The sequence below is a fragment of the Eschrichtius robustus genome, chromosome 13 (assembly GCF_028021215.1).
Source record: "Eschrichtius robustus isolate mEscRob2 chromosome 13, mEscRob2.pri, whole genome shotgun sequence".
In the NCBI taxonomy this organism is placed as follows: Eukaryota; Metazoa; Chordata; class Mammalia; order Artiodactyla; family Eschrichtiidae; genus Eschrichtius; species Eschrichtius robustus.
Genome location: NC_090836.1, coordinates 43,340,661 through 43,473,023, shown reverse-complemented (window position 1 = coordinate 43,473,023; position 132,363 = coordinate 43,340,661). Strand labels below are relative to the sequence as shown.

Below are 132,363 nucleotides of genomic sequence, written 5' to 3'. Positions count from 1 at the left end.
TGTTACAAAGAGGCCACCTGGCCAGCAAGAGCACTTCTGGGTAGCTAACCTCGGCTTTCACAAAAGCCGAAACTTTACCTGGGACTTTGATTTGCGGCATCTTTAAAGCATTTGTAGTCCTAGGTGGGAGTTGGAGAAGGGCAAGCCCCGGGGGGTGGTGGGAGGAGGGGGGAGGGGAAGAGGGAGGGGTAGAGGCTGGGGGGTTGTCTATGAGTGGAATTGGGAGGCTCTGGAAAACTGCCCCACCCCAGGCTCAGGAGAGCCAAACCTGGTCCCCAAACTCCCCAGGTGACCTCCAAGGGGGAGGTAAGAGGGTGGAAACAGAGCAGTGGCCTGGGAGTTGGGAGAGCTGTGAGCTGTGTGACACAAGAGAAGTCACCTAACCACTCTGGCCTCACTGTCAAATGAGAGTACTGGACTCAGACAGACCTAGTGTTAAGTGCCACGCTGGTGTGTAACAACAGAACATCATGTAACTCACATGCTTGTTGGCGTAAGTGCATACAAAACATCATTTAGTGAAGCCAGCCCTCACCCTTGTAGCTTTAAAGGGGTCATGTTAACCCCACTGGCCTCATCTCATTTAATAAGAGTTGATGGAATACCTGCTACATACGAACCTTGTGCTAGACTTTGCAAGTGATTAAAAAGGTGAAAATAACCTGTCCTCTCTGGTCCAGGAGTTCACAAAGGTGTGAGAGAGGACAGACTGTGATAAGGCCAAAGTAGAAGTATAAACCCAGGCCACAGCAGTGAAAGTGCCGAGTCCTAACCACTGGACCACCAGGGAATTCCCTTAGAAAAGTTTTACACTTTAATCGCATAAGAGGTATGAATTCTACAAACTAACAAAAAACATCATTTGAAAATGTAATAATTTAAATTTCTTTTACCTATGTGAATTTTGAATAACAAATTTTTCATTTTAGTTTTGTATCAGGAAATGTTTATCATCTTCAATGGACAGAGACAAACATTAAAATAAAATTTTATTCAAAATTCATAAAAATAAGGTGAAAGAAATTTAAATAAAACTTTCAAATGATGTTCTTTGTAAGTCTGTAGCATTTATACTTCTGAAGTTATTAAAGCTAAAAACCATACTAGGACTTTCAGTACACTCTATATACGTATTTATAATAACTGAAATGAAATTTGAACGAAACAATACTTTCCCATGTTACATGTGATGTAATGGCAGTTGGTATTTTCTTTTTTGTTCTAGTCTAGTCTAATCTTTTTCTTTTTTTAATACATTTATTATTTTTTTTAATTTTTAATTTTTTTACTTTTGGCTGCGTAGGGTCTTCGTTGCTACGCCCGGGCTTTGCGGCGAGCGGGAGCTACTCTTCGTTGCAGTGCACAGGCTTCTCATTGCGGTGGCTTCTCCTGTTGCGGAGCATGGGCTCTAGGCGTGTGGGCTTCGGTAGTTCTGGCCCGCAGGCTCAGTAGTTGTGGCTCACGGGCTCTAGAGCACAGGCTCAATAGTTGTGACACACGGGCCTAGTTGCTCCATGGCATGTGGGATCTTCCCAGACCAGGGCTTGAACCCATGACCCCTGCATTGGCAGGCGGATTCTTAACCACTGCGCCACCGGGGAAGCCCTAGTCTGACCTTTTAAAGAATTTTTTTTTTCATGCTGACTTGCAACACTTTAAATTTATTTCACAATCCTATAATGAGTTGCAATCAACAGTATGATAGACAATGCACTCGGTGAAGCCTTAGTTCCCTTATACCAGGGACAGAAGGTAAATTTGTGTTCTGACTGGTGAGGCCAAGAAAACAGGTCCAATTTGTTCAGCCTAGGAAATCTTCCTAGAATAAGAGAATTTCTGGCATCATCTCACTACTAAAACCCGAGATGGTCTGATGTGTTGCAATCCCAAGGGTGGTTGGAGGAAAAAGAGTTGGGAATGAACACTCAGCAGCAGCAGGTGGGGAATGAGTGGGTGAGGGCCGATGGGCATACTTGCCAGTGGACCTGGTGGCCAGCCTGAAGGTGAGGGAGCTACACTGCGGGGAGGACCATGTGAAGCCCTGCTCTTGACAAAGGACTATGTACAATAGGGGCTACTTCTTCCCCAAGGCTGGTGACCTCCCCGACCTTGCCAGCCACACTTCTGGGAATCGTCTCTTACGCAGAGAGCAGGAATCCTTAAACCCAAAGTCTTCTGGCTTCCATCAGGTTATGTGTCCATTCTAAGGGACTCTTTCCCATCTCTCGCATGCTGAGAAAACAAACCAGAGACCGCGTCCCTTACTGCCAAGGCTAATCACAGGTGTCTTGTTTCATTTCAGGATGTGGTTAGTACCTTGAGGAACTGCAGACACCAGAGAGAAAGCCTTAGACAGCCAGGTTGGATTGAGAGAGCAGATGCCTGGGAAGCGCTCAATTTAACCCCAAGTCTCTCTCCAGGAGGGAAAAAAAGGAACAAAGGGAAACCACACTGCAAGGGACTACAAGGCAATGCCAGGATGAGGGAGTTGGAGTGACCTGGGTGATTCTGTGTGGGTCAGTCAGGGAGGCCTTCCTGGAAGAGGTGAGTCTTAAGCACTTGGCAACAGCTGGTAACTCAGCCTTCCAGGCATACCTCGTTTTATTGTGCTTTGCTTTATTTTGCTTCACAGATACTGCGGGGTTTTTTTGCACGTTGAAGGTTTGTGGCAACCCTGTGTTGAGCAAGTCTGTCCCTGCCATTTTCCCAACAGCGTTATTTTTTAATCAAGATTTTTTCCTTTTTCTTTGACGTAATGCTATTGCACACTTAATAGACTACAGTATGGTATAAACATAAATTTTATATGCACTGGGAAATCAAAAAATAGTGTGACTCACTTTCTCGCAGTGGTCTGAAACTGAACCCACAATATCTCCGAGATATGCCTGTACCACGCCTTTGTTTCTAACTGTGCTGCCTCTTTCTTGCTGGAGTGGAAGGTAGACAAAGTATCAGGGAAGATGCAGCCTGCAGGATGGGTCGACACTGTCATGGCGAGCACTTCCCCATTCTGCGGACCTCAGTCTTTGGTTAGCTGGGGCAGTTGCAGGACTGATGAGGTGTCAGTGTCGGGCAGAACCCTTTGTGCCGGCCCAGCAACCCCTGGGCAGGACACCACCTCTACACTGAATCTCCATTCCCCCCTTGAAGACTTCTTCAAGCCCACAGGGAACTCTACTGTTGTCAACTTGTCTGTGCTATTCTTCGGTTCTAATTTTATTGATTTTTGAATAGGTAATGTAGTCAGGGTTCAAAGTGCAAAAGGGTATTCAGTGAAAGATCTTTTTCCTACTCCTGTTCCCTCCCTGGATGGGTGCTACCTGAACCCGGTGCTACCGGTTCTTGTTCTCTAACTAGATTTTAAAATCCCATGGGGAGAGGGATGGTCTCACACCTCTCTGTGTCCGTCTGTGTCCCAGCTGGGATGAATTGTCCCACCCCATCACCCAAGGGAGTTTTCCTAACACCATATCTTCCCTCCTCATCCATACTGCTGCTATCTTGGGTCAGACCCCCAAGCTCCTCTTAACTGGCCATCCAGCTGCCAGTCAGGTCCATCTCCTGGACACACTCCACCAGCTGTCATACGACTCGTCCTGTAATGCTGGGCTCCCACTAATCCTTTACTGCTCCCCATACCTCAGGTCAAGGGCAAACTCCTTGCCATGATGACTTGGTTTCAGCCACTTCTCCAGACCCATCATTTGCTACTCCCATCAGGCTTCATACTCCCACCAAACCAAACTACTTGGAATTCTCTGATGGGCCATGCTGTCTCCTGCCTCTAGGGCTTTCTATGTGCTGTTCCCTCTGCCTGAAATGTGCTCACCTCACTGGCCAACTCCTACTTGTGGGTAAGTGTTCAGCCCAAGCTTCTCCCCCAGGGGACTTCACAAACACCACCCTCCCCCACTGGCTGACTTGACTTCATCCTCTCTCCTTCAGCCCCCGAGGGTGCCTCTCTCATGCTGTCTTCTCACTGGGCGATCTCTATTTAAAATTTGACTCCCCCAGTTGACTGTACGGAAGACTGGGCTTGCTCATCTCTGTATCTCCTCCATCTGACAGAGAACCTGGCATGAAGCAGGAACTCAGTCAATACTGGCACAATGAACAAATCTCTTCTGTCTCCCAGACAACACCTAATATAAAATAGACACTCAAAGAGATTTGATTTGATTTGATTTTTGCTGCTGCTTCTGCTGCTGCATCTCATGTTTTAAAGGAAAACGACCTGTCTCCCCCCCGCCCAAAGTGACCCCTGTTCCACCTTGATATCATGACAGCCACGTGTGCCCCAAGTGGATCCAAGTGACTCCGAACACCAGGCTTCTCCATAGGCAGCAGCTTGTGTGTTTAAATAACAGCGCAGCTCAGCTGGAGTTACTTTTAAGTACGACAGAGTAAGGAGTGTGGCTCTGGCCAAGGACCAGGTGTTTAAGGATAATTCCTGGGAAACTGAGAAGGGATTTATTAACGATAATAATAGAACTAATTGAAGGCTGAGTCTGTGCCAGACACTCTGCCGAGTATTTTACATACATTATTTCTGATTTAATCCTTCCCACCACCCTGTGGGTCAAGTATTAGTTACCCCCACTTTATAGATGAGGAAGTTGAGACTTAGATTAAATCATATGCCCAAGGGTCACACAGCTGCTACTGATAAAAACTAACACTTTTAGAGCACTTACTGGATGCAGAGACTGCTAAGCTTTTTCCATGAATTATTTCATTGCACTTAGTGCTTACAATAAACAACCCTAGGAAGTAGGTGCTGTTATTATTAGAAGCGGCAGATCCAGAATTTGTGCCCAGGTTTGTTGCCACCAATGTCTAGTCCTTAACCCCTGAGCCTTATACTTGCAGAGCTGTGTACAGAAAGTTTTACAATCACTCTTCCTCTGAGGTCTGGGACCACGTACGTGGGGGTAGGTGCTGGGACCATGTTCCTGCCAGAAGGTGCTATCATTAGAATCTTAGATTTTAAAAAAGATTGTTTTTATTAAATATGAGCAGATACAGAAGAATATTTATAAAATATGTGTAGGGTACAAAGAAGAGCAGTGCCACCAGCAACCACCATCCACTATTTTTTTTAATATTTATTTAGGCTGCTCAGGGTCTTAGTTGCGGCACTCGGGATCTTTTTTAGTCGCAGCATGCAGGAACTTGTTTAGTTGCGGCATGAGAGATCTTTAGTTACGGATGCAGACTTCTTAGCTGCAGCATGTATGCAGGATCTAGTTCCCTGACCAGCGATCGAACCTGGGCCCCCTACATTGGGAGCGAGGAGTCTTACCCACTGGATCACCAGGGAAGTCCCGCCACCATCCACTTTAAAAAAAAACTCTTCACTTTGTAGTCCCCTGTATGCCTTTATTCCCATATCTTTCCTCCCTCTTCAGAAACTTTGGTTTCACTGTTTCTTTAGTTTTCTTTATATGTATCTCTACCACATATTCTTTTTTTTTTTTTTTTTTTTTTTGGCCACTCCTCTCAGCTTGCAGGAATCTTGGTTCCCCGACTAGGAATTGAACCCAGGCCCACGGCAGTGAAATCGCGGTGTCCTAACCGCTGGACCACCAGGGAAGTCCCACACATATTCATTTTTGTATTCATAAAACATATGTTGCTTGGTTTTTTGTGTTTTTAAATTTTTTATAAATGGAATCATACTGGATGTATCTTTTTTTTTCCAACATCTTTATTGGAGTATAATTGCTTTACAATGGTGTGTTAGTCTCTGCTGCGTGACAAAGTGAATCAGCTGTACATATACATATATCCCCATATCCCCTCCCTCTTGCGTCCCCCTCCCATCCTCCCTATCCCACCCCTCTAGGTGGTCACAAAGCACCGAGCTGATCTCCCTGTGCTATGCGGCTGCTTCCCACTAGCTATCTATTTTACATTTGGTAATGTATATATGTCAGTGCCACTCTCTCACTTCATCCCAGCTTACCCTTCCCCCTCCCCGTGTCCTCAAGTCCATTCTCTACGTCTGCGTCTTTATTCCTGTCTTGCCCCTAGGTTCTTCAGAAACTTTTTTATTTGTTTGTTTAGATTCCATATATATGTGTTAGCTTACGGTATTTGTTTTTCTCTTTCTGACTTGCTTCACTCTGTATGACAGACTCTAGGTCCGTCCACGTCACTACAAATAACTCAATTTCGTTTCTTTTTATGGCCGAGTAATATTCCATTGTATAAATGTGCCACAGCTTCTTTATCCATTCATCTGTCAGTGGACACTTAGGTTGCTTCCATGTCCTGGCTATTGTAAATAGTGCTGCAAAAAATATGGAACGTTTCACAAATTAATTTGCGTGTCATCCTTGCACAGGGGCCATGCTAATCTTCTCTGTATCATTCCAATTTTAGTATATGTGCTGCAGAAACGAGCACTGGATGTATCTTTCTGCAACGTGATTTTTTTCACTCAACATTGCATCCAAGTTGTGGCTTGTAGAAGTGGTTCATTCTTTGTCACTGCTGTGCAGTCCTCTGTGCTGTGGATATTTCACGCTATTTATTCATTATAACACTGACAGACATTTGGATTGTTTCTGATTTTTGCCTTTTTCGTCAGTGCTGCTAGAAACGTTCTTGTGCATGCCTCCTGGCATATGTGTGCCAGAGTTTATCTGGGATATAAAACCAGGAGAGGAATTGTGGGGTCATAGGGTATGTACGTTTTAAATTTTTCTAGAGACTGCCAAATTGTTTCTCAAAGTGGTTAAGTTGATTAAATCTCTGCATGTAGAGTTTCAGTGTTCCAATTATTCTAGATCCATGAATGTCAGAATCTTAGGGCAGAAAAGAAACAGAGTCCATTTTCCTCATTTTCTGGATGGAGGAAATTTAGGTGCAGGAAAGTGACGTGACTGGGCTAAGGTGATGTCACCATTCAGCAGCAGAGCCTGGACGCGAACCCCGAATCCCCCGACTCCCTCCCCACCACTGCCTTGGCTCATTTCTCTCTCTCATCCCCCGCTTCTCAGGCCGAGGCCCCAGGGTGCGGCCACCACGACCCATCAGGCTATTTCCAGGGCCGGGCCAGCGCTTGGAGCTGACCCAGCCGGGGTTCCCATTGGTTCCCGAGGATGAGGCTACTCCGCAGACGCCACATGGCCGTGCGCCTGGCCATGGCGGGCAGCGCCTTCGTGCTCTTCCTCTTCATCCTGCAGAGGGATGTCAGCGGCAGGGAGCAGGCCACAGAGAAACCATGGCTGAAGTCCTTGGTGAGCCAGAAGGATCATGTCCTGGACCTCATGCTGGGGGCCGTGCACAACCTTAGGGATTCAATGCCCAGGTTCCAGATCAGGGCTCCGGAGCCCCAGCAGACACTGGCCTCCACAAACCGGACCTGCCTCCCCGAGTTCTATGCCCCAGCTGAGCTGAAGCCCTTCTGGGAACGGCCACCACAGGACCCCAATGGCCCGGGGGCAGATGGGAAAGCATTTCAGAAGAAACAGTGGACGCCCCAGGAGACCCAGGAAAAGAAAGAGGGCTATAAGAAGCACTGCTTCAATGCCTTTGCCAGTGACCGCATCTCCCTGCAGAGGGCCCTGGGGCCGGACACTCGACCCCCTGAGTAAGTGGCGCCGTGTCCTGGGGTGAGGCCAGGGCTCTGCCAAAGGCGTGGCTGGTATGGCCATGGCCACGGGCTGAGTGCCAGGTAAAGGGCTGACAGGGATTTTAGAGTATGGGCAAGGATTTCCTCTAAGGCCTCACTTTTCCTAATCAATTGCCCTTATCCCAGGGCACAAAAGATTTTGTATCTTTTGATACAAAAAGATTTTGTATCCTCATGTCAAAGATTTTGTGTGGGGTTCATATTATGGTCAGGCCAGAGGCTCAGGGAGACCTGTGAGAGTGAAACAGGATTGTGAAGGTGACAGGGTACAGAAAAAGGAACTCTGTCCGGGCTGGGACCAGACCTGGCCTAAGGGTGACTGGGAAGCCCTGACTGCAGGCCACATATTCGGTGGCCTTGTCCCATGCCGAGGCCTGCCCCAGAGACTGCAGGACTCCGCTGCTGAGCTCTTGGCAAAGGGCATTTCCCAACAGCAGCCCTGGTGGTCAAGATTATCTCCACAACTCCTGGTTTCTTTCAGTGAAGACTCACAGGGCCAAGAATTCATTCCAATCTTTATTTGAAGCTGTTTGTACTTTCAATCCCGGGCAATGAACCAGTTCTTAGATCTTTGAGCCGTAGCCACTTCAGTCTGTGTTCATACTGTCCTCATGTCAAAGATTTTGTGTCTTTCTCATGTAGACTTTGTCATTCCCAACTCAAGAGTAATACCCTTTTTGACCTTTTCTCACATGGCAGTTCCCGTCCTCAAGTTCATGATTCTTTAGGACTTTGAACCTGGGGTTCCTCAGACTAGGACCTAGTATTGGAGGCCTAGAACATGGAACCACCCCAAGTTATCAGGGCTCCTAGCAGGGAAGGGCGGTGGGCGTGAGTGCAGCCAGTGCAGGAACTCTGGCAGTCTCCTCTGGAAGGCCCCTGAGAAATCTCTCTGATCAGCAAAGGGGGTTAAGAAAGGGCATCAGGGGACTTCCCTGGTGGCGCAGTGGTTAAGACTCCACGCTCCCAATGCAGAGGGCCTGGGTTTGATCCCTGGTCAGGGAACTATATCCCGCATGCATGCCGCAATTAAGAGTTCACATGCCACAACTAAGGAGCCCGCCTGCTGCACCAAGGAGCCCATGTGCCACAACTAAGGAGCCCACAAGCCGCAACTAAGACCTGTTGCAACAAAATAAATGAATAAAAGAAATATTTTTTTAAAAAAACTATAATGATTAAAAAAAGAAAAGGGCATTAGGCCACATGACTCCTTGAGATCCAGCATTCACACATTCCTGCCCCCAGCCGAGATGGCGTGTCAGAGAGGGTGGCAGTGTGGCCAGTGCCACAGAGTGGCTGGAGTGTATGAGGATAGAGAAAAGGTCACAGGAAATTGTTTGTGATAATAGTATCAGATTCCAGGGAATTCATGAGGAAATGGATCAGAGAGAAACTGTACATTGTAAAGAGAAAAGCCTTTTCCTCTCATCGAGTATGGAGATTGTAGTCACTTTTCTCAGATGTCAGAGTTGCCTTTTATTACTTCCCCTCTGGGACCTCTGGATTGGATTACACTTTATGCAGCACACTGAGGAAGAGAGAGTCAGCCCTGGGAACTCCTAGAGCAGATGAGAGAAGTGAGGGGGATGCCCTCGGCATCACCGCTGGGGCACCGAGCCAGCTCTGGGGGACACAGGTCTTGGAGTGGGTTGGTTAGGACCTGTGCAGAGGCTCAGAGTAGGTGGCAAATAGCGGGGAAGCTGGAAACAGGGAGCAGCTATTCCCAGCTCCAATGGGGAATGGAGGCTGGGGGATCCAAGGAGCAAAGGATGGTTATAGGAATCTGTGGACCGAGCCCTCCCTACCCCTGGAACTCCCAGGGACCTGGAGAGCTGTATCTACACGTTCATCCTTGCAGATGTGTCGACCAGAAGTTCCGGCGCTGCCCCCCACTGCCTGCCACCAGCGTCATCATTGTGTTCCACAACGAGGCCTGGTCCACGCTGCTGCGGACGGTGTACAGTGTCCTGCACACCACCCCAGCCATCCTGCTGAAGGAGATCATTCTGGTGGATGATGCCAGCACGGAAGGTGAGGCTAGGGGGCCCCCCAAGGAGAGGCCTGGGGTCTCCCCGGTATTCTGTGAAAGAGGGCAGGTGCTCCTGAGGGAACAGGCACTGCCTCACGGCCTGTTGTCTGGCATCACAGTTCATCATAGAGGCTAGGAGCAGGAAGAAGGCAGGTGGGGGCCAGGGAGCAGGTAGACCACATTTCTAGAGCCCAAGCTTCATTCACATTTTTACCCCCAAAGCTCCAAAAGCTTAGCAGTTCTGGCTTCAAGGACTCCCTTAGAGCTGCCAAGCCCAACCCCAAGTTAGAAATGCCGGGAGAGGTCAGGGCAGGGCAGAGGGTGGGGACAACCTTCCCTCTGTTTCCTACCTGCCGGACCATTCCTTTGCTCTTGAAGATTCCACCTCAGAAGCCCTTTGCTATAGTTGGTAATAGACAAGTGAGGTTGCTCGCCAAACTTCCACCATTCAAAGCAATTCCAGAAACATCTACAGAGTACTTTGTGCCTGGCACTGACTTAGGCATAGGGAATAGTATGACAAATGACAAATGAGGGACTTCCCTGGCGGTCCAGTGGTTAAGACTCCACGCCTCCAATGCAGGGGGCGCAGGTTCGATCCCTGGTCAGGGAACTAAGATCCCACGTGCCACGTGGCCAAAAGAGAAGACAAATAACAAATGAGACAGATCTTGCCCTGAGTAGGCTGACAGCCCTCGTAGTCAGATGACTGCTAACAACACCAACCACAATGGTGTGGCCCGCAACACACCCCAACGGACGTGAAAGTGCGTGGACTTGAGAGTCTGACACCCAGGAACTCAAGTCCCAGCTCTGACTCTTCCTAGCTCTGTGACCTTGGGCAAGACACTTAGCCTCTCTGAGCCTCAGTCCCCTCTTCTAAAAATGAAGACAGTGGTGGCTGAGGGCTCAGAGATAGGTGGTAAATGAGATCATTCATGCGCTGCAGAGCACTTAGTCTCGAGTAAGAGCTCCGTGTGCATTAGTTTCATTTTATTCTTTGTATGGGAGCAAGGCGCTATGGGAGGTGTTATTTCTGTGTGGCATGGTTGGGGCGGTCCCCCATGGAGGCCGGATTAGAGCGGCGCCTGAAAGCCCGAGTGTTTAGGGAGAGAAGAGGTGTTGAAGGGCAGTCCCGGAAAAGAGAACAGCATCAGCAGAGCCCTAGAGACATCAGTGTGTCTGTGCTGTGGGAAATGATGTTGAATGAAATCCATGCCATGCTAAAAGTATTTATTTGGGGGGGAAAATAAAACGAGGTGTCATTGAAGGTGCTTAAGCTGGAGAGTGACCTTATCTCAGAAGGATGGCAGCTTTGGGGAGGGTAATGGTCAGGAAGAGAGGAAGAGGACCCCGAGTCCAGGGGGGAAGTTCATAAATCACTTGAGCATGGGATGCCGGGGCCAGAACTAGGAAAGGGACTGCGGGACCCATGCCTCGGTAGACTGGGGTCCTCCAGGAGCTGAGCCCTCCTCCCAGGTGGCACGTGGGGGCTGGGGCTCTCCCGGGTTGGCTTCCTGTGCCCACGCTCCCGTATTGAGGGCAGGAACTGTGCGGCCCCTCCAGTGGAGCTGCTGACGCCCCCTCCTCTCCCCCAGCCCCCTCCTGCCCTCTGGGTAAGAGGACTAGGGCCGGGGAGGGCAGTGGGAGGAGGAGCTGAGTATGGGCACCGTTGAGTCCATTTCTTCAGGGAGCTCCCATTTCCCCGGGAAGGACAGACACCTAGCAGCACTTACAAAGCAAAAGCAGACAAGTATCAGCGATGCAGTGAAAGGGTCTGGTGGATAAGGAGCAGAGAGATTAGCTTCTGGAAAGGGGGGGGCAGAGTTTGGCGAGAGGGTTGGGGCTTGAGAATGGCCTCCGGGGAATCTCAGTAGCAGTAGAATGGTTGTAAGGAGTGGGAACCAATGTATCAGCTGCCCTTCCTCTCAAACTGGGCTCTCTCATTACCCTTCTCCCCACAACCCTGAGCGGCCCATCCCTCAGAAGCTTCTTCCCTTGAATCCCATGTGGTAGAAGTTCTAAACAGTTTCAACTTGTCACTCAGAATTGTGTACATCCCTAAGGCACAGTTGGGCAGTTCCTCTGACCAGGCCAGCCAGTGACATAGTGCCAGGCTGCCACGGACAGCTTTGAAAGGGCAGAGTGGCCTGTGCCTAGTAGGGTGGGCTTGGCAAAGAGCCAGTCCCTCTCGGGCCACCAGACCTGTTCCCGTTCCTTCTGGTGGCCTCTCCCTTGTTGCCCTGGACTCTCTCATACAGCCAACTCCAGCATCTCGGAATCACCTGCCTGAAAAACCGAAACCAGCCATTCTTAATTTCCTGCGTCCTGGCCTCCTTAGACACTCTGTTAAAAGCTATGCCCCTCTCTCTAGAACAGTGCACAACTGCCACAAGTGTGCACATACCCACATTTGTGCATGTAATTCCAGGGAATTTGTGGACCCCAGGATAAACCACCCTACCTTGAGGGCTTTGGGACTCTAGAGATACTTTCAGCAATGTTCAGTTCAGCAAAGAAAGAAAAATACCCTCAGATCCATGGTCAGAAATCTCTGCAGTCCACGGTGGGATAAAATTTCCCACACCTTTGACCGTTTGATCAGATCACCCGGCTCTCATTATACACACACAAAAACAATGGCTGTGTCTGCTGAAATTCGATGTCTTTGCTCTCTGTCGTCCTATCCAGGTGCCCGGCAGCACGGTTTGACCACAAGTGTACGGGCGTTTGATACTGGGGGGCAGGTATCAGAAAGGGGCCCTGTGCCAGGCTGGGGAACTTTTTCTTTCCCACTTCACAGTCCGTCCCCAGGCACAGACTTCCCTCCTGCGTGGCCAGGTCAGCAGCCGAGGTCCACTCTTGGTCTGGCACATTCCACAAGCTCCTAAAAACTGGCCCCCCCAAGCCTGTCAGTCTACCATGCCCCAAACAGGGCAACCCCTTGTCCAAAGCCCTGCCCTGCCCTTGGCAGGGAGGCTGAGTAGGAGAACCTACGCCTCCCTCCTGCGCACTTTGGATTAGCCCAAAGGAGAGGAGGGGCAGCCCTAAAGTCAGGAAACACGCTGTGAGAAACGCAGGGGAGGAGACACTGGGAGCACTTTGGATTAGCCCACGATTTCGCCCACTGCCGTCTCCCCTGGCTGGTCAGAACTGAAGTGAGTGGCAGTTCCTCTCGTGACCCCCTCAACTCCCAAGAGACACCAGTAATGCAAGTCAGGAATTATTCAAAGCCTCCAATTCTAGTTGAATTACAACTTCCAGTGTCTATTCTAACAGGTAAAGTTGCTTCATTACTGCTATCTCTTACCTCTGTCCTTGTTTTATAATATAGGAAGATGTCTCTGTAGTAACTCTATGTCCTGGATTTTCTAGGAAAGTTTCCATTCAATATTTTCTTCCCCATAAAGAAATTCTGCTATTCCCGCCTGTCAGTTTCACCTGCCAGTTTAATCCTCACGCTTGGAGATGGAAGGAGGCCGATAATGAGTCTTGATTTGGGTTCGAAAATATAGCCCAGTGTCTAAATGTTCCATCTGGGCAGGAGGATTGTAGAATACGCCCAAAGGGTGTTACACTCGTTCCTTTCTCCTCTTCTCCTTGCAAAAGGATTGTTCAAGAAAAATTTCCCCATTGCAGTTCGATTTGAGGCTGGATAGAGTATAGATGGGCATGAAATGAAAACAGCATAAAACGAGAGAGGGAAAGTTAAGAGAGGAAGTCCTCCCTACAGGAAAGGCTTTCTGTTTTGTTTTTCTTTTCTAGATTTTTCAGCAGCCAAAGAAGAGGGGGAGAGTCCACAAGAGAAGCATAAATAAAGGCAGTTCACTGATGTGCTTAATAAGTGTTTATCACTTACCTACTGAGCACCAGACCCTGGGCAGGCTCCAGGGGTATAACAGTGAACAGTTGAACAAGGTGTCTGTCTTTTTAGAGCTTACTTTTTTAATGGGAAAGACAGAAAATAAATAATTGCAGATAATAAGTGCTATGAAGAAATTAAATTAGAAGAAAAATAAGAATGCAGGTGATGGGCTACTCAGTAATTAGGCAGCTTTTTTAGTCAGAGTAGCCAAGAAAGGCTACTCTGAGTGCTCCCCACAAAGGGAATAGCCAGCGCAAAGGCCCTGAGGCTTAGTGTGTTAATGGGGCAGAAATAAGGCCAGGATGGCTGCAGAGAAGCGAGCAAGGAAGCAGAAACAGCACTGGTACAAAGTGAGTTTACAAAGGTGAGCAGAACTGAATCACAAGACCTTTTTAAGCAATAGTGTTTGGATTTTTGAATGTGTGTGGTAAAATATACATAAAATTTACCATCTTAACCGGTTTTAAGTGTACCATTCAGTGGCATTAAATACATTCTCATTGTTGTGAAACCATCACCGGAACTCTTTCATCTTCCCAAATTGAAACTCTATGCCCATTAAACAATAACTCCCCATTCCCTAGCCCCCCAACCCCTGGCAACCCCCATTCCACTTTCTGTCTATGAATTTTACTACTGGAGGTACCTTGTGTAGGTGGTATCACTACAGTATGTGACCTTTTGTGTCTGGCTTATTTCGCTTAGCATAATGTCTTCAAGGTTCATCCATGTTGTCACATGTCAGAATTTGCTTCCTTTTTAAGGCTGAGTATGCCATTGTTTGTGTAGATCACATTTGTTTATTCATTCATCCACCCATGGACATTTCGATCGTTTCCACATTTTTGACTATTGTGAATAACGCTGCTATCAACATGGCTGTACAAATATTTTTTTGAGTCCCTGCTTTCAGTTATTTTGGCTGTATACCCAGATGTGGAATTACTGGATCATATGGTAGTTCTTTGTTTAATTTTTTGAGGAACCATCATACTGTTTGGGTTCGGTTTTTTTTTTTTTTTTTTTTTAATAAATTTATTTATTTATTTATTTATTGGCTGCATTGGGTCTTCGTTGCTGTGCACGGGCTTTCTCTAGTTGCGTTGAGCTGGGGCTACTCTTTGTTGCGGTTCGCTGTCTTCTCACTGCAGTGGCTTCTCTTGTTGTGGAGCACAGGCTCTAGGCGCACGGGCTTCAGTAGTTGTGGCACGTGGGCTCAGTAGTTGTGGCTCGCGGGCTCAGGCGCGCAGGCTCAGTAGTTGTGGCACACAGGCTTAGTTGCTCCGCGACATGTGGGATCTTCCCGGACCAGGGCTCAAACCCATGTCTCCTGCATTGGCAGGCGGATTCTTAACCACTGCGCCACCAGGGAAGTCTCCTGGATTCGTTTTTTAAGTGCAATTTTAAACCACCATAGTGACATGATGTGATTTATAGTTTTAAGAGAGAACTCACCGTGGCTGCTGTGTCACAAGTAGATTGGGAAGAGGAGTGTAGAGTAGAGGCCGGGAGACCAGTTAAGACATGATTGCTGCAGTGACGGTGGGGATGGAGAGAGAGAACTGGCCATATTTGCTGAAGGACTGTTTGTGGAGGGGGAGAATCCAGCACGATTCCTAGTTTAGAGCAGCTGGAGGGATGCCGGTACCATGTATTTACATGGGGGGAGGATGGGAGGGCAGGTAGGGAAGAAATCTGGGGCTCCATTTCAGGCATGTTAGGTTTGTGGTTTTGTTAGACATCCAAGTGAAGATGGCAAGGCCAGGAAAAAAGGCCCAGGAGCATCTGCATATAGATGGTATTTCAAACATGGGACTGAGTAAGGCATGTGTGTGGGAGGTCACAGGAGTCTCATAGACTCCAGTCGTGAGAAATGAAGCCGGGCTGGGGTGGTGTGGTATTGAACCTAAATGAGGAGGCTCTCGTCTGAGGGACATAAGGGAAAATGGTTGGGCCCGTCTGTCTTTCCACACTCGGCTCTGCTGTACTCAGCTCTTGGGTTTATGTCCAGTGGGTCCAGGGAGGGGCATAACTTAGGAGAGCTATCTCACCCCCATCAGAGGGCCTGAGGCTCATGCTCAGAATTCCCAGGTCCCGCCTAGACACCCGAGATTGGAGGGAAAGCGTGGGAGAAGGGCTCTGTAGAGCTCAGGCTGCCCTGACGTTCACAGCTCAATGCTTGGCGAGCTCTTACCACAAAACCCACTTCCTATGATGTTTTGTCCCTGGGTTATCTCCACCACCATGAACTTCCTGTAAGCACAGTTATGTTCTCAGGGGAAACGTCCGCCGTCAGCCGCGCCGAGAAGGTAAGACTCCCGCACAGGGATCCTCCCACCTCCCTGTTAGAGCCAGCACTCGGGGCTGGACTTGGAGGATGGGCCTAGGAGCTCCGTGAAGGCAGGACCCAGACCCCGGCCCTCCCTGCCCAGGATAGCGGCTGGCACCTGGCAGCGTGTTCACAGGTGTTTGCTAAGTGAGTGCTGGGCTGAAGCTGCCAAATGAGGCTAATTTTGACTTACAAACATTGGGGACAATACTCCCTATTTCATAGCGCCTTAATCTTCACAGAGAAGATTAAAGAAGAAAGTCAACATGGAAGCACCTAGTTCCATGAGTGGCACATAGTAGTGCTCAAGTATTTGGGCACTGTGTGTGTGTGTGTGTGTGTGTGTGGGTGTGTGTGTTTGTGAGTGTGTCAAAGTAGAGGGAGAGTGACTTCTCTGGCGGTCCCGTGCTTAAGAGTCCGAGTTTCCACTGCAGGGGGCCCGGGTTCGATCCCTGGTGGGGGAACTAAGATCCCGCATTCTACGCGGTGTGGCCAAAAAGAAAAACAAAACGAGTAGAGCGAGAGATCAATCGCGCCCTCACAAAACTGACTTTGGACCCCAGTTTGTGTGACACTACGTTGAGAGCGAGGCCTAAGCTCTGGGCCGATCCCACAGCCCTCAAGAGAAAGGACACAGTCAGCCGTCACACCTGCCCCGCGCCGCCACTTCTGAAACCATAGGCAACTCCATTCTGCACAGTGGGGAACAGAACAGTGGCACAGATAAACCAAAACAGCAGTTACTGAAACATCACTGAGATTTGGACTATGTTCCAAGGTGGATTGCTTCAGAATAGGGCTATATTTAATGCTCTGAGGATTTCCGACTAAATAACAGAGTCATGAAGTGAGCCCCCTCTCAGAAGGGGCTGGAGATCTCAGCAGATACCCCTCCTCCCTTCAAAGTGCTTTCCCCACCCCCTCCAATTCAGGATGGTTGCCCCTCCTGGAGACTTCCCCAGCCCTGCACCACCTCTGGCAGGTCACTCATCACCTACCCTGCCGTCACCCACCCGTTCCCTGGGTGGCCGGGCTCACCACTGTGCCTGGCTCATGGAGGTGCTGGGTACATGGTTTTTAAATTTAATTAAAAAGCCGTTCAGCATCTTTTCATCTTCCTAAAGAATTCCATGTGCAGAGGAGGTAATAAAGAGGATTAGAGTAGGGACTTCCCTGGTGGCGCAGTGGTTAAGAATCCGCCTGCCAATGCAGGGTACATGGGTTCGAGCCCTGGTCCGGGAAGATCCCACGTGCCGCGGAGCAACTAAGCCCGTGTGCCACAACTACTGAGCCCACGTGCCACAACTACTGAAGCCCGCGCACCTAGAGCCCATGCTCCGCAACAAGAGAACCCACCGCAATGAGAAGCCCGCGCACCGCAATGAAGAGCAGCCCCCACTCGCCGCAACTAGAGAAAGCCTGTGCGTAGCAACAAAGACCCAACGCAGCCAAAAATAACTAACTAAATAAATTTATTTTTAAAAAAAGAGGATTAGAGTAAGACTTCTTGCTGCTGCCCCAGAAGCCAGAAATCAACACTTGTGTCCGCTCTACCTGTCAGACTTACTCTGAAGAGCCTGGGAGACAGGGACTCAGACAGGGAGAAATGACTGCCACAAACCCCAGGTGTGGAAAGGAGGGGAGGCCCAAGTCCCAGCTCTGAAAAGATGGGGGGCTGAGAGGGTGCGGAGACCAAGAGGGGCATTTGAGAGCCTTTGTCAGAAGTTGATACTTGATTTGAGACCAAAGAAACACAACTCCGAGGTCCTGTGTCAGACATCAGAGAAGGCGCCCCGGTAAGCAGACACAGGAAGGGCCCAACAGAGCCGGTGGAATGTCCTGGCAAGGTGGCCACGGGCAGTAGGACCACACATGGGACCTTCTCCTTCTACCACCACCCCCCCACCTTGGGCTTCTATGGAGTTGCTCAGCGCAGTGAGGGCAGGAGGGTTAAAATGCAGGCCTGCTGGAGGCCTGAGAGCACCCAGACTTGGTGCACACGGGGGATTAGGTTTGCAACAAAGTGGTGAGCTGGCGACAATGACCCTGTCCCTTCCAGAGTACTTGAAGGAGCCGCTGGAGCGGTACGTGAAGCGGCTGCAGGTGGTGAAGGTGGTGCGGCAGGAGGAGCGGAAGGGGCTGATCACCGCCCGGCTGCTGGGAGCCAGCGTGGCCCAGGCGGAGGTGCTCACCTTCCTGGATGCCCACTGTGAGTAGAAGAGGGCCGGCCTGGCTCTGTCCCCCTTCCCTCCCTGGCAGAATGAAGAGCTGGGACCATGGCATCAGCAGAGCACCTTCCAGCTCTGCTGTCCCAGGATCGAAGCAGGCTTGGGACGCCCCTAGCTTCTTCTACCCCTTTCTCACCCCAGTGCCAAGGATGGTTATCCGGAGGCACACACAGCCCTAAAACAACTGGTGACGCCACAGTTGCTAGGAGTGTGTTCTGGAGCCCCAGCCGTTCCTCCCTCCCCCCCACCATCTGAACCTCATTCTGAGCTCAGCCCCCCGGAGAGGCCTCCTGTCGCCACTGGGCACTGGTTGGCGTGGCACTTTCCTGCAGGGCCACATGGGGCCAGGAAAGCCTGCTTCTTGCCCCAAAACAAAACACTTCCCCACCATTGTCAGGGAAAGAAATGTTCCCTAAAAGCAGTGATACGTATTCTGAGAAGCTATAGCCTTGGAGTCGGAAGCCCTAGATTTGCGTCCTGGCCCCGCCACTAACCAGGCCTCAGTTTTCTCTTCTGTCAAGTGGGGTGAGGATGCCAACCTCACTCACCAACCAAATGAAGGCTAAATCAAGTCATACGTGCAGCTCATCGAAAATCCCAAAGGGATGGTTATTCTACAACTGGAGCTGAAGCATGAGGTGCAGAGATCCCTGGGAGAGGGGACACCCGCCTGTGAAACCCACACTTGGGTGGGGAGGGCCGACTGGGTGGATAGGCTACAGACCCTGAAGACACCCCTCCAGGGCCTTCCCTGTGCCTTTGGGTCCACCATGTTACTCCCCTGAGACCTCCATTCTTCCCTCCAAAGCCACCTCCACCTTTTTTGGGGGGAGAGGGCAGGTGTAGGAGGGTCCTGGGAGATCTCTGTCCACTCTCTGTGGCCGTGGAGCTTGCACGTGTTTCCCTGTCTACAGCTAGGGAGTGGACGCTTGTCCTCCTGGGGCTCCCCACTGGCGGGGGGCACGGGCTCAGCTGTGGGCAGGACCCTGACTGATGTCTCCTGGTGCCGACCTGCAGGTGAGTGCTTCCGTGGCTGGCTGGAGCCCCTCCTGGCTCGCGTCGCCGAGGACGAGACGGTGGTGGTGAGCCCAAACATTGTCACTATTGACCTGAACACTTTTGAGTTCTCCAAGCCCGTCCAGAGGGGCCGAGTCCAGAGTCGTGGCAACTTTGACTGGAGCTTGACCTTCGGCTGGGAGACCATACCTTTACATGAGAAGCAGAGGCGCAAGGATGAGACCTACCCCATCAAGTAAGTACTGTAGCCTGGTGGGCCCACATCCTGGTCTCCGTGGTCCCAGGGACCTGGACCATCTCAGGTCAGCATTTATGAGGTGCTCTGTGAAGCACTTGACATATTTAATCGTCATCCCCTATGAGGTAGGTACTGTGATTAGCCTGGTTTGCAGGTGAGAACACTGAGGCTCCTGGTGATGAACAGTTGGCCTCAGACTATACACTAGAAAGTGGTGGAACAAGGATACCCATCCCGCCAATCTGGCCCCAAGCCCGTGCCCCCAACGTGGCTCTGTCCTACCTCTCACCATAGCAGCTGGCTCTCACTCACCACCTTCTGTGTGCCAGGCCCTGGGCTAAGGGCTTTCCACACCTGATCTCATTTATTCCTCCCTACATGTAGAAGGGTGTGACTGCTGCTTTCAGAGAGATGGAGGGGAGAGGCCATTGTAAAATAGCCATTATAATAAGAGGGGGTGGCGTGTGCACCCAGGTCACCGTCTTTGAAAAGACTGAGAACATATTAAAGGAACATAGACAAATGTCCTGCAGTTTACAGTGTGTTGCAGTTGCCCTGAACTTTTTCAGGAAAAGGGCTAGATAGCAGATATTTTAGGTTTTGCCAGCTACAAAAAATAATCCTTTCAAAATGTAAAAACCATTCTTTGCCAGAACCTTAGAAAGCCAGGCCAGCTTTGGCCCACAGGCCACAGTCTGCCAACCCCTGAGCTAGAGGGCAGATGCTGGAAAGTTTATCCATTGTTTGATGCCCAGCTGGGTTTGCCTTCCCCTCACACACCCACCCTGCCCCTCCCTCTCCAGATTGCCTGTTGGTGTTGTTAGAGACCACAGACGTCTCAACTAAACCGAGTTGGGGAGTGGCTTATATTAGAGTACCCTTTACTTCTGGATTATCTGTGCCATTGCTTTCCTATACTGGCCAGGAAACTGAAGGGTCAACCAAATATATATACCAGGGATGGAGGGAAGCAGAGTTTGGGGATACGGTGAGCAGAGATAAAAGGGAAGGCTTTCTCCCCATGCACATGCCCAAATCCTAAGAAATGCTGCCCAGAGCCTCAGTAGAGAGGGCTCGGGTGGGCCACAGGAAGGAATCCCATGGATCCTGAACAGCCAGCTGCTCTGTGGCCTTTAGAAGGAGAAGAAGAAGCAGCAGAGGGGGCAGAGGGGAAAGGAGAAGGCAGGGGAGAGAAAAGAAATTAGAACTCCCTATAGACCCTCTGCTTGATTCATAGATGTCTTTTGTTTGAGATGTACAGCAACAAAACCCCCTTCCCCCAAGCTGGGGGCCAGGCACACAGTGGCACGGTCAGGGAAAGGGCACCTGGCCCCCACCCATCACTGACGTCCCCCGCTCCGTTGTCCGAGGACCATACAACTGGAAGACAAAGCTCCAGTGTTTGAGGAATTAATTTGCTCCCTGGTCCAAATGCCCTGGTGGCATGCAGGGCTTGCCTGAGGCACTTTGCATAGTACCCACCAGGAGGCCTGCAGGCAGCACCCTCCCTTCCTCCACTCCCAAAGTCAACAGGAGGCCAAGAGGAGAGGTGAGGACCCAGGGGACCCTAGGAAGCAGGCCAGGAAATGCAGAGTGTTTCCAGAGGTTGCCTGTTGCTTGTGGGTCTGCAGCAAAGTTCCCCACGTAGAGTTTATCCTCAGAGATAATTTGTCAGTGGCTTCTTGGTCAGAGGGACCTCTCAAAGCCAAGAGACAGACCCAGGTCGGGGAAACCCTGAAGAAGTAGCAGGTTAGGGACTTCCCCAGTGGTGCAGTGGTTAAGAATCCACCTGCCAATGCAGGGGACACGGGTTCTATCCCTGATCCGGGAAGATCCCACATGCCACGGAGCAACTAAGCCTGTGCGCCATGACTACTGAGCCTGTGCTCTAGAGCCCTCGAGCCACAACTGCTGAGCCCATGTGCCACAACTACTGAAGCCCATGCACCTAGAGCCCATGCTCCACAACAAGAGAAGCCACTGCAATGCGAAGCCCGCGCACTGCAAGGAAGAGTAGCCCCCGCTCGTCACAACTAGAGAAAGCCCGCACACAGCAACGAAGACCCAATGCAACCCAAAACAAATAAATAAATAAAATTATTTAAAAAAAAGAAACAGCAGGTTAGTTCCAAAATGCTCATCTAGAATCCCAGGACTCTCTGAGGCTTTCCTGGCCTTACTTGGGCTGGCTTAGAACCCCTGAGAGAGGCCACAACCAGTGACAGAAAGCTTGCCTGAGCTTGAGGGTTTCCCAACCGAAATTCCTTCCAGAAAGTGGCTGCAGGACCCAACTTCAGGGCGACGAGAACAGCCATAGGGTAACACCAGGGTCCTGGGTAGTCGCCTTGACCAGGCAGTCCAGTGAACACTGATTGAGCCCCTGCTGTGTGTGAAGCACCTTGACCGGTTCTGGGCTGACAGAGAAGGTTTCTGCTTGGTTGTGCCACGTGGAGCCACCCACTGAGGGCAGCAAAGCCCCGTCCAAGCCAGCCTGGTGTGGCACAAAGGCCAACAGCTAATGATCTGGGTGCACTCCTGCCCTGTCTCCCACCCCCGCCTTCAACCCTTAGCCCAGCCCCTCTCATGAGCAACGTGGTATCTAAGTTCTAGATGTTTTTGTCAATTTATCTAAACATGGGTCTGTGCCTCCCTGCCTTTGTCTGAAAGCCAGAATCTTGTTGTAGCCTCCAAATGCTCCCTGTAGTAGTCCAAGTTGAGCTTAATTTCACCTCGCTTCCTACTCTGTTTCTGGGAGCACCTATGTCCAAAAACAATTTCACATAGCTTCTGATAACCGAGTATCTACTATGCTTTAGGAACTTTGCTGCCAAAAAGCAAACGATTGTGGCTTTTCCCTCAGCTACTACACCGAGCTCTCAGAGGACAAGATCTGTCTCTCTTTACTCTGTATGACTAACACGTAGCACAGGTCCTGGTAGCCCGTGTGTAACACATCCTTGGTTGAATGAATGAATGGATGAATGCCTTTTAGAAGAGAGTAATGGTAATTACATCTCTCCTCATCCTGATCTTAGAAGGTGAAGAGAACATAATAAAAGCTCAATAAGCATTTGCTAAGTGCATAAGTTAGTGGAAGAGGGGCTGCATATCCCAGGTGAGAGGAAAGGAGGAGGGAGGGAGTTTAGGAGGCGTCATCGGTGAGTTCACAGCTTTCCACGCCAGGTTCTGGCCCCTCTTCCCCCCAGAAGATGCACATGCTTCTCCCTCTGTCTCTCCAGATCCCCGACGTTTGCTGGTGGCCTCTTCTCCATCTCCAAGTCCTACTTTGAGCACATCGGTACCTATGATAATCAGATGGAGATCTGGGGAGGGGAGAACGTGGAAATGTCCTTCCGGGTGAGAGTGAAGAGAGCTTCGTGGGGGAACCACAACGTCCCAGGGGACGGCCTGAGAACCTGTCTCTTAGGCAGTGGCAGGGATATCAATTCTTCAGCTGAACTTGGAAGGGTGGCTGTTTCCCGTCATGGCTCCACCTTCCCTCTGCCCCCTCCCTGTCCATGGCAGTAGGGCCTTGGGAGTCAGATTGGACAACTGAGAACAAATTACTGGGCAGAACTCCTCAGAAGGAAGGGATAATAGAGGTAATAGGGACCAGACATCTGGGGACTGGTGACATCTTTCATGCTGTCTGTTGGAAAAGGGTTAGGATGAAGGTGGAACAGGTCAGTAAGCAGTCACTATCCTTTTTCTGGAAAAATCAGGCTCCGCTTTCCAGGTCAGAGACCTCATGCCTTGGTAGCCTTAGGAGTTTCCCTCCCCTGTGTTCAGCAAGCTCTTCATAACCATAGGAGAAGATGATGGCCAAATTCTGGTGGGCCCCAGAACTCTGAGGGATTCCAGGAATAAGGAAAATCAGGATTAGGTTAGAAGAAAGGCTTGCCTCTTCATGAAATCTACACAGATCCCCATCCAGTGGAGAGTAATTAACAAGTAAATGAGCTTGTTTATGAAGTCACCTCTCACAGTGCTTGGCACATACAAGCACATCACTGATACCTGCTGTTCCTATGGCTATGATTATGTATTTCTGTTGCTGCTGTACTAAAATGAATGACAACATACCTCCCAATCTGAAACCTAAAAAAAGGAGAAGACACAGGTGGAAGGGATGTCGTAAACCAGCCCTCTGACAGAGGAGGGTCACCAGCTCAGTCACCATAACTCCCATGGTTCTGACCCTAGGCTCGTCCGTGAGCCTCTGACCTTTGTTCAGTCTCTCTGCAAGGAACCTAGTGTGCTAAAGGTCCAGGTGATCACCACAAGCCACCTGATGGTGGCTATTAATTAATGAATTGATGCTTTGATTAGGTCACAAGTTGATCTCGATTTGGAGGAGCTTGAGTTTCCAGTAACACCTGTGTGAGCTGATAAAATCACATTTCCAGGTCAAAAAGCCAGGTGGCCAGAGCTCACAGTAGGTAGATGGACATAAAATTCGCCAACTGTCTTTTCTCCAAAGTGGGCCCTGGTAACCCTCAGGACCCTGCAAATTTCTGTTTGCTTTAATCAGAGTGAACCAACATCAGAGAGCCAGAGATTGTGTAGTTATGGCCTGGGAAGAAGCCTGGTCAGTGTCTTTTTTTTCCAGGGAGAGAGCGCAGCATTTCCCTGAGTCTGTGGACCTGGGGTCTGGCACCCTGGGAATGGAACAGAGCTGCTTGGGGGGAGGTTTTCCCACCCAGCCCCTGAAAACCCCATCCCATATCCTCTTACGGCAGGTGTGGCAGTGCGGGGGCCAGCTGGAGATCATCCCCTGCTCTGTGGTCGGCCACGTGTTCCGTACCAAGAGCCCTCACACCTTCCCCAAGGGCATCAGTGTCATTGCTCGCAACCAAGTGCGCCTGGCTGAGGTCTGGATGGATAGCTACAAGGAGATTTTCTACAGGAGGAATCTGCAGGCAGCAAAGATGGCCCGAGAGGTGAGAGGGGAGGGTGCTCAGGAGGTGTTTAGATGAATAGAAGGGCAGAATCCCAGCCCCTGGTCAAGAGCTTACTGATGACAGAGACCCACCCAGCTCCACCACCTGGTGCCTTTACCCCTCAGACCTTGGGAGCTAGAGCCCAGGCTCTGTTTTGGAGGCTAGAGAATGAGGAGAGGAGGCTTTGTAGTCCCTGCCTGGAGAGCCCCAGTATCTTTTAGGAGGGGAGGGAGAAAAGATTTGGAGGAAGAACCTCTCACGGGAAGAATGGCTTTACTCTGAGAAACTGGGAATTGAAGACTGGGAGAAAACTGGGCGTTCACAGGAGATGGGGGTGGTGCTATGGGTGCGGGTCCCAAAGCCAAGGCAGGGGGGTTGGGATTAGATGTGGGGCCCAACTGGTCCTGAGCAGGGATGAACAGGAGACCCACTCTGGGAGAAAGTAGTCCCAGGAACTCTGGGCTACTTCCACCCTGACAAGAAGGTCAAGGCTGGTGGAACTGACCCTTAGGGGGCTGGCTTGGTTGACAGAAATCCTTCGGTGACATTTCGGAACGACTGCAGCTGAGGGAACGACTAAACTGTCGCAACTTTTCCTGGTTCCTGCACAACATTTACCCAGAGATGTTTGTTCCTGACCTGAAGCCCACCTTCTATGGAGCTGTGAGTCTTGAGAACCAACGTGCCTACCCATCATCACAGAACCCCCGGGAGAAGTTCAGGACCACTTACCCCGCAGCTGGATGACAAACAACTGATTTTTACTCTCCACGCTCCCTTATCCAGGAGGAGGCCCGAGAGGCCACCCTGGGCTTCTAGAGCTAAAAACCTCATAAGGAGGAAACAACCCCTAAGCAGTGGTTCTCAAATACTCACATGCATCAGAATCACCAGGAAGGTCTGTTAAGACACAGGCTGTTGATTCAGTAGGACTGGGTTGGGGCCTGAAAATTTGCATTTCTAACAAGCCTTCAGGTGATGGTCTGGGGATCACACTTTGAGAACCACTGCTCTTAAGGACATTCCCATATGCTGAGGGCTTCTCCCAGGGACCTGGCAGGTTGCCCACCCTGACCTTGCCCAGCCCCTGGGCCCTGCACCTCACTTTACTGTTCACTTCAGGCGTCTGCCTTAATGAGCAGAGGAGGAATGTCACAGAGGAGAAATCCAGCCGTGCAAATTGATTCCAGATGGACCCCACACCACAAACCAAAAAATTCCTAACTGTGCTCCCCTGGTTCCCCTCTCTGCTCAACATTCTGCAGCTCAAGAACCTCGGCATGGCTCATTGCCTGGATGTGGGAGAGAATAACAATGGAGGAAAGCCCCTCATCATGTACACCTGCCATGGCCTTGGCGGCAACCAGGTACAGAGCCCAGCCCGAGGCAAGCCTGTCTCTGGGGCATCTTCTCTCTTCACAGGCCCCCTTCCTCCACTCAGAATCGTCCTTTCCTGAGGACTAGGGTAGGGGAGATCCAGAGAGAGGGGGAGATACCAGCCCTGCCCTCAGACAGCTCCCAGTCTGAGGGGGAATGCATGATACCGACAGACAAGGTCTTAAGTGTGGATCAGGGGCATCCAGAGAGGAGTGGGCAGCAGTGCTGGCTGCTAGAGAGGGGCTGGGGGGGGAGGATTGTTTTGTGGTTTGGGTTTTTTTTTTCCCAAACCCCCCACCCCGGGAGGGGAGGATTGTTCATCAGAGGAGGCTTCCTGGAGGATACCAGCTGCTGAGTGATGTTTTAGGGTGACTGTGGAAAGTTTCTGAGCACTTTGCCTCAGCTACACTCAACTTCTATCTTCAATGCCTTCCCTGCCCAGAAGCTACCACTATGATCCCAGCACCCATCAGTGACCCCAAAACAACCACCTACTGACATCTCACAGCTACCTGGCATCCTGGGAATTTCCCCCATGCCCTACAATGCCCAGCTCTTCCCTGAGGAATAACTAATAACCTCCCTGGACCCAGCCCCTCAATCTACCCTGAATGCCCAGCATTTGGTAAGTAAGAGGCACCTGAAACAGAGCTGAAACAAGGAAAGGAGTGGCACGGGCCACCGAACAGGATGCCAACAGGATGTGCGATTGAAGACAAAGTCATTCTGGAGCAATTTCCTGTACCACTTGGCCTGCACGGTGACTTTAGGTGGTACACTGATGAACATTTTTTCAATAGTAATCTATTAGCAAAAAAAGAACTAGCACATGATTTCACCAGTAATGCCTTAAATGAGGCTAATTTTTTTTTTACCCTTTTTTTTTTGGTCATGGCTTACAGCATTCGGGATCTTAGTTCCCCGACCAGGGATAGAACCCGTGCCCCCTGCAGTGGGAGCGTGGAGTCCTGACCACTGGACCGCCAGGGAAGTCCCTAAGTTAAGTTTTTAACTAAAGAAAAAATATTTAGTAACTATTATCTATCATTCCAGTATCACCCAGATGCGGTGGCACATGAATTACTGAAGTCTTAGCAACTACTCACTTTCCTCCCCAGGAGGCCATCTGTGGTTGGCATCTCAAGGCAGTTGGCTTTGGAAGGTGATGGGCAAACTCTCTGCCTGCCCCTCAGGACCTCCTCTTATCTTGTGTTCTAGTACTTTGAATACACAACCCAGAGGGACCTTCGCCACAACATTGCGAAGCAGCTGTGTCTATATGCCAGTGCTGGCACTCTGGGCCTTAGGGGCTGCCACTTCACTGGCAAGAATAGCCAAGTGCCCGAGGATGAGGAATGGGAATTCATCCAGGTGAGTCAGCTGCCCAGAAAGCTCAGAATCAAGAACCTGAGACCACAACTGCCCCCTCCCTTCCTTCTGCATCTTCCTCTGCCTGAGATACTACGGGGTGGATCCGGACAATGTACAATAGAAAGTATGGAGAATGTGGGCTTGGTCACAGGCAGGGTCCTCAGGGCTTAAGTAAGGTTTGGTGATGGCTGGTTCTGCTTGATATAAAGATGGGGTCGGGGTTATGATCCAGGACCAGCTCTGTCATAGCTCACGTATTTTTAGGCTGAACACAAGTAGATGAAGTTGAAGAGTCACTTGTGGTTCCTGCCTGGCCTCTGTGTGCCGGGCACAAGGCCATGCACTCATATACATTGGTTTGGTTAATCTTCCAGAGGCTCTTCCCAAGTAAGTGGTGTCCCCATCACTAGAGATGGGCCAGCTGAAGCTCAGCAAGTTTGTGACTGGCCCAAGACCCTTCACTAGTAAATGGTAGGCCTGGGGTTCTGATCTAGATAAATCTGGCTGGAAAGCATGGGTTCTTTCCATTACACCACACTGTCTTGGGATAAATGATGTAACTTCTACAGGATTGGGCCCAAACTAGCAGCCCCCAATGAGCCTCCACACCCCACTCCACCCCAATCCCCAGTCCTTGGCTTGGGGAAAGAGGAGCCTAGCCTTGGGGCTACAGGGAAGGGAGGAGTCTGAACATGATTGAAGGCAGAAGGTGTGGGTGGGTAGCAGTGGCCCAGGTCTTTGAGACTGGCCATCTGGAGGAGGGGGGGGTCCTGAAAGCCTTTTTCAGTTAGCCCATGGTCCTGCCTTCCTCTGTTCCAGCCATTCATGCTAAAGCTGGGGGTGGAGAATGGGTACCACGCACAGGTGGAAACTCAGGAATGCATCCCATCAGAGTATCTGGCATCCAAGGAAAGGAATTTGGAAGTGCCCTCTCTGTGCCTCATTGGGTTTCCTTTGCCTTTTGTCTACTGACTCCTATTTCATTGCCCTCTAGTAGCACTGTCAGAGGTCTGAGGCCCAGGTTGACCCTTTGCTGTGTCATCTTTTTAGGATCAACTCATCAGGAACTCAGGATCTGGTACCTGCCTGACATCCAAGGACAAAAAGCCAGCCATGGCCACCTGCAATCCCAGTGATCCCCACCAGCACTGGCTCTTCATCTAGGCCCTGGATCACCCCCCTGTGGGAGATCCCACAAGCCTCTCAGGAAACAGGATCTGGGGGAACCTGATGTTTGAGAACCTGATCATCAGTTCCCTGTCGGCCTTAAAGATGGATTTCAAACCCGATGCAAATCAAGGCAGGACCTTCCTACTCCTTGCAACAACATTGGGCCCATTTTCTTTCCTCTACGTTGGTGGAAGAGACTGTTAGAACACATAATATGTGACCTAGAGCTTTCCTTCTGCCCTAGAAACAGACTTCCAAAGCAGAGGAGGCAGCTGGGCTAGAGCCCAGGGCAGCAATGCTGAATTCAAGAAAAGTACCTCTGCAGCCACGTCCTGAATCCCTGGTCATCTAGAACACCCACAGAATCCAGTGAAAACAGTATATTCTACCAGAGGGATTAGAGGTCTAAGAGTCTCCCTTGCTAACATTACCTGAAGCTCCTTGACAGGAATCCTTTATCTTATTTCATCTGCACCATAGTCCTGTGAGAAAGACAGGAACCACCGTGCCCATTTTATAGACCAGAAAGCTGAGGCAGAGAGAAATAAAGGAGCTGGCCTGTATCCTGAACCTGGGCTCCTCCCACCACACCACAAGAACACTAGGCAACTAGCCATCAGCTCCCCACTCTCTCTTCCCTCCGGTCTGATCATTTCTGGCTGGCTGGTCTCCATAAAGCCTAGAGCAGTGCAGCCAGGTAGCTGTGAGGGAGACCACATTTAGGAATCCTGGGATGTTCGTTTTGAAAGAAAGCTTGTGGAGCCAGTGATTCTCAGGTTTAAGTCCCAGAACCTTTTTTCAGTGCTCCATGTATAATGTAATGCAGAAGCAAAATAGCCATGGATGAAAATGAGGGTGGGTGAGGGCATTGCCCACCAGCCCCTGAACTTTTCTAAAAGTCTGCAAGCACAATTTGAAAATCATCGTTTTAGTCCAACCCTATCATTTTCATATTATGAAACCAAGGCCAGGTAAGTGAAGTTATCTGCCCCAGGCCACACAACCACATATTGGCAGCCCTGAGGCTAGGACCCAGATAAGGCTAACAAGAGCCCTGGGAAGTCTGAGGAAGCCGGGACAGCATGACTGCGTGACTGGCCTTGTCTGCGGCTCTCGCGTGAACTCCCCGCGCGCAGAGCAGACCTGCCGTGCATGTCAGCTCTTCCCCAAGCAAGTTGGACCCCACCACGCATGGCTGCTTTGCGTGAAGTAGAGAGCCCAGCTGCCCAGAGGACTCTCATTCCTTCTTGGAGGGCTTCCTACTTTGAGTAGCAGTCTGTCATCTTGGACAGCACCACATGAGGGTGCCGTGGGACCACAGCTGCCTCTGCTTCCCACTCAACTCCCCGCTGCAGGAAGTCTCCTAGGTCCCATGGGGTAGCCCAGCCAAAGGGAGAGGAGAGAGTGGCCAGGACGTGTCCTGGAGTGGGGAAAGGGAAAAGCTCTTTCCCAGAAAGAGAAGAGAATCGCACATGAGATCCCAGTGGAAATAAAGGTTTTATGACATTGGTAAAGGAAGTTTGCAATTGGGTTCCTCCTCCCCTGCAATGCCCCTTAGCTGATCCGTTTGGAGGATCAGTTGATTCAAGCTGTGAAGAATCACACACATCTGAAAAGTTCTGTCACAGCCACTGTCTCGTCTCCAAATATCCTGTGGCCCCCAATCTAGCCTACACACTGTGTCAAGCACATGTAGACATGAGGAAATAATAAGGCTCTTCCCCCATGGAACTTACACTTCAGCTGGGAAAACAGAGATGTAAGCAAGTCATGCCAAGCCTGGAGATGTTCAGAGATGTGCTACATGAATTAGAACAATTCCTTCCATTTAGAGAAGCCTCACAAAGTTGGTGACATTTGACCTTAGACCTCAAAGGATGGATCCTCAGGTAGGAAGAGCTCAGTTAGCAAAGATCTCAAGTGTGAGAAAAGTCGCAGAGGGACAACAGTGCAAGTGGATGCAGGGAACCAAGAGGACTTCAGGGTGAGGGCGCAGTGAATGTAGAAGCTAGAAGATCAGGACCACACTATGGCTTTCATGAGCGCTAGGCACTTGTGCCTTCATTAAAAAAGTGTCAAAGAGTATGTTTTACAGCTGCATTGATATAACCACGAATATAATCCAGGATGATTGTATTCTGATTTTAAAAGAAACTGAAACATTTTTGTGGGCCTAAAAAGTATTGTGGGCCTCAGGCACTGTACCTGCTGTGCTTACTGGGTTAGTCGGCCCTGTAGAACAGTGGCTTGGGGCCCAATTGAAAAGGCTTTGAATGCCATGCTAATAAGTCCGGTAAATCCTAGGGAGCCTTAGTCCTTAACTCCAATCTTAGCCCTACTCTTGGTTGCATTAAACATCCAAACATTTATCAGGCACTGTTTGTTTGCCGTTTATCCTAATATCCCTCATACTCTATAACATCACTCAACAGTTCTCCAGCCTGATCTTACGATGCACGCCCAACTGAGGTGCCCTGCTGTGGTGCTCAGTTTCCTCACCTCGACCACACAACGGCAGAGCATCTCGCAAGGGCGGTCAGCTAAGGGTAACCCACAGGGACTGAGGGATGCAGCAGGTTTGGGGGTGAAGGGAGGACTAGGGAAGAGAGGTGCTCAAGAAGAGGGAGAAGGCACGAACAGGGCGGTGGGAGGACTCAGGAAACCAGCTTCTTGGCCTCGCCTTAGCCGAGGCTGGCCTTGCCCTAACCCCACATCTGCACTGTTAAAATCCACCCCTCTGACCATTCTCAGGCTAACCTAAAACCTTAAGTCCTGCTTAAGATCTTTTTTATTTATTTATTTTTGGCTGCAGGTCTTCGCTGCTGAGTGCGGGCTTTCTCTAGTTGCGGCGAGTGGGGGCTACTCTTCGCTGCGGTGTGCGGGCTTCTCATTGCAGTGGCTTCTCATTGCAGAGCACGGGCTCTAGGTGTGCAGGCTTCAGGAGTTGTAGCTCGCGGGCTCAGTAGTTGTGGCGCACGGGCTTAGTTGCTCGGCAGCATGGGGGATCTCCCCAGACCAGGGCTCGAACCCGTGTCCCCTGCATTGGCAGGTGGATTTTTAACCACTGCGCCACCAGGGACACCCAAGTCCTGCTTAAAATCTTGATGCTAACTAGCCCTGTGCTACTATCTCCTGGCTCCAGGAACCTCTCTCCCCTTAGCACTGAATGGTTTGTCTCCTCTGGGGATCTATTTCCCACTTGAAGAGTATTGGCGCCATTGCCAAAAATAGATAAATGTCCCAGAATATATTCTTATTTTTAATTACAAAAATAAGGGACTTCCCTGGCAGTCCAGCAGTTAAGACTCCCCACTTCCAATGCAGGGGACACGGGTTCGATCCCTGGTCGGGGAACTGAGATCCTGCAAGCCATGAGATATGGCCGAAAAATTACAAAAAAAGAAAAAGTGAAATTGATCCTCACGACGCTGCCATACCTATTGATTCATTCTCTAGAAGTAATAACTTCTAGAAAAGTAATAATTTCTAGGTATAAACCTTCTATACCCTTTTTCTATGAATATACATAATACATATATAAATACACACACACACACAGGGTACCATATGTTTGAAACTTGATGTCTTCATTTAATATACCAAGGACATCTTTTCATGTCAGGTCATTTAAGTCTATAACTCATTCTTTTTAAAAGCTGGATAGTATTGGGCTTCCTTGGTGGTGAAGCCCTGGTGGTTCGATCCCTGGTCCGGGAAGATACCACATGCCGCGCAGCAACAAAGCCTGTGCGCCACGACTACTGAGCCTGCGCTTTAGAGCCCGCGAGCCACAACTACTGAGCCCACGTGCCACAACTACTGAAGGCCGCGCGCTTAGAGCCCATGCTCCTCAACAAGAGAAGCCACCGCAATGAGAAACCCGCGCACTGCAACGAAGAGCAGCCCCCGCTCGCCGCAACTAGAGAAAGCCCGCGCGCAGCAACGAAGACGCAGTGCAGCCAAAAATAAAAGCAAATAAGTAAATTTATTTTTTAAAAAAAGCTGGATAGTATTCCTTAATATGATTAAACCCAATTTCTCTAATCTTCCCCTACTGATGAATACTTGGGTTTTTCCCAATTTTGTGACAAACTTTATGACAAACTACACAAAGTTTGGGGACAGACTATACTAGAACCCACATCCTTGTACATTTATTTTTGTGCCCGTGTTTATTTCAAAAGGACACATTCCTTTTGGAAAATATGCAGTGCCTCAGAATGAAAGCCAAAGCCCTCCTCTACACCTCACCCTAAGAGGAGGAAAAGAGTCTGACCAGCGTGGGAGATGAGGCTGGGTGTGTAGATTAGGCAATGGCTTGGGAGCATTAAGTGCAGTCCTAAACAGTTTGGTTTTTAAGCAAATACAGATTAGGCTTCGCCAAGGGTACAGCGATGGATGTGATATTGACCCTGCGCTCAAGGGCTCACTTCGGAGTCTGTGATGTGGAGGGGTAACCTTTAAGAGGCCCTTGAGCCTCCCCTTGGACTCCTGATCCTGGGGGCTAGGGCTGTCTCCCTATTCTCCAGAGGAGGCGGGGGGAGTGGGAGGGGGTGTTGGAGGAGAATGACAAAGGAGGCCCGGATTCCCCAGCCAGCTCAACCCTTTCCCCCCCCCCACCCCCCCGCTCCCCCGGGGTCTCCTTTGGGTTAGAATGCTGGGGGTGGGGCTGGAGAGGGAGCCCTTAGTGCAATTCCCACCCATCCCCCCCACCCCACCCCCACAGCTCAAGGACCTGAAAAAGTGTCTGTACAGAACTCCTTCCTCAGCCTTTTCCAGGCCTCTCCCACACCTGCAGGCATGAAACTTGAATTCTGGAGTGTCTAGGCAACAAAAGCCCCCAGGGGGACTGGAAGATGTTCCTGCCTCTCCCGGGGCTTTCTGGCTTCTCTCAGCCTAAGTTGCAGCTCCACCCACAGTCCTCGCTCTGGGACCTCCCAACCCAAAGTTCTCTGCCCACCGCAAGGCACGCGGGCACCTCCCTCCGTCCCCCTCTCCTGACTCCAACGGCCAGAGCCTCTCGTCTCCTGCAGGACACTCCTGCCCTGCAACTCCTGCTCTCCTGCCCTCCACCCTCATAGCACGCAGACTAGCTCCCTATCCTGAGGGCTCCCTCTTCTCACCGACACTCTCCTTCTCTGGGAGCTCTCTTTTATCTGCTCGCCAGATGAGTCTCCCCAAACCTGTTTCCTAGTGAAACAGGAGGGAAGGGGGCAGGGCACAACCTTTGAAAGAATGCCGTAGCCCGAGGACACGACATAAACTTATTAGAACCAAATGGGTCCAAGACGGCAGACAAGTCGACTTCCACTAGACCCTGAGCCTCAGGATACGCTCATTGTAACACATCAAGCTAAATGACACACCCACAGGTGCCATGACAGTTCCAAGACCGACAATAAGGATCAAACAGTGGGTGGTGGCCCAATTCCTGGAAATCCCTTCCCTTTCCTAAAATAGCTGGAATACTCCTCCCACTCAGTAGCCTATGAAATTACCCATCCCTATAAAAACTGACAACCCCATACTCTGGTGCCTTTCTCGCCTTCTGAGATGGCCCACGCTCTGTCTGTGGAGTGTGTTTCTCCCTAAATAAATCCACTTCTTACCTATCACTTTGTCTCTCACTGAATTCTTTCTGCGATGAGACCTCAAGAACCTGAGCTTCATTAAGTCCTGAAACCAGGTGTGTGATCTCAGTTGGCAGACTGTGGGTTTTGGCCAGGTTCGAGTCCCAGCCGCGTGGGTTCAAGTCCCAATCTGCGGTGCACGGTTTCACTAGTACCCTCTTCCATCAGAATTCTCTCCACTGCATCTACTCTGCTTTTGTCTCCTTGCATTTACACCAGTGTCTGCGTCCTGGGGGCACGTGCCATTTCCCTCTTTGCTGTCTCTTCCTTCTTCTTGCTCTCCTTGCACACTTCCCTCCTCCAGCCCCCCATGCCTCCACCCCCTGGTGCACAGGGTAGGTCTCTGCACTTACAGTGGCCCCCGAGGGCAGTGAGACGGTGGCAGACTACACGAGCAAGCGGAGCATCCCAAGGGAAATGCCAGTCCTGGTTCTCCATCTTACTTCTTTTTTTTAAAAAAATTTTTTAACATCTTTATTGGAGTATAATTGCTTTACAATGGTGTGTTAGTTTCTGCTTTATAACAAAGTGAATCAGTTATACATATACATATGTTCCCATATCTCTTCCCTCTTGCATCTCCCTCCCCCCCACCCTCCCTATCGCACCCCTCTAGGTGGTCACAAAGCACCGAGCTGATCTCGCTGTGCTATTCCATCTTATTTCTGAAAAAGACTTTGTTGGATGCTTTTCAACTGAAAGAAATGATTAATTCAGCCCTGACCTTGTTCTGTCTTTGTTCATAGATAAATTCTTTTACGTGAAAAGAAATCTTTTCATTTGTGTTTCCATATCACCTGTGATTTTCCCTGCCTTCCACTGGCAGCCCTGCCAGTTGACAGGAAGGTCAGCAAAGCTGCTGATAAGAGGAGCATAAAGAGGGCTTGGTTCGTGGCAAGGGGGCAGTGGTCTACTTGCTGGCAACATGCTGCGCTTGCTGGTGTTCACCACGCTGGTCCTTTATGGTAAGTGGGTCATCTGGCTGGAGATCTGGAGGGAGGGAGATTGAGCAGGAGGGTTGGAAAGCTTTCCTTAAGCCCAGGTCTGCTCTCTATCCCAGGATGGGAAGGAGACTCTGCCTGTGAGTCTAGCAAAAACTTTATTCTCCTGGAGCCCATGATAGAAAAGGTCGGGGGCCTCTGGTTGAAAGGTCCCTGGGCCATGAAGCAGAGAGAAGCCTCTTCCAGAGCCCTGGGCTCCCCCACCAACCCCACCGACAGGAAGACATCCTCAGCGGGCACCTGGTGGCATGTGCACTGCTGTCTCTGCCCCCTGGAGACTCCCGCCAAAGCACTGTGTGTGGGAGGTTGAGGGTGGGGTCAGGGGTGTGGGGTAGGGAGCGGGGAGTCACCTCAGGCCAAGGGGTGACCCTAAGCAAGGCTGAGGCCATGAGGAGCCTCTGGGGCCTGGCGCGGCAATGTGAGATCGGTCCTTCATAGCATGCCAAAGTTCTGGGGACACGTAGGGGAAGCAGAAAAGCAGAAGGCACTTAGACTTATCTGCTTTCAAAAGGGGCTCAGAGAACTCACAGCTGGGCCCCTCATTTGCTAGGGAGGAACTGTGAGTTTGCAGACGAAGCACAACTGCCACCCGCCCTCCCACCCTGAGCTGACCCCACGCTTAGTCATCACTCACTTTTCTTCTGCCCCACAAAGGACATAGTGCCCAGGACTTTCCAGAAACCAACGCCCGGGTAGTTGGAGGGACTCAGGCCCGGAGGAATTCTTGGCCCTCTCAGGTGGGTGTTCCTTCACAGCCCCAGACTGCCAACGAAATAAGAGTTGCCCGTGTCCTGATATGCAATGTTATGTATGTCTGTGTATATCCTTATCAACAGGAAGCTCTCCAACCGCCTGGATTCTAGCTTTAAAAGATGAATGGGACCAGGCTTAGGAGTTTTTTTCTAAATGCAAAAGGCTTGGAGGAAAGGATTTAAACACCAATCACACTCACTCTCCCAGGCACACACCCAAACACAAACCACATTTACACTCCCAGCAATACCACTTGTGCCACACTAGCAAGACTGTGTGCCAGACCCACACCTCAGACTCTACACACCTTCACACACACACACACACACACACACACACACCGCACTCCACGCAGTGCGTGTCACACATGCAAACACACCTCTGCCCCCAAATGGAGCACATTGCTCATTTGGCTATTTAAAGAGTTTCCACTTTCAAAATAGGGCAGCGAGGCTGTGATTTAAGCAATTCTAAAAGTGTAAAACTGGCAAATTAACTGGTGAATAGCCATACTTTGGGAGGAATCACTGCGATTAGAATTCAATTCAATTTACAAAAGTTTGTGCCCCAATTTTCAGGGGTAGAGCTATTGTGCGATATGAGGCAATGAAGGAGGAGGCGTGAACTGATAAAAATGAATACTCCAGTGGTGTTTCTAAGTACCTGCCGGGGTGAGGAGACAGGGTGTATCTTAAAAACTTCGGAGGGGAGTTCTGGGGACCTAAGTTTGTGGCTTAGGTGATGGAGCAATTCCATGGCTACATTTCCTTCCCAAGAGGGAACGGAGGTAGAAGGACCTGGGTTCCTGGCCCTTTGCAATAATATAGGGTAAGGAGGCTGAATGCACTGTGTGTGTATGTCTTTACTCCCCCTTCCATGTACACAGCAAACGTCACCAAACGACGGAGCACTCTTTTCTGCTGGTCCCAGGGGCATCTACACGCCCCTTCTCACCACTACTCCAGGTAGCCACTACCAACCAATCAATAGCAACAGGTCAAATGAAAACAATTCGCCATCTCTAGCCCAGAAAGTTGGAGGCTGTTTTGAGTTATGGCAGGAGTTTAAGGAGGTAACACGTGGCTTGGGTCAATGCCTTTCAAGAAACACCAACCTATCCCTCTTTTCTTCTCTCCCCATCTAGATTTCCCTCCAGTACCAGTCTGGAGGTTCCTGGTTTCACACCTGTGGAGGGACCCTCATCAGACGGAACTGGGTGATGACAGCTGCTCACTGTGTGGACAAGTGAGAAAAACAAAGACCAGCTTTTCTGAGCCCCTGGGAGAGGAAGAGTTTGGTCCTTCTGGAGGCATATGTATCTTTGACCACTCAGGGCAAGACTTTAAGGAGGTGTTTGGGGGCCTGCGGGGAGGTAGTAGGATATAATGGAAAGTACAAACTATGATGTCAGGCAAACTCAGGTTCACCTCCTGTCCCAGCTTCTTCTAGCTCTGTGAACTTGGATGGCTTACTTAGCTCTCTAAGCTCTCACTCTCTTATCTCTACCTACTTGGTAGAATTATTGTGAGAATTAAGTAGGTAAATATTTAAGGGCCTAGTCAACGCCTGACTGGTAAGCATTTTTTCATATTTATCGTGAGCAATGGTTCTTAAATTTGAGCATGTATCAGAATCACCTGCAAGGCACAGATTGCTGGGCCCCACCCAATAGAGTTTCTGACAGGAAGGTCCAGGTTGAGGCCTGATAATCTGCATTTCTAACAAGTTTCCAGGTTATATTGATGCTGCTGGTCCAGGGACCATGCTTTAAGAACTACTGGTCTAGGACTTCCAGTGGTTAAGGCTCCACGCTTCCAATGCAGGGGGCATGGGTTCAATCCCTGGTCAGCGGGGAATAAGATCCCGCATGCCATGTGGTGTGGCCAAAAAAATTTTTTTCTTTTTTTTTTTTTTAAATCTTTATTGGAGCATAATTGCTTTACAATGGTGTGTTAGTTTCTGCTTTATAACAAAGTGAATCAGTTATACATACACATATGTTCCCATATCTCTTCCTTCTTGCATCTCCCTCGCTCCCGCCCTCCCTATCCCACACCTCTAGGTGGTCACAAAGCACGGAGCTGATCTCCCTGTGCTATGCGGTTGCTTCCCACTAGCTATCTATTTTACGTTTGGTAGTGTATATATGTCCATGCCACTCTCTCTCTTTGTCACATCTTACCCTTCCCCCTCCCCATATCCTCAAGTCCATTCTCTAGTAGGTCTCTGTCTTTATTCCCGTCTTGCCACTAGGTTCTTCATGACCTTTTTTTTTTTTTTCCCTTAGATTCCATATATATGTGTTAGCATACTGTATTTGTTTTTCTCTTTCTGACTTACTTCACTCTGTATGACAGATCCCGCATGCCATGTGGTGTGGCCAAACAATTTTAAAAACAAAAGGACTACTGCTACTGGTCTAGAAGTTTATATGTCCCTCGAAATCCCTCTATGGGCTGAGAGCCATTATTTCATTTATGCTCACCACACCTCTCCCAAGTTATGAGATATTCAGCCTCTGATGTTTAGCTTAGTAAATTGGGAAAATGAAGTTGATGGTAGTTTTTGTCACTTCCACAGGTTAGCAAATTGGGGATGAGAGGGTTGGTTACTTCCTTATCTTCCTGGGTCTTCCATCCTTCCACTGCCTGGGCCAGATAAGATGGGTTCCTGTCCTAAAGATAAGATGTAAGATGGCTTCCCAACTTTTCTCTAAGAGGGGGAAAAGAAGGATCACTCAGGGCTTCCCTCTCTCCCTCCAGCCGAATGAGCTTCCGTGTGGTGGTTGGAGACCACAACCTGAGCCAGAACGATGGCACCGAGCAGTACATGAGAGTGCAGAGGATCGTGGTGCATCCCTACTGGAACAGCAATAATGTGGCTGCAGGGTAGGGGCAAGGTGGGGCTGGCCTGGGGCTGGGAGGTGGAGGGCTGACTGGCCAGCCACAGGGTCTTGGCTTCCTTCACGTTCATCCAGGAGGATTTTGAGAATTAAGATGTTGGAGGACTTGAGAATGTATGAAGATCTTTGGGGATTTGTTTGATCTACGCTGGTTTGCACGATTGGATCCCCTGAATCTCCTTCTCTGCAGAGTTTAATGTTCCCGTTTTTATTGTTAGTCATTATTCATTTTATGGAAGAGACTCCATCAGCAAAAGTAGATTTCTTAAAATGAATCTCACAATGAGAAAACTCCTGCAAAACTGAGCTGTAAACTTTTGGAAAGGAAGTAGTTAAGATGGTAGCCAATTCTATAGCGTGGGTTCAAGTAATTCGGATATTTCTGCAGAGCATTTGACATCTTTCTCCTTTGAGAACTCTTCTCTGCTACGAAGATCAAAGCACCCTGCTCCTTTCTGAGTCCCCATTCACAACTGAAAGAAGCGAGCTCCACTCCCCCTGGGTTGCAGACCAGAGCTAGGCGACAATGCTGAGACCTCACCAGCAGGGGCTGCTGTTAAACGTAGAATATCCTACAATCCAAATGCGTAGTTCCTCAAATTTGAGTCTTGGCGAGTCAGTCCCCTCCTTCTTCGAAGTCATTGGTTTCCAATTCCATGGTCACACAAGGCTTAGGGAGGGCTTGTCCCTATGCTGACTTAAAGGAAGGCCTGGTCCTGCAAGAGAGCGGTCTCCTTTCCTCCCGCAGCTATGACATCGCCCTGCTGCGCCTGGCCCGGAACGTTACCCTCAACGGCTATGTCCAGCTGGGTGTTCTGCCAAAGGAGGGAACCATCCTGGCTAACAACAGCCCCTGCTACATCACAGGTTGGGGCAGGACCAGAAGTAAGTCGCCTACATTGGCACCATCCACCACATGGATCCTGATTATGTAGCTGAGCTTCTGGGGCACTTTTTCTGTGGTCCTAGGTGTTCAGAGCCAAAGACCAGGAACCAGAGATAAAATAACTGGTTCATGAAAACAAGCTAAGAACAAGCCATGGAATAGTCAAGTCAGAGATTCTCAGATTCTTATAACCAAAAAAAAAAAAAAAAAAAGATAGACACCTTACCTCAGAGAGTATTTTGTTACCAGCCTCTCATTTTATACATAAGGAAACTGAGGCCCAAAGAAATTAAAGACCTTGTTCAAGATCACATGACCAGGGACCTCCCTGGTGGTCCAGCGGTTAAGACTCCGCGCTCCCATTGCAGGGGGCCAGGTTCAATTCCTGGTCAGGGAACATAGATCGGGCATGGCACAACTAAGAGCCTGCATGCCGCAACTAAAAGATGCCGCATGCCGCAAAGAAGATCCCGCACGCGGCAACAAAGATCCCGTGTGCTGCCAGTGAGACCCGGCACAGCCAAGTAAATATATATTAAAAAAAAAAAAAAAAAAAATCACATGACTAGTTAGTAACTAGTTATCTGGGGCCAGAACGCAGGTATCCTGGCTTCTGCTTTGCTGGTCATTACACCATCACGCTACCTTCATAGCCAGTGGGTTGGAGTGAATGAGCCAGGGGTGGCTGCAGGTACAGAGAAGTCGAGGCAGAGGAGGCTTCAGCTTCTTCCGGTCAATCATGGGAAGATTTCTGGAAGGAAAAGTCATTAGATGACATGGAAAGGTGGGAGAGGCTATGCGCAGAGATAGTTAACAAGGGCAGAGACAGCAGGCCTGGCACAGAAGGCTGTCAGCCATCAGACAGGATCTGAGTTCTGGAGGAGAGGCAAGGCCTTGCTAGGAGCAGCCAGTCTACTGGGGAAACTGGGACTGAGAGAGACATGCTTCTAATCCAGCTCTGCTCCCAGTTCACTCAATGTCATTGTAGTTCAATTTCCTGATCTATATATAACATGAAAGGATTGTTGTAAGTATCCAAAGAAGTAACTCATGTGCAAAGGCTTTGAAAAGTCAAAAAATGCAGATAAAGGAAAGCTCTTAAGAAAGGGAAACAAGGGTCCATAGTCCCAGTTCTGCTTCACAGGGTTTACAGTGTAAGGAGGAAGCAGGACAGATGAGTTATTAACAAATAAGACCATTCTAGTTACTTAATTAAGGTGTCCATGAAATTTAAAAAAAAAAAAAAAAAAAGCCGGCATAGGATTAGTGGTTTGGAACCTGGGAACAGTAGTCAAGGATGACTCCTTAAAGGAAGGTGCCTGTAGCTTTTATATAAAGAGAGACAAAAGGAGGATCTATGACATGCAATGGGCAGAGAAAAGGAACTTGCCCGGACTTCAGCTTTCATCAGAGCTTGGGAAGGTTTGGCCGGGTGTGGAAGTTTTTTTTTCCCTGGATAGCGTCTGGGGCTGACCTCCAATGCTGTGTGTCCTGTTCAGCCAATGGGCAGCTGGCCCAGACCCTGCAGCAGGCTTACCTGCCCACCGTGGACTACGCCACCTGCTCCAGGTCCTCTTACTGGGGCTCCACCGTGAAGAAAACCATGGTGTGCGCTGGAGGAGACGGAGTTCGCTCTGGATGCCAGGTGAACACAGGCGGGAAGCGTCAGAAGTCTCACCCCAGGTCCCTCCTCTCTCTGTTTCCCATCCCCTACCTTTCACTCACCTATTTCACACCTACTCCCACCCCTATGTACAGACTAAACTTTCTATTCTAGCATCTGAAGGAGAATGATTCTGTGCTACTAAGTTTATATTCACAGAATCTCCAAGTTGAAAGGAACCTTAAAATTCATCTTGCCTGTTGCCTTCCCCCACCTCAAAAGTTTGTATGTGGCCCAACATTTGTGTGTTGGTATATGTGAGTGTTCTTTAGAAGTTATTTGTGCCCTAGATTTTTTTTTTATAAATTTATTTTTTTTATTTTTATTTATTATTGGCTGTGTTGGGTCTTTGTTGCTGTGCGTGGGCTTTCTCTAGTTGCAGCAAGTGGAGGCTACTCTTCTTGTAGTGCACGGGCTTCTCTTGTTGCGGAATACGCGCGGGCTTCAGTAGTTGTGGTGCACGGGCTTAGTTGCTCCGTGGCATGTGGGATCTTCCCAGACCAGGGCTCGAACCTGTGTCCCCTGCACTGGCAGGCAGATTCTTAACCACTGCGCCACCAGGGAAGCCCCTGTGCCCTAGATTTTTAATGGCTGCCATGGGGCTAGGCCTGGAGTGGTGGTTGTAATTGTGCATAAGGTAGCTCCCCTCCCATCAACCCCAATTTTTCTTATAGCTCCTCCACCACCACCCTTTTGACCCAATATTATTGATAGCAGAATGTATACAGGTGAATATGGTAGGGGAAAGTGCACAAAATAGTTTTATAATAGTATATATAATTATATATATATATAAATCATCTCCTATTTAGACAAGATCAATCAGCAATACATCATCTCACAGATTTCTCTTTTTTTAAAAATTTTATTGGAGTATAGTTGATTTACAATGTTGTGTTAGTTTCAGGTGTACAGCAAAGTGAATCACTTATACATATACATTTATCCACTCTTTTTTTTTTTTTTTTTAAGATTCTTTTCCCATATAAGCCATTACAGAGTATTGAGTAGAGTTCCCTGTGCTATACAGCAGGTTCTTATTAGTTATCTATTTTATATATAGTAGTGTGTATATGTCAATCCCAATCTCCCAATTTATCCCTCCCCCACCCTTATCCCCTGGTGACCATAAGTTTGCAGATTTCTTAATGCAGTTCAACAAATATTCTTGATCATCTGCTAAATACTAGGCACTGTGTTTGATTCATCTTTGTATTAAAGATACAAAAGATACAAAGATAAACACAGTGTCTAGTGGAGGAATGGGAAGAGCAGACATAGGACAAAACATTGTAATACAATGTGGTTAAGTGTTATAGCAAAAATATGCATAGGGTGATATGGGAGTCCAAAAGATAGGTACTTACCTCTACCTGTTGGTGTCGGAAAAGACTTGCCTTCCCTAAGAAACTAGAGTCTGTACTGAGTCATAAAGCTTAAATAGGAGAAAGCCAGGCAAAAAAAGAGGAAAAGATATTCAGAGAGAGGGAACATAAAGAAAGGCATGGCCCAAGAAGCTAGACCACATACAGAATTATAGGGCATTCCCTACCGTTAGAGCAGAGGTCAGGGCCCACAGCCTCCAAGCCCAGCTTGCTGCCTGTTTTTGCATGGTCCGTGAGCTAAGAATGTTTTTCACATTTTTTAATGGTTGGGAAAAAATTAAGAAAGGAATAATATGTCATGGCACATGAAAAATATAAAATTTCAGTGTTCGTTAAAAAAAAGTTTTATTGGAACACAGCCTTACTTGTTCATTACATATTGTTTATGGCTGCTTTCATGGAGTTGAACAGTTGCAAGAGAGACTGGCCTGCAAAGCCTGAGATATATTTACTCTTTGGCTCTTTACAGAAAAAGTTTGCTGACCTCTGGGCTAAAACATAAACTACTACCATACTAGGGAATGTCAGGAGATGACACTAGAGACAGGTAGGAGCCACAGGACTTAGGCCTTCAGATGTCATGCTTGGGGACATGAACCTTTATCTTAGGCACTGGGAAACCACTGAAGAGTTCTAAACAGGAGAACAGCATGATCAGATTTGCCTTTTATTTATTTATTTATTTATTTATTTATTTATTTTTTTTGGCTGTGTTGGGTCTTCGTTTCTGTGCGAGGGCTTCCTCTAGTTGCGGCAAGCAGGGGCCACTCTTCATCGCGGTGCACGGGCCTCTCACTATCGTGGCCTCTCTTGTTGCGGAGCACAGGCTCCAGATGCGCAGGCTCAGTAACTGTGGCTCACGGGCCTAGTTGCTCTGCCGCATATGGGATCCTCCCAGACCAGGGCTCGAACCCATGTCCCCTGCATTGGCAGGCAGACTCCCAACCACTGCGCCACCAGGGAAGCCCCAGATTTGCCTTTTAGAAGCACTCTCTGATGACAAGGTAAGCATGTTTTTGAAGAGAGCAAAATTAGCAGGGAGACTGCTTAGGAGACTATTGCAATTATCTAGGCAAGAAATCTGAGGGCCGGAATTAGGGCAGTGGAGAGGAGTCAGGAGGCTCAGGAATGACTTCCAGGCATCTGATTTCAGTGATTTGGGGGAGGTGTTTGTTGCCTCTATGAGACAATATTTTTAGGATTTTGGAGGGAAGGTTGAGTCTGACAAATTGAGTCTGAGATCCCAGTGGGACATTCAGTTATAGTTAACTGGTAAGAAACTATATATAAAGAGAGTGGAGCCTGAAGGAGAAAGCTAGGCTAGAGATAAGCTTAACAGGAAATGAGATCCCTCAAAGGCCCCCACCCCCCATCCCCACCTCCCCCAGGGAAAAGTGGTAGAATGAGGGGAAAAAAACCAAACAAACAGTGAGTTGGGGGGAAGAACTGTGATAACATAAATATTTGAGTGCTTCAGAGATAGGTGGAGGACAAAGGACCCGTAAGGATCTAAAAAAGAGGTAAGAGAAAAGCATAGTAAATAAAGGTTTTATAAAATCTCAGGAAATACTGATAGGTCATCACATAGTATACATTGCAGCCAGGAGCCATGGTGGATAACTGAAAGTGGCTACTTTGGCAGTTGGCGGGTCACTGGTAACTACAGCTAGAACAGTTTCAGTGGAGTGGTGAGGGCAGAAGCTTGATTGAAGGGTAAGGAATGAAGAGGCAACACTGGGTCATTTGTAGAGATGTGGATGGACCTAGACTCTGTCATACAGGGTGAAGTCAGAAAGAGAAAAACAAATATCGTATATTAACACATATATGTGGAATCTAGAAAAATGGTACAGATGAACCTATTTACAGAGCAGGAATAGAGATGCAGACGTGTGGACATGGGGCGGGGGCAGGGAAGGGGCGGGTGGGATGAATTGGTAGATTAGGTTTGACAGAAATACACTACCATGTGTAAAATAGATAGTTAGTGGGAACCTGCTGTATAGCACAGGGAGCTCAACCCGGTGCTCTGTGATGACCTAGATGGGTGGGATGGAGGTGGGGGAGGGAGGTCCAAGAGGGACGGATATATGTATACATATAGCTGATTCACTTCGTTGTGTACAGCGGAAACTAGCACATCATTGTAAAGCAATTATACTCCAATTTAAAAGAAAGAAAGGTAGCAAAGGATGTAGAATACTCTTTCAAGAATCTTGGATGAAAGTGAGGAATTTTAAAAGCCTGGTAGCTTTAAGGAGGATGACAGTCATGGAGGGGGTGGATCTTTTAAGAGGGAAGAAAATTGAGTGTGTTTCTGGGCAGAGAGGAAAGGATCCTGCAGAGTTGGAGAGAGGGAAAAAATGGATGACACAAGATCCCAGAGGAGAAGGAAGAGATGAAGCAAGAGCACAGGTGGAGCTGGCCTTGAACAGAATAGGGACACAAAAATGTGCATGTACATGAAGGAGAGTGCAGGCTGGGTAGCTGGAAGTTGGTGGGTGTTCTGCCATCTTGCTTCTATTTACTCATGAACTAGGAGTCAGATTAAATGCTGAAAATGAAGGGACAAGGGTTGTTTGTCTGGATTAATTAAGGTGAATGGGTTTAGAAAGACTGGCCTCCATGATGTTACTGATAGGCTGAGGTTGGAGACCATGCAATAATCACAATGGATATATGATTCACTCCATTCAAAGATCTAGTTGTAGGGAATGGATTAATCCAGGGCTGGTTTTCATGCATTATTGGGAAATAAAGACAAGATTGCAGATCAAATGCAAGCTCCAAGCTAGGTGGAGAAGGAAGAGAAGCCAGAAGGAGGCTGGTAGACTCACTGAAATAGTAGAATCAAAGATTAAAGGGTTTTTTGTGTTTGTTTTAAAGATTTTTTTTTTTTTTTTTGATGTGGACCATTTTTAAAGTCTGTCACTGAGTTTGTTACAATATTGCTTTTGTTTTATGTTTTGGCCCTTTGGCCACAGGGCATGTGAGGTCCTGGCTCCCCAACCAGGGATTGAACCCACACCCCTGCCCCCCCGCCCCCCCCCCCCGCCCCCCGCACTGGAGGGCTGAGTCCCAACCACTGGACCTCCAGGGAAGTCCCTAAAGGGTTTTTTTGTGAGCACTTAGAACTATGGAAGTAAAGTGAGCAACTCCTCCCAATTTTCCCAGGACTTCCCCAGTGTCAACTGAAAACAAAACAAAACTGCACAGCCTAAAAGTTGAGAGTTATGTTTTATTCCGTGATCTTACTAAGGACTATAGCCTGGGAGACAGCCTCTCAGACAGCTCTGAGCAACTGTTCCAAAGAGGTAAGGGAGGAGCCAGGATATATTGGAGTTTTTGCTGAAAAAAACAAAACCATGGAGACAACCATCAAAGATTACTGCTAATAACAAGAAACAGACCTCTCAAGAGAATGATTTTAGTGTTTTTCTGTGTATGGGAAGATGCAAGAGTCTGGGCTTACAGAAATCATTCCTTTGATATGCATCGTAACTATCTAGGGCCAGTATCATTTTTCTCCATCCTGAAGTCCCCTCAGGATGTGGAGGGTGGCTGCAGTGGCTGGTGGCTTGATGGCGGGCAACATTCGTTGTTTCCCAGAATGGAAGGCAAAATTCTTTGTTTACTGACATGGCAGGCGACATTTTTTTGTCCACACCAGTGTCAAAACTTAAAAGTCCTATATCCTGGGAACCCTACCTGCAAGTTGGGGCAAAAAAAAAAAGATGAACACATAAGTCAAGCTCTTACAGGTCCTCACCAGCCACCTTCACCTATAACCTCTTAAGGTTTAATCTTTCGGAGTTTAATTCACTTTCCTCTGCTGTCTCTCAAGGCCTTGGAACTCTGAAAAACTAGAGTACTTTTCTTCTGGCTGCCACTCCAGATAGGCAATTCTCTGAGGCGATTGTGTCGCCTTCCCACTGGAATTTACCAAATATTGTGTCTTTGTTTCCTGGGCTTTCAGATTTCTGGGTCCCAGCCCTTCTCCTCAGAGTGGATTCACTAAGCCCCTCCTCTCACCTCAAGCCACCGTCTCTCACTGAGCTCTTTCCCACCTCTTCCTTCTGCCCTAAAATCCTCAGCCACACCCTCCATCGCTACAGTCTTTGTTTCTTTTCAGGTCAATTAGCATAAGAAAATCGTATGATATACAATTCAATTACTTTCCATTCCTCTAGCTTAGAAATACTAGCAAACCCCTATTAGAATTTGGATGGAAGATATTTAAACTGTTTTGTTTTCTATTGAGTACAATAATCTAAAGGAAGCATCTTCTTTCCCTAAACATAGTTGGGATGGGGTACAGCTATTTCCTTTTTAAAAGAATTATCCCCAATTTGAACTTTTGGTCTCTTTCCCTAGTTCTTCTTTTTTTAAGTTTTAATTTTTATTGAAGTTTAATTTTTATTGAAGGTATGTGTATTAAACTGCTTAAGGTGGCCAATAAAACTATGAGGCTTAATAGTGGGAAAGAACAGTCATAGTGTTCCTTCCACCACCTCAAGTTCTCCCTCCCTAGAGGGGACCACTTTCAACTCTTCAGCTGATTTCTTTCAGTGTCTACTTCCACCTCTCTAAAAGCATATACTTATATTGCCACTTAATTTTTCAGCTCAGGCATTATGCAAGATGTGCAACCTCTCTTCCTTTTACAGATATATACTTGCCCCCAGCATGAACTTTTCTATCTGCACCCCCAACCTCCCCAAATAATTTTGGTTAAATTAACATTTAGTATTTATTATGATTATGTAAAATGCTATTTCCTGCATAATTTTGTTTTCCCTGGGGTTAATAATTGTCTTTAAATTTGCATAATGTATACTCAATTTATCACCAGTTCAGCCCCAAACTCTCCACTAATTTATAAGTGACCTATTTTATCTTCTCTTGACCCTAGTGTTCTGTGTCTTGGTATGGGTCTATCTGCATTCATTTTGAGGGACACTTAGTGGGTTTTTTCACTCTGGAAACTCCAGACCTTTGCTTCTGAAAATGTTTATTTATTGATCATTTCCTCCCCTCCATTTTTATTTTCTCTTTCTAGAATTTCCATTATTCACACATCTACCTCCTAAATTGGTCCTCTTATTTTCATATTTTCTCTCTATATATTTTGTCTGCTTTATCTCCTAACCCAATCTTTCATTTCTACTATCATATTCATAATTTCCAAAGGCTCTTTTTGTTTTCTGAATGCTCTAATAGCTTGCTGTTCTTGTATCATGGATGTAATATTAATCATAGTTTTGTTGTTTATATTCTTCTCCCTGCATAATCTTGGTTGCCTTCATTTTTTATTTCTTTCTCTTTGTTTTGATCTTTTTTTTTTCTTAACAAGGAGGTTTTAATTTATTTATTTATTTATTTTTTAATTTATTTATTTTATTTTTATTGGGTCTTTGTTGCTGCGCGCGGGCTTTCTCTAGTTGCCGTGAGCGGGGGCTACTCATTGTTGCGGTGCGCGGGCTTCTCATTGCGGTGGCTTCTCTTACTGCGGAGCACGGGCTCTAGGCGTGCGGGCTTCAGTAGTTGTGGCTCGCGGGCTCTAGAGCGCAGGCTGAGTAGTTGTGGCGCATGGGCTTAGTTGCACTGCGGCACGTGGGATCTTCCCGGACCAGGGCTCGAACCTGTGTCCCCTGCATTGGCAGGCGATTCTTAACCACTGCGCCACCAGGGAAGCCCCTTGATCTTTATTTTTATATTGAGGCTTTCTTTAGATGTTTGGTCATCCTTGACCATATGCTCTCATTTCAGAGTGGGACAGTGAAGAGCTGATAGGTAGCTCTGAGCCTTAGGTGGGGTTCATTTATAGTGAACTGCTTTGTCAGGGGATCTGGCTAGGCCGTTTCATTGGGGGACTTCCAATGTTAGTATCTTTAGATCTTCCCTCTTGTGCTGGTCAGATTCTCCAAAGAAATATCTTCCAATTTCATGTCTGGAATCACAGAACTGACATTCTGGGAACTGAGTAAGGAAATGAGTGTCAAGGTCACGGTCTGTAAACTCCGGTTTGTCTGATTCTAAGCCTGAGCATGTAACCACTACCCAATACATCACTTTCTCTTCTCTTTACACCAGTTTAGTTTAACATGTTTTGACTACCTACCCTGTGTCTAAAGGCTAAGTCTAATTAGACCCGTTGGTCTGAATGCTGGGGATAAATAAATCATTAGAACAACCTATCCCCTCACCCCAGGTTCAATTTAAGTCAGTAACAGCTATTGAGCCTAAGATGTTCAAAGTTCTATGCTAGCATCGTGGAGAGGAAAATATCAGTAAGATGTAGTTCCTGTCTCAAGAAGCTCACAGATAAGCATGGGAGGTAGAAACAAATTATGAAACCAAAATACAAGGCAGAACATGACATAAGTGCTACAAAAGAAAGGAAGAAGTGCTATGGTTGTTTAGAAAGGAAGAGGAGATTCATCTTGATTGAGGGGATATGAAGGAAGTGGGGATTTTAATTGGAGCTTTTAAACAGTGCAGGATTGTACAAACAGAGATGGGGGGTGGGTGGGTGTAAGCAGAAACAAAATCCCAAAGATCAAAAGATCTGGAGTTTTAGGACACTGCTTCTTTTATCCACAGGGTGATTCTGGGGGCCCCCTTCATTGCTTGGTGAATGGCCAGTATACTGTCCACGGTGTGACCAGCTTTGTATCCAGCCTGGGCTGTAATGTCTCCAGGAAGCCCACAGTCTTCACTCGGGTCTCTGCTTACATCTCTTGGATAAATAACGTGAGTCCTCTCAAATGATGGTTTGAAATAGGGTTACCTGGAGACCCATGCACTGGCTGGGGTGGGGAGCAAAAGTTAAGCAGGGGAAGCCATCCTCTTCCTCACCGCATTCAAATGTTTACTCCTTTCCCTTCCTCCATAGTGTACTTTCGCTCGATAACGTTGCCATCCTGAGTTCCACTTCACATACCCACTAAGAATGCTTCACTGTATTGTTTACTGCTTAGGGTAAGGTGGGTGGTGGCAACAGCAGATCTGAACCAGGTACATATCAGTGCTGCCCAAAGTCAAAGCCAAGGGGAAAATGGCTTCCCTCTCCTGGGCGAGGGAAGAGGCACTAACCTTCTCCTCCACCAGTTCTTTCTAAGGGCATCATGAGAATTTGCTCTACCCTTTGCCAAGAGGTTTTACCACCTTAAACAATGCTTGAGGGTTAGGTGAGACTATACCTACACTGACCTGGTGGTAGAGGCTCACAGTTATCCCACCTATACCCTCCAGTCTTCAAACACATTCTGGAGTCTTGTGGCATGAACCTTGACTCACAACCGGTTCAAGGTCTGCCCTTGACACTAAGTCTTGAGTATGTGCCTATAATATTGAATTGTCCTGACACAGCTGAGAACTACTTCCTGCCCCCCCCCCCCCATAAACCCAGTACAGGGCCATACTCAACTGGGAGCCCTGAAGGAAAAAGAAAGGAGGTGGGCAGAAGTTACTGACTGGATATAACCGGTTTTTCCTTCAGGTCACTGCCAACAACTGAACATGTTCTTGTGTCCAACGGCCTTCCCAAGATGATTCTTAGATCCACAGCAGGACTTGAGGCCATCAAGGAAAAACCATTCTAACAGACTATTGAGCCAGATACAGAAAAGCAAATAAAATTGAAAATATATATTACCCTGTGTCTTTTTATTTGTAATCAAGCCCTCTAGTGGAAATGCAGTTATAGGGCCAGAGTTGGATTTCACCACATTTCTGGGCTCGTTCTTCCATTTGCTGCCATCTCTATCAGTTCACAAACTATGCCAAGTGAGAGTGGTCTTACATTGTCCTTTTTGGATTATGTTAGGACCTACTCATCCATTAATCTGCCCATCTGTCCCTCCTCCCAAACATATTTGCTATATTCAAAGGCACAGAGGGCTTTAAAATGTTCCTGAGTGACTAAACGTGCCCTGACTCTCCCAAGTAGACTGTGGGCTTGTCCTTCTTTTGTTTCTCCCTTCAGTGCCTAGAACAGGGCTCACCCCAAAGTTCTGAGTCATGGCAACTACAAGGATACATTAGAGATAGGAATACAGGATTAGGTGGTAGGTCAGATGCCAGCAGACAACGTAAGTGACAAATTAGAAAGGAGACAGAGAGGAAAGAATAGAAAAAAGGAGAAAAGAAGATAAGGAACAAAGAAAGGAAAGGGTTGAGGAGAAAATAATATGTGGTCTCAAACTAAGTATGAGTCAGCACTTCAAGGCTGGACAAAAATAAGCAACCAGATCCGGGGTTCTATAAACCACAGAGAACTGGGAAGCTGATAATTCTGTCCTATCCTGGCCAGGGCTCAGTCTGTTAGAGTGGCCTGTGATAGAGTGAAGAGGGAACTGAAAGGAGAAGGCTAAGAGGATGAGAAGTAGCTTTTCATAGCAATCACTGAGGACCAGACAAGAGGTACCAGGATAGTTAACATTACAGCAGGAGAAACTGGCTAAGACCGGTCTCGCAATTTATAGGCTGCTTTGTCAGCAGAGGCCTCTAGAACAGTGTATACACCAAAAGAAGCTGGGCTAGACAGGACACTTTTATTCCCAACTCACTTCTACCACTGAGGAACTGGGTAACCTTGGGCAAGTCACCAGCCCTTTCTGTTACTCAGTTTCCCTACCTAGTTAACGTCTAAAGATTTTTCCTGCTCTAATAATACTATATGATTTGGTGATGACCAATTTCAGTTCCCAAGGGATTGGCACTGAAGACGGTTTCTTAGGAAGCAGTGGCTGGGCTGCATTGCTGAGGATGCTGAGGATTCCTGACAGTGACCCAGGTATCGGCCTCCTTCTGCTAGTGACACACCTGTTGTCATCGCCATCTCTCCTCAGTGTTCCCACAGCACCACAGTCCTCCCACTTGCCCCCACTTCTCCCCACCCAACGTCAAGTCCTTCCATTTTCTTCACTTTGCCTCTTCTAGACCATCCCCACAGCTAGCGTTATAACAGAATAAACCCTAATGACCTATTACCTGAAATTTTTGTATCCATCTCCAGAAATGAATTAAGCACATAACATTATAAACATCTGATTAACAACCTATCTCCACTTCCAGACATTAAGTATCTTGAAGTCAGGGATCACATTTTTAAAATTCATTCTTGGCTTCCCCAACACCCAGCAATGCCTGTCACATGGTTGACCCTGAGTGCAGTATGCCTTTTTGGGGGAATGACCTGAAAAACAATAGCAGAGAAGGCCCTCCAATTTTGTCTCAGACCTCCAGCTTCCCTCTCCAGTCCTTAGGAAGTGTATTTTGTCCCTCTTCCTTTCTTTTGAGGAATTTTACCTGTACTATAAAATCCTTGAGTAAGCAGTTCCTCCAAACCCAGTGTCTTAATTTCCAGCTATCCCCTCAAACATGTCAGGGAGTAACTTTCTTTTCTTTCTTTCTTTTTTTTTTTTTTAAATGTGGTCCTCTCTGCGTTAGAGATTAAGTTGGTTTTTTTTAAATTAATTTATTTATTTTTGGCTGCGTTGGGTCTTTGTTGCTGCATGCAGGCTTTCTCTAGTTGCAGCGAGCAGGGGCTACTCTTCGTTGTGGTGCGCGGGCTTCTCATTGCGGTGGCTTCTCTTGTTGTGGAGTGTGGGCTTCAGTAGTTGTGGCACGGGCTCAGTGGTTGTGGCGTATGGGCTTAGCTGCTCCGCGGCACGTGAGATCTTCCCGGACCAGGGCTCGAACCCCTGTCCCCTGTGTTGGCAGGTGGGATTCTTAACCACTGTGCCACCAGGGAAGTCCCAGGGAGTAACTCATTTGGAGACCTTCTACCTAGAGAAGAAACTGTTATAATCTGAGCAGTCTCACCCCAAGTTACATAATTGATATCCTCTCTCCATCTAGTACACTGTACTAGTTCCTCCAGCTAGAAAAATTTGCTCCCCATCCCCAGCACAGGCTTCCATACCCTCCTCCTCAGCCTTTTTTCAATAAAGGTCCTCTCCTTTCCTAAGCATCCTTGTTTCTACTTCTAGCTCAGTTGTTCCTCCATTTCAAGTCCAGATCTGGAGTCCTGTCCCCTTTGCTCAGCCTACCCCTACCAGATCTAGGTTTAGAGCTGTGAGTGAAAGAATGTTGCCTGCCATATCAGTAAACAAAGGATGTTGCAGCCATCAAGCCATCACACTACAGCACCCCCTCCCCCAGTGGTGAGCCCTGAGGGAACTCAGGATAGAACCAGGATGCCGACCATCAAGCCATCAGCCACTGAAGCCACCCCCAGCCCCAACAGTTTACCCTGAGGAGACTCAGGATGAGAAAGCACAGGATACTGGCCCCAGATAGCTGAGGTGCATATCAAAGGAGTGATTTCAGTGAGCCCAGACTCTTGCATCTTCCCACAAATAGAAAAGCGCCTAATTCCTTAATTTGAGATATCTGGTTTTCTTTAATTCACCATAATCTTTTGATGTTCTGACAACCTGGTCTTTGTTGCAAAAACTCCTATATATCCTGGCTCCTCCCCTACCTCTTCCCAGCAGTCTCTCAGAGCTACTTGAGAGGCTGTGTCCCAGGCTTAAGTCCTTGGTTTTGTCTGCCAAATAAAGTGTAATTCTTAACTTTTAGGTTGTGCTTTTTTTTTTTTTCAGTTGACAGAGCCAACCTCTCTGGTAGAGGGTTTCCATCTTTAAAAACTGCACCCTGGGGCTTCCCTGGAGGCTCAGTGGTTAAGAATCCGCCTGCCAATGCAGGGGACACGGGTTCGAGCCCTGGCCCAGGAGGATCCCACATGCCGCGGAGCAGCTGGGCCCGTGCGCCACAACTACTGAGCCTGTGCTCTGGCGCCCTCGAGCCACAACTACTGGGCCCACGTGCCACAACTGCTGAAGCCCGTGTGCCTGGAGCCCGTGCTCCGCAACGGGGGAGGCCACCGCGGTGAGAGGCCCGCGCACTGCAACAAGGGGTGGCCTCCGCTCGCTGCAACTAGAGAAAAGCAACGAAGCAGCAACGGAGACGTAACGCAGCCAGAAACAATAAATAAATAAAATAAAATAAAATAAATTTATTTTTAAAAAAAACCAAAAAACCAAAAAACTGCACCCTGGAGTAAGAAGTTTTACTTGGTGATCCAGTACACATACCCATATAAGTCAAACCCGTTTTCCCACACATCTTTTTTTTTTAAATTAATTAATTTACTTTTGGCTGCGTTGGGTCTTTGTTGCTGTGCTCAGGTTTTCTCTAGAGCATTGAGTGGGGGCTACTCTTCCTTGCGGTGCGCGGGCTTCTCATTGCAGTGCCTTCTCTTGCTGCAGAGCACGGGCTTCAGTAGTTGTGGCACATGGGCTTCAGTAGTCGTAGCTCACCAGCTCTAGAGCGCAGGCTCAGTAGTTGTGGCGCACGGGTTTAGTTGCTTCGCAGCATGTGGGATCTTCCCGGACCAGGCCTCTAACCCGTGTCCCCTGCATTGGCAAGCGGACTCTCAACCACTGCGCCACCAGGTAAGTCCCTTATACAACACTCTTGCTGAGTGGAAATCACAGTATTTTCTACCCCCTTGTTTCAGTTATCCCCGCCCCGCCCCGCCCCGCTGATCGGTTACAGCTAATTGGCTCTCGGGGAACACTGAGTCTTCGCACACGTTTGCAAACTCCTCAACGGGTCTGGTGTTCCTCTATCTCAGGGCGGGGGGGGGCGGGGGGGGGGCGGGGGGGGGGGGTTTGAAGCTGGCTTGGAGGGAGCGCCGCCTGAGGGCAGGCCCGCCTTTCCGCCTCCTGGGGACAGGCAAAGCCCCAGCCTGAGCCCCACAGGTGCCCCCATTGGCCCCTCCCCGGGCCGCACCCGGGAGCCGGACGGCCATGGGCCTCGGGGAGGGCCCAGGGGCGCCACCGGCTGGGCCTCGAGTGGGCCTCGTAAGGGTCTCCGTGAAGGCCGGGCGCCCTGGGCCTCAGGCAGCCTCGGGCAGCCCAGGGTGAGTCCGAGGCGGCGGCGGGGCGGGGTGTGCGTCGCGAGGCCCGCCTGCCCGACCGGATGCGAGGCATGCCGGGAACCTCGCTTCCTCCTCAGGGGCCCCGAGAAAACCACAGGGCTCCGGGCCAGGGCCTGCCGCCCCTGGGGAGCCGGCAGGATGGCTGAGGGCAGGGCGAGCGGCGCCGCCGGCCTCTTCGCCAAGCAGGTGCAGAAGAAGTTCAGCAGGGCCCAGGAGAAGGTAGGCAGCAGGGAGCCGAGGCCGAGGCCCAACGGGGCGACGAGGGCGTGCAGGGTGCTCGGGGCCGGGAGGCTGGGCCGCCCACAGGGGTATCCGGATGACCTCGGGAAACGCGAGCGGGGACTGGGTTTCCATTGAAACAGGCAGACTTGAGAGAAGGCAGAGCCTTGCCTGGTCTTGGGCAGGGATGGGGGAAGCTGGGAGACGGTTCCCGCGGCCTTTCGCAGGAACCTTAAACAACGCCCAAGCTGACCCAGAAAAGGGGAAAGAAAGGAACTAACGTTGGTGACTGCTGTGTAGCAGATTTTGGCCTCGCAACCCAGCGAGGGTGGTATGTTTTACAGATGATGGCACTGAAGGTGCAAAGAGGGTCATTTCCCAGAGTCATAAGACAGTACTGACCAACTGGCCTGCCAGCGAGCATTACCCGTTAGCTGGGACCGGGAGTCCAGGAGAACTAGAGGAATTCTGCCCAATTCCCTCTGCACCTGACCCGGCCTGGCCGCGGGGTGTTGCTTAAGCTGATGTAAGCAGAAAGCCCGTATCTGCTTCCTGTTCAGGGTGGGGAAGGAGCACTTCTTTTTGCCTTGTATCCTCGGTGAGCTGTGGGTGGCCCTGCGCCATCTAGGTAGGCTGTCTGTACGTCCGTCTATAACTTGCCCACCTACGGAGATGGTGTGGACCGTGCTCCACACGTTTCAGTGGCATTAGTGTTTCTACCCGTTCAGAGTATTTTCTTTGCTTCTAACCTGAACCCCTGCTCTCCACCCACCAACACTCTGGTAGGTGAGATGGTATGGGTAAATGAATAGGCTAGAAGAAAAACCGGAGGGAGAGAGAGATAAGGACCTGGGAGAGAATTCTGGTTTTCTAAGACTTAGTGGTCTTAGAAGCATTTGAATGAACACCATATGCTTAAGAAGTTAAATATTTGTATCATCTTCTAAAAGCGGAGCACTAGCTTGAGTGCTGGGAAGGATTAAAGGCAGCCAGCTCTCCCAAGTGGGATTATCAACAGAGAATTGATGGAATATAGATGTAGTCCCTATGTTTAAGAGGCTCACAGTGGAAGGGTAGGGGGAATGTGTGTGTTTCTTCCCCGGTCTTTGAGGAAGCTGGGGTCACGTGAAAGAGCAGAGGAAAAGGAAAAGATTTTTGTGTGGCTAGACTTTGTTACTTTACCCTAACTTCACCTTGATCATGGTTTCAGTCTCTCCAAAGGCTGTCTAGTTACAAATCTGATAGTGATCAGAGCCTATGGGAAGGTCTAGTTAGAAGTGGTTTGTGGAGGAAAAGGAGGTACCAGAGAAGAGAAAGCCAGCTACTCTATGGGTTGGAAAAACAAAAAGAAATCGCCAAAGACCAAACACTCGTGGATAATAGTTATGTTTAAAAGAGACAGCAATTGATTTTACCTCACTCTTTCACCTTCTGTCCTCATCTAGCCTATCAGCACTATGCCCTTGCTTTAGGATTTCTCTCCTTTTTTAAGCATGGGCTCCGAAGCCTCAGGTAAATAACATCCCTGCTCTGAGCTTCAGATTCTGCATCTGTAAAAGGAGAATTGATGTTCAGTGATTTGGAAACTCAATTTGGTGAGGACACCAAAGTGAGAAGGGGAGAGGGCTCCTCAAACCTCAGAGTCAAGTATTTCCCAAAAAGAGAACCAGCTGCCCAGGTACACCCTGTTCTATTTTCCTAGTCTGAACCCTGAGAAAGCAGAGAGAGGAGCAAACTCAAATCTGCACTGAGGAACTCCCAGGTTGTTGCAGAAAACAAGGAGATACTCGGAACCCAGACTTAGACACAAAGGCAGGCAGACATTGAACTTCGAGCTGTACCGCTGGCCCCTCTAGAGGTAGTGGATGTTGCCTGGATAGAATGGGAATGGCCTAGGTTTGGGAGAAAGAGCTCAGCTCAGCCTGCCAGAGTTTTTGAGTCTTGGGAAGTTATTGAAGGCAAGATAAAGAGGGAGAATGTTACAGTCAAAAGAAAGGACTCACTGGGACACCGCAATTTTACTATAAGCAGTTGACTGTAATCATCTGAGTAATATGTAACAACTAATGTGTCAAATATCAAGTGCCTGCTATGGACAAAGCACAGGATTATAAGAAGGACATGATATCTCCCTTTATGGAGCCCACATTCTTGTGATATGATCTCACTTCATCTTTTCAACTCTTTAAGTATGCTATTAGTATCCCAACTTTAGAAAAGAGGAAATAAGTCTCAAAAGAGATTGCCAAGTGGCAGAATTATCACTGAAACTCAGGTGTCCTGCCTTAGGATCCCAATCGCAGGCTGCTCTCTTTACAAGTTTCCGGAAAAACCACTCTAACATCTGTGTCTCCCCACTTCCTGCTGTGCCTGCCCACTTCCTGCTGATCTTCTCGAAGGAGCAAACCTAGGAGTGAAGGTCTGGTGACTGTTAAACACAGTGGAGATGAAGCATTCTTGTTTTATTTTCCAGTTCCTACTCAGACTCAACAGGAATCTGGCTTTATTGTGTTTTTACAGTATGATACATCTTCATATTTCAAACTAATACTTTCAGCATCTGTTTGTGATTTCTCTGTGGCAGACTTTCAGATCTCCCCCAAGAAAGGGCATTCATTGTTTACCACTCCTTTGTTGGTCTTTTCCTCTGCTGACTTTTACTCAACTTGTATCCCGGAGAGTTCAATTGGCAATATTTACAGAAAAACTCCTTTGTGCGAGATACTGGGCTGGACCCAGGAGGGAATTTAGAGATGAGCAAGAGGCATTCTTGCCTGCTAGAAGCTTACAGTCTAGTTGTTTTTTGTTTGTTTAAAGTAAAATAAGTGACCTGAGAGATCTGCTTGTCCGTGGGAATTCAGAGGACAGAAGAATTGAGGAGAATAGAGGGAGGTTTTGTAGTGAAGGCTGAATTTGAGATAGGAATTATGGCTGATTAGTAGTTCCTCAGGCAAGTGGTGAGAGAGCAGTCCAGCTGAGGAATGCCAGCATGAGCAAGGCATGGAATCTGGAAATCCTTTTAGGCAGAATAGGGAGAAATGCAACTGAGCTGGAGCTCAGGGAGTGGTGGGAGAAAAGGCTGGAAAATATATTAGGGCCATATTAAGGAGAGCCTACTTCAGAATATATCTTGAAAATAAGGATTTTTTACATAACTACAGTATTATCACATCTAAGAAAAAATTTTCTAACAAAATTCCATAATGTCTAATATCCAACCCCTCTTCATATTACTCCAATTGACAGAATTAACTAAAATATAAAACATGTCTGCAGTGATTTTTTTTTGTTTTTAAGCTTTATACTTCCACCCCAACCTACACAAAAGTTAAAATAGGTCAGTGAACACTGGAATATTCTTCACCTGTTTCACCAAGTATTAACATTTTGCCACATTTACTTTCTCTCTTGTCCCTGCTCTTTCTCTTTAAATAATCTGTATTCTAACTTCTCATCTGCTAGGCCAGGCAAACTGGGGCGAAATTCTCAGTGCGGGACTTTATGGATTGGCATTATATGGGCTTTCATTAGTAAATAATCCAAAGGTAGAATTATTAATTCTTTCAACAAACATCTGTAGAGCATCCGTACATCCTCCTTCCTCAAGGAACTCTAGTTGAGGAAGAACGTCTACAACATAGTGTAGGTGCCCTGACACATGGCCCTGTTGCTTAAGGCAACAAATACTTTGGGCCCAGGGCATTGGGTTATGTTTTCAGGGTGATCATACTCATCTTTTCAGTTTCAGAATTGAAGGTGGGAGTGTTGCCTCAACACACACACTCCCACACCCTCCAAGCCTTTTTGCCTTGAGCCTTTTGGGGTTTGGGGATATTGGTCTGCTCCAGGGTGTGCCACATTGACTCTAGACTGAATTGACACCTCTCTCCTTTCAGCAGCCCTCCCCCCCGCCCCCCCCCCCCCACCAGCAGAAGAACCAAGCCCCAGGCAAAGGAAGGGAAGGGTGGCAGGAAGGAAGTGAGAGCTGCCATTACCACTAAACAAGGTGGTGTTGCAACTTTCTGGTAGAGGACAGTGTTTGGTTGGGGGGAGAGGGTGGAGCCTAGGAAGATGAGCGACTCTGCACACCCAGGGCTGGCTGTCAAGTGAGGTGGAGTAGAGAGACACAGACAGACACGTATGGCTAAACTGAAAAGGAAATAAAGACAGGTATTTATAGGGAAGGGAGTGGAGCTAGACACAATGATAGTATTTGTATTAAGTACTCACCATAGGGCAGCACTGTGAAAGCAATTTATGTGTATAATATCATTTAATTCTCCCAACAACTCCAGGAGATATTATTATCTTAGTGGGGGAAAGGGAGTTCTGTAAACTGAGGCTCTAGAGTTGAAGTGATTTGCCCAAAGGCTTATAGCCAGTAAGTGGAAAAGCCAAGATAGGGGCATATATCTGTCTCACTCCAGCGACCTTGAGCTTAACCACCATAGAGAGAGCTCCGGAAGTGAGAGATGTTAGCCCCAGGATTAAGAATGGAGACACCTTAGTCAGAGTCTACGTAGAGCCGGTCTCACGCCCAAGACCTGGGCACTCTTTCATAAGATTCAGAGTCCTTCGCAATGAGACTCCAATCTCCCTTTCTAGTTTCCTGACCCATCACTCCCCATAACACACCCTAAACCAGTCGTGCTGCACCATCTCATGAAACTGCCATGAATTTGCATACTCCTGTGACTTTGCTGATGTTGCCTTTGCCTGAAATCCTCTTTCTATCCTCACCCTTTTTACTTTATTTCAGTCTAGCAAAATCTTTTTTTTTTAAATATTTATTTATTTATTTGGTCACACCGGCTCTTAGTTGCAGCAGATGGGATCCTTAGTTGCGGCTTGCCTGCTCCTTAGTTGCGGCACGTGGTCTCCTTAGTTGCAGCAGGCAGGCTCCTTAGTTGCGGCACACGGGCTCCTTAGTTGTGGCATGCGAACTCTTAGCTGCGGCATGCATGTGGGATCTAGTTCCCTGACCAGGGATCGAACCCTGGCCCCCTGCATTGGTAGCACGGAGTCTTATCCACTGCACCACTGGGGAAGTCCCTAGCAAAATCTTAATTCAAGGCCCAGTCCTTTGGTTCCCTCCTGTATCAGTCTCACTCTCCTTCCTGTTGTAAGTATTAAGTATCTATTTGCTGGATACTGAGAAATACAGATAAGGCAAGTGCCCAATCCTCAAGGAGCTCACAGTTTAGAAGGAGACATAGATAAATGCAAATAATAAAATAGTAATAGGGGAATTCTCTGGTGGTCCAGTGGTTAGGACTCAGCACTTTCACTGCTGGGGCCCGAGTTCAGTCCCTGGTTGGGGAACTAAGATACTCCGCAAGCAGCGCAGCATGGCCAAAAGAAATAAAAAAACAAAAACAAAAACCACTAATAAAAGTGTATACAGGTACAGAAGTTGTAACTGCTTAGGAGGGAGCGATTTAGCTTGATTAATGGGATGAGGTAGATGTGATTAAGTGTCACAAAGGATACAGAGTATGAATTAGGTCTTTTTAGATAGTTGGCTGATGATAAGGTGAGGAAGAGCATTCTGGAAAGAGGGAACAGCATCTACAACAAGCAACAGTATGGCTTATTAGAAAACTAAATAAGTGTGAGAGAGAGAGACCGGTAGGAAGAAGGAATACTGAGAGCTGAGGCTCAGTGGGGATCAGATCATTGAGACCCATATGTATGCTAGAGTTAGAACTATAATTTGTAGATACTTTTTTTTTTTTTTTTGGCTGCGTTGAGTCTTCGTTGCTGCACATGGGCTTTCCCTAGTTGCGGCGAGCAGGGGCTACTCTTCATCGCAGTGCGCAGGATTCTCATTGCAGTGGCTTTTCTTGTTGCGGAGCATGGGCTCTAGGGCGCGCGGGCTTTAGTTGCTCTGCGACATGTGGGATCTTCCCGGACCAGGGATCAAATCCGTGTCCCCTGCATTGGCAGGCGGATTCTTAACCACTGTGCCACCAGGGAAGTCCCATATTGGGCATTTAATAAAAATCTGTTGAGCAGATGAGTGGAGAATCATCAGAAGGTTTTACAGCATGATAGACCAGGCCAGGTGGAAAACAATGAAGGCCTGGACTAAAGCTATGGCACTGAGACTGGAAATCATGGGATGGTTTCCAGATGGTGAGGGATTCAATGAAGGAAGTGAGAGAAGTAGTTGAGGGCAACTCCTGATTCTGACTTGGGCCTGGGGGATGGTGGTGCCTCATTCCAAAATGGGGTTACAGATAGAAGAGTCAGGGTTTTCTTTTTTTTTTTTTAATTTTATTTATTTATTTATTTATTTTTGGCTGTGTTTGGTCTTCGTTGCTGCACGCGGGCTTTCTCTAGTTGCGGCGAGCAGGGGCTACTCTTTGTTGCGGTGCGCGGGCTTTCTCATTGCAGTGGCTTCTCTCATTGTGGAGCATGGGCTCTAGGCGCAAGGGCTTCAGTAGTTGCGGCACGCGGGCTCAGTAGTTGTGGCTCACGGGCTCTAGAGTACAGGCTCAGTAGTTGTGGCACACAGCTTAGTTGCTCCGCGGCATGTGGGATCTTCCCGGACCAGGGCTCGAACCCGTGTCCCCTGCATTGGCAGGCGGATTCTCAACCACTGTGCCACCGGGGAAGCCCGAGTCAGGGTTTTCTTACTTGTTATGAGTGAGTGTCCCCTATGAGAATAGGAGCTGTGCCTTTCTCGTTTCCATGTCCTTTGCATCAGCACTCAGATCAGTATGATGGTTGGCTCTCCCTGTCCCAGGGGAGAGGAGATCAATAAGGAGCACTCACTTCTAGCTGAGTTTCAAATGCATTATATCAGGGCTTCTCAAAGTTTTCCACAAGGGCCTTCAGAAGATGAGAGTCTCCTGCTCGCCTCTCTGACCTCATCTATCTAAAGGAATCTGCTGCTATGGCTGGAAGAGGGTCTCTCAAGTAAAAAAATATCTTCGAGGCTCATGTTTTATCTTCAAAAGCCATGCACATTTTACATTCCTCTAATTAATTCTTGTTTTAATATAATACTCTCCCCCACGCCGAAAACCACTGTAAATAACAATTTCATTCCAGGAACATATACCTTATTTATTCTGGTCTTTATATGTACCCGCTAGGGCACTGCTGCATATCCCCAGGAGTACCCCAATTGGAGAACAACCATAAAACATGATTGATTTTTCAGCAACATGCTATATTTCTAATTCTGTTGGACTGATATGAGTACATCCCTTAAGTTGCATCTGAGACTCTGAGAGAAGCCAGGGTCAAATGAGGCCAACAGTTAAGAGAGACTGATGCTAACAGCGTGGACCTCTCTGATTTATATCCCCAGGTACTGCAGAAGTTGGGGAAAACTGTGGAAACCAAAGATGAACGGTTTGAACAAAATGCCAATAACTTCTACCAACAACAGGTAATCTGGAGGGTGGGAAAGGGAAGCTTGGAGGAAGAAAGAAGATATGAGGGCCGAGTGGCAGAAGAATAGCAAGTTCTGCAAATCAGCAAGCATCCCTACTAACCCATCCTCCCCCCAGGAGTAAGGGCCACAGGGTGACCTGCTGCTTATCCTTCTCCTGGGAACCACAAAATTACCTTTCCTGTTCCTGCTCACTCTGGGTTTGGGGGGACAGACGAGTGTTCTTCTTTTCTCTTGGTGGTTCCCCCAGGGTACAGTGACATCACCAGGTCCTTAGACAAAATCAAAACAAGTCCCTGTCACCTTAGTTTCTGGCTATCTTCCCTAGGCTGCCTCTCTCCCACCCTAAGGGTCTTCTCATCTTAGTGGCCCCATGTTTTGTTGCCTCTTTGTCCACTGCATCTACCTCACCAAAGCCATTTATTCTAAAATAATACCTCCATCGTTTACCTGTCATTCTCACCCAAACCTCCTGTTCTCACTGTTCCTTCTGTCTTCACTGGATGTTATGGGTAATTTTATGTAGAAAACTTACTTTAAGAAGTGGATAACAGGTCACTGCAACCAACTCTGAAAATTCTATAGTACACATGCAACTGGAACAAGAAAAAATATGTAATTCGTTTATAGTAACATTAAAAAAAAAAGAAGTGGCCAACAGTTGGTGGCCTGCAAAAGGGGAGAGGCAACTGGCCAGTCAGTGGGCCTTGGAGAGCCGTGTTTCCAGAACTGCTGGACGTGACGCCCTCTCCAGACCCAGCATATGAATGCCAGGTGGCTGTCATGAACTACGGAGCCGTGAGGATCTACAGTAAAGGACATTTCCAGGGTGGAATCCAAGTCAAAAATGAAAAAAATAGCCGTCTTTAAACTCTGAAAACTGATAACAAACCAGAAAAATCCAAATGTAAGCCACTTTGGGGAAAAGTATTTTACATTGACTTACCTTCTGTCACTGTATCTGAAAAACTGCCAAAGGACATTAAGGATCTGGGACGGCGAGTTGAAGAATTTCTCAGTAAAGATATCAGTTATCTTATTTCAAATAAAAAGGACAAATTTCTCGTGTACCAAGCCTTGAATTTGCGTATAGTGCAGAAACCACTTCACTTCATTCTAGCCATGATGGAAGTTCATTTGAGTCTCCAGATTCAGTGTGTTTGATCAGAGGAAAATTAGTAGTTGAAAAAGCTAGAAATGACCATGATTTTTTTCCTTCAAGTAGTATATTATCAAATGCCTTGTCATGGGGAGTAAAAATTCTTCATATTGATGACATTAGATGCTACATTGAATAAAAGAAAAAAAGAGTTGTATTTACTCAAGAAATCAAGCATTTCTGTAAGCGATGTGGGGAAAAGAATAGGTATTGGTCCACAAAAGGCAAGAACAAGTAGACTCAAAAAGCCTTTTGTAAAGGTAGAAGATATGAGCCACATATTCTAAGTGAGCAGCACAGAAACTTTGCACAGAGTAATCACTATCAAGTTGTTGATGATACTGTATCTAAGTTAGTTTTTGACTTTGTGGAATATGAAAGGGACATGCCTAAAAGAATAAAATACAGTATTAGATCCATTTCTCCTATTACTGCAACTGTCCTGAAAAAGCCTGAATATAAAGAAAAGCTAGAATTGCAACATACATCTCAGACTTCAGGGAAAATAATGTACAAGTGATTGAGCAGAGTTTCCTATATAAAGAAACCCAGGAACCTGAACAAAATTTGTGTTTATTTCAGAACATATTCCCTACTTTTCCAGTGAATTGAGAGGGCTTGATGAGAAAACATCTAATAAATGTTCCATGTTAAATCCAGCCGAAAATGACATAAAACAAAATTTTACCCATCTACCTCCACATAAAAATGAACAGGAATGCATTCCTGACATTTCTGAACATAAATTAATTATACATGAAAATGACTTAGAAGTAAGGGTAGATCACTATCCATGTAGGCCATAGACATGTATATAAGTTTCTAATTTCAATATGGATAAGAGTACATCTCAACCAAAACTAAAGTCAGATGCTGTGCATTTTCCAGCAAAGGATCTGAAGGAAAAGGACCTTCATTCAGTATTTGGCCATGATTCTAGTCTGTTAGCAATAAACAGTTTATAGGAACATCTAACAATTCAGGCAAAGACCACATTCCAGAGTCCTCCTAGGAACCCAGTGAATGTGACATCAAGAATACAGGTAGTTTACCTTCTGTTAAAATCCATCGGAGAGTGAAAATATTATAAGGAAGAAAAAAAAAATCTGGAACCAAATGTGGAGTTTGATAAGCAGAGAACTGAACTTCTTACTACACAAGAAGAAAACAATCTGTAGTTCACCACTACAATCTCTACTGAACTTATTTCAGACTAGTGAAGTCAGAATTTTTAGATTTCACAAGTTATGCTGAAAACAGTGGTATATGTGATGTTTTAGATATTTGGGAAGAGGGAAATTCAAATAATCTGTTGTCAATGTTTTCCTCTTCCCTTTCAACCTGTGTATTTACTGGCTTTTGACTTAAAATAAATAGCTTTCAGAAGTGATGAAGATCATATTCTTGAAATTTTAAAAATTTGTATAAAAATTCTTAGGGTTTTTTTTTTTTTGGCCAAGTTTGTTTACAGAACCAAATGTAAATATTAACAATAAAGGTGATGTTTGCATTTTTCTGCAGAATTGATTACCTGTTACAGAGAAATTATGGAATAAACTTGTGGCTCATTTTTTAAAAAGGGGGGAAAAGAAGTGGATTACAGAGGTTTAACCTATGGGATATTGACTTTCCATCTCTGTGTGCCAGGCATCACATTTATCTCATTTAATTCTGACATGAGTCCTGGAGATTGGATCCCCTCTTTATAATAGAAGGGAGTTAGTTATTAACTTAAATGAATATCCAGTTGCAATGCAATTCTGACACTAAATACCCAGAGTTAGTTCAAATTTCACAGGTTGAGGGCATAGTCTGCCACTAGACTACCTCACTTCAGACACCAGCTGTAAAGCTCCAAAGTTCCCAGGCCACCTGCACTTTTGACAAACTGGCTACAAATTTGGGGGTTTCTACCGACCACTCATCTTCCGTAATTCACTAGAATGACTCACAGAACTCAGGAAAGTGCTCTACTTACAATTACAGTTTTATTATAAAGGGTACAAATCAGGACCAGCCAAATGAAGAGACACACAAGGGGAGGTCTGGGAGGATCCCAAACATGAAGCTTCTGTGTTCTCAAGACATGTCACCTTCCCAGCACATTGATGTAGGATTACCAACCAGGGAAGCTCACCTAAACTTCAGGTGTCTAGAGTTTTTATTGTGATTTCATTACATAGTGAATCATAGGCCATGTGATTGAACTTAATCTCTAACTTCCCTCCTCTCCTTTCTGGAGGTCATACTGATATCACCTGTCTGAAAGCCCCAACCCTCTAATCACTTGGTTCACCTTTCCCACCTGACCAGCCACCATCCTGAGTCATTTGTTTAGCATAGACTCAGGTATGATCTGAGAGGCCCACCATGAATAACAAAATCCCAAGGATTTAGAAGTTACTTCTCAGAAACCAGGGCCAAAGACCAGTCAAATTCTTTATGGTATAATGTAAGAATTATATGGAAAATAATTCTTTAAAATTATATTAGGGACTTCCCTGGTGGCGCAGTGGTTAAGAATCCACCTGCCGATGTGGGGGACATGGGTTCGAGCCCTGGTCCGGAAAGATCTCACATGCCACGGAGCAACTAAGCCCGTGTGCCACAACTACCAAGGCTGCGTTCTAGAGCCCGCAAGCCACAACTACTGAGCCCGTGTGCCACAGCTACTGAGCCCGCATGCTGCAACTGCTGAAGCCCACGTGCCTAGAGCCCATGTTTTGCAATAAGAGAAGACACTGCATTGAGAAGCCCGCGCATGCAACGAAGAGTAGACCCCGCTCGCCGCAACTAGAGAAAGCCCATGCGCAGCAACGAAGACCCAATGCAGCCAAAAAATAAATAAATACATAAATTTATTTTTTTTAAATTATATTAAAAGGATATTAGCTATAATCTAATTCAGTAGTTGACTGTGTCAGGATCATTTGAGAAATAATGCAACATCTCCGTTAGTAGGGCTTGGGAATCTATATTTTAAACTTGTTTTAATGGAAGATTTCAAATATATACTAAGATAGAAAAACCTGTATAATGAATCCACAGGTACCCATTACCCAACTTCAATAATTTATCAACTCTTGGGAATCTTGTTTCATCTATGTCTCTACCCACTTTCCCCATCCTTGATCATTATGAAGCAGATTCTAGATATCATTTTATCTATAAAAATTTCATTATCAGTCTCTAAAGATAAGGACTTAAAATATAACCACAAAACCATTATCATACCTAAAAATATTTTTCTATTAAACATTTAATCATTACAACAAATCAGAAGGTATATCAAGAGGGAATTCCCTGGTGGTCTAGTGGTTAGGACTCTGTGCTCTCACAGCCCAGGGCCTGGGTTCAGTCGCTGGTTGGGGAACTAAAATCCCACAAACCGCATGGCCAAAAAAAAAACCCAAAGTATATCAAGAAAAAAGTGAATTAAAAAATAATGATTTCACACCTCCCATGCTACAACTACTGTTGTTTTTTTATGCTTACAATCACTTTGCTATGTATGTGTATGATCTCTAAATATATCCACAACAAATAAATAGGTTTACAAGTGAGATTGTTCCATTCTTATGGTTTTGTAACTTGACTTTTTCACTTAATTTAACACAAATATCTTTTCAGATATTTCAGGTTAAATATCCAGCTAAAACATAAATTTCAGTGATATCTTTAAATATTAGCAATAATTTTTTAATATCATAAAATATTCAGTGTTCACACTCCTCTAATTGTGTCATTTTTTTAACAATTTGTTTAAATCAGCAATTTGTTGCCATGTTTAATAAATCTCTTAATCTGTAGGTTTCTAATCCCTCCTTTTTGCAGTTTATTTGTTGATGATACTAGGTTGTTTTCCTGCCATTTCCTGCAGTCTCTAAATTTTGCTGATTGAATCTCCATGGTATTGTTTAACATGTTGCTCTGTCTCGTATTTTCTGTAAATTAATAGTTAGATTTAGAGGCTTGATGAGATTCCGATTTTTGTTTTTGTTTTGGAGGCAAGAATACTTGTTATTATAGGTGTTATATTCCATCTGGAGGCACATAATGTCTGGTTGTCTCCTGTTTTGTGTGGTATTAACAATAGGTGATCATTAACTAGAGAATCTGTGTTTTACATTAAGTTTTCTATGTTTATGATGTAGCAGCTAGTCTGAGAACAGCATTTGGCAACCACTGATCTAGTCTAACTCGATCAAAGGGAAATAGGATCTGATTGAGAGGGAAGTAAATTTTTTTTTAATTAATTAATTAATTTATTTATTTTTGGCTGTGTTGGGTCTTCGTTTCTGTGCGAGGGCTTTCTCCAGTTGTGGTGAGCGGGGGCCACTCTTCATCGTGGTGCGCGGGCCTTTCAGTGTCGCGGCCTCTCCTGTTGTAGGGCACAGGCTCCAGACGCGCAGGCTCAGTAGCTGTGGCTCACGGGCTTAGTTGCTCCGCGGCATGTGGGATCTTCCCAGACCAGGGCTTGAACCTTTGTCCCCTGCATTGGCAGGCAGATTCTCAACCACTGCGCCACCAGGGAAGCCCTGAGAGGGAAGTAATTTAATCAAGGTAATATACCATAAGAGTTGCAGAGCTAGGATTCTAACTTAAACCCTGTGCTTTTTCCCCTCTACCTCACAAGGAGGCCTCCCTGGGCCTCTTCACAACTCCAGTTACTGTTCTACTTCCAACTCCAGGATAGGAATCAGTAAGTTGACACCCACTTTGAAAGGTTTCTGACTCTTGGCCCATTCTGTCCCTCAGTCCTTTCTCTACCTTATAGGATAGACCTACAATGGCAGATGTGTGGGTAGAAAGGGTAGGAGATGAAGGAAGGGCCATCAAGAATAATAAGAGGGGGCTTCCCTGGTGGCGCAGTGGTTAAGAATCCACCTGCCAATGCAGGGGACACGGGTTCGAGCCCTGGTCCGGGAGGATCCCACATGCCGTGGAGCAACTAAGCCTGTGCACCACAACTACTGAGCCTGCACTCTAGAGCCCACAAGCCACAACTACTGAGCCCATGTGCCGCAACTACTAGAGCCCACGCTCTGCAACAAGAGAAACCACTGCAATGAGAAGCCCGCGCTCACCGCAACTAGAGAAAAGCCTGCGCACAGCAACAAAGACCCAACGCAGCCAAAAATAAAAATTAAAAAAAAAAAGAAGAAGAAGAAGAAGAGGATCAGATGGGACAACCCCCTCAGAATTCCCTACGTGAGCCTACCAACTAAACACTTGAGCAGGGAAATAATTTGAGAAATGAAATGGAGTTAGGCTAGGAATAAGGAAAAACTTTTCTCCTGAGAGAATGATACACATAGTAACTGGTGTTTGAAAATGCTTGGAAAGTTTATTTAACAAACATTTCATAAGTACCTGCTGTATGCCAGGCACTGTGCTAGATGCCGGGACTCCAACTTGAATAAGACAACACGCCTGTTCTCAAGGCTCTCACAGCTTAAGGAGAAAGACAGTGAAAAAAGTCAGGTCTGAAGCTGGACCTAGGTGTCTAAGATGAACGGGAGGAAAAAGGACAAGGTCAAGGAAATTGAAAGTGAAGTGTTCCAGAAGTTGGACCAGTTGGTCTTGTGCCCTACCTGCAACCAGTTTGTAGGTAAAATTTTTTTTTTTTTGGCTGCATTGGATCTTCCTTTTTGTGCATGGGTTTTCTCTAGTTGTGGTGAACGGGGGCTACTCTTCGTTGTGGTGCGCGGGCTTCTCACTGCGGTGGCTTCTCTTGTGGAGCACGGGCTCTAGGTGCGTGGGCTTCAGTAGTTGTGGCACACAGGTTCAGTAGTTGTGGCTCGCAAGCTTTCGAGCACAAGCTCAGTAGTTGTGGCGCACGGGCTTAGTTGCTACGCGGCATGTGGGGTCTTCCTGGATCAGGGATCGAACCCGTGTCCCCTGAATTGGCAGGCGGATTCTTAACCATTGTGCCACCAGGGAAGTCCTGTAGGTAAAGTTTTTATTAATACATATCACTTCCAAACCTCCCAGCCAGATTTCAAGGCCTTGACACTTGCCTAGGTTCTTAATCAAATTTCCATAAGTAATTTTTCTTTGAGGGCTCTGCTTGCTTCCTCCTTTCCCTTTCCTCAAAACATATATTGGGTTGATTTTTCCATAACATCTTATGGAAAAACCCAAGCAAACTTTTTGGCCAAGCCAATGGGAAGAATTATTTTTGTCAAGCAACATTTTAATCTCTTATTTCTGGTAGTGACAGCTGCTTCCAGTTCATTGCCTTTAAAATCACATCTAACAATCGAGCTTCATCTTTCCCTTCTGGACCTCGATTAGATCAAGAACTGTCAGCACTTGCTCAGGGTTGGTCATGCTCTTATTTTGCTGAGTGTTTGGGATTCTGAGTCCATTTTTCTCTAGCAAGTTAGAAACCCCAGGACAAGCACTTCTTCTCCATCCTCAGAACCCCAGTCTCTTAAGACATAGCTCTGCTACCTGAGTGCTTAGGACACACTTCCAGAGTGAGTGATTCATTAACTGAGGGCTGGGACTTTGTATCAATATAAGGGATGGGAAGGACTAACTCAGACTCCTTATGGTACTGCCAAGAATTTTGCAAGGATTTAGAGAGCAGAAGTGATAAAATCATAACATTTAGAGCTAGAATTAACATTTAGAGATAGCCTTACTTGATATTTACAGATGAGGAAATTAAAGCCAGAGAAGTGGAATCACTTGCTAGTTGGTAGTAGAAACAAGTTTTTGACTCCCAGACCAGTGGAAAGCTAAGACTGTGAGAGTCACATCTGTCAGGAGAGAAGAAAGATGCTGGGATTATTCAGCCTGGAGACATTTCAGGTCAAAGGAATAAAATGACACAGGTGCTGTCCCACCACCCCACCCTCCCACCCTCTACTACCACTACCACCACCTGTCTCTCTCTCTCTCTCTCCACCCGCCCCCCTCCATCTCCTCAAAGGAAAGGGCAGGAGCATAAAGGAAGAACTTTGACCAAAACACTTGATTCTAAAACACGGAAATGGAGTTGGACTTTTGTGAGGTGCAATGGAGGGCAGAAGCATTCCCATCATAAGGACTATGGTATAAATAGTACCCTTAGTTTTGAACAGTGTACATACAACCTGTACCTTACCATACGTGGTAGTGTTGATTACTGATCTGATTTTTCAGGCCATATAATACCTAGTGGGATAAAAAATTAAGAATTTCATTTGTAGAAATTATGCAAGATCGTTTTACAGCTTTTGTTATTCAAACATGTATATTGGAGACCAAATCTTCATGGTGAAGTAAAAAGTTGGATCCATGTTGTTTTCTTTCAAGAAAGAAATTAAAATCCTTGTTAACTTTTATAATCCCCAAAACTCTTCCAAACCATGGTTATCACATTTTCAAAACTCTCAAAGTGATACCTACCTACCATATCCATGTTTAAAAGCTATTATGTACATTTAACATCTTAGACTGTTTAAACTTTTTTTTCTGTGAGTGAAAAGCAAAAAGGAAGTGGGACATCTTTCCTGGTGAATGCTGAGTGTTTCTGAATTTTGTTAACTGACTGAATCTGTCCCTATCATGCTGTTGAAAGCACTTTCTCAAGGTCACCAGTGACCTCCAATTACCACGTTCAGTGATTTACTGATTCTTCATGCATTCTAACCTCTCTGTAGCATCTGATCCTTCTTCAGTCATCAGAGAATGCTGTCTTGATCCTCATTTGCTATATAACACACCATATGATCCCAGTTCTTCTCCTACCTCTGACAGCGCCTTAGATTCCCTTGAGACTGTGTCTTTGTGTCCCTTGAGCCCTGGCATTCAGCCTCTTGAAACGGACTTTTAACCTGAGGTATGGTCAAGAGTTTGGACTGGCTCAGAGGTGAGCTCTGGAGGCAAGAAGATGGATAAAATAATTAGTCCAGTTTCCTTTGTTTACTTGACCAAGTAGACCTGGGTTTTCTGCTGCTAAAATTAAATAATAATGATTTTTCCCTCAAAGAATTGCACAGATTAAAAAATTTAAAATGTAAGTTATTAGATAGAATTTTCTGAATTTTCAGCTTTTCTCTCATAAATTTTTTATACTTTTGGTATGCTCAATAGCCTACCTATAATGAACATAAGCAAATAAAACAAGTGAACAAGTTCACAAGTATTTTTATCATGCACTGCAAAATGGATCTTAGCTCAAATCATCTGAACTGCTGTGAGGATCACTGTCCTGGTCCGTAGGCCTGGCCCTGTGTGACACCCTTGACGTGGGCTGCACCTTTCAGTCCAGTCTCACACTCCTGAAGTCAAGCTCCAAAATGTCAACAGCCTGGCCTCAAAATTCCTTCTCACCCAACTGGAAACGAGAGTTCACATAGAGGAAAGAGACCAGAATGGGAATGGGCTTTAGACAACACCATGAGGAACAATTGAGGAAGCCTCTGAAAAAGAGGACTCGGTGCAGGCCATGTGAAAGACATCTTCAAACCTGTGTGCAAGAGAAATTAGCCTGCTCCAAATACAGACGGCCAACCTAAGACCAGTGGGCAGAAGTTCTAATAGAGCTATTAAAAAATGAAGTGCAGGGCTTCCCTGGTGGCGCAGTGGTTGAGAATCTGCCTGCCAATGCAGGGGACACGGGTTCGAGCCCTGGTCTGGGAAGATCCCACATGCCGCGGAGCAACTGGGCCCGTGAGCCACAACTGCTGAGCCTGTGCATCTGGAGCCTGTGCTCCGCAACAAGAGAGGCCGCGATAGTGAGAGACCCGCGCACCACGATGAAGAGTGGCCCCTGCTTGCCACAACTGGAGAAAGCCCTCGCACAGAAATGAAGACCCAACACAGCCATAAATAAATAAATAAATTAATTTAAAAAATATGAAGTGCAAACTAATAGAACATTGTAGATCAAGTATACTCCAATAAAAGTTAATTTTTTAAAAAAACCTATACATTGGTCAAAATCTTCCTAGAGAAGACACAATTTAGTTTCATGATGGTGAACCTAAATTTTCGTAAGACCTGCCTATAATTAGGCCTGGTAAAGAGTGTTATTGATTAAAACATATAATACAGGAAAAAAAAATGAAGTGCATGGGAGAAGAGGAATAGCCTGTGTGAGGGTGCAGAGAAGAAGAGGGCCTGGTGTCTATAGAAAATGGTAGCAGTTTTTCTACCCAGAGAGGAAGGTGTAAGTCAGAGGATCACATATACAGTGTCACATAGGACTCTTAAATTCCAACAGAGGAACTATAGGTTCTAGTTCACTGGAAGGGAGAACAAACAGAGGAAAGAAGACATGCCAGTGCAATGGGAGCAATTTCCCAACTTAAAATTTGCCCCAAAAGAGACAACCAACAACTTCTTAATAAAGAGAGTAGAGGCTAATATATAACAATTGCAAATGTTTGAAGAAATTCCAGGATTGATTTCTGCTTTTAACCTACTTTTCAACTTTGACTTCTGAAGCATCTTTCCAAATATATCTCTTTAGTCATCAAAGGCATTTCTCCCTTTCAGGCGGAAGGCCACAAGCTATACAAGGACCTGAAGAACTTCCTCAGTGCAGTCAAAGGTGGGTATCAGGGAGCACAGGGGATCCAGAGGGTGTTTATGCAGCTACTAAGAGGTCTGGGGGATGGAAAAAAAAGAACAACTGTACTCAGGCTTTTGATCACTTGCCTGTGCCTGACTCCTGGATCTTTGTGGGCCGAGGAAGAGTAACTTTTCCTATCCCAGCCCCATCCAGCTTCTCTGACTGATAACCCAAACCTTCTGAGTTTGTCCTTTTGGATTGGAGCCACTGATTTGTCTGTCACTCATATGATTATACCAAACTACTTTATGGTAGGACTGAGTTCTCTTCTTTCAGTGATGCATGAAAGTTCAAAGAGAGTGTCAGAAACCCTGCAGGAGATCTACAGCAGCAAGTGGGATGGTCATGAGGAGCTGAAGGCCATCGTAGCGGTAAGAGTATTCTGGGCTTTACAGCTCTTCAACGCTCACTCTACCCTCATCTCAACCTCACCCCAGCTTCTCTGTCCAAGCAAATAGGAAAACAAAGGAGCCAGTTCACACTGTTCATTTGTATAGCTGTGGTCACAGGTGGTAGGAAAAAGCTGTAACAGGAAAATATTATATGAAGTTAAAAACAAGTTTTCCGTAATCTGTGGATTCCTCTGTTTTTTACCCTCTTCCTCTCTTTAAAACCTTAGGAAGTTTTACCTACACAAAACCAATTGGTTGTTTTTGAAAACTAATTTCATGCAGTTATTTGCTCCCAAACTTCCCTATCCTTCAGGCTCTAGAGTCCAAGACTCTGGACCATCGGTTCCTGTTCTTAATCCCTTGAATGCATGTCCAGTCTCATACGGCAGTTCCTTGGGGAAGGGCTGTTTCTTCATCTGACTCTTCCCCAGAATCCAAAATGATATTCTAAAAATATCAGTGCTCCAAAAAGGAGGTTTGTTGCAGGAAAAATGTGGGTATTTCCCTGGAATGCAATTGCTTTTGAGAAGTAGAGCCCTCACCACTCCCCTCTGCCTCTATCCCACAGAATAATGATCTCCTTTGGGAAGACTATGAAGAGAAACTAGCTGACCAGGCTTTGAGGACCATGGAAAACTATGTAGCCCAATTCAGCGAGATTAAGGTAATCAATTTACAGAATCAAGGATGGGGTATGGGTGGCCCATATAAGTTAGAAAACATGTTGGGTTAAAAGTATAAGCAGAGTTAGAGCCCATGGTTAGGAATGAAGTTGGATAGGTTAGGAAAAAGATTGAAAGTTGAGGGTTAGACAAGAGGTTAGGGAGGAGGGTTAGAGGTAGTGTGAAGGTTACATTTAGACTTAGATTTCAGTGAACTAGATTTGGGCTGGCTTTGAATTAGATCCAGGTCAGGGCATCCCATTTCGTTGTGAGAAACAGTTGGTGGGACTAAAGACGTTTATTGTAGAGAAGAGGAAATTTGGAGGAGTTATAATAATTATCTTCAAATACTTGAAAGTCTGTTAGATAAAAGAGGAATTCAGCCTGTTCTAAACTGTTCCAGAAAGTAGAATTAGAATTCATTAATTCATTCAACTCATATTTATTAAACATCTACTCTGTTGGGCACTGTGCTGGTTTTGGATTAATATAGGAAGAAATTAAAGGAAGCCTCACTTAAATTCTCATAGCTAAAGCTTTCCAAGAAAGAGATGAAATATACTGTGAGATAGTGAGTTCTCTATTCTCTGTTCAAGAAGAAGTCGAACTACTTCTTATCTTGGATATTGTAGAGGGGCTTTGTGTATTGAACAGGAAGTTGGATCAGATAATCACCAAGATCCTTTCAAATTCTGTGGTTGAGAGAACAAGACAAAGCCATTAACATTGTTTGCCTCTCCCTGGTATAATTTGTAGTTGGGATGAGATTGAGTAAACGTTCTCTCAGTGCTCATAATAGTTTACTATTTGTATTATGCTTTAGGATTTTCAAAGCCCTTTATATTGAGCATTTGATCTTTAAAATAACACTATAGGGCAGATGAGGCTACTGAGGCTCCAGGAGAGGTGTGCCTTGCCCTAGGTGACAAGGCTAATAAACGGCAGCATTGGGAGTAAAACCCAAAACTCCTGACTTTCAATTTAGTTGGATTCTCAAGGCCATTTCTTCCAGATGCTGAACCAGTGTCTAGTGGGTTCACAGGATATATTAAAATTCAGTGCAGGCTTCCAGGTGCTCTGGAGAATTGCCCTCTACTCTCTCTCGCCTGAGAACTCCCATTCTTTCCAGATAATGAGGGAGATCCCTTTGGCACAAAACCCTGTTAGAGAGTAAAATTTGATAATAGGACAGGAATCTTGCTTCTCCGTTTGATACTCTGTTACCCACATCCTGGCCACTGAAAAGTGAGTATCAAGGCCCTCTCTCTTGACTCTGGGTTAGGAAAGAATTGCCAAGCGGGGCCGGAAACTCGTGGACTATGACAGTGCCCGACACCACCTGGAGGCGGTACAGAGTGCCAAGAAGAAAGATGAGGCCAAGACTGCCAAGGTAAAGAAGAGCCTGGTAAAACCTCCCTGCCCGCCCTCTCCCCATAATGGTGGCAGGTGGCTGGGCCAAGCTGGGTTTAGGAAACGCTAAATTCAGCCTCCAGTGTCCTGAAGGAGATCCTGTCTCCTCTGACACTGACGCTCTAAGGATGGTCAGAGACTTGAGGCTGGGGAGGACATAGGTCTGGGGAAGGGGAGGCATGGTTCCAGGCCCAGTCCCTAAAAACATGCAGAGAATAAAGGAAGCAGCCTCTAGCTTTGGGTTCAGGAATGAGGGGAATTGTCCTGTCTCTTTTACCACCTAGGCAGAGGAAGAGTTCAACAAAGCCCAGGTTGTATTTGAAGATCTGAACCAGGAACTACTAGAGGAGCTGCCTGTTCTTTATAATAGGTAATGATTGAGATTCAGGAAAGGGCTGGACTCTCGGGCCAGTGGAGTCCCAGGCCACCTGACAGCCCAAACATGTCCTCATGAAAAGAGCCCTGGTCCAAGAGTGGGATGTAGCCTCAGCCCTGCTCGTAACTTGCTGTGTGATATTAGGCAAGCCACCTTTCTGTCTCGACCCTGGTTTCTTTGTCTGCAATACAGAGATAACCATCCTTGCCCTACCAGCTTTTCCGGGTTTAAAGACAAGATGCTTCTTGGATAGGAGAGATCTTGGCAAGTAAAGTGCTGTCATCATGCATACTAGGAGTATCTGGTTTTCTGTTCGAGCATGTATTGTTTTAAACAAGCTTGGTTAGTGAACATCCGGATTCATGTAGAAGATACACCATGGGATGAGTATTTCCATTAATGAAGATGTCTTTGCTTCACAGTAGGTAAAAATGTTTTAGATGTAAATTTTCCACATTGGAAGAGGAATCTGAACAGAAGCTCTATTTGTATCCTATTTCCTTTTCATTGCACAAGATATGCTTTAAGGGACTTCCTGGTGGCGCAGTGGTTAAGAATCCACCTGCCAATGCAGGGGACAAGGGTTCGAGCCCTGGTCCAGGAAGATCCCACATGCTGTGGAGCAACTAAGCCCGTGTGCCACAACTACTGAGCCTGCGCTCTAGAGCCCATGAGCCACAGCTACTGAGGCTGCATGCCACAACTACTGAAGCCTGCGCGCCCTACAGCCTGTGCTCCACAACAAGAGAAGCCACTGCAATGAGAAGCCCGTGCACCGTAATGAAGAGCAGCCCCCACTCGCTGCAACTAGACAAAGCCCACGCACAGCAATGAAGACCCAATGCAGCCAAAAAAAAAAAAAAAAGATATGCTTTAATGCAATTGTAGTCAGAGTATTTTATGTTGTCACTTTATATTAGTCTATGAATGAGGGAGCCTTTTTAATGACTAAATGTATTCTAAAACATTAATTATGTGATTCCTAATTTAAACAGAATTGAAATTTAATAGTTTCTTTAAATGTAAACTTCCCCAATTCATTTACGGTAGAATTCCATTAATGTACGTACAGCTTCATAGAAGTCCAAGTATTGTATACTGAGAAAGAATACTTACTATAATAATTATAATTGTATGGCTTTATATTTATACGGCACTTTAAAAATTCTTCAAAGCACTTTCATATCTACTTCAGAACCTAAAGAGCCTGAATCAGATAACTTCTTTCATAGAGATCTGTTACACTTTGGTGTCAGCCTAGGCTGGTCGTGTCTCCTCTGGCCTTCCCACTCCTGAGAGTCAAGTGTACCCCTGGCCTGGCTCTGACGAATCTGGATCCCAGAACGTCCTGAGCCTAGGCCGTGGGGTGCTTTTCTGTGCGGAGCCGGCGGTGGCTTTGGCTTACACTCCTACCTTGTACTTCAAAGACTTCCTTTACCAACACTTACCTGTACGTGTTTGTTGTTTTGCCTCTTGATAGTCGTATTGGCTGTTATGTGACCATCTTCCAAAACATTTCCAACTTGAGAGACGTCTTCTACAGGGAAATGAGCAAGGTGAGAAACATCCGGCCAATTTAGACATCTAGGAGGGTTTTTCTAATAAATATGAAGGTCGCTCTAATTTACATAACCTCATTAGATATCCATATTGGCATCACAAATTTTTACTTCTTTCTCATGATGAAATAATAGCACTTGATGGACTGTGTTGAACTGTATTAAAGCACATCTTTAACTTAAAAAGGATGAATTGTATATTTTAAATGTGAATTATATCTCAATAAAGATGTTAAAAAATACATAGTATAAAAAGCTGAAAGGCCCTATAAGGAGAAATTGGTAAATCTTCATAGGAGATTTTAGCAAAGGGAAACCAAATTACTGACAAACTAACAGAGTGAGGTAAGAGCTAGAAACCTAAATGATCAATAATTATATGGAAAAAAACCCCACACAAATATAAATAGCAAAAAACACAGAATGTGATAGTGGACATTCTTGTCTTGTTTCCAGCTTCAGGGGAAAATTTTCAGTGTTTCATTTCTAGGTATGATGTTTGCTTTAGGATATTTTTAAATACCCTTCATAAGTTAACAGAAATTCTTCCCTATTTCTAGTGTACTGAGTTTTTGTTTGTTTTTAATACACTGAAGAAAATGAAAAAAAAAAAGCACGTGTTTATATAATGTCAGAGGGCCCTCTCCATCTCCATTAACAACTGAATAATGGCATCCAAATGGGCTTCAGATGCATAAAAGAGATTAGACTTATGGAAGGAATAGCTGAAATGGGGAACCAAGTTCAATCTCTATCTTCTGTTGCTGGGGAGCAGAGAGGGCAGTGTTTAGGCACAGGTCAGTTTCTCAGGTAGTTCGTCTTGAATAGGGCCAATCCTGTTCAATGACGGGCAGCCACAGAACATGACCTCACGGAGTCTTTTCTAGTCCTGCGATTCCAAGACTCTTTGCTGTTAAAATATTAATTATATTCACATCCACATCCACATCCACACACATTCCTCTCCACAGTTTCTTTGGCTAAATTATGATTTGCCTAGTTAATATTACAATGAGTTTTCATTCCCTGGATCACCTGAGAGACGCTAGAACCTCAAATCAACATCAAATACCAAGGACCCAGGCTTGAGAGAGCTGCCAGTCTGATGGAAGAAGCAGAACTTTAGACATAGTAAAGGAAGAAGGGGTGGTGGGACAGGACCCTGGGCACTAGTGCAAAAGGGATAAGGAATTTTATCATTAAGGGTAGGAAGGTTTTATTTTGGGGAGAGAAGGGATATGCCAGTCTCAGGTTCCCACATGGCTAGCATCTCCTTCTCTCTTGCTTACTCCAGCTGAACCACAATCTGTACGAGGTGATGAGCAAACTGGAGAAGCAACATTCCGACAAAGTCTTTGTGGTGAAGGGACTCTCAAGGTGAGTCACTTCTGAGACTCATTTCTGCTTGGTTTGCCCTGTGTGTGAACACATTCAACACTCTCACCTCCAATCCCAAATCCTGACCTTTCCTTTCTGTTCATGTACATAATATTGTTTTTTGTTGGTGCTACACCCCTATATAAAGTATTTTAATGAAATATTTTAGTGGTAACTAAACGTATAAAGAATAATACAACAAAGAGTCATATACCCACCACCAAATTTAAGAAATCAACTATTGGGAATTCCCTGGCGATCCAGTGGTTAAGACTCTGCACTCCCAATGCAGGGGGCACGGGTTCGATCCCTGGTCGGGGAACTAAGATCCTGTATGCCGCGTGGTACAGCCAAAAATAAAGAAAAGAAATCAACTATTATATATATATAATTAAATCTCCCAGTGCCCCTTCCCCACTCACTTTCTCTTCCTGTCCCCCACCAAGTGTAACCACTATCTTAAATTTAGTATTTATTATTCCCATGCATGTCTTTTTACTTTTATTATATACACATATATGCACACATAGAAAATATAATTTTGCATGGTTTAAAATTTTATTAGAATTATACTGTATGTATTCTTCTGCAAATACTTTTGTTCTCTTAGTATTGTTTGTGAGATAACTTATCCTTGTTGCTACATGTTGCCAGCTCTGATCTTTCCTTTTCATAATTGTTATGGATGCTATTGTATGGCTAGTTCACAGTTTATTTCTCTGAACTGCTAGTGGACATTTGGGTTGTCTTATAGTTTTATGCTATTACAAATAATGGTGCAGTGAACGTGTTTCACATTTCTCCTTGTGAATATTATCAAGAGTTTCTTTAGGATGTATACTGGGAGTCGAATTGCTGAGTCATAGGGTCTGTGCATTTGGGTTTCTTCAGCCTTACTAGATATTACCATTGCCAGATTGCTCTCCAGAGTGATTGTTCCAATTTACAACTCACCGGAAGTGAATAAAAGCCCTCATTGCTCCATATTCTTGCTATACATGCGACATTGTCAGACTTCTTAATTTTTCTAAGGTAATGGGTATGAAATGGAATTTTTGCAGTTTTAATTACGTCTCCACAATGGCTGGTTAGCTTGAACATCTTTTCATGTTATTGGCCTTTTAAGGTTCCTTTTGTGTGACTTTCATGTTTATCCTTTCTTCACATTTTTCATTTGGATTGTTTACCCTTTTTTTTTTTTTTAAAACATCTTTACTGAAGTATAATTGCTTCACAATGGTGTGTTAGTTTCTGCTTTATAACAAAGTGAATCAGCTACACATATACACACGTTCCCATATCTCCTCCCTCCTGCATCTCCCTCCCTCCCACCCTCCCCATCCCACCCCCCCAGGCGGTCACATAGCACCGAGCTGATCTCCCTGTGCTATGTGGCTGCTTCCCACAAACTATCTATTTTACATTTGGTAGTGTATATATGTCCATGACACTCTCTCACCCTGTCACATCTCACCCCTCCTCCTCCCCATATCCTCAAGTCCATTCTTTAATAGGTCTGTGTCTTTATTCCCATCTTGCCACTAGGTTCTTCATGGCCTTTTTTTTTTTTTTTTCCTTAGATTCCATATATATGTGTTAGCATACTGTATTTGTTTTTCTCTTTCTGACTTACTTCACTCTGTATGACAGACTCTAACTCCATCCACCTCATTACAAATACCTCCATTTCATTTCTTTTTATGGCTGAGTAATATTCCATTGTATATATGTGCCACATCTTCTTTATCCATTCATCCGATGATGGACACTTAGGTTGCTTCCATGTCCTAGCTATTGTAAATAGAGCTGCAATGAACATTTTGGTACATGACTCTTTTTGACCTATGGTTTTCTCAGGGTATATGCCCAGTAGTGGGATTGCTGGGTCGTATGGTAGTTCTATTTTTACCTTTTTAAGGAACCTCCATACTGTTCTCCATAGTGGCTGTATCAATTTACATTCCCACCAACAGTGCAAGAGTGTTCCCTTTTCTCCACACCCTCTCCAGCATTTATTGTTTGTAGATTTTTTGATGATGGCCATTCTGACCGGTGTGAGATGGTACCTCATTGTAGTTTTGATTTGCATTTCTCTAATGATAATGATGTTGAGCATTCTTTCATGTGTCTGTTGGCCATCTGTATATCTTCTTTGGAGAAATGTCTATTTAGGTCTTCTGCCCATTTTTGGATTGGGTTGTTTGTTTTTTTGTTATTGAGCTGCATGAGCTGCTTGTAAATCTTGGAGATTAATCCTTTGTCAGTTGCTTCATTTGCAAATATTTTCTCCCATTCTGAGGGTTATCTTTTGGTCTTGTTTATGGTTTCTTTTGCTGTGCAAAAGCTTTTAAGTTTCATTAGGTCCCATTTGTTTATTTGTGTTTTTATTTCCATTTCTCTAGGAGCTGGGTCAAAAAGGATCTTGCTGTGATTTGTGTCATAGAGTGTTCTGCCTATGTTTTCCTCTAAGAGTTTGATAGTGTCTGGCTTTACAGTTAGGTCTTTCATCCATTTTGAGTTTATTTTTGTGTATGGTGTCAGGGAGTGTTCTAATTTCATACTTTTACATGTACCTGTCCAATTTTCCCAGCACCACTTATTGAAGAGGCTGTCTTTTCTCCACTGTATATGCTTGCCTCCTTTATCAAAAATAAGGTGACCATATGTGCGTGGGTTTATCTCTGGGCTTTCTATCCTGTTCCATTGATCTATATTTCTGTTTTTGTGCCAGTACCAAACTGTCTTGATTACTGTAGCTTTGTAATATAGTCTGAAGTCAGGGAGCCTGATTCCTCCAGCTCCATTTTTCGTTCTCAATATTGCTTTGGCTATTCGGGGTCTTTTGTGTCTCCATACAAATTGTGAAATTTTTTGTTCTAGTTTTGTGAAAAATGCTGTTTACCCTTTTTAAAAAACTGATTTACATGAGATGGGGTTTTTTGTATATTCTGGATATTAATCCTTTAATGATATGTACTGCAAATATCTTTTCTTTCTTTTTTTTTTTTAATATTTATTTATTTCGGCTGCTCTGGGTCTTAGTTGCAGCATGTGGGATCTTCGTTGCGGCATGTGGGCTCTTAGTTGCAGCATGCGGACTTCTTAGTTGTGGCATGCATGTGGGATCTAATTCCCCAACCAGGGATCAAACCCAGGTCCCCTGCACTGGGAGGGTGGAGTCCTACCCACTGGACCACCAGGGAAGTCCCGCAAATATCTTTTCTTAACCTGTTATGGTTTGCTTTTCTGTGTGTGTGTATGTGGTGTGTCTGTTGCCTTCATGCATTCTTTATGCTGGTAAATGTAAGCAATTTACTGGTCCCTCAGAATGTGATCATTTTCTTATTCTGATGCCTTTGTTTAAGAAGTTTTATTAAGTTCCTTCTATACACAAGGTTTTATGCTGAGAGTTAGGCATCTAAGGACATAGGTGACTTGTCTTTCTCCTGAAGTGATTTACAAAAGTTGGAAGGGGGGCTTCCCTGGTGGCGCAGTGGTTAAGAATCCGCCTGCCAATGCCGGGGACACGGGTTCGATCCCAGGTCCAGGAACTTCCCACGTGCCACGGAGCAACTAAGCCTGCGAGGCACAACTACTGAAGCCCACGTGCTGCAACTACTGAAGCCCGTGTGCCTAGAGCCCATGCACTGCAGCAAGAGAAGCCACTGCATTGAGAAGCCTGCGTACTGCAATGAGTAGCCCCCACTCACCGCAACTAAAGAAAGCCCGTGCTCAGCAACAAAGACCCAACGCAGCCAAAAATAAATAAATAAATTTATTTAAAAAAAAAAAGTTGGAAGGACACAAAATGTGCCTAAGGAAACAAGGAACAGTATAAGATTGCACAGACTAAGGGCCTGAGGAAACCAGTAGGAATTCAAAGAGTTAAGTAATTGCAGCGTGCAGATAGATGGTCAGGGAAGGCTTTGAGGAGGTGGTGAAACTGAGCTTGAGATTTGCAGGAAGAATGGGTCTCGGTTTGTTGTTTCTATTCCTCATTTAGCAGTTAGTTACAGACTGTTAAAAAGAATCACTAACAGGCCAATATAGATTTCCCTTTTACTCCAAAAACTCTTTTTCTCCTCTTCCCAGCATTGAAAACCAGAGTTCTCTCTAAGTGTCCATTCATCTGAAACTTACCATCATTTACACCAAGATGTCCCAGAATCTTTTAGGGAAATCTGGTCTTTTCTTGCTATATCCTGGGCCTTCTAAACCTGCTGACCCATAGAATGCTAGTGCTAGAAAGAACCTTATGTCACTTAGGTTATCTTACGTCAGAAACTCCCACAGGGCTGGAACTAAGTTTTTCTCTTTCTCTTCCCGTCACCATCTCCCATTCTTGAACCCAGGACACAGCACATAGTTGGTACATGTCAAGTCAATATTTGTGAGTTGCTTAATCAGTTAGTGGATGGTACATGGGAGGGCCTTAAGGAGGTGAGTAGGAGTCAAGCTGATGTTGCTGTAGAAGCACTCAGCACAGTATCCAGCATACTCGATAATGTTATAGTCAGTTTTCATTGTTCGTGGTAGTTTTGTTCTAAGTCACCATGAGCACTGAATTAGTGAATACTGAACCATTGCTCCTAGGGGAAAGACAGGGTTAGTTTCCTGTGAGCCCCTGGTCCTAACATTTTCATCGATCGATCAATACATAACCTTTCTTTTTTTTTTTTTTTTTTAATTTATTTTATTTATTTATTTTTGGCTGCGTTGGGTCTTCGATGCTGTGCGTGGACTTTCTCCAGTTGCAGCGAGTGGGGGCTCCTCCTCGCTGCAGTGCGCAGGCCTCTCACCGCAGCGGCCTCTCCTGCCACGGAGCACGGGCTCCAAGCGCACAGGCGTCAGTAGTTGTGGCACGCGGGCTCAGCAGTTGTGGCTCACGGGCTCCAGAGCTCAGGCTCAGTAGCTGTGGTGCGTGGACCCAGCTGCTCCGCGGCATGTGGGATCCTCCCAGACCAGGGCGCAAACCCATGTCCCCCGCATTGGCAGGCGGACTCCCAACCACTGCGCCACCAGGGAAGCCCACATAACCTTTCTTGTGTGTGTTTTTGTTTAAATACACCTCATTTAATACATATTGTTGATTCATTCCTATTGAACTCACAGCCACCAGCACTATGCCTGAATGAAGCTTATCTAACATGTATTTTCTCTGTAAGGCACATCACAGACTTTCTCCTCTCAAACAGCACTTTAGCACTATACTTGGAGGCCATTTTAAACAGCAAAATCACCAACAAAAAGCACAACAAAAAACTTGGCAAACAGGACATATTTACAGTAAGAGAGCTAAAACAGGAAGGCAGAGGCTTGCCTTGTTAGACCTCAGCTGGGAAAGTACTGGTCAGGCACTCATTCTTCACAGCTGGCACATGTCCGTGAATGACCGCAAAAGAACCATGAGTGTTGATTTTGAGGTTATAAATAAATTTCAGGGGGTAGGTGCATTTGCAAATACGGAATCCATGAGGATCAACTGTATATCACTCATGAATCTTTTCCCCAAGGACAGTATTCTGTTAATATATTGCTGAGTTTTTTTTTCCAGTTTCTTTTTCTTTATATATTTTTAGATAATCAAGATTGTGATATGGATAAAATTTTATAGCCTTTTTCCAATTCACTTTATAACATAAGCATTACTGCAAATTATACAGACTTTCTAATACCATTTTAAATTGCTTTATTCTGTTTTATTATTATGTGAATGTACCATTATTTATTTGGGGATTTAGGTTACTTCCAGTTTTTAGCTCTTCTGAATCTAAATGCCCTTCCTTTCTTAGCAGCAACAGACGCTCTCTAGTCATCTCTCCCCCAGTTCGAACATCTACAGTCTCCAGCCCTCTTACCTCACCTACCAGTCCCTCTGCGCTTTCCTTGAAGAGTGAGAAGGACTCCACCTCAGCAAGTGAGGAAGAGCTGGCATCTGATCCAGCCCAGGGAGAAGATAACTCCGAGATTAAAAAAGAGCCCTTAAAAGACAAGGAAATAGAGGAGGAGGCAGAAGCAAGCTCCTCTGAGGAGGAAGAGCCTCTGCCAGCCTTCAACGGCCCCTCCCAGGCCCAGCCCTCACCCACCGTTGAGGGTGGAGAGTCCCAGGAGGAAGTTCTCCCTTGCTCCCCAGCTCCATCACCAGGCAGAGCTCTGATCCCTTCAGAGCAGGCTTCATCTCTCCCAGAAGTAGTCCTCCGAACCCGCACCTCAAGTGAAGGATCTGAACAGCCAAAGAGAGCCTCTATGCAGAGGGCCTCAGCACCTGATAGGCCTCCTCCACCCAGAGCCACTCCTAGCCAGAGGTCCTCCTTAGGGAACATGCCCTCCAGCCCTCCAGCCTCTGAACAGAGTTCACCCACCAGCCCTAGGGCCTCCTTGGGGGCTGAGACTCCAAGTCCTAGGGCCTCCTTAGAGGCCTCTCCTGATCCACAGCCACCAGAGAAGCCAGCAAGAACTCCTGAGGTCGGAGAAAAGGAAAACACCGATAATCTGAACCCAGAAGAACTTTGTACTGCCCCAACCTTGATGATCTCTCAGGTGAGAATGGATCTGGCTGAGTCTTTATTCCCTCTTATAACCTCCATGTAGATTATTTTTACTATGGTCAGGTTGCCCCACAGTAGATAAGACTTTATGTCATCATATTACCGTTTCAAGGATACTCTTGGACACCTTTTTTGGTTCTGGGGATTGCACATCTTCATAGCAACTAATTTAGTGACCTGTACTCCCAGGGTAATTGACTTCTGCAAAGGGCTTATCCCTAATATAAGCAGATTCTTACTAATTTCTTTCTTTTGCTCCAAGTTCTGGGAGTTCCCAACGTAAAGAACCTACAACTGGATCCTGATCTTTACCTTTTTTAATGTGGGAGAGGGAGGAAGGTCTCACTTCACTTTGTCATACTTGTGATTATGGTGAATAGACCCCAAGCAAAATGGCATCAGCAAATTTCCAAGGTATATCTTCTTTGATGAGAGAGGCCTAGAAGAAGGAACTCACAAAGGGAAAGTAAAGCAAAAGGGATGGTCTTTTGAAAGGTGAAAATACGGATGAGAAAAGGATTCTGTTAAAATAGAGACACAGACCCTCTGGAGAGCAACCAATTCTGTGAAGGATCTGGAAATCAAGTCATATTCTATTCAAATTACATGGAAGTCTGTCATATAGAGGAGAGATTGGACTTGTTCTATAAGACTCCTGAGGACAGAAAAAGGCCCTGTGTGTATAGTGTTTTTGTTTTTTTAAGTACATTTTGGATCAATATAGGAGGAACTTTCAGCAATTAGCCCTAAGAAGTGGTATGGGAAAAAAAAATTTTTTAATACAGAGGAAAGGGGGCACAAGGGGCATCCAAAAACCAAAATGTGCTGGGCCACCTTGAAAAATAGTTCCCCTTCCTTGATGTTAAAAGCTAAGGCTATATGGTTCCCTGTCAGGTGCATTGTAGAGAGGATTATGGGGCAACGTCTGACTAGATGGCACCCAGATTCATTCATTCATTCCACAATCACTCATTAAACCCCTACTGTGTGCCAGGCACTTTTCTAGGAAGTGGGGTATTACAGTGAACAAAACACAAAATTCTCTGCCTTCCAGCTGCTTACATTCTAGTGGAGGGGGAGATAGACAAGAAACAGAATAAGTAAGTAAAATTACAGTTTAATGGTGATATGAGGGAGAAAAATTAAGCAGGGTGAGGCATAGGGAGTGGGGGCTGAATTGCAGCTTTAAACAGAGCGGTCAGAGAAGGTGACATTTGGGCAATGAAGGAGGCCAGGGCATGAGCCATGTGGATATCTGGGAGTGTGAGATGTCTGGTACCCCTCAGAGCATACCACCCTACTACTGAATATGCCTACCTGAAGGTTGACCAGGCTATCTTGGGAGCCTCCTGCTGTCTGAGAGGAACTAACATGGACAGAGGGAACAAGGGTGTGATGCCTGGCAAGGCAAGGAAGGTAGAAGACAAGAGGACAATAGACTTATCTCAGTTGACTCCCCCGAGATACTAAAATCTGAGTCATCAGCAGTATTATGCCCTCAGTCTTGATTCACGTGAGGTACTGAAGGTCCTAACAGAGCATAATATAAAACTTTCCCTTGGCTGGTTTCCGGTCTGAGGTAGCTACACTGAGTGAGAGAGATGCAGGGCATGTGGATAGTGAATAAGCCCAAGATAAATGTGGGATTTTGCGTAGATGAAGATTATAGCCACTTCTGCACTGAAAAGAGCAACTCAACTGTATGGAAAATCCAAAATTAATTTAAATTTGACTTTGTAATATGTTATATGATTTTAGTATAGAGACAACAATAGAATGACCTGTTTGGCTCAGGTGAATAATATAACAAGTTTGCATTCTTGGAGTAATTTTACTGAAGGGATTATGGGGACTAAGATGCTGTCTGACTATTTGGAGGAACAGGCTAGTAACACTGTCCTCCTTGGAAATGAGGTACAGGACACAACCTCCTTCCCCTGAGGTTACTGCCTTATGTTTGAGATTTACTCCCAGCCTCTCCTGTGGGATGGCTTTGGTCATTGGCTCAGGAGACATATTTTTCCTATGGAATTAAGCAGTAGAGCATCTTAGATCCTAGTGTATCAATATTATCAGTCCTCTGAAGCCTGTGTCCTATAAGATTTGTTCATCTCCCTCACAGATGCATCATAAATCATATTTTCTCTCAAGCAGAATTATGGACATACCTTTTTATTTACCCGTTTTTATATGTGGTAACTGTGAGAAAATCTGTTCTTGCTCAGCATTTGACTCACCTGAGAGAAAATGAAGATTTTGATAACTTTCTTGGAGGTATTAATAGTATTACCTTTGAGGTAGTTCATGGCCTAGAATCAGCAGAGGGAGTACAACGAAGGAAATTTTCCTGAAAGGAGAAATCACAGAATTTCAAGTGGCTGTCATACTGTTAGAAATCGGTTCTACTTTAAAAGGGTGAATTTTATAGTGTGTTAAATAAATTTCATTTTTAAAAAGTTCATTCTAAACCTTAGAGTGCCAAGGTCTTCCGCTGGCTTAGTAGTTACTAGACACGGCTTTTTCCACACCTTGGGCTCCCATCTCAGAACCTAGACCTTTTCCCAAGGAAACCATCCTACCACTTGCCTCTCCTAACTGCTGTGGGTTAGGATCATCTAAGTGTGAGAACTGCCGTGCATTCTTGAGGAGGATTAGCCTGAAAGTGATAGGTAGTGGTTTTAAGACCTACATTTATACACTTATAGAGTCTCACCTAGCTATACGTATAGATGCCATGTCACACAAATCATGGAAACAACTCTGGAATCTGAAGACCTGGCTTCCTGTCCCAGCAAGTCATTTCACCCTTCAAATCTTGGTTTACTGATATGAGGGAGGATGGCAGTAGAGCCTTCCCTGTTGCTTTCAGGCTGTAGTGAAACAACATTGTATGATTGCCCTTAGTATTATCTATGACCCTTATGAAGTGTAAGGCACAAAAGACCCTTCTAAGCTGAGAGGCTGGGAGGTTGAGACACGTCTCACTGGCAGAACTCTTCTTTTTGTAGAACCAAGGTCTTCAGCTTCATGTCTCTGCGGTTCCAGGAGAGAGTAGCGTCATAACACCCGAGCCTCAAGAAGAGGTAAGGAATCCAGATATGCAGAGAACAGGAGGGGTGGTGAGACTGGGATTGCGGATGGACAGATGCTTGGCTGCAGGCTGGCATCCTCGCTGTGGGCTGTGAGGGGAACCCAGCAGTGAACAATATCCTTAGGGCAAAGTCAAGCAGGTGGGAGCCAGAAGAACCAAGAGTGACCGCACTTTGTGGTTCCTTTGTGCCCATTTCCCAACTGGCTTTGAGCCTCCTGACCTCTTTCCCATAGCCCTGTCTCCTAAGAATTTATTTAGTTATACCTGAACTTACTTCAAAAAGGAGTTAAGAGCTACAAAAGGCATACAAAAAGTAAATACATACAGGCACCCACATGAAATGTAGTAAAGTAACTCAGAAGTGTATTAGTGAGAGTGACATAAAATGGAGCCATGAACTAGGCAAGTACAAATGTGCGTTCTATAAAACAGACTTACTAAGGATGGACCACAAAATTGGTCCCAGACTAACATCCAAGAAGAAGAGGAAAAACCTGATCAGTTCACCCAATTTATTATGCCCATTCCTTAGGAGAACAACTCCTGCTACTAAGATGAAAAAGAAATCTCTTCTGCGAATCCTCATAAAGAGATGGTGAATGACATAATGAACAGTATCTGCAACAAGTCTTTACAATAATCCTAACAGCCAGTTTCACATTGCCCCCACCTCCATACAGGCCAGTGCATTACATGAAATATAATTCAGGACAAGAAAATGGAGTTTTCACCCGCCCCTTATTAATTGGTTAGTGGGAGGGCAGGTCAGCATCTAATGCAATCATGTTTACTTTCTAGGTGTCTACCATTCAAAATGCACAACTCTGAAGAGGAACTGCCAAGACCTCCCCACACACACCTCCCCAGAAAAGCCCCTCAGCTAGAGGATATAAGTCAGAGGGACTTAAGATCCAGCATTCATTTCTGGTTTCTCAAACTATGAATGCTGGCGGTCTCTAAAGACCTAGCATTAATGGAGGCTGAGGAGCAGACTTAGGGGAGGGAGGGAGGCAGTCTTGGGAGAAGAGACTGTTAGACTCGGAATATTTAATTCAGGTTTTAGCATTGTTAGAATAATAAGACTTTATATACTAATGAAGTGGGGCTAAAATGACTATAAAAAGCAAAAGCATCTGTAGACATAGACATTTGTCCACCCACAGGCATATAACCACACATACTCAGAGAATAGTGAACAGATCTTTGATTTACCACTCATTTTGCAAGACTTAAAACCAAAAGAACAGATTTTCAGATTGTTAAATAAAGTATTATTCTGACGATGTATGGATTTTTTTGTTTGACACAGGAAGTTGTTCCAGCCCAGCAAACTGTTCTCCACTTAGGCAAGGTTATTGACTCTACCCCCCCGGTTCAGAAAGCTTTAGTCACATCCCTGACCCCCAGCTCACCCTCCCTCCTGGCTAGAACTCTTTGATGATGCCAGGGGCCCCAGGCTCCTCTCCTCAATCTAGATGCTTTATTGCCTGACCCCCGCCCCCGCCCTTTGGTTAACAAGCAGATATTCTTGGAAAGGGTTTATATTTTAGAGCTGTATCTAGTGCCTACAGTTTGGTACTTGGTGTAAATAAGGATCTGAGCAGGATGGAAGAAGAAAGGGAACTCCAAGTGAAGAGAAAGGATACATGGTATAGATACAAAGTATAATGGAAATGGTATGGAAGTTGGAGTCAGAAGTCTTGGATTCAAGTCCTATCATGTGCTTCTGTGAAACCATTAAAAACTAACTTTGAAGTCCTGCCACCCTGATAAACATGCATACATATGCAAGCACTCACTCATCCATCTTTGCTTTTGTTTCTGGGGGTGATGGATGATGTCGCTGTTCATTCAGTCATTCAGCAAGAATTCATTGAGTAGTCTGCCAAGCGCTGTGCTAGGTACTAGAGAAGTAATGATGAGGAAAAAAAGTAAGAACGTTACAGAGACAGAATACTGAGCAGGGAGCAGACAGGCCAGATTTAGCAATGAGTGAGAGGAGACGTGATGAAGACTGAAGTTTTAAGGAATTATTCTAGGTTAGGCGTGAGAGACTAGAATTTGGTGGTGCCATTTCCTGAAGTGGTGACTGTAGGAAGAAGTGCATTATATGTGAGTTTTCTGGTGGCAAGCAACAAACTGACACAGTTAAGCACTAAAGGATATGTTGGAAGGGTGTTACGCAGCTCATAGAACTGAAAGAACAACCAGGCTGCGGAAAGAGGCCGTCCTCGGGTGTCTGTAGCAGGAACGTGTGGACTGCCCCTCCAGGCAGCTGTCACTGGAAGACTCAGCTTCAGCTGCCTCCTGCCACTGTGTCCTTTCCAGATGCAGATTCCCTGGAGAAAGAATCTGACTGGCCCAGTTTGGGGGGAGGCATGTTAGGGTCTACAGTGACAGGAAGACCAGTGGTGGTGGTGATACGGAGTGGGAGTAGGGAGGGGGGATTACGAAGAAGTGCAAGGAAGATTTTGGGGTGATAGAAATGTTCCTAATTTTGATTATGGTGATAGTTTAATGTGTATACATGTGTCAAAACTGATCAAATTGTACCCTTTATGGGCAGTTTATTGGGTGTCCCATACAAACATTGATACAAAGAGCTTGAGAACTTGCATGACTTTTCAGTAGACATGTCCCGTAGGGAGCTGGTAATGCATATTTGTATTTAGGAGTCATTTTTCTAAGATCTAATCCTGTTACTCTTCCATTTAAAAACTTTCAAAGGATCTCTACTGCTGTAATGGAGAGGAGGTTGCATATCCCCCTGTAAAAGCCCTACTGTCTGTACTTTAATTCCTCTCCTAGAAGGCATCCCACTCCCCTGGCACTCAGTTACTGCTGGCAGTGATACTCAGGGCTAACGGAAGGGTCGGGGATATGCTAGGGATACAGGCTCCTGGCTGTCCAAGGTCCTCCAGGACCTGCTTAGAATACCCCTCCCAAGGCAAAACCCAGTTCGAGCCTTTTCTTTACCAGGCTTTCCCTGACCCTCATCTCCTAGGAAACTGATCCTCTTTGGAGAGTGTGCCAGAGAATACTTCTGGGGACTTATGGTCTGGTGGTGGGGAGATAAGCACTTAAGGTAACTGCTACAAAAGAGGCACAAATGAAGTGGAAAATTTTACTAAACTGTGAGACTGACACTTCATTTGCATATGGCCCTACTGGAGGCTCCAGGAAGATAAGGAAAAGGGCCAGTAAGCTGGGCATGAGTAATAATTTTGCTTATCTAGGGTAGATAGTCCCAGCCAGGGACCAAATTGTTTACTCTAATTTACAAAATAGTGAAGTTGTGGTTGGTCCAATGGTAGTGCATTAACAGAACTTATCAGACTAGGACTTAGAAGACTGCCATCCTGGCAGCAGTGTAAGACCGGGCTGAAAGCTGATAAAATTGGGCAGAGATGAATATCTCTTATCCCCTGCCCTGGGGTCCCTGGAGGTCTGTTAACACAAGGATGGCTGTTCCGGTTTCTGAAGTTTAGCATTTAATCCTTGGAGAACACTGGTAGCTCACCACCACTCGAGGCTTCATTCATCATCTATCTGTATGCATCTCTATCTAGAATTAATTGCAAGAACACCCAGTCCCTGCCTTCCAGCAATGTGAAGGACAATACTGACAGACTAGGTAAGATATCCAGAGAGTACTAGGGACAGCACACATCCAGGATATGTGGGACACCCCAAAGAGCAGAGTACACACTGCTTACAGTATTGCTTACTTTATGCTAAATTGGGTGGGTGCTGAGCATGTGCATATTGAATCCTGTTTTTCTGCATGTTTACACTTTGAAAATGAATAGCATGTGCCTACAGGGTTAAAATCATGTACCAGCAAAACTTTTAAGGTTACATTTTAAACAAAAAAGATGCTTGTGAGAGACTATTAGCCATCAAATTAAATTGTAAAAGTAACACAGCAAATCAGTATTCACTTGGGCTGGATGGCCTGTGAGAGTCTGTGGTTCTTAACAATCTTCAGACATAATGGAATATGCCATGCGGGAGACTGACCCAGATAACAAGAAAAATCTCAACTTTTCCTGGAATTCATGGTCAGCTTGTCAATAAATGCAAGCAGTTGTCCACCTCTGCAATTTAACCGTTAGGATTTGAATTTCCTTTTCTCTTGGGTATTCTTTTATCTGAGGACTGGCCAGCCTTACCTTTTTATTAACTTACATCCACCTTGCCTACGTGTTACTTTCTTTGCCTTTCTTGGTTGGATTGGTAGTTTTCCCACACATGGGCTTTCTTCTTCCTCACTGATAACTGCTATGCCTTTAAAAATATATTTAAGTAAATGAATTTAGTCAATTTACTGTTTTTTCTCTGTTTTTATTTTTATTTTTTTTCCAACCACATAACACCTTTAGGAATGAAAGCAACTATGCTTTCTTTTCTTTCTTTCCTTCTTTCTTTCTTCCTTCCTTCCTTCCTCCCTCCCTCCCTCCCTCCCCTCTTTTCTATCTTTCTTTCTTTGCTTTTTTTCTCACTCTGTGCCCCCATTCTCTGAGACTCTTTCAGTCTTTGTCTCCCAAATGAACATGCACAATTCCTGTCTCTATCGATCTATATAAATATTGATTCCCAAACCTAGAGACTGCCTCCCAGGAATAAGAAGTAAGCACAGAAGTCTGTATCACTGGGAGGGAAGACAGAATAACCACAAGAGTTCTAACCCTAAACAGGAAGCCAAGATAACATTTACTGACCACTTACTGTGTGCCAGGTAAGCTTCTAATGTTTTAAATGTATCAATATTAACTCATTCCATCCCCACAGTAGATACTGCCCCAGATAAATGAAACAAAACTGTCTAAGATCACACAGCAGAGCAGATTCCAGAGCCTGTGTTTATACTTTACATCCTTACTCATTGAGTTCCTCATTAATTTGGGAACATTTCCTGCCAGAAAGAAGCGAGTCAAGAGGTGACTAAAGTATGGCATTAATTAGTAGTTAAATTGATGTGCTTCCCAGGTGCTAGAACCACGCTATGAAATGGCATGATTTTTCAGGCCCCCATTTCAGGGATGAGGGAGCAGATTTTAGAGATGTCAAGTAATTTGCCCAAAGTCACACAGCTAAGAAGCAGCGGAGCTGGGACTGTTTGAGTCCAAAGTCCACAACGCTCTTAACCTCTACACTACACTGCCTCAGATGAATTCGGGCAAGGAAGATCCGAATGGGGCAACGTTCCTCTCCCCACCTCACACCCCGCTCCCCGGCCCGGGGTGTGCCCACTAAGTTAGCTTATGTTCCAAGCTTCTGGATACAGACCCATTTACGTTAAGTGATATGCAAACGCAAGTAAATGTAATTTTCCACATTTGCTGAAAATTCAAATAACGTCGATGGCGGGGAAAGAGGACACATCCCATTAGCTCCGGGCTCACTCTGATCCCGTGCCCTCCCGTGCCTCGAGGCAGGCGGGGGAGGAAGCGGCTCCGGATGGAGAGTAAAGTGACAATCGGAGAAGGAAAAGCAGCCTTTCCTCCCGGGGGAGCTGAGGCGGCCCGGCGGGCAGAGGGAACCTGCAGAGGGCGGTTTCTCTCCTCTTTTCCTGTCCCACCCAGCCGGCCGCCCCCTCGCCCCCCCCCCCGCCCCCGGCCGGCCTCGGCAGCTAACTCTGAGCGTCTTTGCGCTGCTTCCTCAGCTCTGGGTCCCCGGCGGGTCCCCGCGGTGCCTGCGGTTCCCGCCCCCGTCGAGTTGAGCAGGACGCGCGGCGCGGCGCCTGCCGTTCCCCTGCAGCCCGTCCGACTGGTAAGGTGAGCACGCGGAGGTGGGGACCCGGGCAGGGCCGGAGGGCCAGGCGAGCCCGGTCGCCCACACTCACGCTGCAGCCGCCGAGGCCGCGTCAAGAACTGAAACCGAGAGCGGCCGAGCTCGGGCCTCGGCTGGAGCCTCCCGTCGCGGCGGCTCGGAACCGGTGTCTGGGACGGGCCGCCTTCGGAGCGCAGCGAGCCCTGCCTGGCGCGGGTAACGCAGGAGGGCTCTGGACCGGGGTCAGGGCGCGGGGGGCGGTGCCGCGGGCTCGAGCCCCGACGTCCGCGGACGCGGCGAGGGCCCCAGGGTGCCAGAGTCTCGGCCGGGCCGGTGGTGGGCGGCCGCGGGGGCCAGGCCAGCGGGGCTCGGTAGACCGCGCGGACGTTGCAGCGGACGACCGAGGGGGCACTGGGGGCGGAGGGCCGAGCCCCGACAACCGGCCGTCTCGGGCGGGCCAGAGGGCGACTGACGACCCTCCCTCCGGTGCCCGGCGCCTGGCTCCCCGGCCCGGCCCCGGCGCTGCCCCCGCACCGGCCCCGAGCCTGGGCCGGGGGCCTGACCTCCCTGCGCTCTCCTGACACCTAGTGGACGGCTTCCCCCAGACTGCGGGCTGGGAGAGAACCGGGGACCTGTTACCTCGCCTGGGTGAAACTGGGTCCGCTGCTAATTTGCATACATTTACCTAACTTTCTCAGGCCTTGAGAAACCTCCTAGGTGAATGTGGTGGCCCAATGAAAGGATCCCCGGATAGACGTTCAATAGGGCGGCGGGGGGTACGGGGGGAGAGTTGGGGAAGGGACTCAGGAAAACCTGGCACCAAAGGCTTTCCTGGGATTTCCAGTCGTCTTCAGCCCCAGGCATGGGCCTATCCACCTCATTCCGCTCTTTGTCCCTCTTCCTACAGATCTGCACCTCACTGCAGGTGCCCGTCCACCTGCCGAGATGACTAGCCTCCCAACCACGCCTTCTCCAGGAGGTAGGTGAAGGCCTTTCCCACTTCAACTGCCCCACCCTAGCCCAGTCCTGGAATTCCCTGAGCCCTCTGCCCAGGTGGGAAGACTCCCACTACTCTCCACCTGCCTCACACCAGAAAAGGTCCTGGGAGGAAGCAGAAGGCAACCAGCGTGCACACTTTAGTGCAGTTTGAATCTGAAGTTTCATGCACCTGGACCAATTCCTGGTACTACTACTTAGAGCTTTGTGACCTTGTGAGCTACCCTCTAAGCTCCAGTCTCATTTGTAAAACGGGGGAAATAGTACCTTATTTGTGAGGATTAAATGAGATAATCCATGTAAAACACCTAGCACAGTGTCTCATATCTAGCAAGCACTCAGTAACATCGGTTATTATTACTGGGTGCTTGTTAGAAAAGCCCACCTATTCCTAGAAAGGAATTCTGCGGCACGTGGGATCTTAGTGCCCCCCACCAGGGATCGAACCCGCGGTGCCCCCTGCTTTGGAAGTGCAGAGTCTTCACCCCTGGACCGCCAGGAAAGTCCCTCTGCCTGCTTTCTAATTCCACTCCTCTTTATGATTCACTCCAGCATCAAAAATCCCTTGTTCCCCGGAACTATTGTTACCCTTGTTCCCTAGTCAGGGATCCCCCTCTTTCCCCTTCACGTTAAGAATGGATTCCCAAAAAAAAAAAAAAAAAAAGAGAGAATGAGAATGAATTCCTACCTTACACTTCATAACCAAGCTGAGCTGGACAAACCATCAGATATTCATTGGTTGTTTTCATTACATGTTAATTAGGGTAAGGGAGGAACAAAACCTTGGTTGGTCTATACACCTTTGTTTCCATATGCGGTCTCATTTGTCATTAGGACAGACATTCTCTGCTTTACTGATGTGGAAACACGTGAGTGAGAACCCCAGGGGAAGTCAAAGGCAGTGTCCTCTGTGACTGGTGATGTGGCAATTCAGACCCTTAGTTGTCTGCTGGAGATAAGAAAAGGGAGAAATGGGTAGCCGTCTAGATTAGTTAGTACAGGCTTCATGAGTGGGGAAGGGATGGAGCCCTTACCCTTGAAGGATGGGTGAGGTTTATACAGGCAAAGAGGGGTGCAGCAGGGATTCCAGATAAAGGTAGCGCCGCCACTTCTGAAACTACAGAGACTGTGCTTACCTTGGAGGGAGGGTATTCTGGGGACAGGGCAGAGGACCTCCAGAATAAACCTGCCTGTAGGGAAGAGAGGTGATGATTGCTTGGGCAGCTGAGAAATTAGGACTGGGACAAAAGCAGATCTATATACATTCTGTTTTAAATGTTGTGGTAAGATAAACATAATATAAATGTTACCATTTTGATTATTTTTTGGTGTACAGTTCAGTGGTATTAAGTATTGAGTGATATTCACATTGCTGTGCAACTGTTACCACCATCCATCTCCAGAACTTTTTCATCTTCCCAAACTGAAACTCTGTATCCATTAAATAATAACTCCTCATTCCCCCTTCCCCACAGCCCCTGGCTACCACCATTATACTTTCTATCTGTATAAATTTGACTAGGTACCTAGTATAAGTGTAATTATACGAAATTTGTCCTTTTGTCTCTGGCTTATTTCACTAGCATAACATCTCTGAGGCTCATCCATTTTGTAGCATGTGTCAGAATTTCCTTCCTTTTTAAGGCTGAATAATATTATATGTATATAATGTGTATCATTTTGTTTATCCACTCATACATCAATAGATACTTGGGTTGCTTCCACCTTTTGGCTGTTGTGAATACTGCTGCTGTGAACGTGGGTGTACAAATATCTCTTTGAGTCCCTGCTTTCGATTCTTTTGGGTATATACCCAGAAGTGTGGTAATTCTGTTTAATTTTTTGAGGCACCACCATACTGTTTCCCAGGGTAGCTATACCATTTTACATTCCTACCAGCAATGCATAGGGTTCCAACTTCTCCACATCCTCGACAACACTTGTTATTTTCTGATTTTTAATAGCGGCTATCCTAATGGGTGTGAATGGTATCTCATTGTGGTTTTGATTTACATTTCCCTAACGTTTAGTGATGTTGAACATCTTTTCATGTGTTTATTGGCAACTGTATATCTTTTGGAGAAATGTCTATTCAAGTCCTTGCCCATTTTTCAATTGTCTGGTTTTGTTGTTGTTGAGTCGTATATTTACATTTTCAACCCAACAAGTGACGTGAGTGGAGTGGCATTTTAGGACATATCATATAGTCCCCTACCCACTGGGTCCAAGCAAATGTAAGTTCAGGGACAGAAATGGAGAAATTACAGACAGGGTGAGGGCTTGTACTTTGAAGAATGGGATCACTGAGGGTCTTGCATGTCTCTTCCCCACCTCCCCACCTATGCCGTCTCACATCCCTTTGCCCCAATCTATAAAGATCTCCTAAAGGAGATATCCTTTTAAGAGGGCTGAAAGTGAGGGCCACATTAGAACTTTCAGGGGCCCTTGGCACTTTTGCCTTTGTGGGCCCATTCCTCCATTTAAAAAGGTAATATGTTAAAAATTGTATTTTACAACTGTGTTGGTATAAGGAAGAATACAATATTAATATACAATAAAATCATTAATGGTTATATTTATAATTGATTGATATAACAATATTATAATTTCCTTGACATAAACATTCAATTTTTTCTTCTGATTTTAAAAGAAATTAAGATCATTAAAAAACATTTTCATGGGCCCCTAGAAGTATGGTGGACCCTAGGCGCGTTGCCTGCTGTGCCTAGTGCATAAATTGCCCTCTTGGAAGGAGAGTGGGGTGGAATAGGCATTGTCCGCTCTGCCCACCCCACTGGGTAAAGCCCATCCCTTGCCATGTAGTCACACTAGCTACATCCTAGGTTGTCCTCACTCTAGATTCGACGCTCAGTGTTGTTCATCTCGCTTATTCCTCGTCACAACCCTGTGAGCACGTTTCATTCTCGTTTTACAGAAGCAAAAACTGAGGTTCAGGGAAGTTAAGAAATTTTCAGAGGTTAGGAAATTCTCCCAAAGTCGTGCAGCTAATAATGGCAGAGGCAGGATATTGTGCCAAGTCCTGTATTCTTTCCGTCATGGTATACTGCTCTCAGCCACTCCACCCCATGGCTGGGGCACATGAAAGAGAAGGAAGGAGAAAGGGAGCAGAATTCCAGGGCGGGTTCCCATGGAAAGGAGAATTGGGGGAGCCGCCCTTTGCTGGGCAGGGCTAGAGCAAATAAATAGGTTGTCAGACTCAGGTGGCAAAGGATCTGATGCCTCAGTGATAAGAGATTTAGCCCAGGAACAAGGGCCACAAAGAAACCAACCGGTATCTAGGTTAACAAAAAAAAAGGTGAGTGAGCCAAATAGATCTTGAAGTTCATTTGCTGTAGGTTAGGATTTGGGTGGAGCCTCAAATCTCAAATCTTGTGGTCCTCAGCCCCAGGCCTCCCTCCTTAAAGAAAATAGGTGCTACAGTCTTTCTAAGCCTGAGAAGGGAAGGAACAAAGTAACATTCTTTTTTTTTTAATATTTCTTCTTTCCTTAGTATATTGCCTTTCTTATTTATTTATTTATTTATTTATTTATTTATTTATTTATTTAGGCTGCACTGGGTCTTGGTTGCGGCACACGGGATCTTCACTGAGGCATGCAGGATCTTTTAGTTGCGGTGGGCAGACTTCTTAGTTGCGACATGCAGACTTAGTTGTGGCATCCAAACTCATAGTTGAGACATGCATGCGGGATCTAGTTCCCTGACCAGGGATCGAACGCAGGCCCCCTGCATTGGGAGCACGGAATCTTACTCACTGGACTGCCAGGGAAGTCCCCAAAGTAACTTTATTCCTTTGTTTGGAAGAGGAGACAGGAGAGAAATGGGGTAGGAACAGGAGATAATAGGGGGAAAGCTGTAAACCATTTCCCCCCTTGTATGCCACGTTTCCTGAACTTAGTTTACTTTGTGGTTGTTGTTCTTTCATTACAAAGCTATTACATGCCCCTCAGGGAATAACCTTCTAGACTTTTTCTATGTGTGTGTGTGTGTGTGTGTGTATATATATATGTTTATAGTTTTATTTTATTTTACTTTTTTTTACAGACATGTAATCATATAACACATACTGCCCTAGCAATTTGCTTTTTTCGTCTAACCACATATTCTGTCCCAGTAATTGCAGATCTACCACATTCTTTTTAACAACTGTGTACTATTTCCAGAATGAATGACCTGTCATTTATTTAATCATTCCTCTGCTGATAGACATTCAGATATGTGTCACTCTTGCAAACAGTCCTTTAGTGAACACCCATCCTGCAATAAAACTCTGAGAACCAAACCCAGTGGACACGTCAACAAAATGTTTAGCTGGAGGCAGAGCAGGGATGGTTCCAGAAGTTGCAAAGAACCTTGAAGTGAAGAGATAGATTTAAAGCCTGGCTGGGCCAACCACTGAGTGACGGTGGGCTGGTTGACGAAGCTTGCTGAGCTACCTCAATTTTCTGGCTTGTACATAATGATAATACCAACCCTACTTACATCACATTCTTGGGATGGAGATAAAATAATGTATGTTTTGCAAACTGTAAGTCATAAATATAGATTACCGTTCTGATACGTAAAGCCCGAAGGCTCCAGCTCATTAGCTCGGACACCCTGTGACTTTTAGTCTGAGAAAACCTCTTCTGTGTGGAGTAGAATTCAAATTCTTGATTTTTTTTTTTCTTTTGGCCTTGCTGCGCGGCATGCAGGATCTTAGTTCCCCGACCAGGGATCGAACCCATGCCTTCTGCAGTGGAAGCACGGAGTCTTACACACTGGACCACCAGGAAAGTCCCTGATTTGTTAAAAATTTTTATTGGACTATAGTTGATTTACAATGGTGTATTAGTTTCTGCTGTACAGTAAAGCGAATCAGTTATACATATACACATACCCACTCTTTTTTAGATTCTTTTAAATTTTTGATTTTTTAATAGACATTTTATTTTGGAATAATTTTAGATTTATAGAAAAGTTGCAAAATAGTACAGAGAGTTTGTATACCCTTCAGCCATGTTTCCTCAAATGTCATTTGGTACATTTGACGTCGATAGAGATGACCACAGTACATTTGTGAAGACCAAGAAATTAACATTGGTATGATACTGTTTTTTTTTTAATGCATTATTCTTTTCAATTTTAATTTATTTATTTTTAAAATATTTATTTATTTATTTTGGCTGCACTGGGTCTTAGTTGCGGCACGTGAGATCTTCATTGTGGCATGTTTAGTTTCAGCATGAGGACTCTTAGTTGCGGCATGCATGTGGGATCTAGTTCCCTGACCAGGGATCAAACCCGGGACCTCTGCATTGGCAGTGCATAGTCTTCTTACCCACTGGACCACCAGGGAAGTCCCAACATTGGTATGATACTGTTAACTAAACTACAGACTTCATTGAGAGTTCACCAGTTTGAAAATTTTATTTTGTAGAGAATTCTGATAGAACATTTTCAATTTATAAAAATTCTAACATTAAGGCTGAGAAAGGTCCTGAGGGTCAGATAGTTCAACTACCCATTCTGTGCTGGAATTCTCTCTCCAGTTCCCCATGAAGCATCTGCCCTGTTTTGCTCTTCGTTCTCTGGGGAAGACATCCATCTCCCATTAGTTTCTGCCATTAGTCCTCTTGTACAGGTCATCGTTGGTATATTCAAAGACAGCATTCAAGTCCTAACCCTCCATCCCCAACTAAGTTTTCACTCAGCTTTCTCTTGCAGGCTTTCCTGATCTGATATGGTTTCCAAGCCATTCACTGTGTTGGCTGCTTAGCTCAAAACTGGCACCCAGATGCAACTCAGTGGCCTAGAAGTAGTGCAGAGTAGGGCTGCACTGTTGATGCTGTTGTAGAGACCACATTTATATTCATGGTGCCTAAAATAACAGCAAGTTTTAAATATTTTATGATTATAAAAGTCATTATCATCATAAGAAATTTGGAAGATAAAGGAAAAGAAAGAAAATAAAAAGTATCCAAAATTCTACGACCTTCCTATCACTCTTGCTGCTATTTTGGGTTCTATTCTTCCAGTGCTGGTGAATTTCTAGTGATCCCACTGTAAGTCTTTTATAGATGCTGCTAAGCTGTGGCTTCCCCATTATTTGTGAGTAGTTGATTTCCCGGACCTAAGAGCAAGGTGTGTGTTGAATTCTCATCTTGTTCAGTTTGGCCAATTTCTCCAGTCATTTTAAATCTCTGTTTATCAGCTTACTAGTTGCCCCTCTAACTTTGAGTCCACAGATTTGTTGAACCTTCCCTGGGTCTACTGGGGTCTGTATTTACCCAAAGGACACTAAACCCTTCCACAGTAAGCCTGTGTGGAAGGCACCAATAAGGCAGAACACCAAAACAAAAGCTCTCACAAAGGATTTAATATTCACTTTTTTTTTTTTTTTTTTTTTTTGACTGTGCTGCCTGGCTTGTGGGATCTTAGTTCCCCGACCAGGGATTGAACCCGGGCCCTCGGCAGTGAGAGCGCAGAGTCCTAACGACTGGACAGCCAGGGAATTCCCTCACTATATTTTAAAAACAAGCAAAAAAGCCAAGAGTTGTTACCATAAAGGGAAAATGTATTATTGGACTTTCTTATATCTGTCTTGTGATTTAGTATTTTTATTTTTATTTTTTAATTTTTTTATTTTTTAAATAAATTTATTTATTTTTATTATTTATTTATTTATTTATGGCTGTGTTGGGTTTTCATTGCTGCACGCGGGCTTTCTCTAGTTGAGACGGGCGGGGGCTACTCTTCATTGCGGTGCGCAGGCTTCTCATTGCGGTGGCTTCTCCCGCTGCGGAGCACGGGCTCTAGGCACGTGGGCTTCAGTGGTTGTGGCATGTGGGCTCAGTAGTTGTGGCTCGCAGGCTCCAGAGCACAGGCTCAGTAGTTGTGGCCCACAGGCTTAGTTGCTCCGCAGCATGTGGGATCTTCCCAGACCAGGGCTCGAACCTGTGTCCCCTGCATTGGCAGACGGATTCTTAACCACTGCGCCACCAGGGAAGTCCGTATTTTTATTTTGAATTACACAAAGGCCTTAATTTGGCCCTGGCATGGTCTGACATAATAATATCAATTCAAAAAGAATTAAGGTCAAATCCCAGTGGAAGAAGAAGCTCTGTTTAGACTGGCATCACTCCATTCCCTGATGGCCAGTTACTCCCCCCACTTAGTCCTTTTTTTTTTTTTTAATTTTTGGCCACGCTGCACAGCGTGCAGGATCTTAGTTCCCCGACCAGGGATAGAACCTGCGCCCCCTGCATTGGAAGGTGGAATCTTAACCACTGGACTGCCGGGGAAGTCCCTACCCAACTTAGTCCTCAATAAAGCCAGGCTGTGTTACTCCACAGGGATATTGGAAACACTCTATCACGGTTCTGGGATGAGACGTTGGCTATTCAGGCAGCACCTTCAACTCATCTAACCCCCTCCCCATGCTCACTCTCAGTTGATGACACGGCCTTCTATTTTCTGGAGCAAATTAAAGTTCTCAGGAGAGAACTGCCAAAGGCTCCCACTGCCCCCATCTACCTACTGCCCACCTCCATGCCCATGTGCACATTAGTCATGAACGATCTCTGCTGTCTGCAGCCAATCCCTTCATCCGTGCAGTGGGTCCCATCCCTTCAAGGACATGGCTCCAGCCGTCAATTGTTCCCTCTCATCTGAGTCATTCCTGTCCATACATAAACAGGCTGTCATTTCTCCCACCTAAAAAAAGCAAAAATAAAAAAAAAACTTGAACTCTCTTCCCCCTCCAGCTATAGCCCTATTTCCCTGCTCAACTTTACAGAAAAAAAAAGTTTATATTCTGCCTTCAGTGCCTTTCCTTCCCTTTTTTCTCTTTTTTTAATTTTATTTTATTGAAGTATAATTGATTTACATGTTGTGTTAGTTTCAGGTGTACAGCAAAATGATTCAGTTATACATATACATATATATCTATTCTTTTTCAGGTTCTTTTCCCTTATAGGTTATTACAAAATACTGAGTTAATGTCCTGTGCTATATGGTAGGTCCTTGTTGGTTATCTATTTTATAGATAGTAGTGTGTATTTGTTAATCCCAAGCTCCTAATTTACCCCTCCTCCCCCTTTCCCCTTTGGTAACCATAAATTTGTTTTCTATGTCTGTCTGTCTATTTCTGTTTTATAAATAAGTTCATTTGTTTTTGTTTTTTTTTTAGATTCCACATATAAGCAATATCGTATCATATTTGTCTTTGGCTTACTTCACTTAGTATGATAATCTCTAGGTCCATCCATGTTGCTTCAAGTGGCATTATTTCATTCTTTTTTGTGGCTGAGTAATAGTCCATTGTGTGTGTGTGTGTGTGTGTGCGTGCATGTGTGTGTGTGTGTGTGTGTGTGTATGTATATATATACCACATCTTCTTTATCCATTCATCTGTCAATTGACACTTAGGTTGCTTTCTTTTTTTCTTGAACCCACTCTAAACCAGGGGTTTATACTCAGCACTTCACCAAGCTTCTCTTGTCAAGGTCACTCATGACCTCTGTGGGAAAACCTGGTGGTCCTTGTACTTGGTCTCTTTGGCTGCTACTCCTCAGCCTCCTTTGCTGTTTCCTCCCTGGGCTCAGTCCTTGGTCCTCTTTATCTGTACTTACTCCCTTGGTGATCTCATTCAGTCTCATGATTGTAAAGGTGCTGACTTTTAAAATCTCCAATCCAGACCTCTTCCCCAAATTCCAGTCTTTTTTTTTTTTTCCACATCACGCAGCTCACGGGATCCTAGTTCCCTGACCAGGGATTGAACCCACACCCTCAGCAGTGAAAGCGCAGTCCTAACCACTGGACCACCAGTGAATTCCCCCAAATTCCAGTCTTGATGTCTGCAATCATGTCCAAAATTGAACTCTGGATCTTCCCCTCTAAACCTGTTCCACCTGCAGGCTTCGCATGTCAGGTAACAGCAGGCATTCTCTCCCTCCAGTTACCCAGGCCTCAAACCTTGGTGTTGTCCTTGACTTCACCCCACATCCTCAGCCTTAACTTCAGAATATATCCAGAATCCCACCACTTTCTTTTAAAAAAAAAAAAAAATTATTTATTCATTTATTTGGCTGCATCGGGTCTCAGTTGCAGCACGCAGGATCTTCGTCGCGGCATATGGGATCTTTGTCGACGCATGTGGGATCTTTCGTTGCAGTGTGCAGGCTCAGTAATTGCCCCGCAGCATGTGGGATCTTAGTTCCCCGACCAGGGATCGAACCCACATCCCCTGCATTGGAAGGTGGATTCTCAACCACTGGACCACCCGAGAAGTCTCCAGAATCCCACCGGTTTCTCACGGGACTGCTGCTAGACCCAGCCAGTGCCTTTGTGCAGACTAGAAAAAGACTCCCTCCTTTGGGTGGATTCAGCTGTGCCCACGTGCTGGGTATAATCTGCTTCTCCTCCTGTCTCCACCTTCCCACAGCCCGTTGTCCACACGCAAATAGATCCTTTAAAACTCAGTTTCTGTTTCAATTACCTATTGCTGTGTAACAAACCACGTCAACACTTAGTGAATTAAAACAACAGCAATTTATTATTTCTTACCATTCTGGGAGTTGGCTGGGCACTCCTCTGCTGTTTTTATCAGTGCTCACTCATGCAGCTGCAATCTGCTGGAAGGTCCACTGGGCTAGAAGGTCCAAAATGACCTCCATCACATGTCTACCAGTTGGTACTGGCTGTCGGCTGAGCTGGGGATGCCTCAGTTTTCCTCCGTGTGGCCTCTTATCCTCCAGTGAGCCAGACTGGTCTTCCTTACAACATGGTGGTCTCCGTGTTTCAAAAGGGCAATCTTTGGAATTTCAGGCCCCACCCTAGACTTAATGAACCATAGTCTGTATTTTTTTTTTCATTATTTTATTTTATTTTTATTTTATTATTTTATTTTTGGCTGCGTCGGGTCTTCGTTGCTGCGTGCGGGCTTTCTCTAGTTGCAGTGAGTGGGGGCTACTCTTCGTTGTGGTGCGCAGGCTTCTCATTGCAGTGGCTTCTCTTGTTACAGAGCATGGGCTCTAGGAGTGCGGGCTTCAGTAGTTGTGGCACACGGGCTCAGTAGTTGTGGCTCGTGGGCTCTAGAGCACAGGCTCAGTAGTTGTGGCGCATGGGCTTAGTTGCTCCGCAGCTTGTGGGATCTTCCCGGGCCAGGGCTCGAACCCGTGTCCCCTTCATTGGTAGGCAGATTCTTAACCACTGTGCCACCAGGGAAGCCCCTATAGTCTGCATTTTAACAAGCTCCCTAGGAGATTCTTATGCACTGCAGAGTTTGAGAAGCACCCCTTTGAAATTTAAATCCAGTCTCTGCTCAAAAACCTCTAAAAGGGTTGCATCTCACTCACTGAAAAAGCCAAAGGCCTTCCATGACCTTCAACACCCCTCTTATACAGCCCCTTCGACTTCACCTGCTCCTCCACTGCCCCTTGCTCCTTCCAAGTGACCTCCATGATGCACCTTTAACATGCTGAGCCTGTGATGGCCCCAGGTGCTTTTCAATATTATTTGATGGCCCTACCTTGAACTTGCTGTTCCCTCTGCCTGGAATGTTCCTCTCCCACGTCTCCTCATGGCTGCCTCCCTCTTCTTCTATAGGTGTTTATTTTACTCAAGTCACCTCATCAGGGACACTCCCTCACCACCCCTATCCACATCCCAACTCCTTATCCCCCTTCCTGGTTTTATTTTCTGTATGGCACTAACCAGCATCTAATATAGTATATCTTTTACTTCTTTAACCTGTTCATTGTCCATCTTCCCCCCGCATGATGTAAATTGTATGACAAAATGTTTTTCCTTTAAGTTGTGATAAAATTATACATAACATAAAATTTACCTTTTTTTATTGCATTTTATTTTTTTTGAATTTTATTTTTTATTTTTTCTACAGCAGGTTCTTATTAGTTATCTATTTTATACATATTAGTGTATACATGTCAATCCCAATCTCCCAATTCATCACACCCCCACACCCCCACCCCCCTGCTTTCCCCCCTTGGTGTCCATACGTTTGTTCTCTACATCTGTGTCTCAGTTTCTGCCCTGCAAACCTGTACATCTCTACCATTTTTCTAGATTCCACATATATGCATTAATATACGATATTTGATTTTCTCTTTCTGACTTACTTCACTCTGTATGACAGTCTCTAAGTCCATCCACGTCTCTACAAATGACCCAATTTCGTTCCTTTTTATGCCTAATATTCCATTGTATATATGTACCACATCTTCTTTATCCATTTGTCTGTCGATGGGCATTTAGGTTGCTTCCATGACCTGGCTATTGTAAATAGTGCTGCAATGAACATTGCGGTGCATGTGTCTTTTTGAATTACGGTTTTCTCTGGGTATATGCCCAGTAGTGGGATTGCTGGGTCATATGGTAATTCTATTTTTAGTTTTTTAAGGAACCTCCATATTGTTCTCCATAGTGGCTGTATCAATTTACATTCCCACCAGCAGTGCAAAAGGGTTCCCTTTTCTCCACACCCTCTCCAGCATTTGTTGTTTGTACATTTTCTGATGATGCCCATTCTAACTGGTGTGAGGTGATACCTCATTGTAGTTTTGATTTGCATTTCTCTGATAATTGGCAATGTTGAGCAGCTTTTCATGTGCCTCTTGGCCATCTGTATATCTTCTTTGGAGAAATGTCTGTTTAGGTCTTCTGCCTATTTTTTGATTGGGTTCTTTTTTTTAATATTGAGCTGCATGAGCTTTTATATATTTTGGAGATTAATCCTTTGTCCATTGATTCGTTTGCAAATATTTTCTCCCATTTTGAGGATTGTCTTTTCGTCTCGTTTATAGTTTCCTTTGCTGTGCAAAAGCTTTTAAATTTCATCAGGTCCCATTTGTTTATTTTTGTTTTTATTTGCATTACTCTGGGAGGTGGGTCAAAAAAGATCTTGCTGTGATTTATGTCAAAGAGTGTTCTTCCTATATTTTCCTCTAAGAGTTTTATGGTGTCCAGTCTTACATTTAGGTCTTTAATCCATTTTGAGTTGATTTTTTTTTTTAACTTACTTATTTTATTTATTTATTTTTGGCTGTGTTGGGTCTTCGTTGCCGGGTGCGGGCTTTCTCTAGTTGCGGCAAGCGGGGGCTACTCTCCGCTGCGGTGCATGGGCTTCTCATTGCAGTGGCCTCTCTTGTTATGGAGCACAGGCTCTAGGCACGTGGGCTTCAGTAGTTGTGGCATGCGGGCTCAGTAGTTGTGGCTTGCGGGCTCTAGAGCGCTGGCTCAGTAGTTGTGGCACACGGGCTTAGTTGCTCCGCGGCATGTGGTATCTTCCCAGACCAGGGCTCGAACCCGTGTCCCCTGCATTGGCAGGCGGATTCCCAACCACTGCACCACCAAGGAAGCCCTTGAGTTGATTTTTGTGTATGGTGTTAGGGAGGGTTCTAATTTCATTCTTTTACATGTAGCTGTCCAGTTTTCCCAGTACCACTTATTGAAGAGACTCTCTTTTCTCCATTGTATATCCTTGCCTCCTTTGTCATAGATTAGTTGACCATAGGTGCGTGGGTCTATCTCTGGGCTTTCTATCCTGTTCCAAAGATCTATTTTTCTGTTTTTGTGCCAGTACCATATTGTCTTGATTACTGTAGCTTTGTAGTATAGTGTGAAGTCAGGTAGTCTGATTCCTCCAGCTCTGTTTTTTTTTTCCCTCAAGATTGCTTTGGCTATTCGGGGTCTTTTGTGTCTCCACACAAATTTTAAGATTTTTTGTTCTAGTTTTGTAAAAAATGCCATTGGTAATTTGATAGGGATTGCACCGAATCTGTAGATTGCTTTGGGTAGTATAGTCATTTTCACAATATTGATTCTTCCCATCCAAGAACATGGTATATCTCTCCATCTGTTTGTGTCATCTTTCATTTCTTTCATCAGTGTCTTATAGTTTTCTGAGTACAGGTCTTTTACCTCCTTAGGTAGGTTTATTCCTAGGTATTTTATTCTTTTGGTTGCAGTGGTGAATGGGATTTTTTTCCTTAATTTCTCTTTCTGATCTTTCATTGTTAGTGTATAGGAATGCAAGAGATTTCGGTGCATTAATTTTGTATCCTGCAACTGTACCAAATTGATTGATTAGCTCTAGTAGTTTTCTGGTGGCATCTTTAGGATTCTCTATGTACAGTATCATGTCATCTGCAAACAGTGACAGTTTTACTTCTTTTCCCATTTGTATTCCTTTTATTTCTTTTTCTTCTCTGATTGCTGTGGCTAGGACTTCCAAAACTATGTTGAATAATAGTGGTGAGAGTGGACATCCTTGTCTTCTTCCTGAACTTAGAGGAAATGCTTTCAGTTTTTCACCATTGAGAATGATGTTTGCTGTGGGTTTGTCGTATATGGCCTTTATTATGTTGAGGTAGGTTCCCTCTATGCCCACTTTCTGGAGAGTTTTTATCATAACTGGGTGTTGAATTTTGTGAAAAGCTTTTTCTGCATCTATTGAGATGATCATATGGTGTTTATTCTTCAATTTGTTAATATGGTGTATCACGTTGATTGGATTGCTTATATTGAAGAATCCTTGGAGCCCTGGGATAAATCCCACTTGATCATGGTGTATGATCCTTTTAATGTTTTGTTGGATTCTGTTTGCTAGTATTTTGTTGAGGATTTTTGCATCTATATTCACCAGTGATATTGGTCTGTAATTTTGTTTTTTTGTAGTATCTTTGTCTGGTTTTGGTATCAGGGTGATGGTGGCCTCATAGAATGAGTTTGGGAGTGTTCCTTCCTCTGCAATTTTTTGCAAGAGTTTGAGAAGGTAGGGTGTTAGCTCTTCTCTAAATGTTTGATAGAATTCACCTGTGAAGCCATCTGGTCCTGGACTTTTGTTTGTTGGAAGATTTTTAATCACAGTTTCAATTTCATTACTTGTGATTGGTCTGTTCATATTTTCTATTTCTTCCTGGTTCAGTCTTGGAAGGTTATACCTTTCTCTAAGAATTTGTCCGTTTCTTCCAGATTGTCCATTTTATTGGCATAGAGTTGCCTGTAGTAGTCTCTTAGGATGCTTTGTATTTCTGCAGTGTCCATTGTAACTTCTCCTTTTTGCATTTCTAATTTTATTGATATGAGTCTCTCCCTCTTTTTCTTGATGAGTCTGGCTGAAGGTTATCAATTTTGTTAATCTTCTCAAAGAACCACCTTTTAGTTTTATTGATCTATGCTATTGTTTTCTTTGTTTCTATTTCATTTATTTCTGCTCTGATCTTTATGATTTCTTTCCTTCTACTAACTTTGGGTTTTGTTTGTTCTTCTTTCTCCAGTTCCTTTAGGTGTAAAGTTAGATTGTTTATTTGAGTTTTTTCGTGTTTCTTGAGGTAGAATTGTATTGCTATAAACTTCCCTCTTAGAACTGCTGTTGCTGCATCCCATAGGTTTTGGATCGTCGTGTTTTCATTGTCATTTGTCTCTAGGTATTTTTTGATTTCCTCTGATTTCTTCAGTGATCTCTTGGTTATTTAGTAACGTATAGTTTAGCCTCCATGTGTTTGTGTTTTTTATGGTTTTTTCCCTGTAATTTATTTCTAATCTCATAACGTTGTGGTCGGAAAAGCTGCTTGATATAATTTTAATTTTCTTAAATTTACCGAGGCTTGATTTGTGACCCAAGATGTGATCTATCCTGAAGAATGTTCCATGTGCACTTGAGAAGAAAGTGTAATCTGCTGTTTTCGGATGGAATGTCCTGTAAATGTCAATTAAATCTTTCTGGTCTATTGTGTCATTTAAAGCTTATGTTTCCTTGTTAATTTTCTGTCTGGATGATCTGTCCATTGGTATAAGTGAGGTGTTAAAGTCCCCCACTATTATTGTGTTACTGTCAATTTCCTCTTTTATAGCTGTTAGCAGTTGCCTTATGTATTGAGGTGCTCCTATGTTGGGTGCATATATATTTATAATTGTTGTATCTTCTTCTTGGATTGATCCCTTGATCATTATGTAGTGTCCTTCCTTGTCTCTTGTAACAGTCTTTATTTTAAAGTCATTTTATCTGATACGAGTATCGCTACTCCAGCTTTCTTTTGATTTCCATTTGTATGGAATATCTTTTTCCATCCCCTCACTTTCAGGCTGTATGTGTCCCTAGGTCTGAAGTGGGTCTCTTGTAGACAGCATATATATGGGTCTTGTTTTTGTATCCATTCAGCGAGCCTGTGTCTTTTGGTTGGAGCATTTAATCCATTCACGTTTAAGGTAATTATCGATATGTATGTTCCTATTACCATTTTCTTAGTTGTTATGGGTTTGTTTTGTAGGTCCTTTTCTTCTCTTGTGTTTCCCACTTAGAGAAGTTCCTTTAGCATTGTTGTAGAGCTGGTTTAGTGGTGCTGAATTCTCTTAGCTTTTGTTTGTCTATGAAGCTTTTGATTTCTCTTTCGAATCGGAATGAGATCCTTGCCAGGTAGAATAATCTTGGTTGTAGCTTCTTCCCTTTCATCACTTTAAATATATCGTGCCACTCCCTTCTGGCTTGTAGAGTTTCTGCTGAGAAATCAGCTGTTAACCTTACGGGAGTTCCCTTGTATGTTATTTGTCATTTTTCCCTTGTTGCTTTTAATAATTTTGCTTTGTCTTTAATTCTTGTCAATTTGATTAATATGTGTCTTGGCGTGTTTCTCCTTGGGTTTATCCTGCCTGGGACTCTCTGCACTTCCTGGACTTGGGTGGCTATTTCCTTTCCCATGTTAGGGAAGTTTTCGACTATAATCTCTTCAGATATTTTCTCGGGTCCTTTCTCTCCATCTTCTCCTTCTGGGACCCCTATAATGCGAATGTTGGTGCGTTTAATACTGTCCCAGAGGTCTCTTAGGCTGTCTTCATTTCTTTTCATTCTTTTTTCTTTAATCTGTTCCATGGCAGTGAATTCCACCATTCTGTCTTCCACGTCACTTACCCGTTCTTCTCCCTCAGTTATTCTGCTATTGATTCCTCTAGTGTATTTTTCATTTCAGTTATTGTATTGTTCATCTCTGTTTGTTTGTTCTTTAATTCTTCTAGGTCTTTGTTAAACATTTCTTGCATCGTCTCGATCTTTGGCTCCATTCTTTTTCCAAGGTCCTGAATCATGGATCATCTTCACTATCATTATTCTGAATTCTTTTTCTGGAAGGTTGCCTATCTCCACTTCATTCAGTTGTTTTTCTGGGGTTTTATCATGTTCCTTCATCTGGTGCATAGTCCTATGCCTTTTCATTTTGTCTGTCTTTCTGTGAATGTGGTTTTTGTTCCACAGGCTGCAGGATTGTAGTTCTTCTTGCTTCTGCTGTCTGCCCTCTGGTGGATGAGGCTATCTAAGAGGCTTGTGCAAGCTTCCTGATGGGAGGGACTGGTGGTCGGTAGAGCTGGGTGTTGCTCTGATGGGCAGAGCTCAGTAAAACTTTAATCCGCTTGTCTGCTGATGGGTGGGGCTGGGTTCTGTCCCTGTTGGTTGTTTGGCCTGAGGCGACCCACCACTGGAGGCTACAGGCTCTTTGTTGGGGCTAATGGCAGCCTCTGGGAGGGCTCACGCCAAGGAGTACTTCCCAGAACTTCTGCTGCCAGTGTCCTTGTCCCCTCAGTGAGCCACAACCACCCCCCACCTCTGCAGGAGACCCTCCAACACTAGCAGGTAAGTCTGGTTCAGTCTTCTATCGGGTCACTGCTCCTTCCCCCTGGGTCCTTGTGCGCACATTACTTTGTGTGTGCCCTCCAAGAATGGAGTCTCTGTTTCCCCCAGTCGTGTCAAAGTCCTGCAATCAAATCCTGCTGGCCTTCAAAGTCTGATTCTCTGGGAATTCCTCCCCCCATTGCCAGACCCCCAGGTTGGGAAGCCTGACGTGGGGCTCAGATCCTTCACTCCAGTGGGTGGACTTCTGTGATATAATTGTTCTCCAGTTTGTGAGTCACCCACCCAGAGGTTATAGGATTTGATTTTATTGTGATTGCGCCCCTCCTACGATCTCATTGTGGCTTCTCCTTTGTCTTTGGATGTGGGCTGCCTTTTTTGGTGTGTTCCAGTGTCTTCCTGTCGATGATTGTTCAGCAGTTGGTTGTGATTCCAGTGTTCTCTCAAGAGGGAGTGAGCGCACGTCCTTCTACTCCACCATCTTGAACCAATCCTAAAATTTACCATTTTAAAGGATATAGTTCAGTGGCATTATGTACATTCACATTGTTGTGCAACCATCACCATCGTCCCTCTCTAGAACTTTCTCATCATCCCAAACTGAAACTTGGTAGCCATTAAACAATAACTCCTCATTCTCCCCTCTTCCCAGCTCTTGATAACCACTGTCTGTCTCTATGAATTTGACTATTCTAGGTACCTCAGACAAGTGGAATCATACGATATTTGTCCTTTTGTGACTGGCTTATTTCAGTTAGCATGATGTCTTCAAAGTTCATCCACATAGTAGCATGTGTCAGAACGTCCTTCCTTTTTAAGGCTGAATAATATTCCATTGTGTGTGTATATATATACACCATATTTTGTCTGTCTGTTCATCTGTTGATGGACATTTGAGTTGTTTCACTTTTTAGTTATTGTGAATAATGCTGCTGTGAATATTGGTGTACAAATATCTGTTTGAGTTCCTGCTTTCATTTCTTTTGGATAGATACTCAGAAGTTAAATTGCTGGACCATATGATAATTCTGTTTAGTTTTTTAAGGAACTGTGAAGGCATGAGTTTTTGCTTGTTGTGTTCACTAATCTATGCCCAGGACCTTGAACAGACCCTGGCACAAAGTACACACTCCGTAAATACTTGTTGAATTAGCCTTTTAATTTCTCTGTCTATGAACCTGGAACCTCAGTCTAAAAAGGCTGTGTGACTTGTCTGACCCAGCTTGCTCCTAGTGGTCTCATATTAACTCTTAATGCTTGTGGTTTCGAGTTCAGGACCCCCAAAGCAGTTCCTTATAACTTGTTCTAGAATTTTGCTGAGGAACTATATCAATTTCACCAGTTGTTTACAGAATCCACCTCTTTCTGTGGCCCTTCAGGCTCCTGGCCCCTCTGTCTTTCTCAGAAGCTCCTGTATCATCAATAGCAATCCCATTTACATGTTCTTTCGGTGCCCTTGGCTGTCACTTACCTGGATCCCTTTTAGATTAGTTTGGTGCTTTCTGGGTTGTGTCCCTTCTCTTGAGCTCACTTCCCCACGTCACCAAGGTTCCTGCTCTCCTTTAGTGCAGAAATCATTCTCTTTGATAGGAGACAGAGGCAAAACAGGCTGGGAGAGTTCTAGTTTCTCTGTTACCTCCGACCTCTTAGCTTCAGGCCCAGACAGCATGCCTGGCCCATTTCCTTGTTTTTGCTCCAGATATAACACTTTTTAAATTGTCCTTCCAATGTGTTTGCCAACTTGAGCTGTATAGAGCTTCCTGACACTATTCTTCTAAGTTTCTGCTTTTAACCTTTATGTGCATTTTTGAAAAGATTCACATTCTGAAAGCACATTACTGGAAATGGGCTTACAGGAAAGACAGAATTGGGACAGAACACTCAAAACTTTTGAAACTTTGTAATGAGAACCCAGAAATACAACAGTCTGAATTAAAATATTGGCAGTTAAATCTCCACCAACATTGAACCTTGAATCCCTGTCCGTCCTAGACCCCCTGTGCCCTGGGGAGTGTGCTTCCTCCTTTTAGAAGCTGGTTCCAGAGAGACTTACCTTCCAACAGAGATTATTTTCATCAAAAATAAAAATCTGATGTAGGATCTGCCTTCTTCTAGTGTTTTCTCATAGAGGTAGATTTCATACAGAGGTAAATTTCTTACATGGCTCTGCCTTCTTCTAATGTTTTTGTATAGAAGTAATTTTTTTTTGTACCTCCTTCATTTGTACTTACTGCATCACCAGATGGCTTAATGTAAGTGGAAACCAACTGATAACTGCGTCCAAGGAAGGTACTTCTAGTGCATTTTATGTTTCTTAAGGTCTTTATTGATGAAATGTACTCTTCAGTTGTAGAAAGCTTGAGGTTGCATATGAACCAACGTGACTGATATCATTCTGATATCATTCCCTGCTCACCAGTCGCCTGTGAGCAAGTTCACATTAAAGGAGCACTCTTTGTAATGCAACGGTCTGTATTTGATTGTGGTCCTCTGGTTTTTCTTCCACAACTGTCCATATTTTTTTTTTTTTAAGAATTGTGTTGCATTCTTTTTTTTTAAATTAATTAATTTATTTTTGGCTGTGTTGGGTCTTCGTTTCTGTGCGAGGGCTTTCTCTAGTTGGGGCAAGCGGGGGCCACTCTTCATCACGGTGTGCGGGCCTCTCACTGTCGTGGCCTCTCCTGTTGTAGGGCACAGGCTCCAGACGCGCAGGCTCAGTAGTTGTGGCTCACGGGCCTAGTTGCTCCGTGGCATGTGGGATCTTCCCAGACCAGGGCTCGAACCCGTGTCCCCTGCATTGGCAGGCAGATTCTCAACCATTGTGCCACCAGGGAAGCCCCCATGTCCATATCTTTTAAAACCTTGCACTTTTGGAAAGCTTGTTGTGCTGCCTCATAGTTATCTTTTGTTACCTCTTCCTCTTTTTCCCTATTGGAAAAAAAAAAAGAAAAGGACAGCGTTAGGAAGGCTTAGTATAAATACCTTGCTTGGGTTTTGGAGGGGCTAGTCCTGGATTCAGATCTTGGCTCCATCCACTGTTCCTTCATGTGTAATACGAGGGATGTCACTTAACTCTTCCCGGGCCTCAGGGTCCACATTGGCAATTAAAAACACCTGCTGTGAAGTGGTTGGTATTCTAAGGATTAATAATTATGTATACAAAATGCCCAGGACAAAGCAGGGACTTAGCAAATGGCAGCTGTTATAATTGGGATTATTTGCAGAATTTCCCAACTAGGAATCATCTACCCTCCTGGATTCTCTTTCCGAGGACTCATACATATCTGTTCTCTGAAGCCTCACTAAAATTCAGCTCCGTGGTTGGGTCCCTGGTGAACCTCATCACTGCTGCTTGTCCAGCATCTATGACAGTGCCTCTGGCACGTGGTAGGTGCAAACTAAATTCTTGTTGATCGATTGAACTGAATCTTACTCATCTTTATATTGACGCTTCTGTACATACATTATTCTTCTCGGTGCTTTGTGTATCTTAAGTTCTCAAATGTTTAAGAAAGACAAGACTGAGAGCAGCTGTAAAGAACTCTAGATCAATGGTGGGAAGATGGTGTGCAGCCCCAGGACGTTTGGGGGAGGAAAGCATGCATGGTGAGGGGCAGCAGTCTGAGGCAGTGATCAGGTGGATAAACTTCAGGGCTTGTCTTTGATGGAAGTCACAGTATAATCTCAGAAGTGACAGCCCATCACTTTGGCTGTATTCTGTTTGTTAGAAGCTAGTCACTGGGTCCAGCTGACACACGGGGAGAGGGGCTTAACACAAGGATGTAAACACCAGGAGGTGGGAACCATCGGGATTCATCTTAGAAGCTGCCTACCACACTCCTATTTTACGCATGGGAGAGAAACTGAGGCTCGGAGAGGTTTGGTAACTTCCTCAAGGTTACCTAGGACTATGCTGGGGCAGGATTCAAACCTAGAGCGGCTTTCCCTTTTAATGATGCTTGCCTGCACGTTTTCTCACTTAGCCTTCACAATAGCCCTGCAGAGTTGGTTAATATAGTTCCTACTGGTTACAGATGAGAATGGATGGATGAATCGGGAGATGTAACCATTTGCCCGAAGCCACAAAGTAGCTGACTGTATCACCGCTCCTAAAGAAAGAGTGGAGAAGGGTTTGGCCTGGCCCTGGGAGCCGGGTGGCGATCCAGGCAACCCACATCTGCTTTTCCTGCAAAACCAGGACGGCTCAACAGGCCTCCCCTGGCCTGTGTGAGAAGGTCTTTCAACACCACTGACCCCTCTTGGCACCGCTCCCAGGCTCACCAGGCCACCGCTAGTGACTGAATTTCCCTTGTCCTGGATGGAATCCTGAAGGTGTCGGGCGAGAGACAGGAATCAGGCTCACGCCCTGTGCTCCGGCCACACTGGCCTTTGGGTCCCCAGGCTCTTCCCTCTGCCTAGAATGTGCCCCACCTCCCGCCCCTTTCACCCTGTAAACTCCTACCCCTGCTTCAGCCCCCAGCTCAAATCCTGCTTCCTGGGGAGGCTGTTCCTGCTGGCAGACAGTAGAGAGTTAATGAGTGCTGCTATTACTGTTTATTGAATGAATACTGAGATGCCTCCTGTGGGTGATTTTAGGGTCAGTCAGACTGTTTTCCCCAGGATACCTCTGTCCTGCAGTAACTAACCTTTTCAAACGCCTACACTAAAATGCTAACTAGGAGAGAACTGAAGGGCTTCCTGACTTCTTTTGGAAACACTTAGAAGTCTGGGTAGTGACTTTAGGAGTGGGACTTTCAGGCTCTGAAGGACAGATAGACCAATAGCAGAAGGAGATATGGGATATATTTTAGGGTAGGAGAGGCGTTATTTCAGAACCTTTCAAATGGCAGGGCTTACTCTGGAAGCGTAGAAAAGGGTTTTAATAAGGGAAGGAGCATTATTTCATTATTAAAAAATAATGTTTACAAAGAGTTTGTAAAAACAGTGAAGAAATGCATGTGGCATATAATATAAATATATTGATATATACGTGTATATACATTTATCATTTATCTCATTTATGCAAAAATGTATTCCTAATAATAGCTTACCCTTATTGAATTACTTAATACATGTCACAACAACCCTATAAAGTAGGTACGATTATCTCTATTTTCCAGATGAGGATGCTGATGCACAGAGGGGTTAGGTAATTTTCGGAAGATCACACAGCTAGTAAAAGAGCTCAGATTGGAACCTAGTCAGTCAGCTCTAGAGCCCATACTTTTTTTTTTTAAATTAATTAATTAATTAATTTTTGGCTGTGTTGGGTCTTCGTTTCTGTGCGAGGACTTTCTCTAGTTGTGGCAAGTGGGGGCCACTCTTCATCGCGGTGCGTGGGCCTCTCACTATCGCGGCCTCTCTTGTTGCGGAGCACAGGCTCCAGACGCGCAGGCTCAGTAGCTATGGCTCACGGGCCTAGTTGCTCCGTGGGAGCATGTGGGATCTTCCCAGACCAGGGCTTGAACCCGTGTCCCCTGCATTGGCAGGCAGATTCTCAACCACTGCGCCACCAAGGAAGCCCCCTAGAGCCCATACTTTAACCACTATGTTAGACAGAGAGAAATCCATCAAAATGTTTATCGTCTTTGGTGGTGGTTTGTTTTCTCCTCTATTCTCCAGGTTTTTCTATACAGATGTCCTATAGGAGTTAAATGATAAAAGTCTGAATAGGGAAGAAGGTGGGGTAGTGAAATTGAAGGACAAACGTGTTTTAGAACAAAAGAATTCACCCCATTTCCTTTTCCACTTTGTTAAATTTTCCAGAAGAACCGATGGCCACCCCAATCCTACAGGCCACTGAGGCCCTGTCCCCAGAAGCTGAAGCCAGCACAGCACTCATTGCAGGTAACAGGCTCTGAGCCAAATCAAGGGACCTTCTGAGCTCAGGGGCTCTGTTGCTCCAGAGACAATGTGATAGACCAGGATTTTCCCTACATGGGAAAGCACCACAAATTAGAGACCAAATCCATTAATGGGCTCGTTTTGGCATGCAAGTTATATCACACACACACACACACACACACACAAGGTTATAAAAGACTCTTAGAGGCTTCGTGCCAGAGGTGCCGCCAGTAAATGACAGGTTGGGAGGTGGCCACAAATAGCTGCAGTGCATATGGGCACTACAGTTGAGTATGGGGGTAGGGATAAGGATGTGTGCAGTTTGTTGATTGGGTGAGAAAGAGGATGGGAGGGATCAGAAACCCCTACAGGAGGCTATGAATTTTAAAACCCTTCCTGTTGGGATAAGCGATTTCCTGTTTCCTTCCTTCCTGTTTCTGTCATAATCATCAGGAACTAGTTGAGAGGGAGTTCAGTTTTGTCAGAAATCAAAAGCCTTGTGTCCCTAAGCACAAAGAGGCTCCAGATATCATGTACCAAGGAAGTCGGGCTTGGTGGGAGAATATGGATTTGGAAGTGGACGCTTAGTTAACTTCAGCAGGAGGATCCTCACCAAGAGTGAGGGGACCGTGTAATGCAGGGGACCTTGTGAGTTACTGAGACGTCCTCAATCCTGAAACATCTCTGCATTTTCCCTCTCCTTTCCAAGTTGTTATCACAGTGGTCTTCCTCACCCTGCTCTCAGTCGTGATCTTGATCTTCTTTTACCTGTACAAGAACAAAGGCAGCTACGTCACCTACGAACCTGCAGAAGGCGAGCCCGGCGCCATCCTCCAGATGGAGAGCAACTCAGCCAAGGGCAGGGAGAAGGAGGAATATTTCATCTAATGGTTCCCAGACCCCAAGGAGCTTATCCAGGCTCCAGTGCTAACACACAATTTATTAGGTGAAAGTTTTATCTGAAACCGGTGAGAAGCATCGACTGATATTGGCAGAACTGAGCTCCTTCTGGGACACAGGCACAAGTGCTAACATCACCGACGCCAGGGACTGGGGACACGAAGAAAGCTGCTCATGACGTCTCTAGCCAGGCCTTTGTCATACAGCCAGTGCTTCTGGCTGACCAGCGAGGTTGAGCTGTACCAGGCAACACTGGAATATGTGCCCCGCCATCTTCACTTTTTTCACAGGTCGAAGGGAAGGAGGAGAGTTGGGGGTCACTGGATGCTCCTCTGTCCCATACCTGGTCACCTAGTGACAGCCCAAGTGGAAATAGTGTCCCATAGAAGTTCTTCCCGGAGGCCGGACACCACAGTGAAAGGCCAGGCCAGGAGGGGCAGGAGACTGTGGAGACTTCTCTCCTGATGAACGTGCCACATCCCTTAATCTGAGCCCTTCCTTTCCATATTCCCCAGCAAGCCAGACTTCTTAGGCTATTTTTCTCAGAATTAAAATCTTTCGTTGATACAGAAATCAGATTCTCATGTGCAAGAAATAACTACCTTTACACTTTTTCTTTGCTTAAACTTTGACAGTTTCTTTTGCTCACTTAACTCCTTTGCCTGTGTTCTCTCCCAAGCAAAGGGGGCCCCAGGGAAGTTTCAGAAGTTCCCAGAACAATCTCAGGGGCTTGAAACAAAGATGGTCCTGGGAAGTTTGTCCTAGAAGAGTGTCATTAGAAACATACCCTGGGGGATTAGTTGTTTAGCTTCCATCCTGGCAAGGGCCAGATTTTCCCAGACCCATTCTGCGTACACACAGAGGGAACCAGGAACAACCTACCTATCACTTTTCCCTCCGGTGCCCTTTATATCAAGCCCAGAGAGGCTTCTTGGAGCTAACTTCGTCTCAAAATGAGGTATGTTTAAAAGGTACAAAGTTTTGGTAGAAATCATTAGCTCTTCAGGTATTGTTTACTTTGGAATTAAGCTGTATCTCTTTCGAAGTCTTAAATATATTGCCTCCATTGTTCAAGCTCAAGTCCACCCAAGGTGAGACCCAAGAGTTGAGGGATCAATCTTGGCAACCTATATTCCAGGAGTTTTCAGTATTTCTCCAACAGGATTTTGGAAAAACTGAAGGTCCTCCTGCTAAAAAACATCTTCCTGAAGTCAAACTTAAGGGCAAGTTAGGAGAATCAACTGTTCCCTTATTTCTAAGTTTATGTTCTGAATTCCTCTGGCATAATAGGCTCATAAGAATCTGAAAGAGCTTAGGAAGTAAAATGAAGAAAAGTTAAACATCTAGAATGGAACTCATGAAAATGGTCAAATCTTAGCCTTGTACTCCTGCATTTAGTTGAAAGCCTTCATTTAAAAAACCAGAATGACAGCAGCACTTATCTGAATTCTAGGTGGGATATAAAAGAAGATATATACAGAAGAGATCTAAAAACAAGCTGAGTAAAGAATCCTTGAAGTGAGGTGTAATGCAACTTCATCACTTTATTCAAATCTTCAAAATAGTCTTTATTCTACATTTTTAGTATAAAAAATCCACAAGTTAAGTGCACCACAGTGTAGAGAGAGACATACAACGCTGAACTTCCTAACAGTCAATGGTACAGTCAAACATCACATGTACAGAACACAAAATTTAGATGAACTGAAATTATAAAATAAAATAAAATCCAATTTTAGAGAACAAAAATCAAAATATTAAGGATCCCTGAAATATTCTTAACCCTAATGAGATTTCACTGGACTCAAGTCATTTAGTAGTGAGGCATTCACAATATGACCCCATTAACCCAGCTCAGGAATTCTTGGGAGCCATAAGTGGCTGCATCAGACACTGACAAGAAATGGTAACCAATTTTTGATCTGAAAACTCCCCTTAATTTGGCTCTAGAGTCATCAGGCTTTTAAATGCATCCTCCTTCTTGCCCCTCAAATTATAAACAAACTGCTGTTTACAATACAGTTTGCATCCTTTGTTAAAACAAAGCTCAGTTTTTCTGGCACCAAAGCAAATTTGGGTTTGCAAATTTGGTTCATGTATGAAGAGACAACCTATGAGGAGGGTCCAAAAGGCACCCTCCACTTTTGCTTGAGGAGACGCAAAAGCAGAAGTAATGGGGTCTGTGCTTGGGGCACAGAGGGGGTTTCAGAGGATCCTTTGTGAAAGACTAGTTAAAAGATGACAGGTGGGGAGAAGTGCAAGGAGAGAAGGAAATTAGTCTGACTGGCTTTCTGTCCTGCACCATTGATTCAATGGAGATTGGTGGGAAGGAATGGAAGACGAGGGTTGAGGGTAGGACGTGGGGCAAAGGACGGAAAGGAAAAGGCAGATAACTAATGCAGTTCATTTATAACAAGTAATATAAATCAAAGACTTAAAGGAGATTAAAGACCAATCAGAATAATTTGGCAACTTTAATTCTTAGGAAGATCAAAGTTCCCTCCAAACCTAATTTGATGTTTTATTACTAAAAGCAAAGACCAGTATGGTACAGTATTACTCCGCAGGAATTAAAGGAAGATCCTTAGGGCTGCTTTACCCACATTCATTTTATGAATGGATACCTCCCCTACCTCAAAATGCTTTAGGGCGGTACTGCTACCATTACGTGGTTCCTTATTACGTTTGAAAAGTGCCTGAAAGTTTGGGCACCAGAAAGACACCCCAACAACATGTGTCTAAACTGCAACTTCAGGTTAATATGACTAAAGCAGTTACATTGTGAGAAGTGCTGAAGGTATGTGATGTCTTTCCCGGCACAGAGGTGGCCTTGGTTCTTCACCAGATGGTGTAGCCACCATCTGAGCCACCCATGAAGAAGTTTCCCTTCCGCTGAGTTACAAGGACATTGGCTCCCTGCATGACTGCGAGCTGAGCAGCATTGGGAGGGCATCCAGGGGGAGGAGGCTGAAAGGAAAAGACAAGGTTGATTGGACACGGGGCAGCTATGGAAGGGAAGTGGACAAAGGTGAAAGAGGACCAGTCAGGAAGACGCCAATGTGCTAACCCGTGGCATCTCGAAGAGCTAGCTGTGCCACCAATTCGGGTACAGCAGGTCTCTAGTCTCTGTGAGCCCAAAGATACAAACAGGAAACCCACTCATTTAAAGGGTTCCAGGTCCAAGATAAAGCCTATGGATACCTTCTGAGTGTGGGTAGTCCAGACCCATAGGCATTTTCAGGGCAGAAAATCACTCCTACTCACATTCTAAAATACAGGGAGCGGGTACTAGGTCCAGGGCCTTATGTCACAGGGTCCAACAGTTTTCAAATGGCCCTGGATAATCTGAAAGCTCTACCTGATGACAGCATTCTCACCTCATCCCTAGCCTGTGGTTATTGAGTAGATGATCCTAGCAAGGACCATTTGGGCTCTAATTCCCATACACAGGAGAACTAAGCAGGAGACATAACTAAAAGCCCTAGTATCTTTCTAAATGTAATCTAATGGGGATTGTGCATTCTATTTTTTAATCATCATGGTTCCTAATACAATGCCATACTGATAGCAAATATTAAGTAAATGCTTATGGAATGGATGAGCAGTGTTACTAGACCAGTACCAAAGTGAACTGGGAAAGCAGCAGGCAGGACTCCTAAGACAGTAAAACAAAGGAATCTGATTAACTCAGACACCAGTGAATGTGCCAGATGCTACTGACTTGCCACAGTTCTCCTGCCCCCTCAAGTGCTTTCTGCCTGACTACTGGACGTCAGTGCTTGCACCAATACCAGCAACTATTACCCAGGGATGATGAAAGGATGACTATGCAGTCATTTCAGAAAGTTAAAATAGGCAAGGGTTGAGTTTTTTGTGACAAAGTCATACTCACAGGAATGTTTCCAGCAGTAGCACCAGCTCCAAATCTGGCACCTGCATCATACCCTCCTTCCACCAGCACTGCTGAACCAGGTGGATAGATGGGACCAACTGGATAATAAGCCATGGGGATTGTGGAACCTAAAGGTCCAACAGCCACAGACTGGGCCATGGGAAGATACAGTGAGGCGCCAGGAAATGCAGCTGACATGGTGGGGACTGTGGCAGCCCCTGGGTGCACAAAGCTCGGACGATAGAGCTAAAAGAGGCAGAAGAGAAGGCAACTAGTTACTTTATGACATTCGTATTTCAGATCTCTTTAATGAGTCAATTCTTAATTCTTCTTGTGCAGATTACACTCTGAGTTACACAAGTTGCCTTTCCACTGCCACTAAATATTCTCCTGGATCACTTCCTGCTATAGCTAATGTTAGGCTCAAGGAATGCAAACTCATCTTCTTAACCTCAGCCTCTGCCAAATAACATAAAATAATCAGATAATGCATTCTCAACCCCAACAGAAATTGCTGAACTGTATAATAATGTTTTAGATTATTCATGTGAGCATTCTTTCCTGTTTGTGGAGAGTAAATAAATGTGTGGAGTCAGACTTAGCTAAAGACTGAAATCATGATCCAAGAGTATTCCATTCATAAAGTCTAATAAACTGGAAGCACCTCTGAGTAGGCAGGTGGAGCATCAGTGTAGGGTGGAGCCTGAGGAAGATGCAAAGTCTGAGGGTACACAGGGTTCCCAGGAGGCTGCACCGGGTAGGTTGGCTGCGTTGGATATTGACCTGGAAGACAAGAAAACAATGCATGTTGCCTACAGTACAGAGTCACCAAGATAAGGCAGGGCATACTGGGTAGCTAACCTAGCCGGAGCAAGCAGAAAGAGATTTGCAAACAGACCGACTGCCGTGAAGGGCCTGATCCCTGGAGCCAAGAAAATAAGCATCCTCTTTGCACCCTTATAACTGAAGATGCTGGATTCTAACTGGACAGGTAAAGCTCGTTCCAGGAGAAAACTGGTGTCAGGGGAAAGTCTAGCTGGGCCCAAGATCCTTCCAGAATGCAGGGCAGCTCTGGGAACCCCTTCTTGCTGATGTTTCAAGAGTGTGTCCTGTCTCTCTACTCTGGGTGGTCTCCAAAGGTCTCGTTGTAACTGACCAAGACCTCATGAGTAACAGTGGTTGTGGTCATCGACCTCACAGGTTCCTACTCAAGGTCGACTTCCAAATAAAAAAAGTGAGTGGTGGAAGTAAACCTTGAGATCGGAGAGGGGGTTGAGGGGAATGTTCTGACACAGGAACCGGCAGACGTTCTGGCCTCCAGCGAGGATAAGGGGAAAGAGACCCGTCGGGCCCGCCCGGCCCGCCCACCAGCGCCGGCACTTCACTAGTTAAGCCCGGGGGCCTGCCTGTGGTTCCGGAGCGCGGCGCCCCGCCTCTTTCAGCTCTCCATTGGCCCACCCAAATCTCACCTCTAGCTCCCCATTTGCTCCTGCAGATGCCCATCTCGACAAGCCTTCTCCCCCCCACTGCCCCCCCCCAACCCGAGCCCGCAGCTCCAAACTGCGCCACAGAGTTTAAGGGGGAAAGGGCCGGGAGGGAGCGAGCAGCCGTAGTTCGGGGATGACAAAGGCGTCCGGCGAAGCCCCGGGCACTGCACTGGCCCAGGAGCGCGGCGCAGCTCTCCCCAGGCCTGGCGTCTAGTGACCCTGGGCTTCCGGCCCGCTCGCTCCGGGCCAGCACTACTTCCCCCGGCGGCCTCAGCCGCCCCCTGTCCTTGCCTTTGCTGTTCATGGTGGCTGCGGGTCCGGTTCGGCTCGGCGTCGCGGACGGTTATTTTTTTCGTCCTCTTCCTGTTCGTAGTCACTTCCGTGTCACGTGACGATTTGTCCGCCTAGCGTCACCCGACGCCCGAATGCCGCTGCCACCGGAAACCCCGCCCCTTCGCCCGGCCTCCGGTAGCTGGAGGGAGGGCCCACGTGATCCCGCCCGCTCGTGTTGGCCCCGCCCACTGGGTCTTGTCCTCCAACCCTTACCCTTGTCTCTCGACTGGAAGAAAACCAAATACAGGTATTGTCTCGAAACAGGAACTTCTCTTTCTTGGGCGCTCGGAGGCAGTACCATTAAACTATTCTCCGGAACCTTTTCCACCTACGCACAGCACCTCAAGGTCATCTCACCTTGACAGTCTTTCCACGAGGGGCATAGATTTCTACAAACGTCTCTAACTGTCTGAGATACGCTCCCCTCCCCAACCCTTGATTTGTTGATCACGCGTTCCCCTCACTCGAATCTTCGCTGCCTGTCCTGCCGACAGACGGTCGGTATTTATTTGTGTCGCTTTCTCACCATAAAGAAGGGTATGCTGTGTTGTGTCCCTCCCGCAGCAGCTAGCACTAAAACTGGCATACTCGTGGTACCCAAGGAGTGCCTGTGGCCCGGCCCTTTGGTACCTGTTACAGGCACCAGTACGGCACCTTACGTGTATTTTCTCCGTGTTATCACTTCTCTTCTAACTTAATTGTTCTTAAGGGCAAAGATGCCATCCTTTAAGGCAGCAATTAAGTTTTTCCTTCCGTTCTTCATTTTAAGATATCTGCTGAGCGCTTGCTATGTGCAAGTACAGAGATGGAGCTGAACAAGACAGCCCAACACTATTTCCTCATGGAGTTTACATTCTGTACTGCAGGAAGAATATTAGAAAAGCATCTGAAAAGTGAAAGCTTTGGAAAGAAAAGTCCTCAGTAAACATTAGGAGCCTGATAAATACTTGCTGATGAATGACTTAAACCACCGAAAAGAGCTGTACTCACTTCAACTCAGCAATCTCTTGTTTTTCTCTCCAGTATCATATTACAGTTTGCAGAGCACCCTTAAAATGCACGATTTTATGGGGTCATCACAGGTCTTCACAGCAGCCCTGTGTTGCAGACGGGGCTTGTTTGATCATTCCTGTTTTTCAAATGAGAGAATTGATTAAAGAGATTTGCCCTAAGTCACACAGTGAGCAGGTTACAAAGTCAGGTCCTGTATCCTGGTTCCCAGGTTCCCAAGTCAGTTTTGTTTTGTTCTTATCACTTCACTCTGCCTATCATGGCTAAAATACCCTAAAAGCCCAATTTCCAAGACTATGTGTATTTGGAGTTCTTTTAGGTTCCTTCCCTTTCAGTATATTCATATTGTTTATTTAGTTCAGATTAATATTAGTATTTAAAGCCTATGATATTTACCTTTTCCTGTATTTCTGACTCTAATCTTGAAGGCAGGCACAGTGTTAGATATTCACTCATTGAACAGTTCTTCAGAGAACACTAACAAATGCCAGGCACTGTTCTAAAACAAAACAAAGCTCTTGCTCTCCTGAATCTCACCTTCTGGTAAAGGGGCTTGCAAACTTTTTGGACCAAAATTGACAGTAATACACTTTAAATCATGACCCAGTACACACGCATTTATAAATATACGTAACTGAAAATTTTATGATCTGATACCTCCTTCTGTGTACAATGCACTGTCATATTTTATATTTTCTCCTATTTCCTTTTTTCACTTCTGGTTGTGATTTCACATCCTAGTAACAAGTCAGGACTCACAGTTTGAAAAACACTGGGGTTTTTTTTTAGTGGACTTTTACCCTTAGGGCCTTGCATTTTTCTTAGCATGAAATTTGCAAGCAGTAGTTGGTTAATTTGAATGAACATCCTTGGAGGTCAGATCAGTCAAATCTTCTTCCTTGTAACCTAACTTTTACAAGTCAGATCCTAAACTGATTCCACCCTAAAGCCTAAAACTGGAGAGGTCATTAACCTATACCCATCCTAACCTGTGGTCTGGGCCTCAGAAAATAAAGGAGTGAACCTGAGAAAGGAAACTTACCTTTTTTCTCTTACTGGGCCCTCAGTTAGGGACCCTGAAATTGTGTTGACTATAGCAGCCCACGTCAGTGAGAGTGTAGGAGAGGGATGCTAGCTAGTTCCAGTCCTCACTGTGTCACCAACTAACTGACTTTGGTCCTCGTCTCCTCCACTCCCACTTATTCCTTGTCATGTAGGAGTCAGATACTGCACCACTGTCCTTGCAGATATTATCCACCTCGTGTCCATAGCAGACCAAGGAAAAGTGCAGGCAAGCGGACTGTATTTCAGAGAGGTTAAGTAGCTGAACTAAGTTACACAGCTGCAGAGCCGGTGTTCAAACTCAGCTTTGCTTGATTTTACAAGCCTTGTTTCTAATGTTTACATTGTTTAATCTATTTACCTTGTTTTTAATCTGCTGCCTCCCAAAGGTCTCAATTTCATCATCTGCCAGAAAATTCACATGATCCTTGTGTCACCTCAGGCTCTAAATCTAGGCTCTGTTTTAGGGAAGGAAAAAAGCAAAGAAGAGCCTGAGAAGGCAGAGGGGAAGTAGGCCAAGCTGATAATCAGGTTGTAAATTCTGATCAGGCCCTAGATAAAAGTACAAATACTTCTACTGGATGGTAAACAGCCATTGCCCCAAGCCCTCTCCCCAAATACCCTTCTCTGCTCCAGCCCTCCACTGAAACCCCTCCTCCCCAGACCTTTCCATGGTCCAGTAATTAAAGGGGTAACTCTTTTTTAAATTGTTTTTTAATTAATTAATTTAGCTGTGTCGGGATCTTCGTTGCAGCATACGGGATCTTTCGTTGCGGCGCGCGGGCTTCTCTCTAGTTGTGGCACGAGGGCTCAAGAGTGCGCGGGCTCAGTAGCTGCGGCGCGCAGGCTCTCTAGTTCTGGCACGAGGGCTCTAGAGTGCGCGGGCTTAGTTGCCCCACGGCATGTGGAATCTGAGTTCCCCGACAAGGGATCGAATGCGCGTCCCCTGCATTGGAAGGCAGATTCTTAACCACTGGACCACCAGGGAAGTCCCTAAAGGGTTAACTCTTGACACCCAGGAAGCCTGCAGGACCTAGCTCCAGCTAAGACAAGCTGCCTTCAGATTGGTCAGTGCCTCCTCTACAGGATGTTAGGTATTTTGCTTAACATGCTGGGACCAGGGTCTCCTGAAAGCCAGGGTGGAGCCAAATGAGATTACCCACAAAAGAAGGGGCTACAAGCCGCTCTTTTCTCTGGCAGGTGGGATTAAGGGGCATCTGGCTACTTTCTTGAACAGGAGTCAAGAGCTTTTCCGTTTTCCTCATTCTCCTTGGTCCCCCAATGAGATGAAGATGTCATTAAGTCATCAAACATCCTTTCTTGAGTTAATTTAACAACTATTTATCAAGCACCTGTTATGTGCCAGGCCCTGTAACAGACACTAGGGAAACAATAGTGAAGAAGCACACTTAGTCCCTATCCTCATGGAACTTAGTCTACCTAATGGGAGAGACAGAAAAGTAAACAGATAATCAAAATATAGTGTGATTAATGCTGCCATAAGGACAGTATGGGGTGTTATGAGAACACCTGGGTGAGGTATCTAATCTTTTCTACTGTGGTCAGGGAAGGTGTCATGCTGGCAGTGATGTCTGAGATGAAATCTGAAGGGTGGGTGGAATTGAAGCAAGTGAAGAGGGTTCCCCAAATAGGGAACAGTGTATGCAAAGGCCTACAAGTGGGAGGGCTTATGGAGAGGGAGGATGTGACAACAGTTCAGTATGGCCGGTACATGGAATGGAAGGTGAGGACTGGTCAGAGATGAAGCTGAAGAGGTAAACAGATGCCTTTCCGTGCCAGGGGCCTTGGAGCCCGTGGAGGATTCTGTCTTAAGATAATGGAGTCTATCCTACAGGCACAAGTTAGCCACCAAGAGTTTTCAGCAGAAAAGTGACATGATTATGTTTTTATTTTAGAAATATCTTTCTGGCTACCAAATGTAAACTAGATTAGAAAGGGGCAAGAGTTGAGGTGTGCCTGGGAGACACAGGATACAATGCAGTAATTTAGGTGACTGATGATGGCAGACTGGCCTAGGAAAGTGGCATTTGGGTAGAAAGAAGTGGGGGGATTCCAGAAATATTTAGGAGGCAAAGCAGCTGGACTAATATTGGGATTAATGTCCAGGGTTAATTAACAGGATTAATGTCAGGGATGAAAACTCCATAAAGTCAAAAGAAAAATGACAAATTGGAAAAAAAAAATTGCAATTTGTATCACAAAGGGCTACTTCCCCTAAATATTAATAGCTCCTAGAGATCAATAAGTATTTGGCCAACCATTAGAAAAAGTAGCTGGGACGAGGGGGAGTTAGATGAAGGTAGTCAAAAGGTACAAACTTCCAGTTATAAATAAGTACTAGGGAATGTAACACGATACAGATCATTAACACTGCTGTACGTTATAAATGAAAGTTCTTAAGACAGTAAATCCTGAGTTCTCATCACAAGGAAAAACATTTTTTCTATTTTTTTAAATTTTGTATCTGCATGAGATGATGGATATCCGCTAACTAAACCTATTGTGGTCATCACTTCATGATGTACGTAAGTCAGATCATTTAGTTGTACACCTTAAACTTATATAGTGATATATGTCAATTATATCTCCATAAAACTAGGGAAAAAATTTAACCAAATTTATTAAAAAAAAAAAAGAAAAAGTAGCAAATGACATTTACAGACAGTTCACAGAAAAGGAAATGCAAATGGCTTCTAAACATACGAAAAGATGTTCAGCCTCACTCTTAATAAGACGGCAAATTAAAACCACACAGATACCATTATCAGATTGGCAAAAATCCAAACATTTACTAACCTCAATTGTGAGGCTGTGGATAAGCGGACGCTCTAATTTATAGATGGTGGGAGTACAACTCCTATAGGCTGATTTGGCAAATGTCTATCAAAATTACAAATTACCATCCCCACTTCTAAGAATGATTCCTTATTTGCATTCATGAGAAATACTGTGTATATAAGGCTGTTTACTGCAGCATTGTTTGTAACAGCAAAAGATGAGAAATAACCTATATATCCATCAGTAGGGAACTGGTAAAATAAATCTTAGTATATCCATATAATTAAACACTGCATGGCTGTAACAAAGAGTGAGGAAGCTCTCCAAAATATTTCATAAATGAAAACAAGGCAAGGTTCAGAACCATGTGCTTAGCATGATGCCTTTTGTGTAAAAGAGCAGGAAAACTATATTCATTAGTATTTGAGTAAAGAAATTCTGGAAGATTACACAAGATACCTACAAAAGTGGTTACTGGGTAGGGTGGGGAGACAGAGGTGGGAGTGACTTTTCACTATACACCTTAAAAATTTTTTTTTTAATTTTTGAACCATGTGAATGCTTACCAATGCAAAACAGTAAAACAATGTTGGCACACCTATTAAAATGGTTAACATTAAAAAGACTGACTGTTTCAAGTGTTGGAGAATATGTGGAGCTACTAGAATTCTCATGCACTGCTGATAAGAATGTAAAATGGTACAACCACTTTGAAAACAGTATGACAGGACTTTAAAAGTTATATATACCATGTGATCCAGTCCTTCCACTCCTAGTAACCCAAGAGAAATGAAAGAATATGGGCACACAAAGGCTTACCCATGGATATTTATTACAGCTTTATTTGTAACAGCCAAAAACTGGAAACAGCACAAATGTCCATCAACAGGTCAATGGACAAACGCATTGTGGTGTTGCTATACAATAAAGAGGAATGAACTGCGGGTCCACACAACAACATGGATAATTTCAGTTACGCTGAGGGAAAGAAACCCGACAAAAGAAGAGTGCACACTAAGGGATTCCATTTATATAAAATTTTGGAAAATACAAACCATAGTGATAAAAAGCAGAGCAGTGGTTGCCTGTGTAAAGGGATGGGGAGGAACAGGAGGGAATGTTCCTCTTTGGGAATGTACTTGGGGAAGCTTTTGGGGGTCATGGATGTGTTCACTATCTTGACTGTAGTGATGGTTTTATGGGTGTGTACAAGTGTCAAAATTTATCAAATAGTACACTTTAAACGTGTAGTTTATTGTATGTCAGTTATGCCTTAATAAAGGTGTTTTTTAAAATAATGTTGGGATGAAGGAGAGAGAATAGCCAAGGATGATGGCTAATGAACTCTTTTAGTGAGTTTGGGCAAGAGGGATGCTGGAAGGAAAATTACAGCAGAACTCGGTAAGTGCTACAGTAGAGATGGATAAACTGTCCTCTGAGGACTCAGAGAATGACACGCCTCTTCCTGCAGGGTCTCCTAGTCCCAGTTAATTAGGCTGATTAGAGCTTTTTAATGTACCTTTATTGAACACCTACTATGTATTGGGCTCTTCACTTGTGTAACTAGAGAACAAAACTACCTCCTATTCCCCAGCCCAAAGAGGGAGGGTGGAGGTTTGTGGAAGAATCCAGTCAGGCTCTGAAGCAGCCTTTTCAAAGCTTTGGCTGGTCTTTGTGTAACTAAGGGAACAGGATTACAAGATATGTGACTCAGAAATCGATCCTCCTTTCTTATTGCTGGCGAGCCTTTGTGGGAGAGGCACTAACACTGCTCTGCATGATAATGTAAAGGCCTCACTCCACTGTGCCTACAGCAGCCTAGTAAATCCTGGGGCAGTGTCTCTTGGGGTTTTGAGCAATTTTTCTCCGTGTGAAATCCCAAACCACCTGCATCAGAATCATTTAGTGCTTCTGCACCAGGGAAGTTGGGACTTCCCTGGTGGTGCAGTGGTTAAGAATCTGCCTGCCAATGTAGTGGACACAGGTTCTAGCCCTGGTCTGGGAAGATCCTACATGCCACGGAGCAACTAAGCCCGTGCTCCACAACTACTGAGCCTGCACTCTAGAGCCCGTGAGCCACAACTACTGAGCCCGCGTGCCACAACTAATGAAGCTGAACTTCTCAGCTGGTTTTCACTTGGATTATAGGGAAAGTTAAAATAAAAAATTTAATGCTTTCCTCTATTCTTTGGAATTCTCTTTAGTTTTTCCCTAACTCTTCTGTAAAGAACGACCCTGTGTAGTCATGTTGGGGAGAATTCACAGCTGTGCCCCACTGTGACTACAGCTGCATTTCATGCAGAGGGACCATACCAGGTGACTAGCAGCCAAATGAGTGGCTGAAAACAGAATGAAACAGAGGGTCAAGCGAAGGACTTGAGGGACAGGCATGCGACAAGCCTTGCCTTCCATTCCATTTCCCCAAACGTACAGTCTTTCTTCCATATCCACGGGGGATTGGTTCCAGGACCCCCTCCCCTTCACAGATACCAAAATCTGAGGATGCTCAGGTCCCTTACATAAGATGGTATTTGCATAAATGGTAAAATAGTATTTGCCTAAAACCTATGCACATTTTCATGTGTAACTTGAAATCATCTCTAGATTACTGATAACACCTAATACAATGTAAATGCTATGTAAATTGTTGTAAATACAATGTAGATAGTTGCTGGTTTGAGTCAAATTCAACTTTTGCTTTTGGGGACTTTCTGGAATTTATTTTCCAAATATTTTCAATCCTTGATTGGATGAATCCTCTGATGCAGAACCCGTGGATACTGGAGGGCCAACTGTGCTAGAAGGAGGGGACCTTTAAAATGGAGGAAAATGCTGACACTTGGGTTTCATATACATTATCTCATTTAACACAAAAAAATCTAGAAGTAAGCATTATCCCCATTTTACAAATGAGAAACTACAACCTAAAGAGGCTATCTTGCCGCAAATTACACAGCTAGTCAGTGACCATGATCAGATCTGAACCCAGATCTGTGGATTTGACTGAATTATAATATCTCCTCCTGGCTCCTGTGGCAAAGGAGGTTGGCAATCGTGGCAGTTAACTGTCCATTTGTTATTCTCTATTCTATAGAACTTTGTTTTATTTGATGCCTTCAAGCCTATATTGCTTCTGTAGTTCACAGAAATAATAAAGGTGTTAAAAAGAGAAAACAGGGGCTTCCCTCGGGGTGCAGTCCAAGAGAATCCACCTGCCAATGCAGGGGACACGAGTTCAAGTCCTGGTCCGGGAAGATCCCACATGCTGCCGAGCAACTAAGCCTGTGTGCCACAACTACTGAGCCCGCGTGCCGCAGCTACTGAAACCTGTGCGCCTAGAGCCCGTGCTCCGCAACAAGAGAAGCCACCACAGTAAGAAGCCGCACACCGCAATGAAGAGTAGCCCAGGCTCGCCGCGACTAGAGAAAGCCCGCGTGCAGCAATGGAGACCCAACACAGCCTAAATAAATAAATAAATAAATAAT

At 45.6% G+C, this 132,363-nt stretch overlaps 5 protein-coding genes, 2 non-coding genes and 1 pseudogene across 8 annotated transcripts; 5 read left to right on the top strand and 3 right to left on the bottom strand.

Annotated features, from left to right (window-relative positions):
- Positions 1 to 6,300: 6,300 nt before the first annotated feature.
- LOC137776030 (U6 spliceosomal RNA) lies at positions 6,301 to 6,411 on the bottom strand. The gene has a single exon (XR_011076152.1). It is a non-coding gene; the product is annotated as a U6 spliceosomal RNA (small nuclear RNA).
- A 698-nt stretch (positions 6,412 to 7,109) lies between these two features.
- Positions 7,110 to 29,705, top strand: GALNT6 (polypeptide N-acetylgalactosaminyltransferase 6). Its single transcript, XM_068560506.1, has 10 exons — positions 7,110 to 7,600; positions 9,504 to 9,676; positions 17,928 to 18,077; positions 19,114 to 19,348; positions 22,591 to 22,708; positions 24,091 to 24,291; positions 24,823 to 24,954; positions 25,557 to 25,658; positions 26,887 to 27,039; positions 28,090 to 29,705. The coding sequence occupies exons 1-10, from the start codon at positions 7,110 to 7,112 to the stop codon at positions 28,201 to 28,203; spliced, it is 1,869 nt and encodes a 622-aa protein (XP_068416607.1). The 3' UTR covers positions 28,204 to 29,705.
- A 5,059-nt stretch (positions 29,706 to 34,764) lies between these two features.
- CELA1 (chymotrypsin like elastase 1) lies at positions 34,765 to 50,060 on the top strand. The gene is made up of 8 exons (XM_068560614.1): positions 34,765 to 34,804; positions 35,495 to 35,577; positions 36,738 to 36,838; positions 38,356 to 38,481; positions 39,244 to 39,380; positions 40,881 to 41,026; positions 49,033 to 49,182; positions 49,931 to 50,060. The coding sequence occupies exons 1-8, from the start codon at positions 34,765 to 34,767 to the stop codon at positions 49,946 to 49,948; spliced, it is 801 nt and encodes a 266-aa protein (XP_068416715.1). The 3' UTR covers positions 49,949 to 50,060.
- A 4,457-nt stretch (positions 50,061 to 54,517) lies between these two features.
- On the top strand, positions 54,518 to 89,017 carry BIN2 (bridging integrator 2). The gene is made up of 12 exons (XM_068560835.1): positions 54,518 to 54,598; positions 61,917 to 61,997; positions 72,652 to 72,706; positions 73,004 to 73,098; positions 73,688 to 73,783; positions 75,064 to 75,171; positions 75,476 to 75,561; positions 77,048 to 77,123; positions 78,421 to 78,503; positions 84,296 to 85,043; positions 88,060 to 88,134; positions 88,941 to 89,017. Exons 1-12 carry the CDS (start codon positions 54,518 to 54,520, stop codon positions 88,968 to 88,970), a joined length of 1,614 nt encoding a protein of 537 aa, XP_068416936.1. The 3' UTR covers positions 88,971 to 89,017.
- LOC137775571 (protein DBF4 homolog A pseudogene) lies at positions 62,784 to 63,446 on the top strand (annotated as a pseudogene).
- Positions 89,018 to 93,836: 4,819 nt separating the features above from the next.
- On the top strand, positions 93,837 to 118,854 carry SMAGP (small cell adhesion glycoprotein). Its single transcript, XM_068560173.1, has 4 exons — positions 93,837 to 93,919; positions 94,822 to 94,893; positions 117,317 to 117,397; positions 118,104 to 118,854. Exons 2-4 carry the CDS (start codon positions 94,860 to 94,862, stop codon positions 118,280 to 118,282), a joined length of 294 nt encoding a protein of 97 aa, XP_068416274.1. The 5' UTR covers positions 93,837 to 93,919; positions 94,822 to 94,859; the 3' UTR covers positions 118,283 to 118,854.
- On the bottom strand, positions 100,192 to 100,267 carry TRNAG-GCC (transfer RNA glycine (anticodon GCC)). The gene has a single exon. It is a non-coding gene; the product is annotated as a tRNA-Gly (tRNA).
- A 959-nt stretch (positions 118,855 to 119,813) lies between the features above and the next one.
- Positions 119,814 to 124,083, bottom strand: DAZAP2 (DAZ associated protein 2). 2 transcript variants are annotated; one of them, XM_068560171.1, is made up of 4 exons: positions 123,965 to 124,083; positions 122,851 to 122,969; positions 122,187 to 122,432; positions 119,814 to 121,261 (listed from the first exon to the last, which is right to left on the bottom strand). In XM_068560171.1, the coding sequence occupies exons 1-4, from the start codon at positions 123,975 to 123,977 to the stop codon at positions 121,133 to 121,135; spliced, it is 507 nt and encodes a 168-aa protein (XP_068416272.1). In that variant the 5' UTR covers positions 123,978 to 124,083; the 3' UTR covers positions 119,814 to 121,132. The 2 variants fall into 2 exon arrangements, with proteins under 2 accessions (XP_068416272.1, XP_068416273.1); XM_068560172.1 differs by having other exon boundaries at positions 122,264 to 122,432.
- Positions 124,084 to 132,363: the final 8,280 nt, after the last annotated feature.

Bases quoted from the DNA above. Each gene is read 5' to 3' on its own strand.
- GALNT6 (XM_068560506.1), top strand. From the start codon at position 7,110: ATGAGGCTACTCCGCAGACGCCACATGGCCGTGCGCCTGGCCATGGCG. The intron at 7,601-9,503 runs GTAAGTGGCGCC...TCATCCTTGCAG, and splicing joins CCGGACACTCGACCCCCTGA to ATGTGTCGACCAGAAGTTCC. The intron at 19,349-22,590 runs GTAAGTACTGTA...CTGTCTCTCCAG, and splicing joins GATGAGACCTACCCCATCAA to ATCCCCGACGTTTGCTGGTG.
- CELA1 (XM_068560614.1), top strand. From the start codon at position 34,765: ATGCTGCGCTTGCTGGTGTTCACCACGCTGGTCCTTTATG. The intron at 38,482-39,243 runs GTAGGGGCAAGG...TTCCTCCCGCAG, and splicing joins AGCAATAATGTGGCTGCAGG to CTATGACATCGCCCTGCTGC. The intron at 41,027-49,032 runs GTGAACACAGGC...TTTTATCCACAG, and splicing joins GAGTTCGCTCTGGATGCCAG to GGTGATTCTGGGGGCCCCCT.
- DAZAP2 (XM_068560172.1), bottom strand. The intron at 122,433-122,850 runs GTGCTTCCAGTT...TGCCTCTTTTAG, and splicing joins CTCCACCTGCCTACTCAGAG to CTCTATCGTCCGAGCTTTGT. The intron at 121,262-122,263 runs GTTCAGCAGTGC...TTTTCCTTTCAG, and splicing joins TGGTCCCATCTATCCACCTG to CCTCCTCCCCCTGGATGCCC.
- SMAGP (XM_068560173.1), top strand. From the start codon at position 94,860: ATGACTAGCCTCCCAACCACGCCTTCTCCAGGAG. The intron at 94,894-117,316 runs GTAGGTGAAGGC...TAAATTTTCCAG, and splicing joins AACCACGCCTTCTCCAGGAG to AAGAACCGATGGCCACCCCA. The intron at 117,398-118,103 runs GTAACAGGCTCT...CTCCTTTCCAAG, and splicing joins CAGCACAGCACTCATTGCAG to TTGTTATCACAGTGGTCTTC.
- BIN2 (XM_068560835.1), top strand. From the start codon at position 54,518: ATGGCTGAGGGCAGGGCGAGCGGCGCCGCCGGCCTCTTCGCCAAGCAG. The intron at 54,599-61,916 runs GTAGGCAGCAGG...TTATATCCCCAG, and splicing joins TCAGCAGGGCCCAGGAGAAG to GTACTGCAGAAGTTGGGGAA. The intron at 75,562-77,047 runs GTAATGATTGAG...GCCTCTTGATAG, and splicing joins CTGCCTGTTCTTTATAATAG to TCGTATTGGCTGTTATGTGA.